This window comes from Electrona antarctica, assembly GCF_951216825.1.
Source record: "Electrona antarctica genome assembly, chromosome: 21".
Lineage (NCBI taxonomy): Eukaryota > Metazoa > Chordata > Actinopteri > Myctophiformes > Myctophidae > Electrona > Electrona antarctica.
In genome coordinates, this window is record NC_136802.1 from 23,565,064 (window position 1) to 23,682,096 (window position 117,033).

The following is a 117,033-nucleotide window of genomic DNA, read 5'->3' on the forward strand; positions in this document are numbered from 1 at the left end:
CCTGCATGGGGGCTATCTATGAAAATGCAACACAATGAGCAGAAAATAAAAATGAACCATGTAAATACAACAAATTGAGCAGAGCACTGCAGGGAGTTGAACCCCATTCCGGTGAACCAGAAGTACCACACCAGTGCCTTAGTTTTTGTTTTGTTGTACAGGTCCATTCGTTGAAATGTAATTTTTTACATTTCAACGGTAAAGTAATTTCACAATTTACATTGTAGGCAATAATTAATAACGGTATATAAAGAAGAAAAACAAACACAAAACTAAAATTTTTGAATGATTGTCTCCACCAGGCCAAAGGCATGGGGAGAGAGTATGTTTTGCACTCCGTCTGTGTGTGAGTGTGTCCATCAGTTTGTTAACAGCTAATCTCCGGCACCATTAACCCGGTCGATGCCAATTTTTTTACACACACTCCCTGGATGCCAACGATGAACCTCTGCCCCAAATTTTCCAGAACGGCCTGTTATAGCGCCACCAGGAGGCCGACTTTTGAAAAACCATTTTTTTTATATTACTCCTCCAGATTGTGTCCAAAAATCCCGCAAATCACTACACACCATCTCTATATTCATGTGTTCAAGACGGATCTGTCCCATATTTCTTATTCTATCCTAATTGGCTAACATTGGCTTTCAAAGTTTGCAGGATTTGCCCATTTTGAACAAAAAGCCTCAAATCATGAACGCAGCGTGCAATTTACGTGAAATCTTTCACAGACTTTCCTACAAGGCTGAGGAATATATCCCACCCTTTTCACATTGGCCTGTTATAGCGCCACCAACAGGTGGATTTTTGCAAAACACATTTTTGGAAGAAAATGCCTCAAATCATCCAATTGCCATCCAAGGCGTAAGAAGAAATGGCACCCTTTTCACATTGGCCTATAATAGCCCCGAGTGGCACTTTTTCAAGTTTTGCTATGATTTTTTAAACTTTCTCTTGCCGACCTCCCACATTTCATTCGATGATTAACAAAAAACAGTGTTGGATTGATGACATACTGGCAGAAATGATACAGATCCTGGGACCTAACGCAAAGACCTGGCTTGTGGGGATGCTGAACACATGCATGGCACAGAAAACCATCCCTTCTGTCTGGAGAAAGGCCAAAGTGGTTGCAATCCCCAAACCTGGCAAAGGGAGGGAAAACAAATAACTGGAGCAGCATTCAGAGATCTCTCTAAAATGGTAAATGGTAAATGGTGCATTTATATAGCGCCTTTATCCAAGGCGCTTTACATAGATTGTGCATTACATTCACCCATTCACACACACATTCATACACCGATTGCAGCGGAAGCCATGCAAGGTACCAACCAGCACATCGGGAGCAATTTGGGGTTCAGTGTCTTGCCCAAGGGCACTTCGACATGTAGACAGGAGGAGCCGGGATTCGAACCGCCGACCCATGGATCATTGGACGACCTGCTCTACCTCCTGAGCCACAGCCGCCCCTACGACACCGTCTACGACACTGCCTACGACACTGTCCAACACCGCACAATGGTCAGGAAAAGCCTCGTCAACAACAGGCGCTTCTATGTCCAGTTAAATGACCAGAGGAGTAAACGGAAAGCCCACACGAACGGCCTCCCACAAGGTAGCGTGCTCGCCCCCCTCCTTTTCAATATCTACACAAACGACCAGCCACTACCCACAGAATGCCAGCGTTTCATCTACGCCGGCGACCTCTGCATTACCACCCAACAAGCAGACTTCCAGAAGATTGAGTCTGTCCTTGAAAGTGCCCTCCAAGAAATGTCAAGTTACTACAATACAACCACCTGAAACCCAACCCATCAAAAACCCAACTATGCAGCTTCCACCTGAGGAACCGAGACGCGAAAAAATAACTGAGCGTCACTTGGGATGGTCACAAACTCTCCAACCATACACACACCATGTAACTTGGAGTTACACTGGACAGGACACTCTCCTTCAAAAAACACCTGGAGAACACAAAAGCCAAGGTCAACACCCATACCCGTGAAATAAATGTTTACACACCTCATTCAAGTTCATTCAAGGCAGGCAGGCAGGCAGATCCATCCCAAAGCTTCCCTCAGGGAGCCTAGCTAGCCAGCAAGCCCGCCCAGTCAGCCAACGCAGCCAGCCAGCCCCGCCTGTCAGCCAGTGTAGAAAGTCAGGCTGCCAAGCGAGCGCACATCAGCCCTTGCAACCAGCCATTGCAGCCAGCCTTGCTCAGTCAGCTCAGCCAGGCCTCTCTCGCGGCCTGGCTCTCTGTCTGCCTGGCCCGTTCTGCCCCTCCTTGCCTTGCAGCAACAGAACCAGCCGGCCTGGCAAGCCAGCCAGCTCTGAATGTGAGCCCAGAGAACGCAAGCAGGCAAGCACGCAGTCAGGCGAGCCAGTTTCAGACAGGCAGGCCAGGACAGACAGTTTGTGGCAGACCGAGGCAAGCAGGCAAGGCACAGTTAAGCAACAAAGTGCAGGCAGGGGGACTATCCGGCCTAAGGCTGCGCTGCAAGGGTTGGATCCTGGCTTGCTGCAAATGCTGGTCTGGGCTGGCTGGCTGTTGGCTGCACAGGCTGTCTGGGCACCCCGAGTCTGGGCTTGTAAAATGTTTCGCTGCGCTGGCTTTCTGGGCTCGCATTCTGAGCTGGTTGGCTTGCCAGGCCGGCTGGTTCTGTTGCTGCAAGGCAAGGCGGGGCAGACCGGGCCAGGCAGACAGAGAGCCAGGCCGCGAGAGAGGCCTGGCTGAGCTGACTGAGCAAGGCTGGCTGCAATGGCTGGTTGCAAGGGCTGATGTGCGCTGGCTTGGCAGCCTGACTTTCTACACTGGCTGACTGGCGGGGCTGGCTGGCTGCGTTGGCTGACTGGGCGGGCTTTCTGGCTAGCTGGGCTCCCTGAGGGAAGCTTTGGGATGGATCTCTAGGGCAGTGTTTCCCAACCTGTGTACCGCGGTACTTTACTGTGCCGTTTGATGTGTCCAGGTGTGCCGCCTGATTTGACCGAAAATGTAACACTAACCCTAACACTATCCCTCCCCCGAAAGCAATAGCTATTGAGCTGCAGGATTCCTATTGTTGCGTCGTCGTTGTTGTCACCTGTACTCGCTTGGCAACTTTACTGTATGGGGCACCACCAGAACCCGACAGCAGCACACACAGCGCCGCCGGGTCTACTGCATCTGACGACGGCACAGCCAGCGGCCCCTCGCCGCTGGCTACTACCAACGCACGCAACGCCTACAAAGAAAGCCACTGCCAGACTTTACCGTGATGACTACATGAAGTTTGGCTTCACGTTTACTGGGGATACAACTAACCAGAATCCGCTGTGCATCGTTTGTGGATTCAAGCTTGCAAACAGCGCCATGGTTCCCAGTAACTTTATTAAAGCAAGACCACTGAAAAGCCGGCTGTTCGCCACACTGTGCGAGGAAATGGAGGCGGAACATCAAACTCTGCTGTTGCACACCGAAGTTCGATGGCTTTCCAGAGGAAAAGTTTTGTCGCGTGTATATGAACTGAGGGAGGAATTAAAGTGCTTTCTGTCCGCTGAACAATCCAAATATGCCGAACTGTTTGCAAATGAGTACTGATGTGCAAGACTAGCATACATGGCGGATATTTTTTATCCATCTGAATGAACTGAACAGGAAAATGCAAGGGCGAAATGAGAATTTAGCAGTTATTGGACATACAGGGGGACTATGAATGGAAAAATAAATTCAAGGAGCTAAGCCTGGACAGGTTTTGGTTGGCTGTTGGCAAAGAATATCCAGCCATCACAGACATCGCAATGGCAGTTCTGCTCCCCTTTTCCACAACCTACCTGCGTGAGCTTAGCTTTTCAAGGCTGACTTGCATAAAAATCACACCTGTGTGAACGGAGTGGTGCAACTCCCCTCTCTCTCTCTTTCTCTCTCTCTCTCTCTCTCTCTCTCTCTCTCTCTCTCTCTCATTAGCAGGCAACAGTGCAGCACTATCTCTCTGTTTCTGGCACAACAGCGCCCCTACTGGCACTCATTGGTACTCGTGCTCATAGTCACATCACACATTTCTCTTTAAAGTTATTTGATGAGTGCTGTCATGTGTGTTTTTAATCGTTTACCCGCCAGGAACATAGGAATATTAACACGTAGAATCTTGTAGCCTGCCACAAACGGAAAAGCCGTTTTAACAGCGATGTATTCATTAATGCATGTTTTAATACGATCGTATCGAAATCTACCGTCCGTTAGCTTTGTTATGCTTCTGACACAATGGGCGCGGCCATTTTGAAAATGCGCGCGCATCCACTAACATTGCCGGCTCTGTTTTCAGACGGCTTTATCTCACAGAAGCGACATTGCAGAGGACGCTTTGTCCCAGACAAGCGTTTTCAACGGCCTGTAGCAGGCGCTGTGATACTCGCGGTCCACTTTTTCCACCACCGACCGAGAGAACGAGCACCAGCTTCGTCAACACACACGGAATGGTTTCATAGTAAAATGCGATACGGATATTTGGCTCTTCAAAGTAAGTGTCACGCGTGATTAAACCATGGCAATACGCAATCGAGGGATTAATTAATGGCGGCAGGCTAAGAGTTTTAAAAGTATATTGGGTTCAAAGAAGTTTTACTATATATATATATATAATATATATATATATATATACACACACACACACACACACATGCACACCCCCCCGTATATCTAGGTGTGCCCCGAGATTTGTAGGCTATGAAAAGTGTGCCCTGGGACAAAAAAGGTTGGGAAACACTGCTCTAGGGGCCTCGGCTTGTGTTGAGCCTTCCAACGGCGTCTACCTTGATCTCCGTCCTAAGAAAGAAAGACAGAAAAAGAAAGACACACACAAACCCAACTATGCAGCTTCCACCTGAGGAACCGTGACGCGAAAAAATAACTGAGCGTCACTTGGGATGGTCACAAACTCTGCAACCATACCCACCCCATGTATCTTGGAGTTACACTGGACAGGACACTCTCCTTCAAAAAACACCTCGAGAACACAAAACCCACGGTCAACACCCGCAATAACATCCTGCAAAAACTAGTGAACTCCAAGTGGGGCGCAGACCCACAAACAATCCGTGCAACTGCCATGGCCCTGTCTTTCTCTACAGCAGAGTATGCCTGCTCAAGCTGGAGCCGATCACGTCACACCAAATTGGTCGACACAGCCCTAAATGACACCTGTCGCATCATCACGGGATGCGTCAAGACAACACCTGTCCCGTGCCTTTATGCGCTAGCCGGCACCTCCCCCCCGCACATCAGACGACTGTGTATCGCTCAAGATGAATGGAGAACACAGGAGATAGACAGTGAAGTTGGGGATGAACGAAGGAAAGTCTGGAATGAAATGATAGAGAACACCTCACACACACATAGTTTCCTTTCGTGGCTGTTTACATTCGAGGGTCGCCGGTCCTCTCGAACGGAACAGTTTAACGTCATGCCCAGGACGAAAAGATATAGAGAACACCAACATGACAAATAACAGCAGGAAGGCATGGGCCACAATCCGCCGTCTTGGCGAAGACCACACCACCCATAATTCACAACGGTCACAGCAAACCTCTGTTGCATCACAACTGGTGGCCAACAGTCGTAACCAACACCGCCGCCAACCCACAGGAGAATACCATCGCACAGTGGTATCAGACGAACCACAATCAGCCAGCCCTCAAACCAAACCCTTCGACCTAGAAGAACTCGAAACTGCAATGGGAAAGTTGAAACCTGGAAAAGCAGCAGGGATTGATGACATACTGGCAGAAATGATACAGCACCTGGGACCTAACGCAAAGACCTGGCTTGTGGGGATGCTGAACACATGCATGGCACAGAAAACCATCCCTTCTGTCTGGAGAAAGGCCAAAGTGGTTGCAATCCCCAAACCGGCAAAGACCCATTATCCCCAAAGAGCTACCGACCCATTTCCCTCCTCTGCATCACCTACAAGCTCTATGAGAGGCTGCTACTCCAACGCCTCATGCCACTCATAGACACCAAGCTGACTAAAGACCAAGCTGGTTTCCGTCCCGGCCGCTCCTGTGCTGGACAGAGCTCAACCTCACCCAACACATTGAGGATGGGTTTGAGGGAAAACAAATAACTGGAGCAGCATTCAGAGATCTCTCTGCTGCCTACGACACTGTCCAACACAGCACAATGGTCAGGAAAAGCCTCCTCAACAACAGGCGCTGCTATGTCCAGTTAAATGACCAGAGGAGTAAATGGAAAGCCCAAAAGAACGGCCTCCCACAAGGTAGCGTGCTCGCCCCCCTCCTTTTCAATATCTACACAAACAACCAGCCACTACCCACAGAATGCCAGCGTTTCATCTACGCCGACGACCTCTGCATTACCACCCAACAAGCAGACTTCCAGAAGATTGCATCTGTCCTTGAAAGTGCCCTCCAAGAAATGTCAAGCTACTACAATACAACCACCTGAAACCCAACCCATCAACAACCCAACTATGCAGCTTCCACCTGAGGAACCGAGACGTGAAAAAAGAACTGAGCGTCACTTGGGATGGTCACAAACTCTCCAACCATACCCACCCCATGAAACTTGGAGTTACACTGGACAGGACACTCTCCTTCAAAAAACACCTGGAGAACCCGTGAAATAAATGTTTACACACCTCATTCAAGTTGCAGGCAGGCAGGCAGGCAGGCCGGCCGAGGCATGCAGGTAGGCCGGCCGAGGCAGCCAAGGGTTAGGGTTAGTCAGCTCAGCCAGGCCTCTCTTGAGGCCTGGCCCGGTCTGCCCCGCCCTGCAGCAACAGAACTAGCCGGCCTGGCAAGCCAGCCAGCTCAGAATGCGAGCTCAGCTAGCCAGCGCAGCGAAAAAAATGTACAAGCCCAGACTCAGACTCAGGCCAGGACAGGACAGAAAGTTTGTGACAGACCTTGGCAAGCAGGAAGGGTCGCAGGAAAGCATTGGCAGTTGGCAGGCGGCCCGGGCAGTCAAACCCTACCCTTTGGCTTGGATGACTAATCAAGGGCACTGCACTGGGCCCGGGCAGTCAAACCCTACCCTTTGGCTTGGATGACTAATCAAAGGCACTGCACTGTTAGGGCTGAGAGCCTGGCTTGCTGCAAATGCGGGTCTGGTCTGGCTGACTGTTGGCTGTCAGGTAGGAGACCCTGGCTGTCTGCTGGACATCCTGAGTCTGGGCTTGTAAAGATTTTCGCTGCGCTGGCTTGCTGAGCTCGCATTCTGAGCTGGCTGGCTTGCCAGGCCAGCTGGTTCTGTTGCTGCAAGGCAGGGCGGGGCAGACCGGTCCAGGCAGACAGAGAGCCAGGCCTCGAGAGAGGCCTGGCTGAGCTGACTAACCCTAACCCTTGGCTGCAATGGCTGAAGTGCGCTGGCTTGGCAGCCTGACTTTCTACACTGGCTGACTGGCGGGGCTGGCTGGCTAGAGCCTTCCTACAGTGTCTACCTTGATCTCCGTCCTAAGAAAGAAAGACAGAAAAAGAAACACACATAAATTCAGAACGACTTAAACCCTCTATATTTAATAAAACAATTCTGGACAGGAATCCTGTATTGCAGGGGTGCCCAAAAAGGTACATCGTGATCTACCAGTAGATCACAAAGGCTGTGCAGGTAGACCACATGGCATGCCCCTGTATATAATCTATCACTTGAATTAAGGTGACTTGATTGATTGACATAAATAAGGCCTGTCTGCTCAAATGTTGCACACAAACATCAGTAGCATTACAAAGTTATTGTGACAGTAATAATTGCTATAGTGTGTGTTCAGTAACAGTGTTAAATAGTTCTATATTGTGCAGTAATGATTGCTATAGAGAGTGTTCAGTAATAGTGTTAAATAGTTCTATATTGTGCAGTAATGATTGCTATAGAGTGTGTTCAGTAACAGTGTTAAATAGTTCTATATTGTGACAGTAATCATTCATTGCTATAGAGTGTGTTCAGTAACAGTGTTAAATAGCTCTATATTGTGACAGTAATCATTGCTATAGAGTGTGTTCAGTAACAGTGTTAAATAGCTCTATATTGTGCAGTAATGATTGCTATAGAGTGTGTTCAGTAACAGTGTTAAATAGCTCTATATTGTGACAGTAATCATTGCTATAGAGTGTGTTCAGTAACAGGAATATTCATGTCTCTCCAGCTCTTTAATAAATAGAAAAGGGTTTAAAAAAAAAGACATTTCAGGTAGGTGACAAATGTTCAGCCAATCAGGAGAAAGTAGCTATTTATGAGCTTAATGTTCCAGTTCCTATCTCACAGAATTTCCCCGCCCCCCTTAATACGCCCCCTTTCGGGGTTAGTGGTGATAGCGTGACGTCACTCCATAGACGCTACATGTTAACAGAGGTAATTTAAGAAGTCTACAACTTTTGTTTTCTCAAGGTAAGGTTTGTTCTATCTGTTCGAGCTGATTTACCATCTTGTTTGCTTCATAATAATATTGGTCTGTCACATTTTTACATTAGAAAATGTACTTAGATTCTCCAGAGAAAAAAACGTGTAAATGCTAATGTTAATGACACCACTATTTACCGGAAGTGGGCGTGAAAAGCGGGCTGTGAGATAGGCCTAATAGGCGTCTATGGAGTGACGTCACGCTATCACCACTAACCCCGAAAGGGGCGTATTTAGGGGGGGCGGGGAGATTCTGTGAGATAGGCTTATTCCACTAGCCTCGGTCCCAGGCTTACTTTTCTGCGAAAAGAAGAGCCTGGTCACAACGTAAGGCAAAGAAGCTATCGGCGGACGTATCCTCCGGAACATCCATCAGATGTATTTCCCCCGGATACGATATTTTCCCGACCAATCACAACACTTGTTTCATTCGCGGAGAATGTGAACTGATTTGTAAAGCATCAACGTCATTTCCTTGTTTCGGTGGGGACTAGTAAACACAGCCGCACCGCGTGACGTAGTTATCTTACACGCAACACTTCCGCCACTTCCGCTGATAGTCTTTTCAGCGTAGGTCTTGCCCAAGGGGCCAGTGAGGCTATTCAACGTTGAAGCTCTCCTCCCTAGTGGTAGGAGGAGGGACTACAGGCGGACCCGTGGATTCATGACCGGGAAACCCATAGAGTATATAAAAGGATAGACTGAACTGGCGCGAAGCTCCGCCCCCCCAGCTATTCATGTCAGTGGAAGTTGCTCAGTGGCGTTTTGAAGCACCCGGAAGACTGCCGGAAGTCCCTCCTCCGGACCTCAACTTTGAGGTCCGGGGTGACGTATGCAACCGAGCGCTCAATGTTAAAGCCCAGCTGCACGGGGTTTCCCGGTCATGGGTGTTATTCCACTTGTTTAATCTGTATCCTGACTGCGTTCCTGATTGGATAAAATTCCAGTTTCAGAAAATGCTTTTTCTGTTCAACAAAAAGCTGGAGAGACCGGTAGACCTCCGTTACTGAACAAACACTATAGCAATGATTACTGTCACACTATAGAGCTATTTAACACTGTTACTGAACACACACTATAGCAATGATTACTGTCACAATACAGAGCAATTTAATTTAGGTAACCAAATGGACCCCAATAGTAGATCTTTACACTCTCAATAGTTTAATTGTCGTTAAGCATCTGCATTACTTAATCTCCAAAAAACTACAGAATTGGAGAAAGTAGAAGACTGCTACTTCTGGTCGTTTGTTTGTATATAAATGTGGTGGTTACAGACTTTGCTTTGTTAACATGGGTACCCGGGTTCGATTCCCACCAAATCCAAAGAGTGTTTGTTTGCTTCCCGCCAATTTCAAAGAATCTGTGTCCTTTTACCAACCAAACAACAAACAATACTCTTTTCACATCTAGTCGATTATTTATTGATCCACGGACCACCAGATGTGAAATGTATTTCGTTTGTTTGGTTGGTAAAAAGGAAAAAGACTAATGCCTCGACCGGGACTAGAACTCGGGCACTCGTGATTACAAAGCGAGGACACTAACGAATCCACTACAGGAACACGGTTGAACATTGGTGTAGATACATAGTATATATAAATAACATAACAAGTAACAACAACAAAAACAGCGTTAAGTATTAAAGTAACATAAATGATTTACCTGCAGACGAAGAGCACGATGGCACTATCAACAAACTGTGATCATCAAACCCGCATCACTGTGTCTGCGTCGTATTTGAAGGGGGGCGTCACTTCCTTCCGGTGTGAGGCTCCGCCCACGAGTTTTCCCCGCGAGTTTGCGTTTTTCCCGCGTGTTTGTTGTAGTCATTTGTAGTCCTACCTACTACGTTACATCCGGGTACTAGTAGGCACCAGATCCCATCCGCTTCTCATTGTAAATACTAGCAACGCGTGAATCTTTTTACAATTACGTTATTTTTCAGAAAGGAAGCCATTGATGGTTAAAATGGGCCTTAGTGCTTCCAACCCGAGTAGAATTATTAATGTAACTGTACAAGTGTCTATGACAAAGAAAATATATGGTGTGGAAGCTTCCTTGAGTAAGACCCGGAAGTGGCTCTGGAAGAGCGGGTTACGTCACGGCTTAAATCGTCAATACAGAACGTGATCCCCATCCTGACAGTGTCATCAGTGTTCTAGCGGTCTAGACACCCGACTTTGAATCCGAACTTTATAACTTCATGGGTTCAAACCCCTCTGATGTTTTTCCAACAAACACGGATTACTTGTTTTTGTGAGGTTACGGTTAGGGCTAGTTTCTCATGAATTAGTCCACGGTCCATCCACGGACACCCATTTAATGGCATTTCTATCTCTGGGACCCCCAATTTATATTGTAAAATCAAGGTTAATTTAACTCTGAGGGTGTACAAATGGAACATTCTGGCGGATTCTTTAGCTCAACGGCCCTAGTGCTGATGAATCACTACGGAGACATTTCTCAACGCGCTGTGGCGCTGTTCTGATTTTCACTGCCAACTGACTTTTGTGTTTTTTCCTCTGCTGTTCTTCTTCATCACTGTTTACTCCTTGACCCTACTAAAGACCCAATGTTTTATTTCATATGATTTGAAATGTATTTGACTGAGTTTAAAGGTCTGATTTGTTGATTTGCTGATCAACAAGCTCGTAGATCGGATAGTTTCAAATAGCCGATGTGTATAGGGTTTATAGTGGCTACAGCTGATGTTGATGCTATATTAAAAAACAAAACACGAAATCTGACCCCTGGGGGACTCACTGTGCTATTATATATTGTGATTATAGGTCAGCTAGGTCAGTCAGTAAACACTGAAGTTGGTGCATTGATTCACAATACCAGAATGCACTGGTACTGTAGGGGAGCTTAAATCTAGTAAGCATCCATCATTTACACCTGGCTGTGAAGTTGGGAAGCACATGGGGAAAGTAGAAAACATTATTTTACACAAAAAACTGTTTTTGTAGGTCAAAGTAAAATTTCGACACATCATGTTAAAAAAGCAAAATGTACCTAGGTCTAAAATGTAATATCATACACGTTGATGATTTGCCAATGGATAGAACAATGTGAATCATTTAGCAATTAAATTGTCTGAAGTAGCTTATTCTAGTCATTGTCTCCACCAGGCCGAAGGCATGGGGAGAGAGTATGTTTTGCACTCCGTCCGTCCGTCCGTGTGTCCGTGTGTCCGTCCGTCCATCCGTCCTTCCGTCTGTGAACAGCTAATCTCCGGCACCGTTAACCCGGTCGATGCCACATTTTTCACACACACTCCCTGGATGCCAACGATGAACCTCTGCCCCAAAATTTCCAGAACGGCCTGTTATAGCACCACCAGGAGGCCGCTTTGACAGTACACCTACAGATTTGGTCCAAACATCACGCAAATTGGTACACAGTCTCTCTAGAGCCATTCAACGAAACGGGTGTTTCAGATTTCTCAGACTCCATCCTGATTGGCTAAGATTGGCTTCCAAAGTTCGCAGGAGTGCTCAGTTTCAAACAAAATGCTGCAAATCATGAACACATCGTGTGATATCCGTGAAATTGTGCACGCACATTCCCACTAGGCCGAGGAAGAAATGCCACATGAACATTTTCAACTCAGCCTCATGGTGGCGCTATAACTGGCCAAAAAGTGTTTTTACCTCTAACTGCACGGATCTGTGGATAACTTTGTATGCCAACTCCCTAGAAGCCAAGGAAAAACCTTTGCCTGGAATTTTTCACATCTGCTCTTTATAGCGCCACCAGGAGGCCGACATATGTTAAACACATTTTCTAATATTACTCCTTCAGATTTTATCCAAATTTCACGCAAATCGGTACACATGCTCTCCATAGTCATGTGATCAAGACGGGTTTGTTTGATTTCTCATAATCCACCCTTATTGGCTACAATTGGCTTCTAAACTTTTCAGGAGTAGCCCGCCTTGTACCTGTTTTGTACAAATCGCCACAACTACTAAACGCAGCGTCCGATTGTGGTGAAACTGTGCATGCATATTCCCACTAGGCTTTGGAAGAAATGCCACTTGACAGTTTTCAAATCAGCCTCATGGTGGCGCTACAACAGGCCAAGCCGCGTCACACACACACACACACGCACGTTTATATTGCTCCTAAACATTTTGCCAAGCATCACACACACACTCTTATCCTCCTGGTGGAGACCTGTGCCCAGAAGGGCACTTTTTCTTATGATCCTAGATGGAGATCGATAGATTGTTGAATGAAGTCATAGAAACATTCATGTAAACTAACATATTATTCATGTCTTGAAAGGACCACAAATTCCACAATCAATGGGAAGAAGCCTTCAGGCTTTCTTGTGTTCATCCTTTTGACTATTGCTTTTTACCTGTGTCAATCAAAAACAATAACAATGTACTTGGGGCGAGATGGACTGAGTTTATATTTCTATTTAGTTATTATTATTTATTTATTATTTTCTATTCATTCCTATTTATATATTTGAGTAAAAAAATAATAACAGATTTACATGCTCGGAATGAATCCACTGGTGGTTGTGTCTGAGCTTTTGTAGATCTATTTTCATAAATTTCTGTCAGAACCAGAACACGCTGTCCCTTTAAAGTTAAAATACTTGAAACTCCGCCCCGGTCTCGTTTCCTTCCTTGACGTTTCAGACTCGACAGATCGATGCACGAGCGGCGTGATCGACCCGGATTGGCCTTTTGGGCTTTGCGTTCGCGGTGCATCGGCCAGCTACTAGTTTTGCCTGGTTAGGGGCATTCGGTGTTCCATCCTGTGTATTGTTTTGTGCACACAGCAGCAGATATATATAATATATATATATAACATCAAATCATGCGTGTTGGTGTGGCTGTAATTATCTTGTCTTTACCGTGAACACAGGGGACATTTAGGTCTGCTCTTGTTAGACTTGGACGTGTGTTCGTCAAACCGTGAGTGACATATTGTTTAATCTTCGTGCACTGATCCGAGGCCTTGTCGCAGCAGTCCCCAGCCAGCCACCACTCGCTGAGTGTCCGTCGGCGATTTCATGTTTTCTTGTTTAGAGTCAGTGTTGTTTACCGTCTGAAGATGGACACGGACAAGTTCAACTATGTCTACAGTTGTGACCTGGACATTAATGTTCAACTGAAAATGTGAGTTTTGTATCGTATGTGTAAGTGCCTTAACAATACAAGTACAACCACTTAATCCGTGTAACCAGTCTTGTGACTTGACATGATTGTGTGTGTGTCTCTCTCTCTCTGTCTGTGTGTCTGTCTGTCTGTCTGTGTGTGTGTGTGTGTGTGTGTGTCGGGCAGTGTATGTATACTTTAATTCGGACCTAAAGCGTGGTATTATATTATTAATAAATTACTGCATACAAGTTTGTCAATATGATTGTTTGTTGGGTATTACATTACAGTGTGTGGCAACAAGGTCACGAGTAGACCTTTCTTGGATTACAAAAAACATTACTGCAAAATCAAACTTGCACCTTTTTTTTTTTTAAATACCAAAAATATATAAATATATATTTGAGTTTTGCGAATATATCCTGTTTCACTTTTTAATAATCTCAAAACAATCACACCCATCATGCACAGATAAACGATAGGAAAATAAAATGTATGTGCCCCATCTATCCCATTTCACAATCACTGACCAGTCACGACCACTGACCAGACCAGTATGCCTCCTCCCCATAATCAACAACCCATCAACAGCTCCATCGAACCCACCTCCCAGCCTATCAAATCAGTCAATCGGATTTGGGAAGGTTTCAGGCCAGCCTGGCCAGGGGGTCAGAAGGTGAGGTGTGGACTACTGGGACAGTGGGGAGGGGAGCCAGACTATCTGCAGCTCTCCTGGCCTGGGTGGGTGGGGACTGGGGGTTGAAAATGGCAATTATATTAATACAAAAAAGCTTCCTTCTTATTTTCCAGATGAAATCCTGGCTGATTATGCAGTTGTTAGTTATTTCCTGTAATCTGATTATGTAGTCCTTACTACCTAAAACCCTGCTCATGACTCGAGCTACAGAGTACAGATCTCATTACATGCAGAACTTGTGAGGGCCTTAATTTACACACAGACACAGTTGTCCTGTTGTTGGTGTTATCATGTGAACAGCTCACCCAGTCTCCAGTCCTGACCCTGCTAACAAGCTCATAAATGATCCAGATCCACATTGTAACAAAATGTACTTGTTTTTACCTTATGCCTGATATGTTTGTATTAAAACAAAAAGTGTTGTTAAAACACTATTCTGAGAATAATCATTGCTAGAGGTGCAGCAGTGGTACTTGTACAAAAAGTATTTATTCATCCACAGCACCTAAATTAATTTGCTGCTGTTCACTCTAGCATCTTATATTCATGGCACATTTTACTATACCGTACTTTGATATTTTACGTTGTATTGAACAGTATGATAGGCCCGCTCTACTATACATTTGTACAATGAGTATTTACTATTCTTATTATTATAAGAGCATGATAGGGACCACAAAATTCAAACGAATGCACACAGTTGAGTATTCAATCAATAAATCAGAACTCATACAGGACACATAATGGTAAGCAAGTGAAATTGTAAGTGGAACAAATCTAACAGAAACAGATAGTCCAGCTGTCCAGGATACAGGTCCAAAGACATTGAATATTTATAAGATAAATAATAATTATGCTTTCAACTGTGTGCATTCGTTTGAATTTTGTGGTCCCTATCATGCTCTTATAATAATAAGAATAGTAAATACTCATTGTACAAATGTATAGTAGAGCGGGCCTATCATACTGTTCAATATTATGTGTCCTGTATGAGTTCTGATTGATTGATTGAATACTTATTAACAGTTTGCAGAAAGCACAGGGAAGTACAGTTCAATACAAGGTCTGCTAAGAGGATTTAAAGCCCAAGAAAGCCTATGTCTTGTTTCCATTGAGGTCCTTCATATTCAATTCATCAGAACATTTAATGGCATACAGTGCTATGCAAACGCATCATATACTGTAAATGGTTAGAAATCAAAACGGGGAAGGGGGGACTTTGGCTTTTTACTGGGGCCACTTTCAAATTACAGCCACCTTTCTCTTTGAGAGCGTTTTTTGAAGGAGAGTAGGGATTCACATTCCTTGACGTTTTGTTGGTAGAGCAATCCATATGTTTGTGGCATAGGAGCGAGAGTTTGTTTAGCCCCTTGTTTGAGCCAAATCTGGGTTGAACGTAATTGGTGGTGCTCCTTCAGTCCTCTGGTGTTGTGATCGTGACTGGACGACGTTTAGGAAGTAGTTTGACAGGTACATGCCTGGGTGTCGTGTCTTTGTGGTGTAGCCGTAGCATATCTTGTAGAGTAGACCAGGCCCATTGCAAGTTGCTGTCGTCTACCCTAAGGGCAGATAAGATTCACACTGAGTCCGTTTGATTCAAACTGTTCCCGAATCCGATTGCCATGACTCACATTGGCCTTGATTCTTCCCAACCAAGTACACTTCATTGTACTCTGTTACGAACTGTTTAAGTCTAGGGGTTTATAACTGCTTAATAGTCCAGGAAGCGAGGCCTGAGCTGCCACAGGACCAATCAGAGGGCTGATCAGGCTCCAAGCCAGGCCCTCCTCAGGACGGCAACACATTAGGGACACAAATGCTCAGCACCTGCAGGGGACAGAAGCAACAACCAGTACCAGGCAACATAATAGGCACTCCTCCTATAACCTAGTACCAGCTAAGCAAGCCTACTAATAAATATATAGAGATGATAGCATCAGCTCTATATATACTCATCATCATTAATCACAAAAACAGCCAACGGCTGTTACATACTCAAAGCTATATATACAATTGGTATCCCAACCTGAAGATGCGTCTTCTGTATACTGAAGCGCTGGAGAGACGGAGAACCTGAACAAACACTCTATAGCAGTGACTACTATCATAATATAATCTGTAATATTGTGATTTTCATCAGGTGAGCACACACTAGTTGCAGGCTGCTCCAAAAGTTTGTATTCTTCTAAACGCACACCAGGACAGCATAAACAATAATATATACATTATGATAAACATGGGAGAAATGTTTTTTCTCTTACAAATCTCTTGTATGACACACACTTGAATGTAATTACAGTTTCTGCATCCTATTTTGAGTGAATGAATGATGTTCAAACCTCTTTTTGCCTCACATCCCCCCTATGTCTCTCTTCTGCTGTTTTCCAGTGGCAGTCTAGAGGGCAAGAGAGAGCAAAAGAGCTACAAGGCGCTGCTTGACGACCCAATGCTACGGTTCTCAGGCCTCTACCAGGAGAACTGCTCAGACCTTTACGTTACCTGTCAGGTGTTTGCCGAGGGCAAGCCCCTCGCACTGCCCGTACGCACCTCCTACAAGGCCTTCAGCACACGTTGGAAGTGAGTCCCTATCTCTATTGGTAGCCCGAATACCACCAGCTAAAACAAGCTGGTGGTTCTCAACTTTTTTAAATTTTGAAGGACCCCCATAACTTTGAGTGTGTATTTCATTTGTACACCATCAGAGTTTCAGACCTGTAAGGGTCCTTGGAACCCCTCCAAGGAGCACTGAGGGTCCCTAGACCCCACTCTGAGAACCGCCAAGCTAAAAGGTTCATTCTTTGCATATCCTAATAGTTAAGTGGCTTGGACAATAATTTGATGTAAGTACTAGGTCTGCACTTTTTATGTCCAAGTAAAGCGCTTAAGCCTTAAACATTTCACAAAGTACTGTACTGTATCGAAAAATGTTCCATTCTCTGATAGCTAATGCTGCTTTCTCCAAGAATCTACTGTACAATTACACCATTAAAGCTCTCTCACTTCACCTCTGCTCTCACCAAATGCTGTATGCCTTCTTTTCCACTTTTAACAATGAACAGATGGCAACTGTCTTTGTTGTTTTAAAACTTGAAATAAATGTATTTGGAGGGCATTAAACACACGGTGACTTCCAACACTTTCAACTTCGGCGGCGCCGATAGCCGCGTGGTTAAAGTGCGTACCACATACTGTAGGCTCTGATGATGCCTGACAGCGAGTAGAGGTGCTCCGATCAGGTATTGTGGTCCCAATCACCAATTGTTTTTCTCACGATCGGCCGATACCAGTCTTGTTCGTAAGGGGAGAATTTGAATATTTCCAAAATTATTATGTCAAAACTGTTCCTGTGTGTGTGTGGGAGGGGAAGGGGAGAATGTTTAGGCCTGTCACAAAGATGCAACATTGCAAAATTATACTATATACTGTATCTGATTGACTTCTTATTTTCAATTTAAATTTGATTAACTTTTCATTATACCACTTAAAAGGTATAACAGATCGGTTTCTCCAGATCAGGTATATTGCAGATCACCAATCGAGTCATTTGGAGTGAAAATCGGCCGATCACCGATCAGTGGCCGCATCTCTAACAGCGAGTCCCCAGTTCGATTCCCGGACTGGGTGGAATTTGTTTAGGGCGGCCATAGCGGAATGATTATAGAGGCCGTCTGGAAAGCAAAGCATTAGGTCCCAGGTTCGATTCCTGGACCCGGTCGAGGTGTCCCTGAGCAAGACCCCTTATCCCTCCCCCACACGCTCACTTGAGAAGCACACAAACGACATAAAAAAACTAAAAATGTGATTTCCTGCGTGGGGTAAAATAGGTCATTTTTATGATTATTATTTTTTAAATCCTTATTCATCTTCTCCTCACTGTGTCCCTCTCCTATGTGCAGCTGGAATGAGTGGCTGAGGTTGCCAGTGAAGTACCCAGACCTGCCTCAGAGCACCCAGGTTGCCCTCACCGTGTGGGACGTCTATGGACCAGGACGAGCGGTCCCTGTCGGAGGGACTACTGTCACACTCTTTGGAAAATATGGGTGAGTGAGTCTGTCCCACTCCCAGCAGTAACCAGCAATACAGTATATTTATCATGACTATGAGACATGGGACAGTTTAGTAAATAAAATGTTAATGCTCTTCATTCTATGCTTCTTTAACCAGTAACTCTAGTGTCCCAATTCTGGGCATGACCATCATAAGTTGTAATAAAATATGGATATACCAAACAAACTATTCCAAAAAGTACTTGGAAGAAACTTGTCAAATTCATACGCCACATCAAGGCTTTTATTAGGTAGGCCCTAAAATGATGATGCAGGGAATTATTTTGGGTAATTCTGATTGCGGTTTCGGGGTTCCGGCCTGATGACTACAAACGAGACTAACAACATGACGTTAAGTTATCATCCGCCCCCATCCGGATTATAAAGCCGAAATGGTACGCCTCCCAGGCTAGCGGTACCCTGGTCAACTGAAGTATATCAGGTTTAAGTGGTTAAAACGTGACCATAATTTGTGGCGATAAAATGTTTTCCTATTCAGTCTATTTCTAAAAATAGCCTTCATGTTTTCCAAAATGGCGGATCATAACCTGACGCTGGGTTGAAATGCTTGAACTCTTTCCTGTCTCTGTGTGGCACTGCAGAATGTTCCGTCAAGGAATGCATGACCTGAAAGTGTGGCCAGGAGTGGAGGGGGACGGAGGTGAACCCACCACCACGCCAGGACGTACCAGCAGCAGCCTGTCAGAGGACCAGATGGGCAGACTGGCCAAGGTACAGTAGGATGTGTACCCTTTTCTTTTAGATGGAGGACAGCGAGTATGTTTGTAGGGGACAGAGGAGGAGAGGTGAGAGAGAAGGGGAGAATGGCATGTGTTTCTGTAAAGGAGACGAAGATACAGCACTATAGTACACTAGGGCTGGGCCATAGATGCCTCAATATCAATATTGTGATGATATCCATTTTCTCTAAAAAGAAAATCTGAAACGTTGCAGGTAAGAGCCATTGTGAACTTGCAGATCGGATATTTTCGAAACTGCCACACTTACGTCATGATTGATTTTATTTTCATATCCCATATCAATATCGTATCACAATATGATATCCAGAATTCCAGATGATGTCTAGTCTCGTGTCACAATATGCTATCCAGAATTCCAAATGATATCTAGTCTCATATCACGAATCACGGTATGGATATAATATGGCTATATTGCCCAGCCCTAACTACAGTACGTGTGACTGATCCTATGTGAGAGAGTGAGAGTGGCCTGTCTAAACCATGGTCTGTTCCAGGAACCTGACCTGGAGGTACTCGGTGATGTGAGTACAAAAGGTGGAGTGGACGTTTGGAATGCGGAATGTGTGTGAACTAGAGCTGAGCGGGTGTGTGGATTTCCAGGTGGTTTGGGTTTACAGCATCGTGACAATCTCAATATACTGTACTTTTGTCGTATAGTAGTGTACTACATTGATTTAGATCTTTATATTTTACTTTTGACAATTAAATGTATTGTCCAATGTGGAAAAACCGAGCCATCTGGCAGCTACTGCAAGTAGGATTGGAGTGGCCTTTTCAACAATTTAGGCATTTAGCAGAAGCTCTTAATCCAGAGCGATTTACAGTAAGCAAGAACAACACATGGCAATACATCAAATACATAGAAATAGTCATCAAGGATCTTAAGCAAGCTAAGAACCTAACATCCGTCTAACAGTTGAATATCTGTACAATGACACTTTCAGCATACACTATAATATGTTTGCCTGTGTTTGTGAAAGCATCACACATACTAGGTTCTTATAGTGACCTTCTGTTCTTCATTGCGTGAGTAGATGTTACAGTGTATGTGTGTGTTAGGGATGGCCATGACTAGTCAATTAGCCCAAAGAGACACAGGCCGTCACTTGATGTTGACTTAGATCTTTTATTGTTGACCATTTTAATGCCTCTATGCTAGAATTGCATGTAAGCGTCAAGAGTTATCCACGAGACCTGGCTTCATTCATATAAATAGTTGTAATAATTGGGAGCTTGTGGAATTGCAGTAAGCTTATCCTTGCCTAGTGTTTGCCTGCTTGCCCCATGTTACTCATCATAATGTATTTGATCTTGTATTTTTGGTATTGTATTTCTTTTTAATGCATCACTTGCCGCTATACGTGATTGGAGCTGTGTTATCATGCCACGCAAGATGTAGTAGTCTGCACACTGTGTGCCATGCTTTTCATTCATGTACTAATTCCCTGAAAGTTTCCGAAACACCTTTCTCTCCATTTTTCTGTTGTCCTACCCTCCATTTCTTGTCTTTTGGCCTGACCCTTATGACCTCTCTGTCTCCACCCAGCTGACAAAGGCCCATCGCCAGGGACACATGGTGAAGGTGGACTGGCTCGACCGTCTGACCTTCAGAGAGATTGAAATGATTAATGAGGTATTTGGGAAAGGGCATTTATAGAAAGGGGATTTTTTTAATACAGTACATACAGTATACATACAGTCACAGTACACACACACACACACCTCAAGAGGTTAGGTTTACAATGGTCTACAAAAGTGTGTATATAATAATATTAGAGATAAAAAGAGTTAAAATGAAGTTTACATGTATGTAAAATGTAGAATATTATATTGTGGTAACCTATGTAAAAATATGACTTTTCAGGAAATGGAAAAAAGAAGCTGTGTTCCCATAGAACTAAAGTAGTCATTTTTTTTTTTAAACAAAGTTGAAATATTGTCCCGGACGGTTAGCTCAACCGTCTGGGCACCTAGGCTGCCAAGCCTGCCGGACGGCGTGCCGCGGGTTCGACTCCCAAGCCCGACGGCCTTTGCCACGTGTCACTCCCCATCTCTCTCCCCCTTTCCTGTCTGTATACTGTTCCCTTGAAATATTTCACCCCGACACCAATATGTCACACAGTTGCCTAATCATGAGTGCATGCCAACACAACAGTGTCATTTGACATAACTACATTTCAGTCCGGATGTTTTGCATATAGAGCGGAACTAAAGCAGACGGAGGCTTGGGTGAAACGGGTAGATGGTGGCACACGTTGAGTCACGTTTGAAAACCCACCTTCTATAGCCTAGTTTGTATATACACACTAATGTTCATATTGTTTTTGATTGTCGTTTCTTATCTGCTGTTTATAACCTTGCTCTGTGCAGCGTTTTGGAACCTTGTTTTGAAAGGTGCTATATAAATAAAGTTCATTATCATTATCATGTCAGCATAGAGAGTGCAGTGTGAGTGTAAAGGCCTTTAGATAGACCGCCAGTCGGTGTGGAGAGTGATGGGAATTATAGGCTCACAGTCAGCTGACACCGCATGGTATGACTTAGGCCTATGTGACACGTTGTTACTTGTTAGCTTGAAAATCAGTTCTCTCCAGCAAGCAACACTGTCATACTACTGAGTAATATAAATTAGTCTTGCTTAGACCGTCCTTCCAGAACTAGGTTATCTGTGAACATAATCAGCTGGCTTTAAAGAAAGGAAATAAAGAATAGACTGCGCCAGATACTCTGCTACGGTAGCATCCATCCATCCAATAATGTTTCCATAACACTACTATATTTTTGTTATGAGGAAACCGTGACATTGATTTGATGTTGGGTCATGATTTGATGTCTCCCCAGAGTGAGAAGCGGAGCTCCAACTTCATGTACCTCATGGTGGAGTTTCCGCGTGTCAAAAAGAATGACAAGGAATACAGTATTGTCTATTATGAAAAGGTATGTGCATTTTCATACACACATGCCCTTTGCTATGCAGATGTACGATGGTGGTGATGATGTATTGATGATTGTCACCCCTCCCCCTCAGGATGGAGATGAAACGTCACCAGTTCTGACCAGCTGTGACATTGTCAAAGTCCCTGACCCACAGATGTGTGATGAGAGATATGTGGTGAGAGTGAAAATCTTGAAATTCAATTTTTTTTACTTTTTATTTTTTTAAAGGATGTTTAAATAGCCCCTCCTATGCCCAGCTATTGGCTGAGCAAAGTACAAATTGAAGATAAAAGTGAGGGCAGAAAAGTAAAGACGCCAAAAGTGATTTGCCGGAATGACTTTTGTGATGATTTGATTGGCTGAGCACGGAATGTGCAGTGTGAGTGTAAAGGCCTTTAGATAGACCGCCAGTCTTGGGTCTTATGATGATAAGAGTGCCTCTCACTTCACACAAGTGTGATTTTTATTTTATTTTATATGGTTCAGTTAATTTAAACATGAACACACTTGAAGGTATGCATTTACTGACACACTTCTTCAAAACATCCAAATGAACATATCAGTTTGCCGATGATGATGATAAAAGCTGAGTTCCCTTTTGCCCTAATGCAGGAGAACCTTGTGGAGAGTAAGCATCACAAGCTGGCTCGTAGCCTACGTAGTGGCCCCTCAGACCACGACCTGAAGCCCAACGCTGCCACTCGAGACCAGCTCAATGTGAGTTACTGCACAGTGTCACTGAATGGACCAAAAGACGGCTCTTCAACAGCCTCCGGGACCTCTAGGCCAGGGGAGTTACTTCAGGGGAACTGCCAAATCTTTGTGTGATTTGGCACAAACTCAATACGAAACTGTTAACTGTGGACGAAACCATAAAGCATTACACTTGTTTACAATAGGGTCCACTATGTTCAATTCATAACATTTAGAGATGTACAAATATATACTTCTATATAGCCATAAAACAGGAAATCATCATCAGAGAAGGGAAAAAAAACATACAGTGAGGGTGGAAAAAGGGGTGGGTGGGGGATTCAGATTTTACGGGGACCAGTTTCGAATTGCAGCCATCCGTAGGTGCCCTTTGAGAGTGGTTTTGAAGGAGTCAAGGGATTTGCATGTCTTAATGACTGTTGGTAGGGTGTTCCACATTTTGGTGGCATAGGAGCGAAAATAATTTAGTCCCCCGAATCTGGGTTGCACATGGTTAGTTGAACTCCCTCTGGTGTTGTGGGTGTGGACTTCGTTGACATTAAGGAAGTATTTAGACAGGTACATGGGTATCTTGGTGGTTCATCGAATCTTGTGGACCAGACCCATTGCAAGATGTGCTATCAAAACCAATTGCTTTTAACAACTAGCATCGCTATTCAGGGGAAATATTTGCTGAAAATAGTCGATCTACAACCTCACTCTGACGCGTTGTGAGCTTTTTGTGGTTTCGGAGAGATTTGGTGTAGAGGGGAAAAGAGCAGACCAAGTACAGAGCCAAAGTTTAAGTATTGAGTATGCTTGGCCTGAAAAACGTTGAAGACTCCTGGACTAAAGCAGCACCCGCTTGTAATATTGAGTTGTACCTTTCTCTATCATTTCAAGGTTTAAAAAATAACATTTAAAACTTACTCGGTCTAGGGATTTGGTTTGTTAAATGCCCAATCTGGGATCATTTTGAACGTATATTTAGGTTATATTGACATACATTCTGAAATAGTTTAATTTGCAGATTGAAGATTTGCTATTTGGAATATTATTTGCTTATACCCCAAACTACAGATTAAATGTGTCTGTTTTGGTGGCAGCACTACCCTTTTTATATTTGTTTATCCATGGTGCCATGCAGTAGCTTCCACCAGGAACATGGACTCTAAACATTCTGCAGATTAAAATTATTCTTTTTCGTTTGCAAACTGAAACAAAATATTTTGTCAACCAGGTTGAAATTCTTGCTAGAGAATGTTAAAAGGTTTAGTTGAGTATTGTTTGGACAGGTGGAGCTCATCTTCATTGAGGTTGACGTTTCAGTGTTTTGTGTAAACACATTGTACCTGGTGCCTTACAGACCATCGTGAATTATCCTCCAACCAAGCAGCTGAGCTCTGAGGAACAGGACCTGGTGTGGAAGTTCAGATATTACCTCACTACACAGGAGAAGGTGGGTCTGTGCTGTTCATTTCTCTACGTACTTACTTCTGTTAATTTATAGGGAAGTGAGTACAGTGAGTAAGTCATCACGTTTCTAATACATTCTATCACACTGTTGATGTGCATTTCAGATCAATGCTGATCTAGAAACAACAATTACAATACATATTGACAAAGTTCTCCTTACTGTCTGTTTATCTTTTCTGTGTTCCTACAATGTGCGAGCATGCAGCATCCTGTTACATCCTATGCTATATCTATAGCTGCCAATGAGTCAGTCTGATTCATATTTCCTGAAGTCAAAAGCACTATTTTGACAAACGCATTCATGCGTAAAATCTATGAATGTGCTGCTGTAAGGTTTTCACAGCACAACTTCAGTAGCGTTTCTGAGACACAACAAAGATGGTTCAGTCTTCAGCTGTCATAGTGATATATTGTGATGGTGTCCCTTTAGCACCTTTTACTCTTAAAAGGTGCTAAAGGGGGAAAAAAGGTTAATATAGCATTAGCATCACAAACATTTTAACAACTTTAAGCATATTTTATCTGGATCTGGATATGTATTTCTCTTCTGGGGGTCCCTGGCACAAAGTCTTTATGGGTCCGTGACATGAAAATGTTGGAAAACCACTGGTCTACTGTATGTTCCCTCTCCTCACGTCCACCAGGCCCTGACAAAGTTCTTGAAGTGTGTGAACTGGGGCATGCCCCAGGAGGCCAAGCAGGCCTTAGAGCTGCTGGGGAAGTGGAGACCCATGGACGTGGAGGACTCCCTGGAACTGCTCTCCTCTCAGTTCACTAACACCACCGTCAGACGCTACGCTGTAGCACGCCTGGAGCAGGCTGACGATGAGGTAGGAGACCTGGACACTGCTGTGTAGGGGTGCAACAGTTAATCCAACTAATCTATAAAAACAAATGGATAATTTAATTTACAAAAATGATATGTTTCGCTTTTTGTTCTTTCACAGTTACTTAAGTAGCGACTATAGCTGATCTACAAGCTCTTGTAGTATCTCATCTAAACACATTGCATTGCAACGCTTTGTGAGCTTGTAGATCAGGCGAGCCAGTAGGATACACACACACACACACAGCGGGAGAAATACAATTGGGAGAAAAAATGGGTAAAAAGCAAAAACTAAATAATCACACCCGTGTGAACTGAGTGGTGTAAGGTCTTATATAGCCTGTCTGACGTAATGAAATCATGTCTGACGTAATGAAATCACACCCGGGTGAACTGGGTGAACATAGCAACCATGCTCATTTTTTGAGCACAGACAGACTAACAAAGCCAGTTGTAGGAGTGGTTTACACCACTCAATAAAAATAAATAGAGACTGCGTCACAGTCTGAAAATAGCATATTTATAAGCTATAATCTATAATTGGCTTAAGTGGGAGGCTGCCATCCTCATTCTATCATTCTAATAATGATATGCCTTGCTACTGTCCTCCTAGGACCTACTGATGTACCTTCTGCAGCTGGTTCAGGCCCTTAAATATGAGAACTTCAGTGACATCCAGGGGGGCCTGGATCCAGGCAGTAAGAAAGACAGCCAAGGCCTCGGAGAGAGCTCCACACTGGGGGACCTGGACAGGTCAGTACCAGGGTAGGACGTTACTGTCATCAAGTCCTGGCAGTTCTCTGAAGACTCTGGGCACATGTAACCTTAAACTGGTCATGATGTTTATAATGTTTCAGCAAGCTGTGAACGTTTTTCAAACCATCAGCGATGCAGTGTCTTATTTACTTGATCTAAATGTGGCATTCAGAATTGAACCAGTTTTGGCCAGAAATCTGCTTACTAACTGACATTGTATTTTCTTAAATCAAAGATCGTAGATCAATAGGAGATGTTAATGAACAAATCAGCAGAATTGTATTTACTCAGATGTACAGTGTTACAATTGTGTTTGTCTGCTGTTTGCATGCTGTAGCTCCCAGATCCTGTCACAGCCGTCTGTGTCCCCCCCTGCTTCCCAGAAAGGCAAAGAAGCATCAGATGGTGAAAACCAAGAGGTAAATTAAACAAAAAAGGAAAGTGATGATGGCTGTTATGTTGTTGTTGTTATTCTGCTAACTACACATGGACAAGTGATGCTATTCCTTGAATTACACTGAACATGTGATGCTATTTCTCTAACTACACTTGGTCAAGTGATGCTATGAAAACAGTATTCACTGGATATCAAGTAGCCTTTTTGGGTTTAAGTTCCGGTCGAGACTCGAGAGCGGATGGTAACTTACGTCATGTTGTAGTCACTGATTTGTAGTCATCGGGCAGGAAACCACAGCGTAATAAGAACTATCCAAAATAATTCCCCACAGTCATAATTTTAGGGCCTACCAAATCTAATCCTTGATGTGGCATAGTTTCGCCGAGACTATTTAGCCTATGTTATACCTTTGTTATCCCAAGGGGAAATTCTATTTTATTAGGTAGGCCCTAAAATTATGATCGTAGAGAATGGTTTTGGGTAGTTCTTATTCCGGTTGTGGTTTCCTATGAAGTTGGATACAAAATGTTATGAAGTAAAAGCTTTGTTTGCCAACCATGTAGGTAGCATCAGTAATTAGCTGTACCTGGCAAGTAGCCTGTGTGACTGGTTCTGTATTTCTTTTTTTGTTTCTTTATTAGCAAGACCTATGCACCTTCCTTATCTCTCGTGCTTGCAAGAACTCCACTCTAGCCAACTACCTGTATTGGTGAGTAAAATTCACTGAAAAAGTGTGTGTGTGTTACTGTGTTGGAGAGAAAGCGTGCATGCCCATCTGCTGCTCATGCTGTGTATTGCGTCTTGCTCAGGTATGTAATAGTGGAGTGTGAGGACCAGGACACGCAGCAGAGAGATCCAAAGACTCATGACATGTACATCAACGTCATGAGAAGATTCAGCCAGGCGCTGCTGAAGGTCAGACCCTACAACTGCTTCTGCAGTTTGCGGCCAAATACTTATCATTTTGGGAGGTCCTTCAAATTAACAAGTTTGAGCACCACTGATTATAGCAACATAGGTTTTAAAAATGCATTGAGATACAAATGTGACTTCAATTCAAAACGTCTTCCCCTCTGTCTCTGGCCAACCTCCAGGGTGATAAGTGTGTGAGGGTGATGCGTTCTCTGCTGGCCTCCCAGCAGACCTTTGTGGACAGACTGGTGCAGCTGATGAAGGCTGTGCAGAGAGAGAGTGGCAACCGCAAGAAGAAGGTAATAAACCACACCGACATTCCCAGAGTATGTGAATGTATACCTTCTTGTGCTTTATGAATAGAGAGATAGATACTTTATTAAATTCACATATCCCATAGCTCATACAGGCATACAGCAAGGTTAGCGGGGGGGGGGGGGGGGGGGGGGGGCACAGGTTAAAGCTGAGGAAAGACTAATATAAAACAAAACGTATGAATAAGCATAAAAAGGATTAAAAATGTGTCACTGGGAATAATAATCCTTTTGTTATTGCACATGTGCGCTCATCTAAAAATCCAATAAATCTAATATTATGATTTCGAAAACACAGGACATGATGTTAAGTCCAAAGTGCCTAGGGACTCTGCAAGGTGTCCTACTCCCTGACCCAGGCTATTTAAAAGTGCACATGAACCAACCAGTCATAGAACTAATAGCCATTCCACTGGGTGGAGTTGAGAAAAGATCATTCTGTTTGGAAAGAGAAATATGGTTGTTTCCTGTTGCATGTGTGCATAATGTATGCATGCGTACAGACTGTTTACATGCAGAATGTATTAGCATTATATTTTGACTGTTAACTTAGGGAATGCATTAGTTTTATGTTTGTGCACACACAGTTAACAGTAGTATCCTGTTCTGTGTCAGACTGAGCGCCTCCAGGCGTTGCTAGCAGACAATGAGAAGGTGAACCTGTCTGAGATCGAGCCCATCCCTCTGCCTCTGGAACCACAGGTCCGGATCAGAGGCATCGTCCCAGAAACGGCCACCCTTTTCAAGGTACAGCAACAAAAACATAATCTTCACCCCTCCATCTGGCAACTGTTTAGATGTTGTTTTTGAAAAGCTCTGCAAGTAACTAAAAAATTTACAAAAATTCAAACAAAGAAAGGGAACTGAAAAGAATATAATGTATAATTTTGTCTCTAGAATATCCTTTTATGCTATGCTATTTGTGTGACCCAGTACTATGACCAAGTAGGGCGTTCATTTACAAAAAAAAAAAAAACGTTAGAATGTGAAGATAAGGGGTTTCTGCCCGACAGCGACAATATAATCATGTGGATTTGGGAATATTCGTGGACTAAACAGCATGGCTCCCATATAGAGCTCAGACTTAATGTGGCCAGCCTTTGATGTCTGTCATCTTATGACATACTCCAAGGTTTCAGCCTGATCCGAACCACTTTGACCTCCTTAGTAAAAGTGAAGTTAAATGTTTTATGTTTAAGTATTGAAACGGCACATGACATATTTGACATGGAATTCACTGTTTGATCTCTTCTGTATGTGTACATCTGTCAGAGTGCTCTGATGCCAGCTAAGCTGATCTTCAAGGCAGAGGATGGAGCGATGTATCCAGTCATCTTTAAACATGGAGATGACCTTAGACAGGACCAGCTCATTCTCCAGATCATCTCCCTCATGGATAAGGTCTGCATAGTGCATACTCTGGCAGGGTCATATTATTCTATGTGGGGTTAGGTATTAGCAGATGTGGCTGAACCACATCTGATTTGAGGAGCTCTGTCTCAGTCTGAAGGCAACAACCTGATCTAAATCAGATTCCATGTGACTTATTTGCGTTTAGGCTGATTTAAACAAATCAGATTCCAATCTGGATGTGGCACAGATCTGATTCAGGCTAGATTTGGCTGCCAGTCTTAACACGCATATCTGTGACAGATCCGATCTAGTCACTTGCAAATGCAGTGTGAATGGTCGGGCCAAAAGATCAGATTTGAGAAATAAACCAGTAAGACGCCCGAGGGCGAGAGGCGACCTCGCCTTAAAGGGCGTGTGCACGCATCCGTCTGGGTGACAGCCGACTGCTGGGCGAGCGCTGGCGCTTTGGAATGGGGGGTCAGATCAACATATCCGCCTTTTGAGGTCAGATGTTGCTGGCCAATATTGATGACATCATCAGGGATCTCCATCCCTGATGATGTCACGTGCTCCATCCCTGATGATGGCACGACGTGATGTCACGTGCCCGACCAACCAACACACACACTGACGGGAAATGCACGATTCCATAGTTAACTGACCTTTGGTCGCAATTAGATTTGAATCAGACTTGACTGGATGTGACAGTCTAAATGAGGCCTTTGTTTGAATTGTCTTTCAATATAGCTGCTGAGGAAAGAGAACCTTGACCTGAAGCTAACGCCATACAAAGTCCTAGCCACCAGCACCAAGCATGGTAAGAGCTACTGCTAGCTTATTACACTACATTCTTATGTTACACACACTTGCAGACATTTGAGTAGGATTGCTACATGTTATGTAGTCTGTGTGCCACTGTGAAGAAGAAATGTATTAAGACAAATTGAGCATTCCAACGAGCCTAGACCAAAACAGCTGCAAGTCAACAGATTAAATTACAGGTATTATAATAATAACTGCATAACAATGAGGGACGATCTTAGATATGGAACATGTTTTCATGTGTTTCAGCATTAATTTGACCTTGCATTGTGTCGTCTCTCTTGCAGGATTTATGCAGTTTGTCCAGTCTGTTCCTGTAGCCGAGGTTCTGGCAACAGAGGGCAATATTCAGGTACTGAATACTGTAGTGTTTATTTAGTGGTATTATTATTTATAGACCCCTTATCCTACCATGTCACACTGACATCACACAGGCAAGCAAACCGGCCAAGCATTTTTTGCTAGCTGCTGTAGTGGATTATTTGGAATTTACACTCTGAGTGTAAAGAAATACAAGGTAGAGTGGAATGAATCAATGTTCTTTTTAATACAAGGACTGTCATGACCAGCCCAGGGAGACTGCACGGATGCAAGCCTCCTGAGCTCCATACAGTGTCCCTTTTTATAACAACAAGAGACCATAAATATACTGGAGGTGTGGTTTAGTTGACATAGTCAAACAAGGATATAGTTCATCTGACAGCCACCCAACAGGTGGAAGCCTGGCTTCCCAATATACTCATGTGAACTATAGGTTGAAAACAGTGTAGTATTGTCATTTCCATTACACTGCAGAAATGGATATTCAAAAATAACGGAACGGAAATCCGGATGACAGCTTCCTGCCTCGGAGTAGGTGTAGTCCCAAACTATCTATAGCATTTGGAGATTGTGGAATAGCTATGCGAGACTAGTCCCTAAGTAATGGAAACAGACACGTTGGGGAAAAAAACGGCAACATAACTGTGTTGTGTTCCTTGCTGTGACAGAGCTTCTTCAGGAAACACGCGCCCAGTGACAAAAGTCCCTATGGCATCAGTCCTGAGGTGATGGATACATACGTCAAGAGTTGTGGTGAGTCTCCCGCATTTGGGTCTCAGTAGGCCTGTCACAATTATTACATAATCGCCTGATTGTAATTATATTGCATAACTGTCAATCATATGTGCCATTTTCAATAGTAGCAGAATTGGCTGCCCTTGTCAAGCTTGTAGATCTGCTTTTTGCATTTATTTATTTATTTTCAAAGTATACAGTTATTTAACATTGCCTATTTTGGTCTTGTAAGTTATTTGTCTCATTTGCCCTGTGCTATGTTTGTTTATTATAAAGCCTAAAATGTGAACAGAAATGTAATGCTAAAAACACATTTAAATCTTTAATTATTTCTCTGCCGCTAGCTGTTAGCATAAATGAAGTTAACCTTCATTATCAAGCATTATCAAGCAGGTTGATATTAATCCCTTCTCTTGGTCTACAGCTGGTTACTGTGTCATCACATACATCCTGGGAGTTGGAGATAGACACTTGGACAATCTACTACTCACTAAGACTGGTGAGTCGTTTAAGACATTTTCCACCCTTCTTAACACAGTAAGATGACTATTTATGTCAGATGAAGCAAGTTATAGAATTTTGAAAACATGTATATAATAAACATGTTTAAGACATTTAAAAATACCAGTAAGACGTCCTGATGGTGAGGTCGTGCTGAAATAACAGAGCAATGTTTAGCTGTAAATGTCTGTCACAGTGTGTGTGTGTGTGTTTACATGGCTGTCATGTTGGAAACGGCAGTAAATCAGCAGGGCCCAGCGGGTTTGATTAGGCAGTGGTCTGTTATCAAGAAATAACACATCGCTGAATTCAGCGATTGACCAATCGGAATCGAGCATTCAACCAAGCCATGTAATAATTACCGTATATGAACCCACCCCTTCTCAGGGAAGCTGTTCCACATCGACTTTGGCTACATCCTGGGCCGCGACCCCAAGCCCCTGCCTCCGCCCATGAAGCTGAGCAAGGAGATGGTGGAGGGAATGGGAGGCATGCAGAGTGAACAGTACCAGGAGTTCAGGAAGCAATGCTATACTGCCTTCCTGCACCTCAGGAGGTACACACAATTAAAATTTTCACTTCAAAGGGCTTTATTGGCATGAGAAAACATTGCCAAAGCAAAAAGTGGAACAATACAATCAAAACAAAATATATGTACAATTGAAAGTCAGAATCTCCAATAAATCAATTTCTATGTACCAAGATCACTCGATGCAGATAGTGCAGGAAGGTTGTGTTCCATTTGCAATCCTTCTCCTATCACAGCAGTTCACGAATCTTGCTGCTGTCTTTGCACATTGTTGTGTGCACGCACACACACACACACACAAGAGTTGCAACTATTTTTTTAGCAATTATATATGTATTTTTGTTACTGTATTTAAATATGTAAATAATTATGAATAATCGTTTAAATTATGTTGGATTAACTCTTGCACATCTACACACTTTCTATTCCTAATGCCATTAATCTCGCGTTGCCAGACTGTTGCCTCTCGCAATTTTCAAATGCTTCCGTCATACAGTCTGGAGCAACGGAACGGAACATTGCGCAAATTTATCCTAATATAAATAGAAGTCATCTAAGCATATATAGCTTGCTGCAGAAATGGATGTTAAAATGTAAAATATATTTTCATGAACGGAAATGGCAGCTTCCTTACTCAGATTTCGGGAGGTGTAGTTCCAGACTATATCTAGCATTTGGAGATTGTGGAATAGTAGTCTGGCTACACGAGACTATAATGCTATCAGCAGTGATAAAAACAACAACTCTCCTCTGCAGGTACTCCAACTTGATCCTGAATCTGTTCTCTCTCATGGTGGATGCCAATATTCCTGACATTGCCCTTGAGCCTGACAAGACTGTTAAGAAGGTAGGTTACCATTTCCCGGTGCCACTGAAATAGCCCTTAGCAAAAGCCCCATGCACCTTTTGTTATTGTCGCTATAGCCTTCAAGCTGTGCTTGTTTGTAAGAGGGAGCGAATTCCCAAGCCAGATTATTTGGGGAGCGCACGTTTTGGTTCAAACAACGTCCTGCCTGCTTGCCGTCCGAGTTGGCCAGCCGGGGTCGGATTTTTCCAGCCACCAAGTAATGCTCCCTGTGTACAAGTATAAATATTTGTCACCCTCTAGGTGCTGGACAAGTTTCGTCTGGACCTGTCGGACGAGGAGGCGGTACACTACATGCAGAGTCTGATCGATGAGAGCGTGGGCGCTCTGTTTGCTGCCGTCGTCGAGCAGATCCACAAGTTTGCCCAGGTGAGTGTCTGCAGACAGGAGTTGTTTTTAAAGTCTTCATCCTGTAAAAATGTAGAAGGATGTAGTTATAAATATAGATTATCAGCTGGGCATTCATCGCAGTGCCCGAGGTCGATACAGAGGGCAACGGTGAGTGTTGGCTGATTGATCACATAATTGTTGTCCTGTTTATTCACAAATACAAAGAAAATGGCATGCTCTGATGAGGTCCAATTTGGCTGGAACGTTGTAATAACCACATATGGGTTTAATGCTGGGAAGGCTTGTCCTACTCCCAGGGCAGTTCCTCGACAGTATATTGTGTGTCAAAACTGTCAATCAAAGGTTGTTTTACTGTTGTACTACTATTAATAAATAAGGCTATGTGATGAACACATTTCTGACTGGCATTCGGCTTTGCCCTCAGTTGGATAAGCTTGTGAAATGACAAATGTCCACATGACAATATTCCACAGGACCTTTTTAGTTCCCAAGATCAATAATAATGCAATGTCATAGGTGTATTTAATCGACATGGGAATGTGACTTTGAATACCAACGAATGTTGTTTAAACTGTATTAAAAGTTTCATATTTTTGACTCTTGTATGTATTGTTGTTGTTGTGAAATGTTTTCTTGGTTTGATATGCAAAATGGCCAATAACATTTTAAATCCTTTAAAAAAAAGTGCATTGATGTCAAAGGGTTTTCCTCTTGCTGGGGGGAGGTCTACTTTTGCAGCATAGCAACTTCAATATTTACATTTTAAGCCAAAGAAGTACAGATGCATACTTTCCATCTGTCACAGGTTAAATAACAGACACAAATGTGTTATGGCTTTGGGCTGTATTAACCAATGTTCACCCCTCTCCTCAGTACTGGCGCAGATGAGCAGGACAGAGGCTGGACTGGAAAGATGGATTTCAGTACTGTTACCGTACAAACGAGTCATATGGCTCTCCGCTGTTCCTGCACATGACAGGTGTGTGAGAGGTAGAAGCCACCATGACGCCAAGAATGCACTGCCAACCTCTCTACTGCAATACAGATAAACAAGGACTTGGACCGCCTTGGTTTGCTCCTGTAAATATATTGTATATTAATTATTAAATGAATGAGTGAATGAATGAATGAAAGGTATGGCCAAATAAAAGTTGATACAAGAACTTGTAAATAGCTTTTTTCCATAACCTCCTGAATTCTAAAAGACAATCTGTGTTTCTTTTTTTCACCATTTCAGCCCAAGAGAGTGCTGCTATGCAGTGGTTATGGCGCTCAAGATGTTTGTTAATTGAGCATCACTGCCCATCTGTGTATAGTTATACAGTCCATGCAGGGGGTTTGAAACAAGGTGACCCCCCAGGGAGTGTGAGTCATTGAGCGAGTGAGTGACTAATAATTTCCTGACAGACCAAGAGGGAAACCGGGGCAAAAGCTGTGCATTTCTCAAAGCGATGCAGTGCTGATCTGTTGGCTCTGTATACAAGAAAGATGTTGTGCTAAATTGATCTTCAGTCTAAGTTGGATACAAAAGTTACAGGTTAGTAATCATGGCTGTTAAGCAAGGGACAAAACACAGCTTTGTCTCATCACAGGTGGGTGAAATTAATTTCCGTACAAGCTCCCATTTGTAGTTTTCAGGAAAGGGAAGACATTTTTAAATGGAATTAAGAAGACCAAGGAAATTAGAAAACAGGTCAGTTAATCAAAAATGTTCAGACCTGGGAAGGTCTGAGGAAGGGCTGTGGCCCGAAACGTTACCTGATTAAAAGTAAAGAAACTTGGGAGCTGAAATTGGTGTGCCGATTTTTTCATTTCTTAAAGGACCCCCAAATTGACACTAATTAGCCTGCGGACCCCCATTTGAAAAGATATGCCAGGGACCCCCAGAGATTCTCAACCTGTTTAATTTCAAGGACCCCCAGTTTGACATGCATTATTCTACGGACCCCCCAATTAATGGCATTTCTATCTCTGGGACCCCCAATTTATATTGTAAAATCAATGTTAATTTAACTCTGGGAGTGTACAAATGGACCTGAATCCCTAACGGGTCCATTTGGTTCCATTTGTACACTCCCTCAAGGACCCCTGGGGGTCCCCGGACCCCAATTTGGGAACCACTGGCCTAGAGGCCCTAGGGGATATTTCTCATGTTATTTTAACAGGCTTAAAAACACATCTTGGAGGAAAAGAGACAATGAAAGAGCTTTACAACAGACAGCCAACTATTGGGGGACTAACTATTAGGGCATTTGAACAGGGACAGCGTCTCAATTTGTGGGATGCCTGTATAGTCTTGAACATGAGGGACTGTCCCACGGAAAGGGGGACTTCTGGTCACCCTACCAGTAACGGGTATGTATGTAGGCCTACCTGAGGTCACAGTCTCCAACAGTAAATGCAGTTACGTAAGGTGCAGCAGTAGAAACCACAGATTTAGAACAGTGGTGCCGATGTGTGCATAACGCGCACCCAGCTGCTATGCTGTGGTTATGGCGATGCAGCATTTAGATATTTAAGGGCTATATGCTCAGAGTCTGTACAGAGGACAACACATGTAGAATTCATTCTTATTTAGATGCTTTAGCACAAGTAGATTCAGCTGACTCGGACAAGTTCTTTGCTTGTTATCTTAGGAAGCAGCGGGCTACACCACACGACCCGCTACAGTGCAAGCCAACAGGCACACGCACACACCAGTGGATGAGCAAAAACCGAGTCAATCTCAGCAGATGTTTTCTGCAAACGCAGCAGAACTAACAAAAAGCATCTCCAAAGACCGCATCAGTTTATGAACCAACGCCATTTCTCTGCTGCAGGCCTGAGGGCACAATGTTCTGATTGACACATGCTCAGGCACTCATGCACACTGCTGCTGACTCACAGCTCAAACAAAACAGCATCTTCCTTTTATAAATCACTTCTCCACAACACGGGAATCTTTTTTTTGGATGGATGGATATAATGCAGACACACACACTATGGGCTCCATTTTCGTCACCGCTAAACCCCTTATCCCTAAACTTCTTTGCCTTTTTTTTTACTATTTTGCAAAACATATTTGAATAGTTCAACTAGCCAATCTACATTGATGTTGTGAGCTTGTAGACTGGCCATTTTAACTATTCAAAAATGTTTAGCAAAATAGTAAAAAAAGGCAAAGAAGTTTAGGGATAAGGGGTTTATCAGTGACGCAAATGGAGCCCTATAACTTGTTTTTATCCTGATTAATTGTCAGGTGATATTAAATAAAACACCAAATTAATTTGACCTTATTGACACATTGATCTTTAGTGTCACTTTCTTCCATTTGGACCCCTGGTGTTGCCCGGACCCTACGTTGATAAACTGAGTTATTGGAAGCAATATGCAGGATTTGCAGCTCTATGTAGTACTGTAGATAAACCCCTTCGGGGCACCTGCAGGTGTAATCAGCTACACTTTTCCTAACCAGCCCTTCCCCACATTCTCCAGGCTCCCTAATGTTGCGGAAAAACTGCACCAGCAGCGTAAACGGGAGGCAGGAGCGCGATGTTCCCCTTTCTTTTTTGACGCAGGAGTTAGAATAAGGTGTCAGTCACGGGTAAGCTACAGTGGAGCTTCGCTGGGGTAACTGTGAGTCAGAGACATTCAGAGCAAAGAAAGGTGGTGGTATGTGTGTGTGTGTGTGGGGGGGGGGGGGGGGGGGGTTCATGGATAATCAGACGACAGACCCTTTGCATTCATGGGTCTTCAACAGGGGGCCCCTGGCCCCTAGGGGGGGTCCTCAGTTACTATATAGAGGGGCCACCAAAGTGTGATAAGAACTTTAGTTGTACTAAACATAAATGTCTGAAAATACAAATTAACACAAGATAATGTGTAAAGGTATAAATAAATAATAAATTAATTTTCAGAGGCCAACTCCTTTCACCTGTGCAATTTCCAGCCTCTGCCTCAGCTAATTGAGGCTCAACCAATCAGGCTCTGCCAGTGGGCCGAATTTATTGCCAAGTACACTTTTCAGTTTGCCGTCTTCACACACAGGCACACTGCAGGCACATACACAGATCTCCATGTGGGACACCGGCTGACAGTTAAAACGGGTGCTATGACAACGTATATCATTAGGTTCCCAAGTTGCATCGTTCCCAAGTAGGCCGGTGGCCGACTGCGACGGGCACGTACAGGTCTAGTTTATGACACCATCAAAGCTGGAGCATCACTGGGGGGGATTTAACACATGGTTAAATGTGATGTATTATTTTAGAGATGGTAATGGTTAACCAACCATGTAGTTAAGTTTAGACATGGGTTGGTGGTTTAATTGATACATTTTCACTAAGGTTAGAGACTGTTAATATGGTTGAGTTAAGGCTGTAATTATTATTTTTGTGTGTGCGCAGAAAATGTCATTTTAACCAATCTGTATGGTAGAGTTACTAATAGCCTGGCCTGACCAGACTAATTAATATCACTGTGTATAGAATAGATAAGATATTATTCTGGAACTTCGGTGTGGAAGATTTATTTCCAAGGGGCGCTTACAAACAGATTCCAACATCACAGCAAAAAAAAGTCTCACTTTGAATAGTTGGCTCTGATTCGTCACAACTCGAAACAAAATGTAATTAAAACTGAGGAGTGCCACTGTGCCAGCAGAGACCAATATCAGCAGGCCTAGGGCACTTTTTGTCTCCACCAGACTGAAGGCATGGGGAGAGTATGTTTTGCACTGTGTGTCCGTCTGCTTTTGGTATTGAGGGGAGTTTTTTGTTATGGTTCAGGCTTTTGTACTCAGTCGCAACATGTATGTTGACAGTGGATGGAGGTCTGAGCTGTAACCGTACAGATCCAGAGGGGAATTAAGCAGGGGTGTCGGGTGTCCCATCTCAGGGCAACTTTATAGTCTGGTCATCATAGAGCCATTGCTATATGCAGGAGTCAACTCACAGGGCTCTCCCTACCAGGATTACCACAGAGGCCCAAGAGAATAGTGTCGGCCTACGCAGACGACATCAATATTTAGAGACAATAGAGAATATTTTCTCGTCAATTGGTTGTGAATTTTCTTGACGGTGGTGTTAAATTGTTTGGACTGTTTATTGTAATTCCTTCAATTGCTGTAACCACGTGAGGATTTTTGATGTTCGTAGGATAGGCATTTATAAGCTTTCAGCTTCAGCCTATTCCTTTTGATCACCTCCAGTTCCTTTTGGTTATGTAACCGTGTGTTAACAAATAAGCTGTTTTGTTACTGTGAAGATGATCAAATAAACTAAACTAAACTAAATATTTAGAGACAAAGGGATGTTCAGGCGCTAGTGGATATCCTGGACATATACCAGAAGGCATCCTCGGCCAAGGTAAACTGGGAAAAGAGGGAAGCCTTACAGGTTGGGAACTGGGCGGAAGAGGCAGCACCCAGTCTGCCAGGGGGGTTTCATTTGAAAATGAAACCTTTTATCAGGCATAACTCATGCCTCGTTATTTGGCAAAAAGCCATGGCACTTGTTTCCACATGTGCCTTGACTCATGGGGAACACATCTGGGACTTTGACCTGTAAGCTCCGCCCTCAGATTTTCCGCCATTTTGAGCAGAAAAACGCTTATACCTGATTTAACCGTGCAGTCGGTTTTCACAAAACTTGGCAATATGGTAGAAGGCTATGCCAAACGGTGAAGACGCGAAGCCCACGACCATTGGCCAAAGGGTGGTGCTAAAGCACTCAATTGAAAATGCAAACTTTGAACAGGCATAGCTCATGAACCGTTTGACCATCAGCAATACAACTTCGATACACATATGCGTCTCCTCTTGCCGAACAACTTTCGTGTTCTGACTTTTGACCTGTGACCTTTAGATCACCCTACCTAACAGACTACAGTACTTAACAGATCACACATGGACCAATGATATGCACGAGTCAGCAGCTTTTGTAGCTTGGTAAAAGGTGCTAATGGGGCAGCCAATCTATTGTTGTCGAAGCAGATGTTTCTATCAACTATCCCCGGTAAACCTGTTATGCAAGTAACCACTGGATTTGGGAAGCCTACTTGATGCCTCATGGATCTAGGGGGACGTGTTCTAGCATGCATGCATGCATGTGCACCGTACTGTGCCTGTGCATGCACGTCAAAGGTTTTTGAGTGGTGCAACCACTCCGACTCCTATAGACATCTATGTGTTTCTCTGGGTGCCTGGGTCCCTGGCTTGCTTGCTGGGTCTGTCCGAGCACGAAAATAGTGTTTGGTTGGTTTTCACAACCAAGTGTCACTGTTGCGCAGCCTAACACACACACACACACACACACACACACACTATACTTACTACATATTAACTGCATATATCATGATTTGGGGTGTTACAGTACAGTACAGTACAGACTAGAGTACAGTACAGTACAGCAGACTGGGACCCCCTGGGGACCCCCACACGGTCATTTCTCGACCGTTTCGGACGCGGGGCGGCCCGCCGGAACCAGGCTGGCACCCTGGCCGCGTTCCTGTGGGTCTGGAACCCACAGGAACGCGCCCCCCCCGGGGACCCCCACACAGAGTTGCACCACTCACTTCACACGGTTGTGATTTTTGTTGTACCACACCATGGTACCCCGTGCAACGAGCATGACACCACTGGATATAGGTCTAATTTCTATCAGTTGGGTAGTAGATCTATATGGACGGCACCTTCAAGACCTGCCCAAGGCCGTTCTATTTTTGCCACCATCCATGGCCTCTACCTGGGCAGGGCGGTGATGAGCGGCAAGACGGAGGACCTCCATCATTTTAAGAGGAGGATCGAGCGGGTCACTGAACAACGGTAAGTGTGTGTGTGTGTGTGTCTGTGTGTGTAATATTTGATGGAAACCTGAATAATCCTGACAGAGTCCTGATGGATTTCGAAAATTGGGCTGATTTTCATTGAAATTGGCTGACGGGCGGAGCTGCCAGCAACCCGCATTACCGGTCGTTTCTTCACTGAGCAACGTGGGGATGAAATGTCAATGGGCCGTGTGCTGTGTGTGCTTGCATGTATCCTATATTTCTTATAAATCTATGATTATTTCAGGTTTCCATCACAGATGGAACCCACGGGTGGGCAGGTGCCATGCATGCACCCTCCATTTGGGTTTTCATCCGCCTCTCAAGGGCGGACAGAAGCTGGTGGATACCGCGTGCGCCATCGCTGAACGCGGGTCTCCACCACCCCCCTGCAGCGGAGGAAATGGCGACAGCTGGAGGAGAGGTTTAAGAGTTTCACTTTCTATTAAAGAATAATTAAATAATAAAAGGCCTTAAGCATGGGGTCCAGGGAGCAGGTGGCCTAATGTTAGCTTGGTCATTTGAGTGGCATCCAGAGGAGAAGGAACAGAAGCACTGACGTGGAGCATATGCAGGGGGAGTGACGATCTGAGGCTGAAATGCAGTGGACTGGCGTTGTAACTTGTGCACAACAAAACTGTGTTCACCTAACATTAACATTACTATATTTGTTAATGACTAATATTAATTATCGAATTATTGAATGACAGGCTTCGGTGGCTCAAGCGCCAGTAGACCGCCAAGGACCAATTCAGGACCTTGGAGCAGTATTGAAGTTCAACACTGTGACTGCATCCATAACCTTTTGTAGATTTTGAGGTATTTCTTTATTTTCGATTTTCAATACTTTTATTTACTTTTAAAAATCCTACTTTTTCTACCCCCAATTAATTAATTCATATTTTTGCTAGCACCATAATACTGTGTTGATAATCTACTGGTTCAGTGTCAACTTGTGACTTTGTCACCTATAGCAAGTGAGCACACACACACACTCATGCACGCGCCCACACACACACACACACACACACACACACACACACACACACACACACACACACACAGGTCCCCCCATGCAGGCAACAGGCAGGCGATGTGTGATGCTCTCCACTTGGGCTAACAAGCCAGTAATGGGAGGCGTGCAGCGCAGCGAGTTAAGTTCGGAGGGAATGCTGTTAGATTTCAGCGGGAGCCGAGCCTGCAGAGCTGTCTTAATAAGAGTCCTCCACGTTTCAGAGTGCCTTGTGGATCAATCAGAATAGGATAGAAGCCCGCTCCCACAGGGACGGATTAACTCCCACGAAGGCTCCTGGGCCGGTATTTGTTTTGCCCCCAATGAACAGCCAATGAAGGGTCCTAGGAGCCCTAGCCAGGAGCCATAGGAGCCCTAGCCAGGGCCTCAAACCCAGTACTGCACAAGAGCCAAGGGCCCCTGGGCCACGGCCCCACTGGCCCAATGGCTAATTTGGCCCTGCACTCCCAAAAGTCCACAGGTGTTAAACGCACAAGAAATGGAGAATAAAGGTCAGGCTCACGCGGCAAAGGACTCCCTGCCAGTGCCAGCTCCCTAGGTGCATGTTCTTAATCCTCCGCTGCCTGCCAGGCAAACTGCCTTTGGACCATGTGTGTGCGCGCGTGCATGTGTGCGCACGTGCGTGTGTGTGTGTGTGTGCGCGGCGGGGGGCTTCTATAGCTCACACTACCGAACATATGTGTTTTCAGAAGTGTTTTAGAAGATGAAAGAGAATTGGCTTTTCTGATTGCCATGTAGGGCGTTCCACATGCTGCTCGTGTGGCAAAAGCCCGGTCACCCTTGGTTACTATATAGGCGTGTCGTACAGCCAATCAGTGTCCTATAAAAAGAGGAAGGCACTAAGGAACTCACATTTGAACTATTCAAGTGAGACAGCTGTGGTTTTCGTTACACACACAACCCGAAAAATGGTGAGTAAGTCGCTGCTGAGTCTTTTAATATTGATGTCTAAAACTAATGATTCATACTGTAGGCTATGCAACTATATAGATCAACGACTACCTGGCTTGTGTCTACCTGTGTGAACCAATAGAACCATTCAGCACATTCTGTTATAGGGGGGTTTGCATGACCACATTTTCATACCCCCAAACCAAGACCCTTAAAACAAACTGCAAGATGTTTTCATCAGAATAGGGGACATTGCTGCCATATTGACACGGCTAACAAAATACATTTGTACAAATGGCTGATCTAAGGTCACAACACATTGCGAGCTTGTATTTTGGCTATTTTTACCTATACAAGCTTTTGGCAATACACAGGCTGTGCAGTGTGCATTGGCTCATTGAAGGCTCTGCACTAAATGGAACGCACACAACATTAAAGTGGTATGTGGTTGATGTATTTCTAATTGGGTTGTTACATTGTGATTATCAGACAGTCTACATTTCCCCAAAACATAATGTGCATGTAACTACAGCACGAAACCCCATTCCAGCACAGGTGTTTCTCTCTCTCTCTCTCTCTCTCTCTCTCTCTCCCCCCCCCCCTCTCTCTCTCTCTCTAATTTTGTCTTGCCACCCATTCAGAATCTCTTACTGTATATTTAACATTACCCCCCCATTTCCTATGCAGGGGCGTGAATGTATTTCAATCCATATTGGCCAAGCCGGAGTGCAGATTGGTAATTCTTGCTGGGAGCTGTACTGTCTAGAGCATGACATCCAGCCTGACGGACAGATGCTCAGTGAGAGTGATATTGTAGGTGGTGACTCCTTCAGCACCTTCTTCTACGAGAATGGATCAGGAAAGTATTCTGCCAGAGCTATCTTGGTTGACCTGGAACCCACTGTCATCGGTCAGTTAAACCATTTACCTTTACATTTACTTCACTCACAAAATGCATTTTTCCCCTTATCAATTGCTCACCCCATGAAGCCTTGAATTCATAGAGATTCTTTTGTTTTTATCGCATTCCTGACCCGAAAATCCCAATAGTTAATTGGAGAGTGAGAGACCAATCTTAACCTATTAAAAATGTGTCACTGTGCACGCGGCTGCAGGCTTGTAATCTGCTATTTTTGAGTGGTGCAAACCACTCCAACAACTGGCTTTGTTAGTACCCGTGTGTGTTTGTGCCTGTACGGGTGAGCATGGTTGCTATGGTTAGTATGTGACGTCACTGTGACACTTTATAACAATAAATGTGTATTTGCACCACTCAGTTCACACGGGTGTGATTTTTAAACTATTTTTGAAAACTCTAGTGAGAAGTGAGAACTAATGATTTGGAATGCATTTGTAGAATCAGCCTCAGGTCTTAATGGGTTAAAACATTCTCCTTGAAGCTGGCTTTATATCAGTAGGCCTGCCTCTCAGTGATTAGTGAGTTCTTTTGGATTTGACCAATATTGAATTATTGGCTCAGGAATGATACAAAAATGAAATCATCTGTATGAATTCAAGGCTCTTGGGGTGAGTAATAATTGATATGATATGATTTTTATGTACCGGTATTTATTAACTTTTTATTAAAAACGTAAAAATGATTGTCAACCATTTCCTTTAAACCTTCCATTCACAGATGAAGTGCGTACAGGAACGTACCGCCAGCTGTTCAACCCTGAAATGATGATCACAGGACAGGAGGATGCAGCCAACAACTATGCCCGTGGACACTACACCATCGGCAAGGAGGTCATTGACCTGGTGGAGGGGAGAATTCGCAAGATTGTGAGGGCCTTAATGAGTTTTATTTATTAGCAAACTGCTTAAATGCATCTTTAACTGATTAAAGGACTTTATTTTTCTCAGGCTGACCAGTGCACTGGCCTCCAAGGCTTTCTCATCTTCCACAGCTTTGGTGGTGGCACCGGCTCTGGTTTTACTTCCCTGCTAATGGAGAGGCTGTCTGGTGATTATGGGAAGAAGTGCAAACTTGAGTTTGCCGTCTACCCGGCTCCCCAGGTAACGAAAAAACTAAAACTACAACTTAAAAATCACACCCGTCATCATACATCGTCTCATTCCGACCAATCACAATTTAACATCTCTCATCATCTCATTCCGGCCAATCAGAATTTGCGTCCTATACCCTAACCTTCGTCTTCAATGTTTGTGTTTGTACAAACACTCAAAGCTGGCCATTCCCCTGGCGCCCCTCAAAAAACTAGTTAGTTAGTTAACTAGCTACGAACTAAATAAAAACTAGAAAAGGATAAGAAAAACAATAACTAACTGAAACTGTATTGTGTGATTACAACACTAACTAAAACTAGCTGAAATGATAGACAATGCCCTTAGTTTTAGTTTTAGTCAATTTAGTTAATCTGTACTTAATCTGTAACTGAATATTCTTTTTTTTAAATGAGTTAAATTACTTTTCTTGAGTTTGTATGACACAATACTTTTACTTTTCAATCCTGCACCTGACAAAGGGCACTAACACTAATACAAAGAAAAACTACTGGTAAACTAAAACTAAGCGTTGTCACAAAACTAAATAAAAACTAGAAAACCTGCTCTAAAAACGAACTAAAACTATTATAACCTTGCCCAGGTGTCCACAGCTGTAGTGGAGCCCTACAACTCCGTCCTGACTACCCACACCACCCTGGAGCACTCGGACTGTGCCATCATGGTGGACAACGAGGCCATCTTTGACATCTGCAGGAATCTGCACTGTGAGAGGCCATCCTACCTTAACCTCAACAGGCTCGTCAGTCAAATTGTGTCTTCGATCACCTGCTCCCTTCGCTTTGACGGAGCCCTGAATGTTGATCTGATGGAGTTCCAAACCAACTTGGTGCCTTACCCTCGTATCCACTTCCCTCTGACCAGCTATGCCCCAGTCATCTCTTCCGAGATTGCGTATCATGAGCAGCGGTCTGTTTCCCAGATCACCAACGAGTGCTTTGAGCCAGCCAATCAGATGGTGAAGTGTGATCCCCGTCATGGTAAATACATGGCCTGCTGTCTGCTGTACCGTGGAGACGTGGTACCCAAAGATGTAAACTCTGCTATTGCTGCAATCAAGACACGACGCAGCATCCAGTTTGTGGACTGGTGCCCCACAGGCTTCAAGGTGGGCATCAATTACCAGCCTCCCACGGTGGTTCCTGGAGGAGACCTGGCAAAGGTCCAGAGGGCTGTGTGCATGCTCAGCAACACCACAGCCATCGCTGAGGCCTGGGCTCGCCTTGACCACAAGTTTGACCTCATGTATGCCAAAAGGGCCTTCGTCCATTGGTATGTCGGCGAGGGGATGGAGGAGGGGGAGTTCTCTGAGGCTAGAGAGGACATGGCTGCCCTAGAGAAGGATTACGAAGAGGTGGGCGCTGACAGTGTCTGCCGGGGGGACGAGGAAGAGGAGGAATTCTAGGCCACTCTTGTTTTCCGGTTTGCCGTTGGCCGGAAGTAATGGAATGGAATGGCCTGAACCTTTTAATGGTCCAGGCCACCTAATCAGGGCCAATTGACATTATTAGTTTCACCTGCTGCCCAGTAGAGCATAGCACATTCAGTGCAGTTTTGTGCAGTCTTTGCTCAGTGTGCGTGCGTCTAAAGTACAGTAAGTTGCTGAGTTAATGTTATTATACATTAGTACTGAGCAATCTTTTGGTAGAATGTAGTTGTTTAGAGTTTAGACAGTATTGATATTGGTGTATATTTTGAGTGATGTGTTTGATGTAACTTATGAATTCTAACTATATGAATTGAATAATCCATATGTATACTATATGCTTTTGTGTTTTTACTGGAGCATGGGATCTTCTGCGTGTTTGAGTAGATGTGCGCTGTGATTGGCCAGTCGCTGTGATTGACAACCTAAACCTAACCCTAAACCTAGACCCTTTCGGGACCTTCGGTTACCTTTTCTGAATTTTGACGGCGGTATTTTGGACAGCGGTACCGCCGTTCAAAATTCAGAAAAGGTAACCGAGGGTTCCAAAAGGGGCTAAACCTAACCCCAGTAAATCTATACCTAAACCTAATATAACCTAACATACAAAAAGAATTATAATTATATTTTTTCTTAATTATTTTAGGTTTTCTGAGCTCAATTGCATCCAAAAAAACGAATGAACTTTTAACATTCAATAGATTTTCTGTGGTCTGGGGTTTTCTGGCTGAAACAAGTGCTCTGATTTTCCTGCGGTTTGTGATGTCACAGTCTGCAAATCCCATATATGTGACCAGGTCTAGCAAAATGGTCCTCATCTCGCCTATAATGAAAAGGCAGAAAATCTAAAATATATTTTTTTTTTTGTGATTTTCGTTTTTTTTTTTATATTAACACAGTTTGAATGTTGAAGAAGGTTTTCATTCCAACAGATTATTGATTTGGGCAAATTAAATGTATACATTTATAAGTCAAAGTAGGCTAGCCAGCTCTAGGTGTTGAAATGTTGTGAACATTCAAAGGGGATTTTCTCAGCTTTGGGTAAAACGGCACAATCATTTTAAAATGGTCATATCTCCTTCAAATATTTTCCAATTTCACTGAATGATACATCATATGAAAGCTTACATTCTGTACTTTAATAATCTGTAAAAAACTGAAAAATTACTCTGGTCGAGATGAGGGCCTATTTGCCAGACCCGGTCACATATTTATGTCAATGGGATTTGCCAGCAGATGTCACTGTTTTCACTGTTTTGCCTGTTTTCATTGCAGCTCAAAAGGCTTCCAAACCCCAGATAACTCCAGACCACAGAAAATCCACTGAATGTTCAAAGTTCAGGTATTTTTGTCTGTAAAAGGTCATAAAACCTAAAAGAAAATTGAAAATTTTAAATAAATGAAAATGAATGTCATGTCATGAAACCTTTAAGCCTAACCTCAGTAAAACTAAACAAACCTAAGCTTAACCCTAACATATAAAACTAGTGGCTGACTGGCTGGGGCTCACTGACTGAAGATACCATGCAAAGTGGTTTTACTGTTTTATGTTGATAGGAACCACACCTACTGTATAGATTAGACCCTTAAACCTTGGACTGATTCTTTATGATCACCTGTTGAGGGTAACAATTTAAGAACCGGCTAGTAGTTTTGTGTGTAGTTTTGTGATCAGTCAAAGTTGTGCTGTGATTCGCCAGTAAGTCACTCGTGGCATCGTGGCGTGCCTCCACCATATTGAGCTCCAATATGGCGACCTCAATATGGCGGATACATGTCGCAACACAGAAGTGCAGCGGCGAATGAGGCGTCTACCTTTCTATGTCTATGGTTGAATATACTGCCAAAGAAAAGGCAGGACTAAGGGCTGCACAGAATAAATGATGTGTGTTCGGGTCTGCACCAGCAGCACCACTACAGGGAGAAGGGGGGGGGGGGGGGGGGGGGGGGGGGAGTGCAGCTGAGAGCAGATTTAGAGGAGCTTTGAGTACGCCACATATACTAAGAAATGGGCCAGTGAAATAAACACTTTCTCCTCCATTAGCAGTCCTCGCTCAAGCCATTGACCCCCCTTAGAGGCAGTATTGTGACTCATAGCCTAATAGACTGCTAAATTCCTGAGAACCAGTCAATGCCAATACAATATGTTCAAATGTCTACTCTACATGAAACCTCACAATCCTTCAGCTGCTTTGCCATCTAAATGGATACCAGTGTAGTAGAACTGTGACCTGGGTCAGTGTGACTGTGACCTGGAGACTCAGCAGGCTAGGAGGACACAGCTCATTACACCAAAGCTCCACCCACTGTGTTGCGTTGTGTTGCGGCTATGTCATTGACAGCGTCAAGTTGGCGTCCGACCTGCTCCATAGATAGAAAGGTAGTAGACACTAGACACCTCATTCGCCACTGCAGTTCATTGGAGTGACATGTATCTTATGTCCATAATGGAGGCTGCCAGATAAAGAATTATATAGGTATGGCTTTGCACACATGTTTACTTTGGTAAACATGTTCCAATTTTGGGGCTCTGGCTCATGGACTATAGTCATTAGACTCCCAACCAACACTTCCTGGGTGGGATCATCCCGCCGTTGCCGCCAGTATTTTTCCAACATCCGCGGACTAGGCCTACTTTTTTTGGCCGATAAACAGTTTTAGACCGCGATGGAGGTGCACCGTCTCAAGTGAAGAGATGAGACACCACCAAGTGTGCTAAGCGTGTGAGTTGCCATGTCGGACGTTGAGAAGTTCGCTTGAGCCGACTCAGTGCCGTCCGAGTTGCAGCCCGTTAGGCACATTATAGTAAATCATCGTCCCCCGGAGTCGCGTAAGTATAGGGAAAGTCGCAAGGGGTCTGTCACCATTTACGCAGAGCCGGCTGGCACCATTTCCATGCTCGCGAATGAATACACATGACTAAAGGCCAAGACAGAAATAGAAACCTGCATTTACCGTCAGTGTCACGCCTCATGTCACACCTTCATATATGGTCACGCAACTCACGCCTCGTGACATCACGCCCCGTGACACGTCACGCCGCCATATATGGTCGTCTCCATATATGAAGATCACAACACTGACCTTATCAAACCCTGGATAGCCATACATGGAGAAGACTGGATCATCACCTAGATCTGCATATATGGAGCCAGCCAGCAACTCTACATCTGACCTCACACCCTTAGATCTCCATATATGGAGCTGACCTGTTCTGACATTCCATGTTGACCCTCCCCACCCGTCCTTCCTCTTCGATGTCAGCACTGGATATCGCTGTTGTCTCCATAAATGGAGCTATAGGTTGTCTCCATATATGGAGCTCTAGGTGAAATAACGAAGGCTTTCAAAAGGTAATCTCTACTAGTACCAGGCATGTCTTCATAAACAAAGTCAAACTGGAGACATAATAACAATCAACTGGAGAGTAGACCATAGTAATAGAAATCCAACCAGAGGATAGAGATCTCAACAGGGCCGGAAATTAAGGTCTGGCTCTACCTGGATGCAATTTTTGTGGCCCGAAGCCTCGCTTGGCACACATTTTACGCCAAAAAAAAGGAAAAAAAAGTTCCATATATATGGGCATTCCCAGCTGATACCCTAATACAATCCATGTTATGCCCATATATGGAGATCCTTGATCCTTGAGTATCATGATAACCACTGTGGTTGCCGCAAAAGTCACAGTTAACTATAGAATCATGCATTTCCCGTCAGTCAGTGTATCACTCAAAATCCCCATACATGGGAAAAGCCCTCTATGGTGCCCAGGTCTCGTGACATCGCCCCCAGGTGTTTTACTGGTAACTAGTCTTTATGTATATGATGTATATCGCCATGTTTTTGTTCTTGCATAATGTAAATCGCTCTGGATTAAGAGCGTCTGCTAAATTGTAATGATGTTCACATTCACAATCAGGTTATTCACAAGTTATCACAACACCTGTGAAAAAAATGCTTTTCTGTTTTGATTGACTGTCACTATAAAAACGTCTGGGTTTTCGTGGCTACTATGTCACAAGTTACCACAATGCCAAAAAGCAGTAGACTAAAATCTGTCGGGGGAGAAGCCAACCCCAGATTTGTGTACCATTTCGCCTCTAGTGGCTCCAATCGGGATAGAATCTTTGCTAGAGGCGAAGCAGTTCCGCGTGCGTCACAGAAACTGAGTTTTGGGTTTTGGACTCGCTTACAGAGTTACGACATTTCCGTTGACTTCATAGGGCCAGTCCAATGGCGCCGCGGCTCTTGCCTCTTGTGCTAGGCGAAGAGTGACAAGTCCTGGGACCGTAAATTGGCAGAATGCACTGGACTCTGGCAACAGCCCAGCTTTAATGATCTTAAATTCCTTTATTTTAGATCGTTTTTTTGAGGATGTGTGTTTTTCAACGATGCTTGTTTAAGAAAACGCCATAGACAATAAAGAGAAATGTAATGTTTGTGTTGAGGACTAAAACAAACATTAGCAGTGCACCCGTTGCTTAAACAAACATGTTGTAATTGATGTTGTAAGATGATAAGAGCGCCCCTCACTTCACAGTTCACACGTGTGTGATTTTTGGTAATAGTACAACATAAACGTTACAGAGACTTTAGTTGTCACTGTGCAATACATTAAAACAGTAGTCATGTTGCACACATCACATCATCCTAAAATTGCTGATATTTACGCTGCCCTCGTTGAAAACAATGTATTTCAAACTCCAGCTTGTCACACTCCAGGGCTGCATGAACAGCGCTCGAGCGCTGTTTTCTGACCCCTCAATGGCGCAACTCTCTGGCTCTTGTTTCCTTGAATCACGCAAGGAATCACGCCCGTGGCATAATGTGACGTAACGGACTCTACGATGAAAGCTGTAAAATGGGGGAATATCCTCACTCACTCGGGTACATTTGACAGAGACCACATTAATTACATGCATTGTGTACATCTGTCGCAGCCTCTACTTTGTACTTCAGTGCTATGTGTTTCAAGCAATAATATCACCCAGAACCGTTGCAATTCGAAGTCAAATTTGAGCGGCGACTATGGCTGACCCCCCCATGTTTCCAGTGCATGTTGGTTCGGCCTCGCAGCAAGAGAAGCTCTGGTTTGGTTTGTACGGGGAACTGTTTGCATATTGACCGCTCTGCTAGCAGCCTCCAAAAGGACCTGTGACATCTGATGCATGGTGCAGAATGACACTTTAATGACAGTTAAGCGACAGTTGACCGTGTTCTCTGGGTAGACATTGTTGTTGCCAGTTGCCACTGATGTTGCTCGCACTGGGACGTGACGTGATGCTCTTCTCACCCGGACCCGGCAGCATTAGCACTGGGCTGGGCTCGGTGTAGCTAATGTTACATGACCGTTGCCCCGGTTCTGTTGGCGGGGCTCTGCATATTAACAGCGGCAACAGCCTAGGTGTCTTAAGGTTCTGAGATCATCTCACCGACTGCTACTGGTTCTGGTTCCGACAGGCTTGATCTGCAGATGCTTGGAGACTTCACTCTGTTTCTCCTGTTGCTGCTGACACCAACCAAGATCTCTACAGATCTGACAGACCATATGTCACCCACGAAAAAGGACTTATTGCAAAGGGTTTGTGTTTTCTTTAAAGTTACAATAAGCAGGGTTATCCAACGTTCAGCATGGAGGCACATTCAAAATGATAAATTCTACACGTTAAATGCTTATGTGGACCTTTTCTATTAGTATGGCAATTGCCTTTAGGCTATAGTACGGTATTGCCTCCTTGAAGTAAGAACACTTTGCCTGCACACACCTGCTCCACAGGTATTCAAAGCTAGTTTTTCGAGTGCTGTTCGGCAAGTGGAATAGTCCAGTGGGTGATTTAGACAATAACTCATACAGGGCGTATACAGATAGCACTTACATTTTTGCATAATAGCTAGCCTACAGTTAGTGTTTAGAACAGGTACCGTATTTGCGACTTGCTGCCTGCAGTGACAGAAAACAGTAGGTTTGAAGTTTGAACCATTCCTTTAGCAGGTGCCCTATTGAAGAAGACACCATGGATTGGGGTGAGAAATCAACCGCAGACCTCATGAGCGCGTATGTGTCCAAAGAACCTGGCTATCACGTACCGAAGGAGGGATGGAGAATCTGCCTGGCGCACGAGTTCAAAGAGAAGAGAAAGCCCTTTCAAGCAAAAGATGTCTCCCTGTCCAACATCCTGGAGCACATTGGCCTTGGACTCAGGTAATGGCAGACATTCACACCAGGGCTGTCTGTTGACTGTTAACCACTTAGCATCTGTATTCTGATGGGGGGGACAAACATTTGCACTGCAGCAAAGATATATGTAATGTAGCATGAAAACAGAAAAGGCACTATAGTGTTGTAGAGCCTTGGAAAACTCCAGTCAACCAAGTATAGGGTTTAAGTGGTTACTATAGCCAATGTTACCATGGAAGAGGAGCTGGTGAGTTGGGGCTTTTGCCGCTAGTAGTGTCATGTGTCTCAGCCTTAGAGTATACTCTAAGGTCTCAGCCCACACCTGAGAGCAGGTGTGGAATGTAATCCTACCTCTGCTGTATGCGAGTCTGACACAATATGCCCCCAAAACTTGTTTTTCTTTTCTTACACTTGAACTAGCTATACACATGTGTCAGGGAACACAACTGCTGTTTGTAAACCTTTTATTTACTTTTGAACTAATACAGGCTACTATCTACCCACACCCCTACAACTCTTTTGAGTTTTGGATGAGAAATGATCCAAACAGGAAGTACTCATATAGGCTTAGAATTTACCTTTGGCATGCAGCCAACATGAACATTCTCTATCTCAGTTGTCATAACATCTTCACAATTCAGTTTGATGGCAGAGGCATACAGTAGAATGTATCAAGTTGTGTTTCTATTGAAAGTGAAACTGTATAGCGACACTGTCATACTACGCCAGCATATAAATGATGTTTATGGAAACAGTCAGACAAAATAATCTAGCAGGTGGCTGCTTTAGGACTACTTGTACTGTTTGGCTGTGGAGCCTGGGTCATAATGCTAGCGATAAGTGATTAGGCCTTCACAGGATGGGATGCTCTCTGTACCAGAGAGTTCCTCTCTGTACCAGAGTTTTTCTAATAATTTATTCTCATTATTGTTTCACATTAACTGAACAAATCCACTGTGTGTGGTTGTGTAATTTGGTGTGAGCCCTTTCAGCAGCATGGCTTTGTGAACTGTCACCTGGCTGGACTGTACCTATAGGGTTCATTACATATTAATAAATCATATATAATATAATATAATATACATGGCAGACTTCAGAGCTTATCCCTGTGGAACCCAATAACACCAGAGTAAATAGTTTGTTCAAACTTCAAAGGTGTGGCTCTATCAACATCAACAGATTACCTCAAAAGATTCCACAGTCAGTCAGTCATCACCATGGCAATACTTGTTAATCATTGTCATGGTAGATGGAGTTGAGTTAGTGGTGCTACAGTACAGCAATGATATTGTGAATGACATTGTCAATGCATCAGTAGTTGGCCTACTACCAGTCAGAGGCCTAAAGATTTAACCAGTGACTCGGCTACATCGATGGAGCCCATGCTATCACTTTAAAAAATGTGATCTAAAAACAAACAGTCATAACAAGATGGAGTTAGATAAATCATTTTCGTCGCTAGAGCTGCAACATTTAATCAAACTAATGAATTTAATTGATTATTAAACAAAAATAGAATTATGTTTCCTTTGGGGGCGAGGGGTTGTATGGCGAACGTTAAAGGAGTGCATAATGGAATGGTGTGTGATAGGAAATGTAAGCTTTTTTTCATGTTCAAGGCCTTCTGGGGAAACTAAACTTGCTTTTCAGTTATATCCTGGAGATGTATTGTGTCCAATTATTAGTAATTATTTCTAGGCTTGAGGACTTTGTGATATCTAGAGATGACTTTCAAATGGAAGTTATGTATGTACTATGTAGTGTACACAATTAATACATGGACAGAAAATACTTTCTACATAAATTCAGTAGCATAAATGGACCGCAAAGGCATGCAACAGTTAATCGAACTACATAATCGATTACAATTCTTTCACAATAAAAGATAAAACTGCGCTTCACTATTATTCGATTAATCTAAAAAGTAATTGCTAGAATAATCACTAAGAAAATAGTCGATTGTTGCAGCCCATATCTGTCTTAATAAATTAATAATAACTTACAATATCTGTCCCACAATTGTAGTAGGATATGGACAGATATGGCTTTGCATTGAGAAAACCAAGTAGAATGAACTACGAATTTCCTTTCTTTGAATATTACGTTTTCACGGTCAACTTGCCTCTTTAGACTTTTGGATGAAAAAGAAGAGACCTTGAACCAAGAAAGAGTTGAAAAGGAGTGTCACTCTGTGTCTGCAGAACTTAGGATAAAATGTTCTTTTTAAACTAACTAAACATCCTCCCACATTAAGGTGACTGCACAAAATGATTCCACAAGCAACTCTGTATGCGCCTGTAACATTTGATTCTACACACTATTATATCAGTACTAGTTATACCACATACCTTTTAATATCTTTATTTAGTAACTTAAATTGTAAGTCATGCCACAATTTGTGCAGTTGATAGTGAGTGAGAGAGAGAAGCCAACCTAAAACCAGGACTGAGTGAGAACTGGAACTACTCCCACAGCTACAAACATTTCTAGAGGAAACCCTCCATATTCCACACCCTGTTGAGCTGACAGACTAAGTACTGTACAACGTCCGTAGCATTCATGGTCGCAGCCAGTGAGACAAGACTACTACGATGTAATAAGCACATTACATCTTGAAGTTGATCTTGAATATCTGGAAGATATTGAAAGATTCAAACAAGAGCAATGGCTCTGTCCAGAGATAAATGGTTTACTTGGCACAGCTTCAAACAACACATGGTCAAAAGCAATCCCAATCATCTCTTGATCCCCTATAATAAAGCTGGAGTGGTTGGCCACAGTGGTATGCCTCTGTGACCGAACTTTCCCATGCCAGTGACACAAAACCATTGCATTGTTACTACTGCAACGTAACATAAAGATAAACGCAGCTCTCTTTTTATACTTTTGTTTAAAAATATTACTTTTACAGAAAGTTTCTTGTCAGACACGGGAAATCAAGAGAGAGGAAAGTAACATGTAACCTATGTCCAAACTGTAATCGAATTGCACTTTCTGTGCATACATTATCTGCATCAGTGTTGCAGTTGATGTGTGCCATATGCTCCCCGCATTCGACTGGTTATGTACGTCAGCTTGTACTGTAAAGGTTATTACTGGCACTGCAGCCTGTATGTTAGTCTACTTGAATTAGTCAATCAAAAATACAAAAAGAATCCATTGCTGTCCCTCTTCATGGCATTTCGATTACGATCCTGTATGTCTCTACTGTACTGAAACTGTATTGATACTGTTCCTTTCTTTCCCTCCTGTATCTGCTCTGTGTTTTATTACAGCTGTACTGCCATCGGCAACTGAATTTCCCCTGTGGGATCAATAAAAGTTAATGTGTCTTTCTATCTTGGCACCAATGGCAGATAAGGCAGCCTATTAGGTTCAGACCTCACCCAGAAGAACGATGCATTGTGTTGGCACGATAGCAGCGCACCCTGATCATTAGTTCACGTAAAGACCATAGTGTGGTAGTCTTTGTGACATGTGCACACTGCACACAAACACGCACCCGTCCACTCACTCCACTGGATGTGCCACTTTGACCCCACGCAGCACGAGAAACAATTCCTGCCTTTATCTAGCAGTCCCACAGATTCCCCCTTGTCTCTCTCTCTTTCTGTGTGTGTGTGTGTGTGTGTGTGTGTGTGTGTGTGTGTGTGTGTGTGTGTGTGTGTGTGTGTGTGTGTGTGTGTGTGTGTGTGTGTGTGTGTGTGTGTGTGTGTGTGTGTGTGTGTGTGTGTGTGTGTGTGTGTGTGTGTGTGTGTGTGTGTGTGTGTGTGTGTGTGTGTGTGTGTGTGGTGTCGCTGCTGGCAGTTCAGAGTGCTGAATGCATTTAAACAGCTGTGGCTGCATTTCTAGTGTATGAATAGACAGATGAAGAGGTTAGAGAAGAGAGCTTGCTTTCAAAGCGCATATATCTGTGTGATGCCACATTATGTGTTAATTTGCAATGTCAGTTAGCCCATAAAAGTAATAAGAGCATCCCTAATTGTAACCAGCACATGACCAATTAGCTTCAAACCTCGTTACCATTTGTATCTCCTTCTCACGAGGAGATAAATCCTAGCTTTCCCCTTTAAAGGTGCGTTCAGACCAGTGTTGATTTCGTCGACAAACTATGACGAAAAATGTTCGTCGACTATCCTTTTTCACTGACAAACTAAATGGAAACTACATGAAAACTAAGCTATGATGACTAAAAGTAAGTAATATATAATATATAGTAAATTGACAATTTCGTCAACAAATAAAAACTATACTAAAATGTTTGCAAGGGACTACTAGTGCACAAGAGATCCAGTATACTGTAAGATATTTTACACTTGCTTGCATGCTGAAATAGCAGATCTACAAGCACACAACGCGTCTAAGTGTAAAATCAGCCATTACGACACCATCAAGGCCAGCCAAAATACATTTTAGTCGACTAAATCAACTGTAGATTTAGTCGACTAAAATCTTATGACATTTAGTCGACTAAAACTAGACTAACACTAAAACATTTCAGATGACTAAACTGTGACTAAAACTAAATTAAGTTTTATTCCAGAGACTGACTAAACTAAAATCTAAATTTGCTGCCAAAACAACACTGGTTCAGACTTTAATTTAAATATTCGCCTCGGTTCGTCCCGTTTGTGCTGTGCCAGGTCACGCCACGTCTGTTTGTGGCGCTCTCGCAACTTCTCGTCTTTGCATTGACTTTGTATGTAATCACGCCGCTCTAACCATCCAAGTCTGAACGCAACTTTAGTCTCTAACCGGAAGTACAAGGGTAAATGTTGTCGGAATGTCCAGTTTCTAGTCTGTCGTTCACTCTTTGTGTGAAATAGTTCAGTGTTTCCCAAACGGTGGGTCACTCTGCTGTGTGTTTGGTCGTGTAAACTAAACTAAATTTATTTTTTTTGTTTTATTTTTCTCTGTTTATCTTGTCTATCCTTGTTTTACATTATGTTTTTGTGCTCATACATGCGTACTTGTATTCTGTTGTTGTCGCTTGTGTTTGTTTTTTCTGTCTATTTGTAAAATAAAGTGCAAATAAAGTGCTGATCATAACAAAAAAGAAAGCCCCCACAAACATTTTTTTCAAAAATAATTCCATAACAAAAACTAGAAAAAGTGCCCCTTGGGGCACAGGTCTCCACCAGGGCAGGTCAGGTTGTGGCCTTGGATGGCAATTGGATGATTTGAGGCATTTTGTTCCAAAAAATGTGTTTAGCAAAAATCCACCTGTTGGTGGCGCTATAACACGCCAATGTGAAAAGGGTGGGATATATTCCTCAGCCTAGTAGGAAAGTCTGTGAATGATTTCACGTAAATTGCACGCTCCGTTCATGATTTGTTCAAAACAGGCCAATCCTGCAAACTTTGAAAGACAATGTTAGCCAATTGGGATGGAATCTGAAATATCGGACAGATCCGTCTTGAACACATGACTATAGAGATGGTATGTAACGATTTGCGGGATTTTTGGACAGAATCTGGAGGAGTAATATCAAAAAATGTGTTTTTCAAAAGTCGGCCTCCTGGTGGCGCTGTAACAGGCTGTTCTGGAAAATTTGGGGTTCATCGTTGGCATCCAGGGAGTGTGTGTGCAAAATTTGACATCGACCGGGTTAACGGTGCTGGAGATTAGCTGGTAACAGACGGACGGACACACACGCGCGCACACACACGGACGGACTGCAAAACATACTCTCTCCCCATGCCTTCGGCCTGGTGAAGACAATGAATGAGAGGGGGGAAATTACTTTTAAGAAGTAGTGAAAATGGCCGATCTACAAGCTGATCAGCTATTTTCACTAGTTTGGGTCCTGGGGAGACGTCAAATTTATTTTTGGGGTCTCTAGTTAAAAAGTGTGGGAACCACTGCACACTAGTTTGTGTGGAGTGTCTAGTCTCTGTCATTCAGTCTCTGTGTGAAGTGTTAAACCTTGTTTTGTTCAGTGATTGTGTCTTATCAGTTTGGGTCCTCTCCAATGTAGTGAAAAAAGTATCAAACATTTGTAACTTGTTAGAACAAGTTACCCAAAGAACAAAGTAATCAGATCATCTGTGTCACTGTGTCTGTTTTGTGCCAGGTATCTGAAATGGTGGTATAAGAAGACCCAAGTGGAAAAGAAGGCTCCCTTCATTGATATGTTCCGTGCGTTGCCTTTGCGTCAGATATATGGTAGGTGTTTTTAGACAAGTCATCACACATCACATAGTCTAGTCTTTGAATGCATAAAGTCCATTATTTGTTCAGTCCTGTACTTTTTCTTTGGTACAACTATGCAGGTGCTCCCCTTGGAGGCATTGGGGGAGGCACCATCACCAGAGGTTGGAGGGGGGAGTTCTGCAGATGGCAAATGAACCCAGGAATGTACCACTACAAAACCGTCATAGCTAACCAGGTATGTAGTAAATTATGCATTTATTTTGCGCCTTTCTCCTTTCTCCTCCATGTGCATTACAATCTGCTCATTGGGAGCAGTTAGGGGTCTTGCTCAATGACACTTTGACATGCCAGAAGGAGCCGGAACCTTCTGATTCCCTCTAGAAATATTTTGCCCGTCGACACAAAGCACTGTAATTATAGCGATACAAATGGATTAACGTTCTTATTCGGCACGACTGATTTCAGTCATTTGAATTTCATACAAGCCATGCAAGTCTTCTATGGAAGCATGTTGCACCGCAAAAATAGCATGTCTGCATTGAGAGCTTGTAGATGGGCTATTTTCGGATTAGATTTCAGATTAGTTTAAGATTAGAGCATTTGAAGTGGTCAAACTAGCAGTGTTAATTTTATGTTCAGAAGTAGGGGTGCACGATTATGAAATTATGACCGATATCCGATCTCCAATTATTTGCAGGGTCATATCTGCTGATACCAGAGCCTGTTAATAAAGTATTCAATCAATAAATATTTTATTTTTACTTAATATTTGACATCGTATTTGATTTGGCTTTTGTTCTAGAGTCTAGACTAAGGGGTACTAGAGACTTTTGAAAAAAATCCTCTTCTGCCTTCAAACATTAGAAATTCACAAAACAAAAGCAACAGAGACAGGCAGAATGGCTGCTCTGCGAGTACAAAGCCAATGGCTGCGTTTCCCAAAGAAATTGTGTGTTGCACGTAGCTTGAACACAGCCTAATTGGCTGCATGGTAGCCAATCAGACACTATGTCCTTTTTTGGGAAACACTGTTAAACAACAACATAGAAATAGACAACCGAGACTAGAGCACAGCCATACCTGTCCTCATTGCATGAATACGTTTAGAAGCAAACCTGTTTCCCTAAAGCCTCTTTAGCCTCTTTTTTGAGTGGTGTAAACCACTCCTACAACTGGCTTTGTTGTGCAGAAAAAATGAGCATGGTTGCTATGTTCACCCTGTTCACCCGGGTGTGATTTCCTACAACTGGCTTTGTTAGTGCAGAAAAAATGAGCATGGTTGCTATGTTCACCCTGTTCACCCGGGTGTGATTTCATTACGTCAGACATGATTTCATTACGTCAGACAGGCTATACCTTACACCACTCAGTTCACACGGGTGTGATTTTTTAAGAGTGAAGAGATATTATTACATTCAATTTGTGATGTCGGCAAGGTAAATGTAGGTCTATATGAAAACACTACTGTCCCATTGTGCAAGTGAATTAAATGGAATATCATTCGATTGTGGGTTAATAAATATAGGCCTATACAAGGAGGTTAAATGGGAGGCTATTGTGCAGTCAAAGTTACCAATACAAGCTAGTTAATTCAGCATTCTTTTATTGACCGGGCCAGGCCTACCATTGCGTGGCACATCTATGCACGGAATATCTATGTTCACAGTGAAAGGGGGTGTTGTTGAGAAGAACCACACGCCCACTCACTATGCATATTTCCTTTGGGAAACCCAGCCATTCACAGTCACATTATTATTGCGTAATTTGTGAAAATAATCTGGATTATTTTGAGACCGATATGGCATTTTTATGAATATAATCTGGATTGTTTTGAAACCGATCCGATACCGATATGGCATTTTTATGGCCGATATGCTGTTGATTATATCGTGCATGACTATTCAGAAGCATCAAAGGTCAAAGCCTCAGTCTGTGATTTCTGCACCTGATTTGCAGTATGGAACAATATTACTAAAACCTCATCATTTTACATAATTTGTGTTAATTGTTTAGGAAACAGCACTAGTGTGTGTCAGGAGGCTCCTTTCACACCGTTTTACAAATCGCATTAGGACAAACATTTTCAGTTGTGACATTTTATTTAGCTTTAATCCATGAGTTACTGTATCACCATCTGCATTATTCACCACTGTTGTCGTTATAGTTGTGGTGGACTCAAATGGCATCCATTTGAGTTAGAACGACTTTAAAAATGAAAACTATACATATAGTTACAGTTAGGGCTTGGTGTGGACAGCCCATGATGTTTGGCTACATGTTTGGCTACATGGATCCGGGATGCTTTTCAGACCTCATTTGAATCTACAAACAAAATGACACCCATTCAGTCAAGATAGACAAAGCTACTGTGTCCGTGTCATGTCTTTACAACCGCAGGGACAATGCACACTTATAAACAATGAAAACGTGTACACAGTCAAATTCTCAGTGTACATTTTGTGCAATTTGTAAGGCTGGGAGGGGGGAAAAGCTGACTGTCAAGCCAGTGGGACTATACGAACTGCAAACATGTAGACATATGTCTATTTGTATGGTTGGTTGTGTTGTAAATTTACAACCCTTACCCAACCGATGCATACAAATAGACATATCTGTCACTGTCACATTGTTGCTAAAACCCAAAAAACACATAACAAAGAGGCAAAGAGCCATACGTATGTCACATCTGTTTGCTTTAACCCAACCAACGCACAGGGTTTGATTTGCTGGGGAGATGGAGAGGAAATCATTCCTATTTGCCTTCTTCTAAAGACAAGCATTTCCTTTTGGTCTAATATGTTTGCTAGACGAGAAGTTATCAAAAACACATTTACGAGGAATGGTTATTGTGAAACATATACCAGTGAATCAGTGATGTGAAAGCTTATATGAAAAATTGCTCTTGTTCAATTGAGAAAGTTACACAGTATGTTGCAAATTGCAACATGTAATTACAAATGTATGTTAACTGCATTAGCGTTAAAAAGAATTGAAGAAGAAAAAGATTTGCTTAATTAATTGCTTATACAAGCTCACAACAACATCACGATGCAACACAATGCTACACGTTGTAAGCATGTAGCTCAGCCATTTCCATTATTTGTGGTTGAGAGTGTGTTAAAGCTGCTATAAGCAATAATATGTCCAAATTCTAATGACCTTTTTATTGTTTTGTTATTCAGACAGCCAGCAATGCGTAGAACACTCCCCCAAAAAATGTAGTCTCTGTGACACATCTTGGGGCCGCAATCTGCATTCAAAGATGTTCCTAGAAGCTTTGTCATTGGTCGAAAAAAACCCGGTCGCAATGACTATTTTGACATATTATTGCTTATAGCAGCTTTAAGGACATTCCTTTTACAAATTGCACGCTGCAAATGAACACTGGTCAACAGATTCTACTCACGCATCCTCCATCTCTCTCTAGTTCACGGTGTGCCTACGCCGCGGCGGTCAGACGGTCTACCAACAGGTGCTGTCGGTGGAGCGCCCCCCCGCGCTGCAGGGCTGGAACTGGGGCTACTGTGGCGAGTACGCCTTCTACCACGCCCTGTACCCCCGCGCCTGGACCGTATACCACCTGCCCGGACAGAATGTCACCCTGACCTGCAGACAGGTTTCCCCCGTCATCCCACACGACTATCAGGTAACGCACGTAAAAGAAAATGCACATTCCAGCCAAGTAAAACGTATCCCACTGACCCCATTCTGGATTGATTGTTTGCCTTTCTTCATTTGGTGTTGTGCTCGAGGGTTTAGCAAGGCTGTTCTTTTCAATCCATATTGTCTTGTCTTGCATATAGTGAAACTATTCTAACATTGGCCTTCACCCCAAAAGAAATATCTTATTTTTGAGGGGTGCTCCTATGTCCAGCCACCATGTCCTATGGTGTGTGTGTGTGTAAACACAAACATTGCGTAACACAATCATTGTAGACGAAGGTGAGGACGCATTTCTGATTGCCCGGAGTGAGATGATGTACGATGATAAGAGTGCCCCTCACTTCACACGGGTGTGATTTGTTTTATAATTTGATGAACGGCGGACCGTTTCGGACGCGGGGCAGCTCGCTGGTACCGGGCCGCCCCCCTGGGCGCCTTCCTGGGGGCCCCACACGGAGTTGCACCACTCACTTCACACAGGTGTAATTTTCAATATCAGCCTGTCTGCAGTGTGCATTACATGGTGACTCCTTGTGGCAAAAGTGTGCTATCTCCCAGAAGACAGAATTCTGTTAATCTTTGTCATGTACCATTCTCAACGTTTCCTCAGTACCTCTTTCCAAAAGGGTAAAACCTCAGGACATTCCCAAAAGGCATGCATTTGTTTTGCTTGTTTTGCTTTTCCCTCCCTTACACTTCCAACATCTTTTGGTCTTCTACAAATAGTACAAAACCCATCCTAAAAAGCTTCACAGAATCACAGGTGTATAGTAGTTTGTCTGACCCTGCACAATTTACGGCTTATATTATTATTATTATTTTTTTACTATTTTGTAAATTCTGCATATAAAGATTGAAGAAGAAAGTCATCTCACACTTTCTCTCTTGCTTATATCTCTCTCTCTCTGCCTGTCTCTCTCTCTCTCTCACTCTTTCTCTGTCTGTCTCTCTGTTGGTCTGTCTATCTTTCCTTCTCTCTCTCACCCCCTCCCTCAGGACTCCAGCCTCCCAGTGGCAGTGTTTGTGTGGGACATAGAGAACAGCAACGACTATGCTCTGGACGTGTCCATCATGTTCACCATGGTCAACGGGTCGGGCCACAAGGACGACAAGGGAGGGGGGCATTGGAACGAACCATTCCACCTAGAGAAGGAGGGGGAAGCCGTGTCCGGGGTCTTGCTGCACCACTGCCCTCCAGTGAACCCTTACACTCTGTGCGTGGCAGCACGAGAACAGGTTAGACATTAGCCTCGCGGGCCCAAGCTTTATGTTTTTAAAAGAAAAGAAAACCCTGGGCGAACGATCCAGGAAATGTGGCATAGGAGTGGGTGTGTTTTATTTCCCTAACCAGTCAGAGTGCAGAGGGGCGTCGCTCCAAATTTGGTGACGTTGGTGTTCTTCGCTGTGTTCTACCGGGGAGGGGGGTTTGTAGGCGGGGAAGGGCAGGCGGTTGGTGAACCAATGCTGGCGTCCGTTTCCAGCACTAGTTTGATCCACCCCTCTATGCCAAGAAAATCTCGGGTACTTTCAGGCTAGTTGGACATTGGCTTAGTTGCTTGTGTAGATTTGAAAATACAAGAATGCCATCACATTGCAGCTTTCCTGTGGAATTACCTTGAGAATTAGAATCTATAGATTCAGATATTTCTAAAGAGCTTAGAGCTCATTAAGCATTAGGCTGATTAATGTATTGTGCTGACTACTGATGGTTGTGGGTGTGCGTGTGTGCTTGCGTGTGTCTTAACAGCCTGACCGGGAGATCAGTCACCAGACAGCATTCAGTCCAAAGGGAACCTGTGGAAGCCTGTGGAGTGACCTTATCAAAGATGGACGGCTGGACTCACCTACCGGTCAGTGTCCAATGACAGAAGGCACAGAATGGACATGGATATGTGAACAGAAGTTAATTCTAATCCTGTGATCAACTAAGCATAATAGGGTTATTATTTATTTTGTATTTGTTGGAGTTGGAACACAGTGTAGCTGTAATATAATCTAACATGAACACTATTTCACTATTTAAAAAAACATTTAATTTTAAATTGATTGTATTTTATAATCAATGAAATTGATTTGTTCTGTTGCACCCCTAATACCTTCCTGTTTCTGCTAACCCCAGGCTCCAGCCCGCCCACCCCTAAGGGAGAGACGGTGGCAGCAGCCCTGGCTACCTCTTGCTCTGTACCTGCTCAGGGTCACAATGCCCTGGAGTTCAGCCTAGCTTGGGACATGCCCAAGATCACCTTCGGTTCCAGGGAACGCGTGCACGTCAGGTAGCCTTCAGTAGAAGTCACCAAAGTGCAAGGCTGACTTAGTTAAATTATGTACAAATGTGGGCAATACCATTTATGTAGATGATTTATGACATGTTGTTGCAACACGACTTGTTGCAAAACAATTACTCATTGCCCTGCAGTGTTAACTCTACTGCCGACATTTTGCGAATAAGAGCACTTGGCAAATAAGACTGAACGTATTTGGTGTAAGTTGGTGTGATGTAATTGGACACTTGCCTAATGACCATAGAGCACTCGCCACGCAATGCACAACAACCTGAACAAAACCGTTCAGTGATAATAGTTTAACGGATACCTCTTTCTTTTATACAAAATCAGACCAGTCCGAAGTGAGTGGTGCAACAGTGCCCCCTGTTGGTACTCTAAACATAGGGACATAGGGATACTGTAGGGACATTGCTGTTCCTTGGAGTGATTAATATCTAATACCAGCTACCAACCAGAGTGTAAAAACACTGCGCTAGTATCATGACAACATTAGCCTCAGCTTCTCACACTTCTATTCACAGGAGATACACGCGTTACTTTGGGACACAGGGGGACGTGTCTCCCTCACTCAGTCACTACGCCTTGACACACTACAGACAATGGGAGAGAAGCATCGAGGAGTGGCAGAGGCCCATACTACAGGACAGGTATGCCATGATGGAAAATTAATAATAATAATAATCCATTTTATTTATAACGCACTTTACATTTAAAACAAATCTCAAAGTGCTACATCAAGAGAAGAAGAATAAAATAAAATAATGCATAAGTATATAAAAGGACTAAAATAAGAACAATTCATGCATTTCGTGGTCAAGTATACTGCTAAAAGGTTAAAAGCATACCGGGCATCTTAAAAGTCCAACTAGCCAAATGCCTTGTTAACACCCTGAGCGCACAGGACGGAGTTCTCCGCCCTATCAATTAGTAACGCCCAGATTGATCAAAAGGACGGAGATTATTAATATCAAAACCGATGCTGCTACTTGCTACTTACTACAGTAGTTGTACATTAGTAGTAGTAATACACAAATACAGTATACGGTTATCGTTTCGTTTCGTTTCTCATTATGTTGACTTTGCAGACAAGCCATGTCCGCATTACTTGGTTCTCTCTTAGTTATCTTATTTGTGCTTAGTGGCAGAGCACTCCATTCTGTTGAGGCTACTGTGCAGCCAAGGTAACGATTCTTATAGTAAGCCACATATGGCATTCGTATATGCTGGACCTGGTAAAACCAGGTGTTTATGAAGACAAGATAACAGCAGTCCCTGTCTATAAACAATGTAACTTTCTAATATATATGGAGTACAGATGGACACTCTTGCGAGGTGTTTTCGAATGCTTGCAAACATTAAACCACACCATGATTGGTGATTTGTGTATTTATCTTTATTGATTCATCTCACCGTTGTTCGTGACATTAAAAGTGTGAGTTTCCAATTCCTGTCGACGAGGAAGGCATCAATAATTAACTTCCACTGCCATTGTTTCTACAAAGATTTTCAAAATTGTTGAGATATCTATCTCTGTAGTATCACTTTAGTAGCTCTTTTCACCTTTTTGTTTGTAAATGTTCTTTGGTACCGTAGCTCTCTCCCCTCCTGGTATAAGTCGGCCCTGTTCAATGAGCTGTACTTTGTGGTGGACGGAGGGACGGTGTGGACGGAGCTCCCAGAGGACATTGATGTGAGTGGAGGGGTACGAAGCGAGGATGGGGGTCTGCCTGCCCAGCCTTCCATCGTCAAGGAGTATGGACGCTTTGCCTACCTAGAGGGTGAGTGGCAAGACATTAGCAATAGCTGATTATTATTTTTTTTTTTAACATATGTTTATTGATTTTTCTTTACAACATAGTATTTTCAAAGCAATTATTCACCTATATTCTTCCCCCCACAACCCCATGGCAGCACAAATACTAAACAAAATATTCGAAGAAACATCAGGAAATGTCCATAAATACAAAACCAATTTAAAAAAATATATAATAACAAAAAAACACATTACATACAGTTAAACAAACAAATGCACAATGTCCCATCACAGTTCCCTACCCCCACCCTACAGCAATAGCTGATTTAATGCAGAGACCAGCCATGTCATGTTGGTGAGGTTGATAACTGAACATTCTAATGGTGATTTCACAATGGTTGCTGCCCACTGGAAGTTAGACGGGTTCAATTAAAGAAAAAATACAAACATGGTTAATCAACTACAAAGTCTTGGTTGATTGACTAAGACCAAAACCAACTGATTAATCAACAAATATGGGACGGCCTTAATAAAACGGCATATCCAACCAATTTGAAACAAGTATATATGTCAATTGTTGGTTGAATGCTTGCTGAATGTTTATGGTCAAGTTTGATCCCCTATACTGATGGCAATATGTCTTGCTTCTCAGGTCAGGAGTACAGGATGTACAACACGTATGACGTGCACTTCTACGCATCCTTTGCACTCATCATGCTGTGGCCCAAACTGGCCTTGAGCCTACAGTATGACATTGGTGAGTGGGAGGCTGTCTTCTCAATGGTTTGATACGTTAAATATGCTATTATTTGAATCAGAATCTGAGAAATGGGTTTGCAGTGACAGGTTCTTGGTTTTGACTGAATCTTGGCATTTTTAAAACGACATTCTATCCTCCTTCTGTTACCAAGCCGGCAGCGTCGTTCAGCTTGATCCCACTGAGAGGCTTCATCTGATGAGTGGCCGCTATTCTTCCGTCAAGGCCAAAAATGTGGTTCCTCATGACATAGGAGACCCAGGTATGAGAGTATGCAGTTCGTAAAGCACCACTATTAACTTAGTAATGGAATTATTCACTACAGAAAGTTTACAAAGAATGTCATTAGCTGTCTACTTCAAAGGCAGACTAAACATGAAATACATTTGAATAAAGTTGTCTTTTGAGAACATACCTGTGCTCCTTTCCTCAGATGATGAGCCATGGCAGAGGGTCAATGCTTACCTCATCCATGACACTGCAGACTGGAAAGACCTGAACCTGAAATTTGTCCTCCAGGTCTACAGGGACTTCCATCTCACCCAAGACTCCCAGTACCTCAAAGACATGTGGCCTATCTGTCAGGTGGGATGAACTGAACAGTAATGTTCAACATTTTTAGGACCTTTAGGACCTTTTTAATACCCAAAGAAAAATACGATACCAAATCAACCTAATCAAACTATACTATAACAACTGGTCAAACATTGCCAAAATTGTCAAATTATATAAGAAATAGACAAACATTTTCTGTGGAACCGAGTCAAACAAAATTGATTGCCTCAACTCCTACATTGCAAGTGCTTAAAAAAAGATATGATCTGAAAATGTTGAGAACCACTGCTTTTTGTGAGGCCATTTAGTAGGCTTCATCCTCCAGCAAATTCCATGTCAATCTTTAACCCATTTTCGGCGGGAACCTTTTGGTGTTAGCATTATGTTATGCTTTAGCTATTGAAAAATAGCAGATCTACAAGCTCATAGCGCTCCACCGAGTGGCGCGCTATGAACTTGTAGGTCTGCTATTTTTGAAAAATCGTTAAAATGTGCCTCAAATCTTTCAGAAAATTGTCATGATTTAGAAAACTTTTTTTTTTTTACATTTCGACGTCAGGCCTGAATGGGTTAAGGTGGTCCTTGGATGGTTTGAGTGGTGCGATTACATACAACGTCAATGCAAAGACGAGAATTGCGCGAACGGGTGCGGCGCGACCTGGCACGGTTCAAACGGGACGAACTGAGGCGACTATATATATTCAGGTCTGAACGCAGCTTTAGAAGAGAGATATCTCACTGGGGATGTGTTGTTTGACAGGTATCCTTGGAGCCCCACAGCTAGCGTGGCTGTAAACGGAACATTATAAATAATAATAATAATTGTGTGTGTGTGTGTGTGTGTGTGTGTGTGTGTGTGTGTGTGTGTGTGTGTGTGTGTGTGTGTGTGTGTGTGTGTGTGTGTGTGTGTGTGAGAGAGAGTCAGTCAGTCAGTCAGTCAGTCAGTCAGTCAGTCAGACAGACAGACAGACAGACAGACAGACAGACAGACAGACAGACAGACAGACAGACAGACAGACAGATACTGTACCTGTTCTTATTGGCTTCCTTGTTGTGGTTGTTCCTCCAGGCTGTGATGGAGTCAGAGATGAAATTTGACACGGACGGTGACGGACTAATAGAGAACTCGGGCTACCCTGACCAGACGTATGATGGCTGGACTGTTACTGGACCCAGGTGAGGTTTAAAGAGGGATTCTGTATGAACAACAGAACTGGACAGAGGCATGTACTGTACATTTTACCCAACCTGACCCTCAGACTAACTAAACATCTCAGTGTTGTGAAGGATAATACTGATACACACTATATAAGAAATAACATTAGCCACTTAATGCTGTCCACTTTAAACACGATAACTCACTCAAACGGTAGCACTGACACAACAAAATTAGCCTTAAAACCCATAATTCACATACCGTATGTGAATTATGGTTTATGGAGCGATAGAGAGAGAGAGAGACAGAGAGAGGCTAAATGAAAGAAGAATGACTCAAGTTTTTTCCACAGTGACAAAAAAGAAAAGAAATGCAGGAAAAGGTCTTGCTCCATGATGAGTTATGTGTTATTTGTAACGTGTTTGTCTGGCTCTATGCAGGGAGCTGAGCCTGTGTTCAAAGGTTATATCAAAAGCCTTTCTCAAGCCACCTCCTGTTTATAGCCCTGGAGAGTGCGTGGACACGGACCCCCACCCTACATGTACTTGCACGCATTGACCTTATGTTGGAGCCCATGCCAGATTTGTGGGACCGATCCTGATTTTGGAGAATCCTAGAGCTCAGATAGACGAGTGTAGATGCAGATGGTTCAAAGCTGCGAATCTAACCCTCTCCCATTACATATACGGCAAAGTTTAGACTGACAGAGGCTGTATCCTTTTCTCGGATATACCTATTGAAGAAAATGACTTACGTTTTCATTCAGCTGGCTGAATTAGATTTCTCCAGCTGTTTTATACATAGATATTAAAAACACAGATGCCTCATTGGCCACTGCTGTTAGTTGGAGCCATGTGTGTTGAAGGAGGGGCGGAAGAATTTACACTGGGGAAGGAAGTACGCCGGAAGTGTGGAAGGCACGTCACGTCACGCTACCACTCAAGTGATTACTGGCCAATCACAACGCATCTTTTCCGGGACTTACAGACCTGAACATGCGCTCTGTGACGCACGCTCATGCTTCCGCGGTGCTTCGCAAGGAATCTCAGGAAAGTTTTGCCCTCCCTTGAGCACATACGCTCCAGAGCTGGAAAGGGGCGTTTATATGTCTATGGTTTTATATACTTCTCTGCACTCTCCATTGTTACTGTAGTGTGGTGCCACCTGTTGGCAGTGATTTCAAGTTTATGTGATTAGTCTTTTGTGTGTCAGTGCATACTGTGGAGGTCTGTGGTTGGCATCGGTGTGTGTGATGTGCAAGATGGCTAAACTGATGGAGGACGAGGCAGCCTACCAGCGCTTCAGAGACATACTGGACAGAGGCAGTGCTGCTTATGACAAACTGCTGTGGAATGGTAAGTTCATGAGTAAATCTAGCTTTTCTTTCCCCCTGTTGTTGAATTGCTTTTAGAGACAATCCTGCGCACTGTGTAGGACTTGTTATTTACCAAACAACATTTCAGTCCTTAGACCTTCATCAGGACAAACATGCATGCTTGTCCTGACTAAGGTCTTAAGGACCTTCCTCATTGTGTTCAATTGAACCTACTCTACAACTTTCTTAGACTTAAATGATCAATCATAATTAAAAGAAAAAAAATAGGGCTTATGTGTTTTCTTTAAAGTATATTTTTAAACTCTTTTAGACTTAACCCATTTAGACCTGAGGCTGATTACAAAAAAAACGCCTTCTAAAACCTAACCTAAGGTTTCTGAAAATATTATTAAAAATAAGAATTTGCTACATGAATAGCAACAACCAATGACACACAGAGGTAGCATCCGGATTGGAAGGTATAACAATGTATAGTTTGCATCAGGTCTATACCAGGTATAAAATATTCTAATTTGCTTATATTTTCAGGCAAGTACTACAACTATGACAGCAGTGGGAGAGACCTGTCTAACAGCGTCATGTCAGACCAGTGTGCTGGACACTGGTTCCTGAGGGCCTCCGGACTGGGTGAAGGGGAGTTCCAGGTCAGTTATCTAGATATCCGTAACACATGTTTAATAAATATGGGCTAACATGTCATCATGAGAGAGCACATGCTGATGTTCCGTTCAGTGGAGATGACATGCTACAAATCAGCGTGCAACAGATTCAAAGTACAGCGACTCAAATGTAGAAAATGTTGTGCTCTTATTCACAGACATGCTACATTAAATGCAGTTACAGATAAAGAAAGATAATTGATGCTAATGGCAACAATACTGCTTCAGCGCTAACAAGGGATGTGTGATCCCAGACACTCGCATGCCCTGCTCTAGTCTCTGCTCCTGTGACAGCGAGGACTCATAATCCTGTCCTGTCTGTGATAACAGTGGAAGCCATGCATCATCTGGGTTATATGAGGAGCCACCACAAAACAAGTTGCAAATTGGAATGTCCAGTGTGTTTGCATTCCTTTTTTGGCAACAAGAGATCACCTTCCTGGGGGGGGCAATTTCAGAAGTTTTTACAACTTCTTGGCAAAGAGTTGAGTGCGCTTCTCTGCTAGCGTGCACACGGTAAGGATGCGGAGAGCCTCTGTGTATCCCGAGTCCCGACTACCTCCGGCCAAGAATGAATTAGCATTTTGAATAAAGTAAGGGGCCATGTTATGTATAGATAGACCCCTTTTGTGGAAGTATACAGGACTGAGGTCTATTTTAAAATCGCCTTCTAAAGCCTGACCTGAGTTTTCTGAAGAAAAACAAAACAAATATTCATTCAAAAATTTCAAATAGGGTATACTGTACATAGCAACAAGAACCCCAAAAGGGATTCCCGTCCTAAATGGGTTAAGTGGTTAACCACTTAGACGCTGTTTTATACTTACCGGTAGTTGCATGATGGTGTCGCACAAAATGAGCAAAACTAGCCTGTCTACAGGCACAACATTGGCAGGTTGTTAGATCTGCTGTGTTCTTACGGTCTTATAATGCATGCTTATTGCGCTATATAGACAATGTCAGGAGTTATTCTTTTCAAAAGGTCCCAACATTTACTTCCTCCGTCCCAAGGCTTTTCCCAAGGAGAAGATTCGCAGTGCACTGAAGTCTGTCTTTGACTTGAATGTGATGAGTTTCGCTGGAGGCCAGATGGGGGCTGTCAACGGCATGCGTCCTGAAGGAGTGCCTGACCATTCCAGTGTCCAATCAGATGAGGTCTGGATCGGAGTGGTGTACGGATTGGCAGCCACCATGATCTATGAGGCAAGTTTTATGCTTGTCTGAATATTGGCAATTCATGAATAGGTGTTTCCTATTTTAAAAAAAAGGTTAACGTTTACTGAATTAAGTGAAATGTCCTGTTATGTTTCTGTGGCTTGATGTTTGTTTGTTACCTGTTATGTTACTCTTGCTTGATGTTGTTACGTGTTGTACATGTGTGAGCTACTCCTGACTGTGGAACTAAAATGGAACTGCAGTGTTCAGTGTACTTTGTAAGATGAAAACTATAACATTGGTGTTTTGAAGTTTGGTCTAAGCTCTCGCCAATGACTGTTTGTCCTCTCAGGGCATGCTGGAGGAAGGACTTCGCACAGCGGAGGGTTGCTATCGGACCGTGTGGGAGAGACTTGGCATGGCCTTCCAAACACCCGAAGCATACTGTGAAAAGGGCATCTATCGCTCCCTGGCTTACATGAGACCACTCAGTGTCTGGGCTATCCAGCTTGCCCTGGACTCTTCACACAAAGACCAAACCAAACAGAATCAGACTGGGATCGCTGATGGGGAACAGGGACACGATTAAGGCTAATTTATACTTTATTGTAATGGTGTGTTGGCGTCGCCTGCTGAAAATAACAGATTTTCAGCTAATGACAAGGTTGAATGACAAAGTCTAAATGAGCTTTAATAACAGAAAGTGAATGGAGCTTGAGCCCAAGCCTATAGACCAGAGTGGAGTGATGACCACAAGGGAACTGACCCAGACAAAAGTTGACCTCATGTGGTCTCCCTCAGCTTCTAGCTCAAACCCTCCATCTTGCATTGCACCTGTGACGGGCTACAGACATTGAATTAGTAGTTCTCTGGCTTATCCAACCCTATAGTGTTAGTCATATGAGGCTCAAGTCAAAGCTGAGGCTAATTTGACAGTTGAATTGTGGATGTTATCGGATTGATGCTGGCAAATGTGGAGTGGATTGCCAAGACCGGATCAATATCATAGCTAGATGTATTGGTAATTGTCATTGATCTCATGTTTTATCAAGTATAAACGTCTGTTTGTGTTATGCACAGCCACAGTGCTTCAGTTAAGTACATTGTTTCTTAACACTGTCCACATCAATTATAACTGTCCACATCAATTGTAATGCTTGCATATTATTCAAAAGTGAATGAATTTTTTTTGAGAACGACTATTGTCTATTACTGTAGCAGCTCACATAATCGTTATTATCATGAAACTGAAACGGAATGTTTATCTTGGACTTGAAGGATCAAGGACAAGGTCCCACCTTGGGTCATCTAGTAAACTGACTGAGATTTGGATTATTTGTGGTTTTAGAACATAGAAGCTTGAAAAGACATCAATTAATTTGAAGATCGTTTTTCCAATGTGAATGCTTTACTGACTTCTATGTGATGTGTAGTTTAAAATCAAATCTGACATGTACTTTTTCATTTACTTTGCATTTGGTGCCTTTGTGCACATTTACAGTTATCCATATTCATGTAGCAGGGACATTTAATGTTTTATACAATCCAATATTGTTGAGGACAATGATAGTAAATAAATATAAATAAAAAACAATTGTTATTTACATTTTATTATGTGGAAGAACTACTGAAATAGGTATGTTTTGAGGAGTGATACAAAATTGTGGAACTTTTAAAGTAGTGAAAATAGCACTGTTGTATTAAAAATCACACCCGTGTGAACTGAGTGGTGCAAGGTCTTATATAGCCTGATCAGCTGTGGTCTGACGTAATGTCAGTGACCATAGTAACCATGCTCATTCTTTTGAGGGACAGGTACACAAACACACGGGTACTAACAAAGCCAGTTGTTGGAGTGGTTTGCACCACTCAAAAACAAAGGTACAGATACAAGGCTGCCCAACAGCAACGCTATCCAGTCATGCCACCTAGTGTGAGTGGACAGCACAAGCCATCAACTGGGTAGCACAGTGTCCACTGAATGGTGTCTGTCACTCAGTGCGTGACAAGTTATTTCATTTTGGATTAATTACATTTTAAGCAGCAACAGAGCCATTTTAAATCTTACGCTTGAAGGAGCCACAATACAGTTAAAAATCACACCTGTGTGAACTGAGTGGTGCAACTCCCCTCCCCCCTCTCTCCCTCTCATTAGCAGGCAACAGTGCAGCACTATCTCTCTCTCTCTGTTTCTGGCACAACAGCGCCCCTACTGGTACTCATTGGTACTCGTGCTCATAGTCACATAGTTAGGTGAACGTCACATAGTTAGGTGAACACGGACATTGCTGTTCCTTGGAGTGGTTGCACCACTCAAAAATAGCACAGGAAAAAATATAAAATTAATAAATGGAAATAAAACAGAAAAAATAATAGCAATTATTTTCTTACTGGTTCATTTATTCATTCAGATTAAGAACCTTTGCTGGTTGAGAAGGTAAACTGCAGTGTGCAGAGTCTGTGGACTATTTCTTTTTACATACTATCAACCAGTTTGTCCTGCCACCTGGGCTTTCTAGTGGATGTGCAAGCTCTGATTATCTCCTTGAATTTTCCACTTCAAAATTGCTCTCCCACAGGATCAATGTCTGAAACCCTACCAGTCTTCCATGTAGTCCAGGGGGTGGAGTGGGAGGGCTGGCTGATTTCTTCACCACTGGTGTGTTTTGTTAAGAGTAGATGGTAACGACCTCACGACCACAACCGCGGATCAAGAGGACCCGGTTGAGACCCTCTACAAGAACCTCCAGGAACTCCATGTAGTTTGCATCCTCGTTTCTGTTCTTAAGTGGCCCGGGCATGTTGAGCAGGACAAGGTGGGTTCCCTGGGACTTGTTGACAATTAGCTCGTTCAGCTTCACTGCTGTGTGCATCCGACGAACGTTAGTCTGGTTTGGTTTCATGTTGAAGAGGTCATGTAAGGCCATGTTGCCGTTGGGCTCATGATGGTGATGGCACTCGAAGCGCTTCTCCTTAGTGTGATGGCTCAGCTGGGCCTCTCTCTTCCTCCTTGTACTCAACAGCTGTATCTCTTTGAGCATCTGAGACCTTTGCTCCATCTGAATTGTCTTCTCATAGGTTAAGGTTGAGATTTCAGTGTCGTACATCTCCACCACCTCCACCTCCGCGTCCAGTCGGAGCTGATAGAGGAACATCTGGACATCCTTCTTCATTTGGATGGAGTTGTCATCCTCTTGAGCCACAGTGAAGATACGCATCTTGCACTTCCTCCACACCTTGTGCTGTCGGAGCAGGAAGGGCAGCATCATCAGCATCCCTCCATCATGAACCACCCACCACACGTCGATGGTGCCCTCCCCAAGACGGTCCTGGTTGGAGGGGTAACTGTCCACATTCTTGGCCACAAGCAAGGCCTGATGGGCTGCTGTGGTCTCACGCACAGTCTCTATGAAGTTCTTCAAGGACTGCCTGGACTGTCCATCATTGGACTGTTTCCAGTTGCGAGGCCAGGCCATCAGGACAGAGTTGTGCTTCATACCTCCTAGCCCGGCAGCCTGGATGAGGTGAGAGAAGCCATCTCGCAGGTTGGAGGATACAACAACATGGCAGAAACCTTTGGTATGTTCCGCTGTCATGGACAATTTGACGTTTTTCTCAGCTTGTCTGGCCTCAGTGTCCTTGAGGAGATAATTTCCTTTCAGGACGTGCCCCACTATAGTCAGGCCTTTCCCTGCCTTCAACTGAGTGGTTAAGGACAGTAGGCGAGGATGTTTCACAGACAGATCCGAGTCCAGGTTAAGTAGCACCAACAACTGAGGACTCCAGTTCTTGGTGTGTGGTGGTGACTCCTCGAGGGAAAGGAGAGCATAGTGTGCAGCATTAAGGGAAAGTCCCCGGATACCATCTCCCCACTCCTTCTTTGCCCCTGTGTATTCAATGTATTTGTAGATGGAGCCAACGAAGACCATGGCTATGATAGCGTACGACCATGAGAAAATGAACATGAGAGCAAGACACATGCTCATACCAAGGAAAGACAGGGTCCAGTGGTAGTATTTGAAATGTGGTCTCCAGTTGGGTGTACGCAGCAGGGTCTGAACAGCACAGGCCAGGTTGATAAACAGATAACTCATCAGGGAGAACATGGAGAGGATGGGAGCTACAGCGTCCAGGGAAGCAAAGAGGATGCCAATTTCACAGATTCCTGCAGTCAACAACAGTGCCCAGGTGGGCTCTCCATTAGCTTTTCCATGGCCAAACACCTGCAGGAATGGTATTATGCCATCTCGGGCAATTGCCTGCAGAAGACGTGGGGCTGTGGTCAAATTCTGAAGCCCTGACCCGCAGGAGGAGAAAAGGGAGCCAATTATAATCGCCCAAGGTGAGGGCCAGCACAGTGTCCCAATCACAAGGTACCCTTTCACAGAGTCACCAAACTTGTCTCGGAGCACAACGCCCTCAATGCAGGCACCAAACATCACAATAAATGTGACATAGATGATGGAGGTGACGACAATAGACCAGAAGGTTCCAATGGGGATAGACTTCTGGGCATTTCGCAGGTCCCCTGACCGGTTTGCACCGGCCATTATTCCTGTGACAGAGGGGAAGTAGATACTGAGCAGCAGAGTGAAGGAGGTGGTTATATCATTTACCAAGTAGGGGCTGTAGGTGTCCTTGGATTTGTCAGTGGCTGGAATAGATGCCAGGTGCTTGTTTTCTAACAATATACCAAGTGGACCGTAGTGTTCCCACATGTTATCTGAGATGACACCACTGGTCAGCCCGGGGATCCCCTGTAGCATGTTCACTTCGTTGACATGGAAGTACTCATCACAGGTGGCGTTGAGCTCCGGCCCTGAGCAGAACAGACTCCACAGCTTGGTAGTGACTGTCACATTGTCAATGATCTCTATCTTCAGACACTTGTCAAAGTCGTGGTTCTGTAGGGTGCGATTCCCCAGCAGACAAACGGGGAAGTCTGGAGGATCAAAGGTGGTCTTGATAACACCGGCATATATAGCTATGACGGACAGGATGACGGAGGCGAGGAAGACCAAGGACAGTTTGTTTACATATTTCAAGCCAACAAATACAACCAGGGACATGAGCGTCAAGCAACAGGTGCCGTACACGCGCATGTTATTCTGCAAGGAAACGAAGATGGCCGCCTGAGGCCAGACGTAAGTCAGCAAAACTTCTATAGTAGCCAATATGCTCATAGAGCTGGAAAAGGCTGTTCCCAGGAAGGAACAGAGACCCACTGCTCCACCAAACTCTGGACCCAGAGATCTGGAGATCATATAGTACGAGCCTCCAGCTGGTACAACACCATTCGTAGCAATTGCACTCATGGATATAGCCGTTAACAGGGTACATAAGCAGCCAATCAACCACATGGCCAGAGACTCCATGATGCCTGCTGTGCCAACAATCCAGGGTAGACGCAAGAAGAGGAGGGCCCCTATGGTGTTCTGGATGCAGGGCAGGTAGACACCCATAAAGGTCCCCATCTGATTGGGCCTGAAAGCTTTCTTTTTGTGTCCATCATCTTCATCCTCTTCATATTCCTGAGCCCCCTGGGTTAGATTGGTGTAGTTTACCAGTTTATTGAGGAGAGATGAAACCATAGGGTTGCTGTCCATCTCCTCTTCAAAGAGGACCATGTTCTTTCCATCATAGTTGCTCCCTGTGTCACTATCGGTGTTGATTAAGGGGTCACGTTCGTCGATCGGCACAACCACAAATCTCTCGCTCATATCCCCCATCTTCTTGTGTCTCTCCACTTATCATATTGCTTCCTAGGGGGAAGCCACAACAACTTTATGCTGCGGTTCTAAAAGACTAGGTATAGAAGGTACAGAAAAAATGAAAACAACTCAGGCATCTTAAACACATAAAGGATGACAAGAGCTCTGGTCTAACATCACACACAACACTATCTGTTGACATGTGTGACATGTATGCCGATTTGCACATGCGCCCTTGCCGTTTTACCATGTTTGGCCTGAATTTTGCATTGCATATTGCATATCTGCATTGCATATCTCATTATCTCTAAATGACACTGTCTGAGAAAGACAGAAAGTTCAAAAGCTAAAGGCAAGCAATTGAGGCAAACTACAAACTGGTGCATCACTGCCAGGTTCTGTTTTTGATTGATTGATTGAAAGTTTTATTAACAGTTTGCAGAATTACAGTACATTTCAAGCACAAACTCAATACAAAGGCTGTTAACTGTGAGTGGACGACCCAATTAAGCATTACACTTGTTTACAACAGGGTCCACCATGTTCAATTCATCAAAACATTTAGAGACGTACAAATAGACACTTCTATATAGACAAAGAACAGTACAGGAATTCATCATAGAAGTCAACCTGATGGAATTCTCTTCTGTTCTTGTTTTCCATTTACTTAAATAATAAAAATCACACCCGTGTGAACTGAGTGGTGTAAGGTTTTATATAGCATGATCAGCTGTGGTCTGACGTAATGTCTGACGTCCGATGTGAGGTATTATATAAGGTAAGGTATTATATAGCCTGATCAGCTCTGATCTGACGTAATGAAATCACACCCGGATGTGATTTCACAACTGGCTTTTTTTGTGCAGAAAAAATGACCATGGTTGCTACGGTCATCCAGTTCACCCGGGTGTGATTTAATTACGTCAGAAATTATTTTGAACATAGCAACCATGCTCATTTTTTTCTGCACACAAAAGCCAGTTGTAGGAGTGGTTTACACCACTCAAAAACTGTTTGTATTAATAAACATTAAATGGAGCATAAAATGTGCAGGTGCGTGCACACTATCATGTGTTCTACAGCAGCAGACCAGACATGGCATACTCTGTTGAACTGCAAACAGTCGCTGCAGTTACTCACAACCTCCAACAGATGCCAGTATACCCTTGCAAACCAACTGCAGACGAATCTCTTGATGTTTTTTAGAAGGTGAATTACTGATTAGACAGTATACAATGCATCATTTAAAATGATGTACTATCATTTACATGGGTTAATCCCATTAACGACAGAGAATAATATAGGATATCTGTCCCATAAATTATACTTTTCCGGATGATGAGGCATAATTGGAGGAGGGTATAGTTGAGGTTCTGGCTCTAAAACACACACATTTCAATTGACTTATTTCCTAAACATCTAACCGTAATTTCAACAATCACCAATACTACTAGAACATACGTATAATTCTAACCTAGCACAAGATTTCGACTCTCGACTTTAATCAAATTGTTATAATCTCGTTTGTGGCCGATTCTGTCTGAAGTCGGAACCCAATAGTGACTAGTGAGGGGCGCATCCGGTGAAACCCGGAATTACGCTCAACGTAAACAGGAAGTAAACGAGGTGGGAAAATGGCGTTCGGACACAAACGGGATTATCACACTTCTTTATTGAAAACTACGGACTAATACATTGCACAAGCACGCTGCGGGCCTCTCTAACATGTGGGGCATCAGGGTAAGCACCATATATTTTGCTTTTTTACATGTTCGGAGCCCTAAGGTGGGTCTCAGCTGGTGTCCGTCCTCCACCCTCAGGGAAATGAATCCTTGACTCGTAGGTTGAAAATGTCAAGATCGATCATAAAAATACATGTTATAAAATGTTTCAAAACTTTAAAAAAAAAAGTAACAATATTTCTAAATGAGCAAAAATAGAAGATCTACATAGTGAGGCTGTAGTGAGATTAAAAGTGGTTTTAATGATTGATTGATTGAAATAATTCACAGTTTGCAGAATTACAGTACATTTCAAGCACATCTCAATACAAAGACTGTTAACTGTGAGTGGACGACCCAATAAAGCATTACACTTGTTTACAGGAGGGTCCACCTTGTTCAATTCATCAAAACATTTAGAGACGTACAAATATACACTTCTATATAGCCAAAGAACAGAACAGATCACAGCAGATCTTTAACATAATAACTATAGCCTACTAGATCTGAGCTCAGTGTGGGCTCATATCATTTGAGTTCACGTAAACTCCCCGTATACGTACCTCCAAAATACCTCCATAGACCGGGGATGGTTAATGGTTTCTATTTGCTACTCTTCGCTGCATGGGACTGTCTCTAGTAGGAGCCATCCATCTGGTAAAGCTATCAGACATATAAGCCTACTATGCTGTTCACAGAATGCTAGACATATGGTAATGAAATATTATCTAGAGGCTCTAGACTAGAGCTCTATCTATTAACAGATATGGTGTTGCTGCAATGAAGAGCAGGAGTTTTGATAACCCTGGGCTGTTTTTAACCTTTTATGATTGATTATGTGTTTTAACCATGTAGCACTCTGGGATTCCTTGTGAATGAAAAGTGCAATAGAAATAAAATGCATTATTATTATTATTATCTGTGTCTGTAGTGTTACGCAAGAAGTGTGCAGCTGAGAATATGCTTAGCCTATAATTTAGTATGTATGTCACCTTTAAATTTAGTGTTTAGATTATTGGGGGATTCAAAAAAAAATCTTATTGATGCACTTCTATCCTACAGTCTAAATTAGTGCTACAAAAGGTAACCTCAAATAAATTAGCAGTAGGCTAGACAAACTAAAGACAGAACATGTTGCTCTGCATCCATCGATTGGTGGTGGTTCAGCACAACCACTGATGGACAGCGACAGGCTATGTGTACTTTGACCCAGCACTATGCCAATACCTCTCTCTCTCTCTCTCTCTCTCTATCTATACAGTATATCATTTTTATTTTTTTCACAATTCATGAAACAATATGTAAACAAACAGAGTTTCCCATGGATCTCGGGCTTAACGTGGCCAGTCGATGACGTAAGTCATCTCTGATCAATGACGTCTATCTATGACGTGTGACTCCATATTGTGGCAAGGTTTCAGCTCAACCTCTTAAATAAAATTGCTAGCACATAATTGAACAACAAGTAGCTTTGCACTCTATGCTGAGAGCTTAATCACAGGTATGTGGTAACAATGTATGATGTGAAAGTCTTAGGCCTTGGTGTCGCGGCAGCAGTACTTATGGTTGTTGGTTACTCTAGACAAAGGAACACTGTCCTGAATGCCATGGAGGAAATGAACAAGACCTTCATCAAGGAGAAGAATGAATGGGAAGAGACAAAAGACAAACTGATTGATCATCTCTTCTCACAAGAAGAGACGATTAAAGATATAGAGGAAGAGAGAAAGACCCGAGATGTCAACATCCTGAAAAGGGAAAAGAGGTTGAAGGAAATGGAAGCGAGGTTGGAGGAAATGGAAGCAGAGGAGAAAAGGAACTGCCTGGTGACCGCAACGATCAAGGAAGAGATGGTGGAGGAGAGGAACAAATGGGAGGAGGAGAGAATCCAGCTGATTAGAGAAAAATAATCTTTGTCACAGAAGTGCTTCTCTGTGGAGCAGAACATTGAACGCATGAAGAATGAGAAGAGGACGGCAGAGGACAAGTTCATCTATGCAGTGCAGAAAATGGAAGTCATGCGGAATGAGCTGAAGACAACGGAGAATAGAGCCTTCTGCAGAGATCTGCTCTACAGCTCTCTGCAGAGTGCCACAGAGCAGAAGATTGAAGGCGTGAAAAACGAGATGAAGACAAGCATGTGGGGCCCTGAAAATGGAAGAGAACATTAAAGGCATGGAGGAAGAGGCAGAGGAGGGAGGAGAGAAAGAAGAGTGAGGAGAGCCTTCAGCTAATCTCTGCAGAGCGGAGAAATGAAAACGTGAACTTGAACGAGATGAAGTTGACAGAGAACAAGGTTCTGCAAATAGAAGAGAATGTGGAAGAGAAGATGTTCAACTGGTGAACAAGTGGACGACTCAGTTCTGTGAACTGACACTAGACCCAAACACAGTGAGAACAACAGAACCGGCGACACCGGTGAGAGCAAATCAAACTCATCATCCGGACAGATTTCATATGAGGAAGCAGGTTCTTTGCAGAGAGGGGACGTTACTGGGGAGTGGAGTGGAGTGGAGTGGAGTGGAGTGGAAGTGTTTTGATAGCAGTGACATACACAGGAATCAACAGGAAAGGAAAGGGTGTTGACAGTCTGTTTGGATCCAACGACAAGTCCTGGAGTCTGCTATGTGTGGATGGTCTCTGGGGTAGCAGCCTAGCAGGTACACTGTGCATCACAATGGGCAGTCAACTAAACTTCTCGTCGGTCCCTCTGACTCCAACAGAGTAGGGGCATACCTGGACTGGCCTGCTGGCACTGTGTCCTTCTACAGTGTCTCCTCTGGCACACGGACACACCTGTGCAGGTGGAAGGTGCCCATGTGATACAATACTAAGAGAAACTTGCTTTAACTATTATACATAGTTGCAGTGGTGGATAGTAACATTTACTCAAATACTGTACATAAGTACAATTTTGAGGTATTCTTACTTGGAGTATTTCCAATTTTCAATCATTTTACTCAGAGGCAAATATACTTTTAATCTACTACAATTATTTGAAAACTTTACTTAGAAAACTTATTTTTTTTGCTTTTCTGCCTTTATTGATAGTATCAAGTGAAGATAGACAAGAAAGAGGGGGAGGGACATGCAGCAAAGGTCATCATGAACGGGACTCGAACACGTGATGCGATGTCAGGCCAAAGCCTTTACGTGGCATGCACTTGGACCACTTGGCCAGCGGGCGCCCCTACTTTCTAGATTTTGATTATTATTACAAAACCTATATTAACCATTTCAGCCCTATACTTCAGCTATTTGAAATTAGTGAATTTACAAGCTGATGCGTTGCGACGTGTTTGTAGATCTGTTATTTTCAAAGTCTTTTTTATACATTTTATACATTTGATAGTCTCTCGACTCTCGAGAAGACTGTTGACTCACGAGGGTGATGTTTTTCCTTTGTTTTGCCAATGGGTTCCTAGATTGTACATTTGAAAACCTGTGAAATGGGACCTTCTTCTACATAATGAGTACTTATACTTTTGGTACTTTCAGTACATTTACTCAAGTGATTTATTTGACCTCTTGACCGCTAACACAGTATGTAGAAACTCTGATGAATCTCCATGAACTCAAGGCTTCATGAATGGGGTGTGTAATTGATAGAAAATAAGTAATATTTTAATTTATATATTATATTATATTATTATCTCTCTCTCTCTCTGGCTGACTGTCCATCTGTGCTTCTGTTAAACATAAACTGAAGCACACACTCTCTCAATGTCAGAGCCGGTGAAGGTAGTGAGTGACAGCTCAGTCTGTTCCTATGACATTGTCACTGAGGGACATTTTCCTTCTCTACCAATTAGCTTGTAGTTACACACGCTGTGACGTGCACGAACGCACAAACACACACAGATGCTCAGGGTAGAGAGGCCGGTACAGCCGCCATCGGTGTATGAATGTGTGTGTGTGAATGGGTGAATGTAATGCATCATCTGTAAAGCGTCATTTACAGTTTACACACACACACACACACACACACACACACACACACACACACACACACACACACACACACACACATATACACACATACACACACGACAACAAGCTTCCATGAGCTGACGTGGTCAATTGTTATTGGAATGAGTTATATTTTACAAAATGTGGAATTAAATACATCTTGAATACATTCTAGCTTGCTATCTCAGCCCACAAGGGTTAAACAATATCATTCTACTCTCTAGAATGATACTAGAGTAGAATCTACTGTACTGTATATTGAATACACATGACTCATCATGTCACTATAGTCGGGTTGGGTGTACAGTACAGCAACTTGTGTAGCATTCTTTACTAGTATTTATAGTGACTTCTGTAAGATAATGTGTTGAAACTGGCGCTGTGATGTTGTGATTCACTTATTATCATACCATACAATAGATTAATGAAAATGTAATGTATTGTATATAGCCATACAAATATAACAGAAAGACACTAAGAGGCCTGCATGTTCCTTGCAGTTGCAAATATTGTTAGTCATGTTGTAAGACACACACACACACACACACAAGCTCATGTGCCGTGCTATGATTACATAAATGTAGTTGTCTTGTCATCTTACATGATCATGGTGAAAAGATGAGTTTTTTTAAACATTGTATCATGGTTAAAAGATAATAACTCATAATTCATGAAGAAGTATATTCATTTTTTATTGGATGATGTACGACGACAAGAGCGCCCCTCACTTCACACGGGTGTTATTTTCCCCTCCTATACACAGATTTAATGTTTGTCTTTAGTTTGTTTAGTAAATGCATTGACAATGAAGGGAAAATTTACACCATAATGTGTCGTTTACGTCATATTGTCTCTTTATTGTTAATGGCGTTTAATGTTTGTTTTGGCACCGTTTGTTTTACATCACCTAATCAACAGGAGTTGAGACTTTAATATATTAGCGCCCCTCACTTCACACAAGTGTGATTTTTGAATAGCCAATTGGCTAACCACTTTAGCCAATTGGCTAGCTTAAAATGATTGTGATTGTGTATAATATTAACAAATTTAGCTGGGTACCACCCCCCCTCCCCACACACACACACTTTGAGAAGCTAGATCTGCAACTCTGAGAGTTATGGGGGTCCTTGAAATTAAACATTTTGAGAACCACTGTATTTAATTCATTAATTGGTTAATTTTATTAACACTACACTACACTAACTGAGATTAATGTGAGCATCATGGCTGCCAGGCGGGTCATTAGAGGAACCAGACAGAACCGTCCTAGCAGATGCTTGTCACTTCTGCTCAACAGGAAACAGCAGTTAGGCTATAGCTGGCATGCATGCTGTGATTTGTGACTGTGCATGGCACAAATCAGTCCACGAGTCTTAATTGAGTCAATATTTAGATAGACCTTTTATAGATCCTGTTGTCATAGCAGCACCACAGTCTGGTGAACAGGACTGAGAATCTCTGAGATGTCTCTGCTCTATGTAAAGAGTATTGTGAGTGACAACTTATGATTCAGCCCTATAATAAAATTGTATTTAATTGAATTAGAGAGAGGCCAGGATGAATGATGCGAGGGCAGGGCCGAAGAGACAGTAAGACGAAGAAGGGATGTAGCATAGGAAGTGAGAGGGGAGAGGACACGTGATGGAAGGTTGGATGAAACTAGAAGCATTGTTAGAAACAAAATCATATCTCTTCTGCTTTGTGTTGCTTGTTTAGCAATACATCTTCAGACATACATTCACCAACAAAGCCCATTGGCTTATGCCACGTAAAGAATATAGAATAGATTTTGGTAGCATATAAGTGTAAGAAATCACTCTATGATGTAACCACTTAAACCCTATTGGTTTACCAGGATGCCGATTCTCCATTTCTGTGTGCATTTCCAAAAGTAACGACTTTTTGGTGAGCGTTCTGGACAGTTCTCACTTTTAGCTACTCATGACATGCGTGGAATCTATCCTTACAGTGTGGTTTTGATCTCATACAGTTATTGCACAATGTGGGTCCGTGTTGATTACTGTACATCTCACATTGCATTCTAGGCTGTCAGCCAATGCTCTTCTACACATGGAATATTAGAACAACTGCAGTCGTGGAATAAACGTAGCCGACATTTACCAAATAATGTTATCATAATGCAGCATAACCCGCTGCTTCCCCAAACACAGATATGTCACCTGTCATCAGAAAGTCTGAAAAAAGGGTAGCTGCAATCTTGGGGGCTCTTGTTGCCATGACATGAAGACTGATCCCCCTGTCCTGATTCGATCATAATGCTATTGTGAACAGGAAGCTACTCACCTCAAATCTTATTTCAACATCAACATGTGCCAGTAATAACCATATCAATCTCCAGCATGGGGTCTCTCTACCCAGCAGGGAACAGTATAGAGCTGAAACAGGACCCTTAAAGCTTTCCTCTTCTACTCTGGATTTGAACTAGATTTTTACCATTGAGCTAATAGATCCTGCCTGCTTGCTCAGGCCGATAAATAAAAAGAAAAATCACATTTTTCATCAGATCCTGTGTGGGTGAGACATGACCTTTGTATAAGACAAAATTACATTTAATTCATTAAAAAAAGTGTTGTTCATAGTATGAACAACACTTTTTAATGCTAGGGTATGAACTTCATACCCTAGTAATATGATGCATGTCTGGGGGAACATGATGACAATGTTTTGAGGTTGTGTGTGAGTATGAAAAGTCGGGAAATCAGGGAAATGGATTTTTTTATTTTATAAGATATGTTTGGGGCCTTTCTGCCCTTATTTGTATACTATAGTACAGGGGAGACTGACAAGAAACGGGGAGAGACACATAAAACATCATCATCGGGTGCAGAAATCAAACCTGTGCCTCGCTGTCAGCTGCATTAGGTGGTAGCCTCGGTCCCAGCCTGATTAGGTGGTATGTTCCTTAACCACTAGGCCATCCATCAGCATGCCAGGGGTGAAAGGGATTTAATAAATAAGTGTAATTTCATCATTAACTTATTACAGTATTCTTCATTCTTATGTGTACGGTACTTTTCTTTGGCATGCAGGGTTTGTTAAGCTCAGACAAACAGAGACAATACCTGCTTTAATCTTTTATTTTGTTGTATCTTTCATGCATTACAAGGAGCTTTATGGAATAGATTGATATGTTGCAGTTCATGAAGGTGTTTCCATATGCAGGATTCTTGCACTCTGCACACACACACACACACACACACACACACACACACACACACACACACACACACACACACACACACACACACACGTCCATCTTCATTAGCAGGGATAGTATACATGGGTCCACATATCCTCCCCTCAGTTTCGGTGAGGAAAGCTTCCCATTCTCCCTTCCCCCTAACATCCCTGTCTCTGTTATTATGTTGTGATGATGAAGATGGGCCAGTCAATGTCACTGCTCTCTATAACCACTGAGACCAGCTGGGAGCACTCTCTACCAATCCAGCATCACAGACACATGCAGACCCACTCCCTGCAGTGTCCCCTGTGACAAATTGGGGGTGTGGGTCTCCTTTTCTCTGGAGCCCAACCCCCATAACCACAACCATCCCCCCATAATATAGTATGCAATCAGCCAGAATAGTGATGTGGGGCGAAGAACAGTCAGGCTGCAGGCAGGCAGGTGTACTAGTGGTGCTGGTGTATTTTGGTCGAGTTGTCCCTTTGAGTGAGTGCAGGTGCACGTGTGTTTGTGTGTATTCAAGTGAAAGACAACAAGTTGTGACGTCGTCGTGTCTCAATGGCTCAGCATGTGAAAACAGATGTTCGGCGGCGAAGGGAGAGAGGCACACACGCGCAAATACATGACACGTCCACATGCACATTTTTCTCGCCTTCATTCAGTTTCTCCACATTAAAAAAATAGGTTGAGGAGGTTCTATTTTTAGAGAGAGAGAGAATCTGAGAGAGAGGGGGGGAGAGAGAGAGAGAGAGAGAGATACTGAGACAGTGAGAGTGAGAGAAAGATACGTCATTTGACTTGGCACCGGGACTAGCCCCTCCACGCTGCACAGACGCGCGGCGGACGTTTCGGGGGTACAGACGGACAGTGCGTGGATTGTGTAGTCGGGGACAGAACGCCAGTGTTGGGAAGAAAGAAACATCCAACTGTCAACAGCCTGCTGCAGCCTGGCTGGAAGTGGAAGTCTCTCCGTCCTCCTAGACCGAATGCTGGGCGACAGGAGAGCCGAACATCATGGAGGCTTTGGTGGAAGGAGGGACGGTGACCCCTTCTCCCACCGGGAATGACGAGCAGCCCTCTACAATAATACGACAGGTACGTGTGTGTGTGTGTGTGTGTGTGTGTGTGCGCGCGCGCGCGTTTACGCTTACGGTCAACTGCCTGACTCGTCACCAGACACTACGCTAATTAGACTACAGGTCGATGCAGCTTGGACCTTGTAGATTATCATACCATTGCTCTGCTGCAAAGTGAAGTTGTCCCGCTCAGTGGCGAACTGTTAATTGTGATGTTGCTGCTGAGTGTTGTTAACGATATATATATATTTTTATAATTATAAATGAAGACCTGTCGTCTGACAACAGACTGGCGCTCTTTTCACATTAGATAGGCAGCCTGCCTATCTAATGTGAAAAGAGCGCCAGTGTGCCAGGCTGGCTGGCTGGCTGGCTATAGTAGAAGGCTAGCTGTCAACTTTGTCAAGGCTTTATTTATTTATTTGAATTTCCCCATCTAGGTGATATACATATGCTAATGCTTGTTTGTGACATCATCTGTCTCAACTTTCTCCAAACAGCAGCTCTGTGCAGTTCCTCCTCGAAGCCTTGGCTTGTTGGAAATGAGTCATATTTTAGGGAGTCAAGGCGGGTGACCTTCGCTGATAGAAATGCACGCTGCCCTTTCCGTCACATACATGTTTGCGTGTTGCGTCACGCTGCACGCATATTATTTATGTGGTAAAAAAAAAAAATGTTAATGGACCACTTCACCACTTTTCAACCTATCTTCATACAATTGGTCCTCTGTCCACTCCTCACTAATGTTCATGATAAAATACCACAATTCTTTTCTACTCAGTTTGTGTCTCATAGGAGGGCTGTGGACAGTTCAGAAACTGATCCACCTGTGACATCATCATTAGGCAGATTTTTTTCATATTTAGATTTGTATTATCGTGAGAATGATGGCTTCCATTTTCGCATATAGCATCTTTTCAGGAATAGAAAACCTGCAGTTTCTATAGCTTGGATTCCCCATCGATGATGGTGGTTTCTGAACTGAGACACAGAAAAAAAACTGTGCTCATTAATGAGGACCAATTATATGAAGATAGGTTGAAAAGTGGTGAAGTGGTCCTTTCATACTGCCTTCCAAACTGATGCCTGTGCAAAACAGGTCAGGGTGGCGGTGTCAGTGTCTGTGTGTGTCACTATCCTCAAAGGAGAGTTATTTAATTTGTTTTGCCCTCCCGTGTTTACTCGTCTGGTTTGTCATTTAATTCACACAGCCTCAGTGCGATATGAACACCGCGGCGTGTCCTAGTGGCATTTAAGGGGCGGGTGTGTTAAGTGTTTCCAAGCGCTCTGTTATGTGCTGGGAATTCAGTCACCATGAATGGCTAGATCACTGTGTGTGCGCGCGTGCATGGCTCCACTAGGCAAGATTATTTAGTCTACATCCACTAGTCTTATTTGCAGTGCCGGCCCTGAGCAATTTGGTGCCCTAGGCAGGATCTTTCGTGATGCCCCCTTGAAAAATGACCATGGCCCCCTTGTGTTCTAAAGCACTGTTTTGTTTTTTTTGCTGACTGATGGGAGGGCCGGCCCTGATTATTTGACAGTTGAAGATAGATGGTGGTGTAGTGAGGTTTTAAAGGCAAAGTTTATAGGCATGCAGTCATCATTACTAAACATTTTGAATGAGGCCAAGTGTTCCCCTGAGCTGTGCAATTCAGCACAGAGGATTGGAGAAACTGGACTGGAACGGTGAAGTATTAGCTGCTCCGAGTTGATCTTTTGGTAATTAGATCTGATGTAGATCTGATTGTTTACGTTTGGAGGACTAGCAGCTAGAGCTAAGGGGAGACTGTCGCCTCGCCTGTCGACATTCACTCGTACTGCTGCTGTTTCTGTTACAGTTGTGCTGTTTTCTATGGGCTGCACACAAACTGTTTTGTGGAATGTGCTTTTCAATAGGCCAACCATATCTGAGTGTGCGGACCTTCCCTTTATTTTTCTCAATAGGCCAACCAACAAATGCAAAATTTGTCCTGTACAGTTATCTTCTTCCCAACATCATAGATCGATCCGGGTCATAGAATGAATCGGATTACTGCTATGTGTGTGTGTGTGTGTGTGTGTAGGGCAGTGTGATCCGGGGACACCCAGGGGTTCTTGTGGGGGTTCCAGGGGGTCCCCAGCAACAGTATCACAATCATGTTATTAACCACTTGATCCATTTATACGTTGGCTATACCAAAATAGCAGATCTACAAGCGCACAGCGTGTCAGCATACATGTTCTCTTCTGGGGGTCACTGGTCAGTCTGGCACAAAACCTTTTCAGATGGGGGTCTGCCAAATACATATCAAATTTGGGGTCCTTGACATGAACAAGTTTGAGAACCCCCACAAGAACCCTACTTGTGGGGGTGTACTGTACCATCTCCAGCAGTATGATGTTCCAAGCTTGCACTCGTCATCAGACTCCTGATGATGAAACTACACCACTTATATTTCATTAAGACCTGAGGTAGATTCTACAAATAACGAAAAAAGTACAAAGACATGCACATCCAACCCAAACTTGGGCAGGTGCCGAGCGGTGAGTAGTATACACAGATAAGGAAATGAAGATACTCGCACACTGTGGGCTCCGATGCTAGTGAAGTGCCTTTATTTGCAGAGATTATGGCAACAAAAACTGAAAGACACAAATGCACACTCCCATGGCCAGGCGGGAACGCACTCACAGACGTACTCATTCATACGATCACATATTGAGATGCTCACGAAACCTGGGTACACACAAAACGGAAGCCCTCTACAGTATGTGTGTTTATTTCCAATCCCTTGCTGGGTGTGAAGTGGAGTGATTAACATGCTGCTGGTGATGGACAGACATAGGCTGGTGTCAGGATGTCCACATGCAGGATGCCCCCCCCCCCCTCCCACAGTGAAGGACATCTGCCACACTCTCTGGTCGACGGAAGGTCGGATTGTGAGAAAACTGGGCCAGACAACAGTATCATGTGAGATGGAGAAAGAGAGATGAGAGGGTTTGTTTAAGGATGGAGAGAGAGAGAAAGTTATGAGAAGAGGCCATTAAGGAGAGATAGAATTATAGATGGAAAGCTTATTGCTTAACCCTGTAACACCCGGATATATTTCTACTTTACTACTTTTTACTACTAGGACTTATCAGAGGAAATGATGTAAAAAAAAGAATTAAAAAAAGTTTTTTGCAAATTGTATGCACATTTATAATTATTATTAAAATAATAATAATAAATTAATAATTTACATTTGAGGGATATCTTTCACAATAATAATGTTCTAGACATTCTAGACATTCTAATGATCACAAAAAAACATATTAGTTATTTGACTTACTTTTATCAGGGTTAAAGGTCAAAGGTTAAAAATTGTTCAAAAGAGATTTTTAATTTGTGTGAATTTCAGCCTCTGTGGGGGGTATTTATATGCAAATATCATGACCAATGGCATTGCAATGGCATTGCAATGAACATCAATGATGAAGTTTAGGTGAACAAAAGAAAATAAAAAAATGTAATTAATTAATTAAAATATGTTGTATTATTGCAACGCTGGGTGTTACAGGGTTGAAGATAACTTATAGGTTGTTGTTGATGCAGCGGTCACCATGGTAGCACAGTGTTGTGTCTAAGTGATGTGTCATGGAGGTGAAAGCCTAATTTATACTCCATCGAACCATGTGTTTGTGCAACCAAGTATAAATTAGGCTTAATTGGGAAACAGGGTTTGTTGACAGAGCATGGGGAGGTGGTGGTGGTGGTGGTGGGTGATATGAGACTGACAGAGAAAGACTAGAGGAGGAAGGAGGATAAACAGTGTCAGTGATTGATGGATCAGGACAGATAGAGAGATGGTGTGTGTGCGTGTGCAAACTGTGCATACACAGATAGTTTACGCGCACACACACACAAAAGCACTCCAGACATGAGACATCCATCGCAGCTTCCCAGTAGAGTACATTACCAGCCTCTCATTTTTGTAGTTGCCACTGGGATTTAAGAAAAAAAAAAAAGAACCTCCCATTGTAAATTATACTGTAGATAATTGTGCCGCTATCAGACACATTGTGCATTATTGACTATGTCATATACACATGTTGGGCCATTTGTATCAAGTTAAGCAGGCACAGCACATGTGGCGGAACAGCACGACTCATTAACATGGTGTATATAGATTGCATGTGGCTTACCGTGTGATAGTTAACATGCTGTACCAGTATGTGTACAGCTGGTTATTCTATGTCTGTCAATTATTGTGGCATGTGCTTGTGTTTATGTCGATGTTTGTGTATGTTGTTTAACACATTTTGGACTGAGGCCGATTCTAAAAAATGTCTTCAAAATATTTTTTCTAGAAAAACGTATTTATATACTGTAGCAGCATCAAATCTTTGGATACTGTACATACTGTACAGAACCCCGAGAGGGGTTCCCGTCCAGAAGGGTAGGGTTTATACAAAAATTGGATCCTGCCTATAATGGGAGTTGTGTATACTTTAATAACCTGTGTGGTCAGCCTTTTGCTTTTGACTTGGCTGTTTCACTGACAAATCCTTATCAACAGTTTTGATCTCAAATGACTAATGGGGTACGCACGCACGCACGCACGCACGCACGCACGCACACACGCACGCACACACACACACACACACACACACACACACACACACAGGTAGAGTGATACCTCAATTCACTAATGGTAGCAGGTTCAGTGATGATGGGTTAAATTTAATTCCACAAGCCTACGTGGACATGACTTCGCAGGACATGACTAAGCATTTTCTCAGCAGAATGTGCTTGAGAATATGTAAGGTGCGTGCACGTTTTTGAGTGTGCTGCTGCTGACCCTAGATTTTTTTTAAATGATGATCTTCATTCAAGATGTTCCCAGACCGTGTTTCTTGTAATTGTGCACACGTTTAGAGAGTCCTGTAGGTGGGGACAGTTTATCAGGAAGGATAACCTGTTTCATAATAAGGCTCATATGGTTAACCACTATGTCCCTATTCTGGGTGAAAATTTGGTGAAAATAGCAGATCCACAATATCACAACGTGTTGCAAAATCTGTTGTAGATCTGTTATATTCGGCAAAGACATTTAGCGTAGAGAAAAAACAGGAGGGGCTGGTATTGAGCCTTGGGGGACTCCGCCGGTCAGCTAAGTAATATCTAGCTGTTTACTCAAATTGCTTTTTTGTGTCTCTTAGCTGTGCCTATCCTTTCTGGGAGGACACTGTGGATCTTTATTGTCATTGTAACTTGTACAATGAAATTAAAAGTGCCGACCGATCAGTGCATCAAATCACCAAAATACATAAACACTGAGCCGTTGCAACTGTGTGCGCTGCCCTCTTCCAATCTTCTTTACAGCCATGCATTTATTTATTCCCCTTCAGGAATGTAGAGTGTTGCACAGCACAGTCTGCTGTGCCAGTCAGTGGGGTAGCGCTTATTAAAATACTCCCAGTCCCAGACTTACAGAGATGAGTGTAGACCTGCTGGCTTACCATGGCATCCTGCCAGGACCTACTTCCTATGTCTTCACATACTGTCTCCCTCTCATCTTTCCTCCTGGCTGGCTGGCACAATTAATTTTATCCCCAAGGAAAGTAATGTTGCACTTGCTATAGAGTATACACAGTGGTTCTCAAACATTTTCATGTCAAGGATTCCCAAATTGATGTATTCTCCGTCTGTGTGCCAGGGATCTCCACAAAAGAAGAGTTGTCAACATTTTCCTGCATTTCCCCGGACCCCACTTTGAGAAGAGTGCTACAGTATAGACTACTAAAGAATGACTCTCTGAGACATCACTCTCCTGGAAATATTCAATTTCCAACTGGCCATTCGGTTCCACAAACTGTCAGGAATATCTATCTATAAATGCACCATGTCTCTGTCTGTCTGTACGTCTGTCTGTACGTGTCCATCCATCCATCCATCCATCCATCTTCAACTGCTTATCCGTAGTCAGGTCGCAGGGGCAACAGCTCCACCAGAGTGCTCCAGACGTCCCTCTCCAGAGCAACATTAGTGACTTCCTCCTGGGGGATCCCGAGACGTTCCAAGGCCAGTGAGTAGATGTGTTTCCTCCAACTACGCCTTGGTCTTCCCCGGGGTCTCCTTCCAGTGGGACGTGCCTTGAGGACCTCCCTAGGGAGACGCCCGAGAGGCATCCTAATCAGATGCCCGAACCACCTAAGCTGGCTCCTTTCCAGGAGAAGAAGCAGCGTCTCTCTTGTGTGACTCGAACTTCTCACCCTATCTCTAAGGGAGATGCCAGCCACCCGTCGAAGAAAACTAATTTTGTCCGCTTGTATTCATGACCCACGCGGCTGTAATGCACGTAACTCGAGAACCGTTAGCCCCACCGACAATTCGACACACCAGTTCCACACACCCACAGGGAGTGCACTAGTGCAGTGCCCGGTGTTGAGTCAGTCGGACGACTCGGACCCACGGTTGACCTGAACCGCCACAAAAGGCCTCTGGACAGGGCCCCTGCCCATGCTCCCTGTTCTGACATCACAACACTCCATATTTGGGCATACCTGACACAGAACTCCAAATGTATGTGTGTACGTCTGTAATCCATGTAACTCGAGAACCGTTAGCCCCACCTACTTCAAAATTGACACACACGTTCCACAGCCCCACAGGGAGTGCAGTGCCCGGTGTCGAGTCCGTTGGATAGCCAGTTGTCCAGAACCATTACAAAAGCCTCTGCCCGGGCTCTGGACCTGATCACCCCTATATCTCCATATATGGAGCTGGCCTGTTCTGACATCACAACACTTCATATTTGGGCATGCCTGACACAGAACTCCATATAGGAATAAAGGGACACAGAGAGAGAGATACAGAAATATCCATATATGGGCATAAAAGGGACACAGACAGATGGGTGGAACGGGTACTCTGACACTGGTACAGGGTATTGCATAGCCGGGTGGGGAATGGATCTCCAACTTCCATCGTTACCGACTCAGTGCTCTACAGCCGGGCACAGGTCTGGTATCGTATAATAATAACACCAGCTGTCCAGCTCTAATCATGTTTAATTGGGCTTGTGACTGTGAGTGTGTTTGACCGTGACGTTTGCTCTTACGCTGTTAGCCACGCGGTGTCAATGCCATCCAGATGTTGTGCTGGTGGTGGTCAGACGTGCCAGGCTCAGTTTGTTATGTCATGCCACGCCAGCGATTGTTGCCCTGATCAGCCACATGTTCTGTCTGTCAGACTGCTTTCTTCAGCTCTCTCACTGTCATCATTTTATCTCTGCCCTCCTGTGTTCATCTTTTTTAGATGGACAAAATCAAATATTGATATTATAATATATTGTGATGATAAAATCCTTTTGAAAAATATGTCAAATGTAAGATTTACAAGCTCACAATGCATGGCGACTTATTGTCAGCTTGTAGAGATGCTATTTCTGAGATTTTAGAAGCATTTTGAAAGTATAAAATAAGGCTGAATTTATTCTAACTAGGAAAAGTTAGTTAAAGTATTACAATAATGGCAGAGATAAAGGACAAACCGAAACCGATACAGTAACAGTATATCAGTTGGCTTCTAAATTATATGCCATGTTTGCATTTGGCTCAGCAGCAGATTTGAACTGGAAACACAGTTAAAACACAACACCTTCATATGTTCCTGTTCAAATCTGCTGCCTGAGCATATCAAATGAAGCTATGAGAAGAACACCAAATGTTTATGCGACCGTCAGGAAAAGGGAACTACAGTTATGCACAAAGCCTATTCACTGTTCCGTTGGAGCTGACCTCAGGTCAGACCACCAGAGTAGGACGATGCCGAAGATGGCTGTGACCTTTTTGGGGACGGAGATGAAGCGGTGCGTGGGCGCTCATTCACTTGCTTCCTGCTGACTGTGATTCTCCTCTCCCACTCATGGATTCAGTCAAAGGCGTGCACACAGAGGAGCTTGCTGGCATAGTTGTATTGAGGTGGGTTCAAAGGCACTATTTAGGCCAGACCTCCAGGCACTGGGCTACAGAGCGTGCCTCTCACATTCGTAGCATGCTTTCACGCTCCCCCTCTGAAGGTATAGACTAGAGAGAGTGTGTGTGTGTGTGTGTGTGTGTGTGTGTGACTGTGTGTGTGTGTGTGTGTGTGTGTGGTGTGTGTGTGTGTGTGTGTGTGTGTGTGTGTCTGTGTGTGTGTGTGTGTGTGTGTGTGTGTGTGTGCGTGTGTGTGTGTGTGTGTAAGCAGCGCATGTGAATTGCTATGCAATGTAGCAGTGTGCTTACAGCAATTGATGATGGCATCAAGTGGGAACCAGGAGGCTCCTTTTTTGTATTTGTATGTTTGTGTACTGTACTGTACTGTACGTGCCTGCAGCATGTGTGTGTAAGAGACCTGAATGGCAGCTTGTGTGTCCAGGGACCACCAGGAGCCCTCTCGGGGACAAAGCCAGCGCTTGTGTCAGCTCACTGATGGAGCCGTGTTGAGAGAGCCGTGCATTTCTCAATCGAACACAATCGGCCATTTGGCCGGACGGCTCTCATCTAGTTTCCTTAGTGGATTCTGTGTCTGGCCATGAAGCCATTCTACTGTTGTTGTTCATTGGAATGCTCAGTGTGGATTGGCTGTTATTTACTTTAAATGACAGCAATCTGCTTGTGTTTTGGATTAATTCAACTGAATGGTCTTTGTGGTTACAGCAAACGCAGATCAACGACATTGATGAACTGGCAACTGCTGATAAAAACAATGTATTGACACAAGGAATTAACGGTCACACTTTTGTGGATTACAGTGAAATTATGACTATGACATTCACAATCACTTAATTTTAATTCAGAAGTATCGTGGTTCTGCGCCACTGGACTCTGCACCTGCGGCCGCACTGAGGCACCGATAACACTACACATCCAACATTCGATTCATACACTCTAGCCCAGCTGTGTCCAAAGTGCGGCCCACAGGCCGAATGCGGCCCAGCCTTCATACCTGAATTGTATTATGAACGGCCCGCCCAACAGTATGGGACATTTTTACTTATTGTTTTTTAACCTGGGCATTTCCCATATTTGTCAGTGTTCCTTGGATTTCTATTTCTACCTTGCTTGCTTGGTTACATTTGGTAATGTGACATAAGGCTGAAAAATGGCTGAGATACACTTTTTGTTCACAACACACACCTGACAAAAGACCATTGATATTAAATATTGATGATGATGGTTAAATAGAATCGTTTTAATCCGAAGCGAAATTATGTAGTTGGCCCATATTTTCTAATGTGACCCCCTTTGAAAAAGGTTTGGACACCCATGCTATAGCCTTTGATTGCATTTGAATAACACAATTGACACAAGGAATTGACACTATCACTTCTGCTGATTATAGGAAGATTAGAATCACAGAGATTTGTGGAGAACTAGAAGAGGAGCAGACCTCTGAATGTTATGCCATTGTGCACGGCCCACGGCCACACCTCCATAATGAATAGCGCGTATAACGGCCGTAAGATACCATTTAGGGACAGTCCAGCTCCCGCCAGTGCATAATTCACGAGTAGCCGGTAGTGCGAACAGTGCAAAGGCCAGGCGGATCCTGAGGTGAAGGTCATCATGGCTCTGTGTGCCGCGTGTTTGAGCACCCATTACACTGTATGTAGACAGTAGAGGTGCTCCAGTCTGTCAGCCAAGACACTGGGAATCAATAGTTCCTGACAGTACTGCCTGTCTCCAGAATGCTGGCCAAGCATTATAGTCTTAGAATGCTAGCGTGCTAGCAAGTCAATGTAGACAGTTTTCATCAGTCTCCTGTCTCTTCTGAGTCTTGTTATGGGCTGCTAAACACTATTTATTAACCTTGGTGCACACAAACAGGTACACACTCACATGCCACACACACACACGCACGCACGGACTAGCATGCAGTTTTCTCACATTTTCACAAACTTGCACACACTTAAGTATGATTAGGTTTTAGTTAATTTATATATGGAATTATTAATTACGTATGTTTCACATAATTCACATGCAGTACACACATCATAGCTCCATGCCTTGCGTGTGTGTGTGTGTGTGTGTGTGTGTGTGTGTGTGTGTGTGTGTGTGTGTGTGTGTGTGTGTGTGTGACACCTTGGCTGGAAATCTGTGACATTACTGCATGGTGAATGCATATGGTATTATCAGAGGACGTTTTATGATCAGCACTTTTCTTTTTATTTATTTCTCCATTTTTGGAATGCTATTGTTCTGACTCTGTCTTTCTGAGGCTTTCCAAAGGGCTTTCCTAGCTCTTTTGTCAGTGTTATAGTGTGGATTTGTGTGTGAATCAGTTCTGGGCAGTGAGGCGGTCGGTCTTTCTGTTCGCTACTTCATTAATGTAGTTTTTGGCTGGTGTTGCGGGCTTGGACACACACACACACACACCATTGTTTTGCATCTCAATGGCTTTGAATTTTCTCAAAGGTATTTGGTTAGTCCTTCAAAGACATCTAGAAAGAAGTTGCATTTAATTAAGTACTTTGTTAACTGATATCCCCCAGATTTCTATACGAACCACCCAGTTTTTACACTATAATACATAATTTGTTTGCCAAAAATAGCCAATCTACAAGCTCACAGTCACAATGCATCATGTTACAAAAAGAAAAGGGTCGCTGCTAGGGTTCTGAACCAGGACATGGTTCTTTTGTAGCCTCCCCAAAACTTTAATCATTATGTTTTCTTATTTATTTTTTTGGGAACAGTACTGTGTTTCCAATGATATAAGTTTAGGGGGTAATTTTAACACATCTTACCCCAGAGAGAGATGTTGTTTCTGGGATAGGCGTGCAAATGATTCCCTAGTGACTGCTGTTTGGATGGATTTGATCTGTCATATTCAGTTCACTCCCCACAAAAAAGAAAAGAAACGAAGTCTCCACAGCTCCATCTAATCCAGTTTCACTGCACTTCCGTAACACTCTTCCATAATGTAATTGTAAACCTCCCCTTTCACCCGTGTGAAATGAATTCTCCTTGGTAGTGCTAACCAAAACCTCAGCCAGTGCTACAGTAGGTTAATATTTTTGGGCTAACTCCTAGGCGCTACAGCTTAATTTGATTCCATTAAGATGGCCCAGCTCATGTTAGAAGAGAATGGGAGAGATCGGATACCCCGCTTCAACCCCCACTACCCCCAATTCAATGAAGGACAAACTCTGGGTAGAAATTAGATTAGCAATGTTGCAGCACTAATCCGGAGTGGATTTTAGCTGAGCCCACTCGGTTGAGCCTTGGATGCAGATGCCTGTCTTGTGTGTATGATAAAATGCATTGTGAGAGACTGATGAATAACTATCTGAGTTATTTATCTGAGAAATGATCAATGCCTGATTCTATCGCTCACTCGCTCATTCACTCTCGCTCTCCTTGATCCCTCTATCTCTCTCTTCATCACCTCTGATGTGATGCTGTTGACATTCCTGCAGGGATTGTCAACAGCATCACGTGCGTGCGTGCGTGTGTGCGTGCGCTCATGTGTGCTTTGTCAATTTCTTAAGTCTAATAATGTAATTATTAGGCTACTTTTTCTTCCCTTTTGAGATAAAACTGGCATAGAACTTGTCCAAAGTTACATTCAATTGACTGTTGGTTGCAGCCATTGTGCATATCTGTCTGTGTGCTGAGACTGATAGTTTGGATGTCTGTCTAACCGCTAATTAGCTTTTAATACACTGTGTGTGTGTGTGTGTGTGTGTGTGTGTGTGTGTGTGTGTGTGTGTGTGTGTGTGTGCGCGAGCGCACGTGCACGCAACGCAACTTGGCACGCTCAACAGTACCATAGCAGGGTGCTCTAATCCATTCATCTCTTTCACTTTGCACAGTTGGTGCAAATAGTGTGTGTGTGTGTGTGTGTGCATAAATAATGTACACACAAGCCCATGTTGCCATACTGTACCTGCACGGCTCTACCTTGGTTCAGCTGTCACCTCCACTTCTGTGCTTGTGACACATATGTGTTTTGATGATTTGAACATGGTGGACCCTCTTGTAAACAAGTGTAATGCTTTATTGGGTCGTCCACTCACAGTTAACAGTATTTGTATTGAGTTGTGCTTGAAATGTACTGTAATTCTGCAAACTGTTAATAAATAATTCAATCAATCAATCAAACACTCAGCTTGGTTGACTTCGACCTTTCATTTCGCACTCGCATCAATAGGGCACCATAATAAACCACCATTGTGATCTTTGGACATGAAGACCAGCTTGGACTTCTTCCCATGTAGACAGCTTGTTGGAGTGGACGTGTCACCAGAATGCTGGTCACTTTGTGTCCTCTATGTTGCCCCCCCCCCCCCCCCCCCCCCCTCTCTCTCTCCTTTTTGCTCGACCACCTATCTTTCTCCATTGTGTGCTCCTCAGTCTGCATTTCGTTGGCCATGTAGGTGTATAGGCACTGAACCTTGAGTATGGCGACATCACAGATAAATACAGTTTAGGGAGAAAAACAAAGGAGATTGCTATCCTGTGTCTTGTTTTCACGTCTTTGAAAGGAGGAAATTGGAGCCATATGCCTTCCTCTCCTCCCCTCTCCCCCGGGCCCCCCCCCCCCCTTTATTTCTTTCTCTCCCCTTCTTTCTCTTTCTCTCATGCCATGCATATTTGGGGCGGCCATAGCTTTGTGGGCAGAGAGGCTGTCTGATAATCAGATGGTCACTCAGTGGTTTGCTTCCCGGCCCACCCATGTCTATCTACCCACTAAGACCTGAGAACAGATTCTACAAAATGTCTTCTAAATCACAAGTTTTCTGGGAAAAAAAATGTTTCTATGTCAGTGGTTCTCAAACTATTTCATGTCAAGGACGCCCCAAAATAAATGTATTTGGCCAGCCGACCCCAATCTGAAAATATGTTGTTCCAGGGACCCTGTTAAAACATTCGCTGTGAAAGACTAATTCAAAGATTTGCTCACATTTTCAAGTTTTTTCAAAAATAGCAGATCTACTGTACAAGCTCATACCGTGGTACTCGGTGCCGCGCTATGAGCTTGTAGATCTGCTATTTTTGGGGGAAAAAACATGAAAATGTGTGCAACTCTTTGAATATATATTCTTTGTTCTTTCACAGCTAAAGTTTAAAATAAAAAGTGGTTAAAAGCTGTAAGGTGACACAGATGCAGGTCTAAATGGGCTAAAGCTAAAGTGTCTCTGTCTCTGCTCCCCCACCGAGCGCTCACCATGACCATCTGAGCAGCCATCAGCTGGGTGCTCACCATGACCATCTGAGCAGCCATCAGCTGGGTGCTCACCATGACCATCTGAGCAGCCATCAGCTGGGTGCTCACCATGACCATCTGAGCAGCCATCAGCTGGGTGCTCACCATGACCATCTGAGCAGCCATCAGCTGGGTGCTCACCATGACCATCTGAGCAGCCATCAGCTGGGTGCTCACCATGACCATCTGAGCAGCCATCAGCTGGGTGCTCACCATGACCATCTGAGCAGCCATCAGCTGGGTGCTCACCATGACCATCTGAGCAGCCATCAGCTGGGTGCTCACCATGACCATCTGAGCAGCCATCAGCTAGGTGCTCACCATGACCATCTGAGCAGCCATCAGCTGGGTGCTCACCATGACCATCTGAGCAGCCATCAGCTGGGTGATGCAATAGGAACACTGAAAGGTTTAGTACTAATATATATTTTGCATTATAATTACATCGTCGTCATCAAACTATATAAATATATCAACTGAACTTCTAGTTTCATGACTGCTCAATTAATTTATAGACTAGTTAACCACAAATAGATCAAAGGGAACAGAGGACATGTTTTCAAAACCACTAGACTTTGTGTGTGTGTGTGTGTGTGTGTGTGTGTGTGTGTGTGTGTGTGTGTGTGTGTGTGTGCGTGTGCGCGTGTGCGTGCGCGTGCGTGCGTGCGTGCGTGCACGTATATTAGCAACATATATTAGCTAACATATATTAGCATGCATGCATGCATGACCTTGACTGTGTGTGTGTGTGTGTGTGCATGCATGACCTTGCCTGTGTTACGCAACAGAAGGACAAGGACTGTTACAGAACAGAGGGAGGACGAGTGGAGGAGAGATGGATGCAAGGCTTATTGTAATAAGCGTGCCGTGCATGATCAAGGACTCGGCGAGCCCATCATGTCAGCATGTCATCTCAAACACATGAAGAATAAAGACTTGTCTTGTGTCTGTGTTGATGATGGTTGGTGGTTAACACCTCATCTGGCCTTGTAGAGCAGTGGCTCCCAAACAGTATGCTGAGGCTTTGTGCTATGAATATAGGTGGGCCTTGAGATTTTGACTTGGCCATTGGTGTGCCTTTACTCACTGCTTTGGCCATGGAAATTATTGAAAAATACTGTTTAGTGTCTTCCTACTCTGGCCCAGGGCTGGACTGGCCATAGGACGTTTTTCTTTTTTTGACAGGCAGGCAGGCCACCAGGAAAGGTTCGGGCATGCTGCCATTCTACCAGTGCCATCATGATTTTTACAGTATTTGCACATAATGTGAATTTGTCATAGCAACTACTAGACCAGTGAGTACTTAATATTAATATAGCACCCGGGGAGCATTTAGGGTTAAGTGTCTTGCTCAAAGACACTTAAACACATAGACCGGGGCTGGGGAGGGGCGAATTGGGGACCTCTGAATGCTACCCAGACTGCCTCTCTCTACCCTACCCATTCAGCTGTGGCCGTGTCACTTTATATACAGTGTGGGAATGGACCGTTTTACATGGACTGAGTTACAGCAGTGGTTCTCAACGTTTTTGGCTGGGGACCCCCGTAGCAGCGTTTTCTGACCTGGAAACCAGATGAATCTGCCAAAGCTGGCACTATCCATTTCCATTTCGCTGACTCCAGAGCTGTGCTTGTTTGTAACCTAACCACCCATTGGAAATGAATCTTCGACGAAGATCAAAGTTCCAGACTAATCTCTACTCGGTGATAATAGTCTGGCCATGCCAGGCTAATGCCTAGTCACCTTACAACTACACTAGTCACTTTATATATACCTAGTCACCTTACAACTACACTAGTCACTTTATATATACCTAGTCACCTTACACCTACACTAGTCACTTTATATATACCTAGTCACCTTACAACTACACTAGTCACTTTATATATACCTAGTCACATTACAACTACACTAGTCACTTTATATATACCTAGTCACCTTACAACTACACTAGTCACTTTATATACACCTAGTCACCTTACAACTACACTAGTCACTTTATATATACCTAGTCACCTTACAACTACACTAGTCACTTTATATATACCTAGTCACCTTACAACTACACTAGTCACTTTATATATACCTAGTCACCTTACAACTACACTAGTCACTTTATATATACCTAGTCACCTTACAACTACACTAGTCACTTTATATATACCTAGTCACCTTACAACTACACTAGTCACTTTATATATACCTAGTCACCTTACAACTGCACTAGTCACTTTATATATACCTAGTCACCTTACAACTACACTAGTCACTTTATATATACCTAGTCACCTTACAACTACACTAGTCACTTTATATATACCTAGTCACCTTACAACTACACTAGTCACTTTATATATACCTAGTCACCTTACAACTACACTAGTCACTTTATATATACCTAGTCACCTTACAACTACACTAGTCACTTTATATATACCTAGTCACCTTACAACTACACTAGTCACTTTATATATAGCTAGTCACCTTACAACTACACTAGTCACTTTATATATACCTAGTCACCTTACAACTACACTAGTCACTTTATATATACCTAGTCACCTTACAACTACACTAGTCACTTTATATATACCTAGTCACCTTACAACTACACTAGTCACTTTATATATACCTAGTCACCTTACAACTACACTAGTCACTTTATATATACCTAGTCACCTTACAACTGCACTAGTCACTTTATAATATACCTAGTCACCTTACAACTACACTAGTCACTTTATATATACCTAGTCACCTTTTACATCTATACCTATACCTAGTCACCTTACAACTACACTAGTCACTTTATATATACCTAGTCACCTTACAACTGCACTAGTCACTTTATATATACCTAGTCACCTTACAACTGCACTAGTCACTTTATATATACCTAGTCACCTTTTACATCTATACCTATACCTAGTCACATTACATACACCTACCGGTAGTTACTTTAAATCAGTAACCATCACTTTGCCTATCCCTATAGTCACTTTACATCTACTATTCAGAGCCCTGAAGCCTGGCTTAAAGCAGCCTCCTCTATAAGGGAGGGCCAGTTAGTTCTGCTGTGAAATGAGGGGCGGATAGGATAGGTGAAGTATGAGTCCATAATTCACTGTGAGAAATGCATGAGGGATTCTCATTACAGAGCCGTGGCTCCCAGCTGCTTACACTGGCATCTGCACACTCCATCATGAAGGAAGGAGCCATGCAGCGTATCAAACGGTACAGAATAGATCAATGTTTTTCCTATATGTCCTCAACCTAGGGTTCAGCAATATATATCTAAATAATATCAATATTGTGATATGAAACTAGATATTAGTTGGGACTTTATTTAAGCCTGCAAGATAGTAAAGTGATGTAATTTGGAAAGTATTATTAGTCAAATCTGTGTCAACATTTATTTAGGATGTAAAAATAGATTAATTAAGAACTATGTTGGACAACATATATTAGCATCTTTTTTTACTTGCTCAGCTCAAGGCTGGGTTGACTCTATAGCATGTTTTATCTTACAAGAAGAAATTGTGGAACTGTGTGTGCGTGTGCACGTGTGCGTGTGTGTGTTCCCGAGGTCGTGTCTGGGTCAGCCTATGTTAATGATCCAGAACATTAGAGCAGCAGAACCATACCAACAAAGCATGTGGGTCCAGGACTTTGTTCACAAGCAGCAGACTATTTAAAACACACACACACACACACACACACACACACACACACACACACACACACACACACACACACACACACACACACACACACACACACACACACACACATATATATATATATATATATATATATATATATATATATATATATATATATATATATATACACACACACAGTGGATTGGGTGATGTTAATCATACTCAGACCGTCCAATTGGCACCCTGTGGGATCTCTGATGCCCTATTTTGGGTGCAGTTGGCTGGGGCTGGTTCAGAGTAGTCCACATTGCCTAATTTATGCTCCATAGTACGACGGTGTTGTTTTCCAAAAAGAGCAGATCTACAAGCTATTGTAGTGTCCGAGGGAGGTGTATCAGGGATTCAGATATTCTCTTTAGAACTGGAATCCACCCAACCAATGGGTGACGTCACAGCCAATATGCCCATTCCTTTTTATAGTCCATGGCTTTGAATATTCATTGTACTTTTTCATCTTTCGTGCATCGTCGACAAATGCCCAACTTGGTGTCGTACAGCCACACCCTCGTCTCTGGTCCCAGGTGGAGTTCAATATTTACTTGAGTAACAGTACAAAAGTATTGGTATCAAAATATACTTAAAGTACCAAAAGTAGTCATTATGCAGAATATCCCATTTCAATGGTTTTCAAATGTATAAAATGTTAAAAAAATATATATTTAAAAAATAACTGTGTGTGTGTGTGTGTGTGTGTGTGTGTGTGTGTGTGTGTGTGTGTGTGTGTGTGTGTGTGTGTGTGTGTGTGTGTGTGTGTGTGTGTGTGTGTGTGTGCTGTGCTTCATATCACATTAAGTGCGAGCATGTTTCCTCGGTGCAGTGCCCATTGGGCACTACCACCTCGATCTAATTCCTTATTCCACAGAGAGTGAGACAGCTAACATGCCCACAGCTGGTACACTGTACACCGCGATTGGCTAAAATCATGGCAGGACTACTGCTAGAGAAAGAGAGGATGTGTGTGTGCATGCGTGACTAAAATGCAAGTTTTTTTTCTATCCGCCGTCAAGTAGTTTATGTGAAAGCATGCTTGAGAGTGTGCATGCATTTGTGTTAAGGCTGCATGACAAAATGGAACTGTTGGAACATATGAAATTACATTTTAAATTTTCATGTAGGCACAGCTGTTGTGCTGTACTGATGTGATTCAGTATTTCAGCTTTTGCCAAAGTATTCTAAAACATGACGTGCTTCATGCTCAGGCACGAATTGCAATGTTTTTCCAAAAACATGGTCTGGATTGAGTTGGACTGTGGCTGGTGGTCAAATGAAATGACACAGAAGAAGAGTCAGAAACGGCTAATACTATTCTGCTGTGTGATGAAGGTGTGCTGAAGACCTCTGCATTCTCCCTCAGACGGATTACAGTTTGTCCTTGTGTGCCCCTCTTACACTGCCTTTCCTTCCTGTCCTAAAAATAGATGCGATATTTAAACAGAGTGGACTGTTACACTTATGAAATAGTGATACATATTTGGCCACCATATTAGTGTTATTTTGCCTTTAACCCCATTAACCTTGGTGTCTCTATTTTGGAAATTACATTATAAAAGTATAAAATACAGCTTAAGTGGTTATTTAGCAAGAATAACAAACCAGACTATTTTCATAATAATTTTATTTATTTATTATTAAATACAGTTGTAGTGTTTTTTCATGTTCCATTATAAGAAAGAAGGGGAAAATAAGTTTGGAAGATGGTGGAGTCTTCCTGGTGGAGGAGGAATGGAAACACTGACAGTGTAGTCAGTCGGGGGGGAGTTGGTTGAAGATGGTGGAGTCTTCCAGGTGGAGGAGAAATGGAAACACTGACAGTGTAGTCGGTCGGGGGGGAGTTGGTTGAAGATGGTGGAGTCTTCCAGGTGGAGGAGGAATGGAAACACTGACAGTGTAGTCGGTCGGGGGGGAGTTGGTTGAAGATGGTGGAGTCTTCCAGGTGGAGGAGGAATGGAAACACTGACAGTGTAGTCAGTCGGGGGGGGAGTTGGTTGAAGATGGTGGAGTCTTCCAGGTGGAGGAGGAATGGAAACACTGACAGTGTAGTCAGTCGGGGGGGAGTTGGTTGTCGCCACTTGGGTGCCATTTGAAGGAAGTCATAAAGCACTGTCTGGCTGAGAGAGGCCATGTGCGAAAGAATGTGGAGCTAATATCACACTGGCTGCTGTACTGTACCACTGATTTGTTAAACCTAGTTCAGACCAAAGATTTGCGACGAGACGAGACAAAGGCGTTTTATACTTTGTCGTATGATGGTGTTGCGCGCTAAAAAAAGTACTGTGAGCTTTTAGAACTGCTGTTGATGGAGCATAAATTAAGGTCTGGACACACCGGGAGCGTTTGTTTTGGGCGATTAATTAACATTAATTTAAACTGCTGAACGCAAAATATAACGAGGCAATAAAGCAACGTATTTATTTTTCCACTGCGATCAAGCATCAACCTGTAGGACTGAGGCAGCATCAAATGAAACGTTGCGGAGAAAAATCAAAGCTGTCTGAATTAGCCTGAGAGAGAGAAAAAAATAGGGGTTGGAAAAACACTCGCAGCCTGAACTAGACTAGAGGGTATGGAAACAATGGGTGGAGTTCAGAGAATGTTGTAATGGAAGTTTGAAATTAAATCAACATTGTTGAGGCTTTATTGTCTAAGTGAAAGCATTGGATAGACATCTCCAGAAAATACTCAGCGACCCCATTTCTGTTCATTTAAACTGATTCACCCATTCATTATAACAAATGTCATATCCCTGAATGAAATCATAATAAAAACAAGGCAGACTAGAGAGTAGAGTCTAGACTAGAGACTATAGAGGTATGCATACTGCATAGACATTTCCAGCACCTTCTGGTGGAGAAATGTGTGGTCAGAAAGACATGCATGCATGCATGCATGCATGCATACATACATACATACATACATACATACATACATACATACATACATACATACATACATACATACATACATACATACTGTACAGACAGACACAGACAAACATGCTTTGCACGTCTCAACTAATAGTAATATATGTCACCTAATCTACCAACATTTGATTCCTCAGACACTTCCTCAGTGTATTGTTAGCGTTCTTCATCCCTACTGGCTACTATACCGTACGAGTATGTGCAGCGACAAGTTGCATGGTGTCTAGAGCCCGTCTTTATGAAACATGTCACCAGCCGTCCAGCAACACGCACATAAAAACATGAAGGACGCCTATTTCTTTAGTAGTAAACATATAATTCAATGTGACCTGCGTGCGACACAGGTCACATTCTTTAAACCTCCCCTTGTGAACATGGTCAAATCTTGCTGGGTCCTTCCTCAGAGGATTTTGTTTCTCTTGCATTTTTTGCTCCTCTTCATCTTTTTCTGTTCATTTTTTCTGCCTGCACACATAGTCCAACACCCTGTACACACCCTGTACATGATCAATATTTGAGCCATGAAATTTACTACAACGATAAATGCTTGTGTCTCGTCTCTTCTCTTCTCTTCTCTTCTCTTCTCTTCTCTTCCTTCTCTTCTCTTCTCTCTCTTCTCTTCTCTTCTCTTCTCTTCTCTTCTCTTCTCTTCTCTTCTCTTCTCTTCTCTTCTCTTCTCTTCTCTTTCTCTTCTCTTCTCTTCTCTTCTGTCACAGGCATTAACCCCCACACCTGTTCATTCTTATTTTTAGTCATGTACGCATTCACCCACAATGACTAAGGCAAAGGAAATGCAGCCATCTGTCCAGTTACAACACAGCTTTATTATGGAGAGTGTAGAAGATACAGGAGGTCCATCAATACCCTTTAGACCAGGGGTTTTCAACCTTTTTCATATCAAGGTCCATTATTTCATTGGATTTGCATTGAGCCACGGACCACCCAAGACTTGGAATATTGTGTTATCTGTGGATACGATTTTGTCCACAATACCATGCTGTGTTGATGTTGGTAGTGGTACCATAGACAACAGGCAAACGTTGATCAAACGTTGATTCAGTGTGTGGTAACTTGCTGGTGAATGACCAAGAGTGGAATCTGATCCCTTCTTAAGGTACAGAAATTGGCCCCCCTGTTCTCCAAATTATTGGCATTGGACTTAAAAAACAATCCTTGAGTGGCACCTCTAGTAGCTTGCATTATTCGCTAAACTGATAGACATAAGTCAATTTGATGTTGTAATCTAATGTGTTCTGGCCCGTTTCCATCCATCCATCATGCTTAGCCCCGTTGGGACTCCTCATTAGCCTTCAAAGTCATTGAAAGACAGAGAGCGTAAACTTTATTGTCCCCCTGGGGACGTTTGTCTTGGGCATATAGTGCTACTGTCTGTTGCTTCACATAAACATCACAAAAAGGGTTAGACCCGATGCTTCACATGAAACCATCATAAACCACCTAATCAGTGCCACAAAAAGTGCTACATTCGTTAGAAAATAACCGATCTGCAAGTTCTGACAACAACCCGCTTCAGGGGTCCCGACCATCGGCTGAGAAAACCTTGGTGTATGTGTAATCCTTGAATTTGTTTCTGAAGGTCTTTGCTTTGGGAATTTATTTTGTATTTTTTGTGGGACGAGGAAAAAAAGTGAACTCTAAAAATACAGTGGCGCCGACGTATGGCCGGTAAAGACTCACCCGTGGCGCCGACGTATGGCTGGTAAAGACTCACCCGTGGCTCCAACATACGTGGCTGGTTAAGACTCACCCGTGGCTCCGACATACGTGGCTGGTTAAGACTCACCCGTGGCTCAGACATACGTTAGGACGTCGGACCAAAGATATGTACCCGCAGTCCTTTATCCGGTTTTGCTTCAGTTAAGGTTAGCTCTGTTATGAATGGAAGACACACACACATGCACGCACCCGTGCGCACACACGTACGCACGACGCACGCACGCACGCGCGCTGCACGCACACACACACACACACACACACACAGTGTCATGCTTTTCATGTCTTCAATGATCTGGGTTCCTGAAAAACGTCCATCCTAATTCTTGTGTATGTGTACAGAGGTTACACGCCGGCATTCCGAAGCCCGCCATTCCGACGCACCGTCATTCCGACCCGCCGCATTACTAACCCTGTCCCTAACCCTAACTATAACCGTGTAACCGCACGTGGAAGCCACGTAGTCGGAATGTCGGTGTGCCACTCTGTCCCCGTTTACAGAATATTTGTGTATATGCTTGTGTGCATTTGTGTGCGTGAATGCATTCGTAGAATGGTCAGCATTAGCTATTCAAGCTCGTGAATCTTTAGGAGGTAGGACAGTGAACAGTGATTTATACATGGTTGGTCGCCGGCGTTGCACACCTAAAATAGTGGCACGGCTGAAGGCCAAGTATAAATCTGCCATGACTGTCTTCAGTCCTTTTGTATTAGCGGTCTTCTTTATTCCTTGCTCTTTCCTTTCTTCCATGTCTTCTCCTCTGTCTCTCTGTCTCACATCTTTCTTCCACCGGGCCCCTTCTTCGCCTATCCCTTACCCTAACCCTTCCTGACAAAGCCATGGCATTTGGAAACATCTCTCCTTCCAGTAGAGGAAACATTGATCTCTGAGTGAGCATATACTGTAAGTTGTGACAAGCACTGAAAACACAGCAGATACACAAGCTCGCAGCGCTTGTAGAGTGTTCGCTTTGCCCAATCCTCAAGATTGCACATCAGTGTTCAAAAGCACATGGAAGGAAGCGAGTGGGGATAGGATTTGCAACCACAATGGGTTGCTGTTCTCTGCTCTTTCATTCCTCCGACATGAAAAACTGACTTTTTTGTTTTGCACCCCCTCTAGTCCCCTTCCACTGTGTTTCTCTACATAGTGTGTGGAGTTCCTAGGGTGTAAAGTGTTTTTGGAAAAGCAGTCCATCTATCATGTCGGAGACGTTAAAGCAATGTGGACAAAGCCAGCTCTCACAGTCAGCCAAAGCACTCCATCCACCCCTGCGTGACCCTGTGACCTTTCTCTGATGTGAAAAGGTTCTCTTCTCTTTGTCTCCACCAGGCCGAAGGCATGAGGAGATAGTGTTTTGCACCCTGTCTGTCTGTGTGTGTGTGTGTGTGTGTGTGTGTGTGTGTGTGTGTGTGTGTGTGTGTGTGTGTGTGTGTGTGTGTGTGTGTGTGTGTGTGTGTGTGTGTGTGTGTGTGTGTGTGTGTGTGTGTGTGTGTGTGTGTGTGTCCGTCTGTCCGTGTATCCATCTGTCTGTCCGTCTGTGTACAGCTAATCTCCGGCACCGTTGGCCCGGTCGATTATATTGTGTCCAATATTTGGAGTTACATCATTGCAACGTATTGACTAATTACACAACCTAAACCTCTACCAAGGTGTAAATGTTTTGTCTTTAAATTGTTGAGGAACAGAGCATAGCACCATCACAGTAAGAACTCTATAATAGTTCTCTAGTGGAGTGGAATAGAGTCTTGGCTTGGGAAAGCACATTATTACATTCACAACATTCTATTAGATAGAAGAATCTCTTTGGCTTGTATGCAATTTGGCTTGAGATGTTGTCATCTAGTGTGATGTGCATTTTACAGTAGGGTGTGGCGGCCTAAGCAGGTCTCCCCAAGGGATCAACACAGTGCTAAACCAATTAGGATCCTCTTACACTGATTGGCAGAGTAATGGTGGAAGGGTCCATTCCTATTGATCCTGTTCAAGGCATTGACTCTCACATGGTTGTGCTGCATAAGTGATAGCTTGACATGCATGCCATGTCAATACTATCGGACATCAGCCTGGGATGGGTGTTATAGCGGTTAGACCCAGTTAAACATGATAGAGACATCATATTTACTTACTTGTATAGAAGTCAGCATCGCAACCTCACAGCAACTGTATCACATTGCAGGCTGCTGCGTGTAGTGCAACTGATGTCAGGAACTGTCTCATTGCAGACAGAGCTTACATGGTGACATCAAAATACAGTAAAACAGACATCGGTCTTTGTGGAACTGTTTTCCTCTGCCTTGTGGTCTTGTTACAGAATCTGTGTCTTTTTCGGCGTATGGACACCAAGTTGAAAGTGGTTCATTTTTGTAGGGTATAGAATTTGCCTTCATGTACAATTGAAAATCTATTTGGGGTTTAATGCCAGGCACAGTACTCTTTGTTTGTTTGTTTGTTTGTTTGTTTGTTTCTTTCTTTTGCTGAATTGTATCCTGTAATAAGCTAATAAAGGTATTTTAGTCAAATTCTCTCTCTCTCTCTCTCTCTCTCTCTCTCTCTCTCTCTACTGTAGGTAAGTGGAGATTGATGTACTGTATGCAGTCTTTGGTGCCCATGGCTGAATCCTCCTCCTCCAGAGCGTACCACCATTGCAACAACGGTGTCATTTAGAGTCATTCATCCAGAGAGAGGCTCTTACAGTGACGCAGCAGGTAGTGCATGCAATGTCTTGCTCTCAGGTGCTCCCTGCTGCGTGTTGGACCTGTGACCCGTGACAGTCACAGACAGTTGTCCTTAGACAGGGCTGAGGCTTCGGATGCTGACCTGTGTTTTTACTGCGGGCAGTAGGGATGTGTTCAAGTTTGAGCCAAATACAGCTCTGGGCTGAGAGAGGTGTGTACTCTTTCAGCACCACAGAAGCAAGGATAGCTGCGAAGAGAGAGAGATGCTGTTTATTTCATTAACCCATTTTGACCTGAGATCAGATTCTAAAAATGTCTTGTACATCCTGACAGTTTTCTGAAAAAGCTATGTTTCTATGTCAGTGGTTCTTTGATTTTTCAAAAATAGCAGACCTACAAGCTCGTAGCGCGCCACTCGGTGGCGCGCTATGAGCTTGTAGATCTGCTATTTTTCAATAGCTAAAGCATAACATAATGCTAACACCAAAAGGGGCAATGAAGTACACGTCATTGCGTTTGACTGTTCAAAGATATTGTGTAGTATTTATACATTTTCTAAGTAATTTTGGGGGCTTTTCTGACAGCCTTCATTGACAGTGCCAGTGGATAGAGACAGGAAACCTAGAAAGAGAGCAGGGGAGTGACATGCAGCAAATGGTCTATAGCCAGCCGGGGAACTCACTGTCAGGCATTTGAGCCCATGTGGTAGAAGGCGCCCTAACCACTCGGCTATCGGGTCGCCCATTGTATATACTATATACACTGGGCACTTTCAAAATACTATATAGTATTTCGAAATCAAATCCGATCTTTTGGCCCGACCTTTCACACTGCCGTTTGCAAGTGACCAGATCGGATCTGTGTGTTCACACTGGCAGCCAAATCTAGCCTGAATCAGATCTGTGTGTTCACACTGGCAGCCAAATCTAGCCTGAATCAGATCTGTGCCACATCCAGATTGGAATCTGATTTGTTTAAATAAGTCTAAATGCAAACAAGTCACATGGAAACCGATTTGGATCAGGTTGTTGCATTCAGACTGAGACAGATCAGGTTCAGGTTCAGGTTTATTTGTCATATGTATAGATACAGAGTATAAATACAATCAATTATTTTGCTCAGAGCACTCTCAGTCTTATATACACAGGACATAAACAAACGTCTATAGTGCAAAGAAAAAGACAAAAAGTGCAAAGTAAAGTGACAATACAGTGCAATACAGTTCAAGGTCAGCTGTTCAGCAGCCTGACTGCCTGGGGGAAGAAACTGTTACTGAGACGGGTGGTGCGAGATTTGATGCTCTGGTAGCGTTTTTTGGAAGGGAGTGGTTGGAACAGGGTATTTGCGGGATGGCTGGTGTCTTTAATGATGTGGGCTTTTTTCATACAACGAGTGGTGTAGATGTTGTGGAGACTAGTATAGGTAGTTCTGTGCTGCCGATGATTTTAGCTGCTGTTTTAACGGTCCTCTGCAACCTGTTGCAGTCCTGAGCGGTCGTGTTACCGTACCACACTGTGATACAGCCAGTTAAGACACTTTCAATTATACAGCGATAAAAGTTCACTAGTCCCTTTGTACTTAAGCCAACATTTTTAAGTCGCCTCAGAAAGTACAGTCGCTGCTTTCAGAAAGTACAGTCGCTGCCTTCTTGAGGATGTACTCGGTGTTGAGTGACCATGTGAATGTGTCTGTGATGTGTATGCCCAGGAATTTAAAGTTATCAACTATGTCGACAGATGACCCCTTGATGGAAATGGGGGTGTGGATACCTTTGGACTTCCTAAAGTCTACAATGATTTCTTTGGTCTTATTGGTGTTAAGTGAGAGGTTGTTGTTATCGCACCATAGAGTTAGATCTTCTATCTCCCTCCTATAGGCCCTATCATCACCGTCGGTTATTAATCCGATCACTGTGGTATCATCCGCAAATTACATTTATGCTGTTATTCCCACATCTGGCGACACAATCAAACGTAAACAAACTGTACAACAGAGGACTGAGGCAGCAGCCTTGGGGCGCACCGGTATCTCTCTCCTATGCGTACACACTGGGGCCTGCCTGTCAGAAAATCAAATAGCCAGTTACAGATGGAGCTGCCCACGCCAAGGCCACTGAGTTTCAGCACTAATTTAGATGGTACAATAGTGTTGAATGCGGAACTATAATCTATGAACAATAGTCTGACATAAGAGTTTTTCTTTTCAAGATGTACTAGGGCAGTTTGTAAAGCAAGAGAGATCGCGTCGTCCACAGATCTGAATGTGACTCAAGTCACATTGGAAAAATCTGATTCCATATGACTTGTATGTGACCTATCTGCATTTAGACTTATTTAAACAAATCAGATTCCAATCTGGATGTGGCACAGATCTTATTCAGGCTAGATTTGGCTGCCAGTGTAAATGGGGCCTAAGAACTGGAGTGATATGATCCACGTTCTTCGTCTTAATGAGAATTCGACCAGCATAAATGCATGGATGGATGCGGTTTTCCAAATCCTAGTGCTGAGACATACAGTAGGTCCTTTGAGTCTTCTTGAGGTGATACTAGGCTGACTTTGTAATTGTGTTAATGTGGTTGTGGAAATCCAGGTCCTGAGTCCTCCACGACTACTCCAGAAACATTTACTTCAGTTTTGTCTCTGTTTAATAACCATTAAAGTCCATACTAATTATCCATCATTTATAAATTATGGATAAGGGCCCAGAACAGATGTGGCTTTTGGGGGAGGGGTCAGAATAAATTATGGACTTATATGGTTTATTTGTCTCAACTCTTCAGTATTTTACATATACAGTATTTATAATTGTATGAATGATTGATTCAGTATTTTACATATACAGTATTTATAATGTAATATATTGTCGCATTTTCAATAGTGAAATAGGCCTATAGCTACAGTGTGAATTTAACAAACCCTGCCGACACATCCAGCACTGTACTGTAGTTGTGGCTGATTTGCCACTGTTTAATTCACTAGACGGAGAGGATTCAATCCACACTCACTGGCCCTTAGATCAGTCCGACTAGGTCTGTTGGACTTGTGGCAGAGGAGGAGATGCAGTAATCAACACTGTATGAGACTCTGCTGTAACTGCTGACTGCCATGGAAAATGAACAGAGAGAGAGAGAGAGAGGAGAGAGAGAGAGGAGAGGGAGAGAGAGAAGAGAGAGAGGAGAGAGAGAGAGAGAGAGAGAGAGACATAAACAGTGCCAAAGAGAGTGATACTGTAGATGTGTGTAATACAGAAGGACACTCATGCTGTTTATGTACAATTGTAAGCTGTACAGTTGGGTGCCACCGATATTGTCCCTTATCATTTGACCCATTTAGGCCTGACCTCAAAATTTAAAAAAATCCTTCTAAATCCTCCAGTTTTCTGAAATAAATATATTCACGATTTTTCAAAAATAGCAGACCTACAAGCTCGTAGCGCGCCACTCGGTGGCGCGCTATGAGCTTGTAGATCTGCTATTTTTCAATAGCTAAATTATAACATAATGTTTAAAACACCAAAAGGGGTTCCCGCCCAAAATGGGTTAACTGTCCTTTTGCGCAGATCACGCAAACCTCAGCAAAAAGAAAAGGACAATATCGATGGCCTCCAACTGTATGTTTGAGAGAAGTTTGTATTTTAGCTTGTGCACATGGGTGATAAAACCTGTGTCTTGTGTATGCATGCCTCCATGTAAACATCATGTTTGCGTTTATGTGTGCCTTATATTGTTCCAGTAGTTTACCAAACTCAAATACTGCTGCTAATACACATGCATTGATTCGGCTGCACTGGTTGGTCATGAAAAATAATGATGTTAAGCAGATACATTAATAATTTATGAAGAGGTCCCGAGAGGGTGCGTGCGTGCGTGCGTGCGTGCGTGCGTGCGTGCGTGCGTTTGTGCGTGCGTGCGTGCGTGCGTGCGTGCGTGCGTGTGTGTGTGTGTGCGTGCATGTGTGTGACTAGACCCCCTGCTGTCTGTGCCTTCACCATTCATAATTAATGTCGTAGTAAGCTGATAACAATAGGGGTAATGAACTTGCATACAATATACCCCATGTTGTGACAGCACACCTATTGTTCCTATCAATTTACCAGTCAGTATAATTTGTCTTACCGATGTACATCGGTAACAAAACCGAGTAGCAAATCTACACAGTGAATACTTTAAAATTTTCTTGTATTAGATACAATTTTAGAATTTGAACTAGGGGTGAAATAATTAATCAAACTTAATGTATTTAATCAATTATAAATTAACAAAGTATTTAAAAATAATAATAATATAGAAATAGCCAATGCTCATATCGCGACATGTGAGCTTGTAAATTGGATATTGCCGCTATAATAAAACGATAATAGGGCTTAGGTCATTAATCAGGTGTTATAAAAAATAATAAAAAAATAAATAAACATAAACCAGACTTCAAAAGCCCTACTAATGAGTAAAAAAAATCCATTTCATGAATACAATATATACTTTAAGCCACTTTCACGTATAAGTGCTTTCTGTCAAAAGCAGTCTTCATTGTCTCTCTTTGGATGACAGGAGCTTTTATAAGACTATTTAATCAGTAATTTCTGCTTTATTGGGAATTATAAAATGTTGAAAATGAGTGGTATTCGCCTTTAATGTATGTTTTGTAATAATAATCAAAATCAACAAAGTAACTTGCAACTTAAGTTTTCAAATAATTACAGTGCAGTGAAAAGCACTATTTGCCTCTGAAATGTAGTGGAGTAGAGTAAAAAGTACCTCAACATTGTACTTAAGTACTTTCCACCACTGCAGCTTGACCTCCCATATAAAATGTGAAAGGTGAGTGTAGCCAATAGACTGCATGGTTTCCAAGCTGGTGTGGATCTGGATCTGGGCAAGCAGCACTGCCAGCTGATGTGCTCCCATGCCAGGAAACTCTCACATTTCTCCTGCCCAGCGATGTTTACGATGCATTTAGTGTATGACCTTTCACAAATATCTTTTCTGGCTACTCTGTGTGTGTGTGTGTGTGTGTGTGTGTGTGTGTGTGTAAGCAAAGCAAAGTTCTTTGTTTACCCAGGAAAGTGGATTAAGCTCGAGATGCTTGTTTACAGCCACACCCTGCTCATAGAACATTTCATGGTAGGGGTTCAATGCCTTGCTCAAGGGCACTTCAGCGGTGGTCATTTTAACGTGCCGGTCCGGGGATTCGAACTGGCGACCTTCCGGTATCAAGACCGCTCCGCAAACCGTTCGGCCACCGGCGTGTGTGTGTGTGTGTGTGTGTGTGTGTGTGTGTGTGTGTGTGTGTGTGTGTGTGTGTGTGTGTGTGTGTGTGTGTGTGTGTGTGTGTGTGTGTGTGTGTGTGTGTGTGTGTGTGTGTGTGTGTGTGTGTGTGTGTGTGTGTGTGTGTGTGTGTGTGTGTGTGTGTGTGTGTGTGTGTGTGTGTGTGTGTGTGTGCGCCTGCCTGTGCCTGTGTTAGTGAGAGACAGAAAAATGTCAACAAAAATGACAAAGTGTGTCAGGGAGAGCGCCAATGTTTATACACTGGTTTGTTTGCATTTATATGTTTGTGTGAATGTGGTATGTGTTGCTGTCCATGTATTTTAAGTATGAGTGGTTCTGTCTAAAAATAGGTGTGTGTGTCTGTGTGACACATTAGCAGTCATGTGCCGAGCAGGCTGTAGCCAAGAATAATAATGGCATCACAATAGGTGCCAGTGGACGACATGGACAGAGGACACCAGAGACAAGGACATACATTACAATATTACATTATGCCCTGGACTGGAAGTTATGTCTTTACCTACTGTCTAACACTGCCCCCTTGTGGTAATACATTGAGATATAAACATCATTAAAACCAGTGGTTCTCATTGATTGATTGATTGAAATATTTATTAACAGTTTGCAGAATTACAGTACATTTGAAGCACAACTCAATTCAAAGACTGTTAACTGTGAGTGGACGACCCAATAAAGCATTACACTTGTTTACAAGAGGGTCCACCTTGTTCAATTCATCAAAACATTTAGAGACGTACAAATAGACACTTCTATATAGCCAAAGAACAGAACAGGAATTCATCATAAAGGAGGTAAAAAGGGAAAAGAAACATATACAGTGAGGGGAAAAAGGGGGTGGGTGGGGGATTCAGATTTTACGGGGGCCAGTTTCGAATTGCAGCTGTCCGTAGGTGCCCTTTGAGAGCGGTTTTGAAGGAGTCAAGGGATTTGCATGTCTTAATGACTGTTGGTAGGGCGTTCCACATTTTGGTGGCATAGGAGCGAAAATAATTTAGTCCCTTGTTTGTGCCGAATCTGGGTTGCACATGGTTTGTTGCACTCCCTCTGGTGTTCGTTAACTCAAATATTGACACGCTTGACATGAAAATCCTATTTGGCCACAGACAGACACCCATCTGACAGTATTTTGTGTCAAGGACTTAACAACCCATCAG

General features: G+C 43.2%; 4 protein-coding genes across 6 annotated transcripts; 3 read left to right on the forward strand and 1 right to left on the reverse strand.

Moving 5' to 3' along the window:
• Positions 1–13,056: 13,056 nt before the first annotated feature.
• Positions 13,057–34,243, forward strand: pik3c3 (phosphatidylinositol 3-kinase, catalytic subunit type 3). 2 transcript variants are annotated; one of them, XR_013788647.1, is made up of 26 exons: positions 13,057–13,530; positions 16,595–16,783; positions 18,103–18,246; positions 18,855–18,984; positions 20,560–20,646; positions 21,855–21,950; positions 22,042–22,125; positions 22,563–22,667; positions 24,010–24,102; positions 24,764–24,949; positions 25,559–25,698; positions 26,039–26,120; positions 26,740–26,807; positions 26,908–27,013; positions 27,193–27,309; positions 27,940–28,071; positions 28,597–28,725; positions 29,425–29,494; positions 29,787–29,851; positions 30,489–30,573; positions 30,980–31,054; positions 31,444–31,612; positions 32,342–32,432; positions 32,694–32,819; positions 33,675–33,881; positions 34,039–34,243. XR_013788647.1 is itself a non-coding variant. In XM_079491051.1 (25 exons), the coding sequence occupies exons 1-25, from the start codon at positions 13,466–13,468 to the stop codon at positions 33,687–33,689; spliced, it is 2,649 nt and encodes an 882-aa protein (XP_079347177.1). In that variant the 5' UTR covers positions 13,057–13,465; the 3' UTR covers positions 33,690–33,964. The 2 variants fall into 2 exon arrangements, 1 of the variants encoding a protein (XP_079347177.1); XM_079491051.1 differs by lacking the exon at positions 34,039–34,243 and having other exon boundaries at positions 33,675–33,964.
• Positions 34,244–39,538: 5,295 nt separating this feature from the next.
• LOC306914292 (tubulin alpha chain-like) lies at positions 39,539–44,962 on the forward strand (the record flags this gene model as incomplete). The annotated part of the gene is made up of 5 exons (XM_079491289.1): positions 39,539–39,603; positions 42,171–42,439; positions 43,166–43,314; positions 43,396–43,548; positions 44,141–44,962. The coding sequence occupies 5 exons, from the start codon at positions 39,539–39,541 to the stop codon at positions 44,960–44,962; spliced, it is 1,458 nt and encodes a 485-aa protein (XP_079347415.1).
• A 5,018-nt stretch (positions 44,963–49,980) lies between these two features.
• On the forward strand, positions 49,981–72,237 carry gba2 (glucosidase, beta (bile acid) 2). 2 transcript variants are annotated; one of them, XM_079491619.1, is made up of 18 exons: positions 49,981–50,567; positions 50,979–51,188; positions 57,239–57,330; positions 57,438–57,553; positions 60,746–60,964; positions 61,978–62,217; positions 62,729–62,831; positions 63,101–63,254; positions 63,788–63,913; positions 64,860–65,044; positions 65,672–65,776; positions 65,931–66,038; positions 66,210–66,361; positions 67,401–67,507; positions 68,700–68,842; positions 69,352–69,467; positions 70,494–70,685; positions 70,990–72,237. In XM_079491619.1, the coding sequence occupies exons 2-18, from the start codon at positions 51,001–51,003 to the stop codon at positions 71,224–71,226; spliced, it is 2,583 nt and encodes an 860-aa protein (XP_079347745.1). In that variant the 5' UTR covers positions 49,981–50,567; positions 50,979–51,000; the 3' UTR covers positions 71,227–72,237. The 2 variants fall into 2 exon arrangements, with proteins under 2 accessions (XP_079347745.1, XP_079347744.1); XM_079491618.1 differs by having other exon boundaries at positions 49,982–50,567; positions 50,976–51,188.
• A 1,069-nt stretch (positions 72,238–73,306) lies between these two features.
• On the reverse strand, positions 73,307–76,366 carry LOC306914293 (solute carrier family 12 member 7-like; the record flags this gene model as incomplete). Its single annotated transcript, XM_079491290.1, has 1 exon — positions 73,307–76,366. One exon carries the CDS (start codon positions 76,364–76,366, stop codon positions 73,307–73,309), a length of 3,060 nt encoding a protein of 1,019 aa, XP_079347416.1.
• Between the last annotated feature and the right edge of the window lie 40,667 nt (positions 76,367–117,033).

Excerpts from the sequence above, each read along its gene's own strand:
- pik3c3 (XM_079491051.1), top strand. The coding sequence starts at position 13,466 with ATGGACACGGACAAGTTCAACTATGTCTACAGTTGTGACCTGGACATT. Across the intron at positions 16,784-18,102 it reads GCCTTCAGCACACGTTGGAA|CTGGAATGAGTGGCTGAGGT; the intron begins GTGAGTCCCTAT and ends TCCTATGTGCAG. Across the intron at positions 31,055-31,443 it reads TCTACTACTCACTAAGACTG|GGAAGCTGTTCCACATCGAC; the intron begins GTGAGTCGTTTA and ends ACCCCTTCTCAG.
- gba2 (XM_079491619.1), top strand. The coding sequence starts at position 51,001 with ATGGATTGGGGTGAGAAATCAACCGCAGACCTCATGAGCGCGTATGTG. Across the intron at positions 62,832-63,100 it reads ACGGCTGGACTCACCTACCG|GCTCCAGCCCGCCCACCCCT; the intron begins GTCAGTGTCCAA and ends TGCTAACCCCAG. Across the intron at positions 69,468-70,493 it reads TGGGTGAAGGGGAGTTCCAG|GCTTTTCCCAAGGAGAAGAT; the intron begins GTCAGTTATCTA and ends CTCCGTCCCAAG.